The sequence below is a fragment of the Lonchura striata genome, chromosome 18 (assembly GCF_046129695.1).
Source record: "Lonchura striata isolate bLonStr1 chromosome 18, bLonStr1.mat, whole genome shotgun sequence".
Lineage (NCBI taxonomy): Eukaryota > Metazoa > Chordata > Aves > Passeriformes > Estrildidae > Lonchura > Lonchura striata.
In genome coordinates, this window is record NC_134620.1 from 2,587,936 (window position 1) to 2,705,824 (window position 117,889).

Here is a 117,889-nt window from a genome sequence, read left to right on the forward strand (position 1 = left end):
CTCCCTGGAGCTGCAGGGCACCGGGAGCACCACATGGCCCTGAATCCAAGCTGGAAAAGGCAAAGTCATGGATGGAGCCAGGATCCAGGCAGCCCCCAGCACCAGCAGATGAGTCAGGGGGCAGGGATAGGCAGGGAGTCCCTGGCGGAGGGCTCCTGAGCCAGCCATGCTGCAGGTGCAGGTTTGCAGGTCTCACTCCTCCTCCCAACACTCCCCGCTGTGAAAAAGCCTCTGGAATGTGAGCCCAGAAAGCAAACACGCTCCCGGCCAGAGCCGGGGCCGCTGGCTGAGAACTGCGGGCCCTTTGTGTCCTTTCTGGGATGGGCACAGCTCCAGTCGCACCTGGGGCACCTTGGCTGAGGTGGCAGCAGCGGTGGCACGCTGGGCACACCCCGGAGAGCTGCCAGCACCTCACCCGTGTGCTGGGAAGGAGCCGCTCCTCAGGTGCTGCTGGAAGCAGCCTCGAATCACTGCCCTAATAATGGAAAAAAGTCGCTGTTTGGGAGAGGGCGGGAACCAGTGGGGATTTTCCAGGGGAAGCGGGGGTTGTGCTTTTGTGTTCAAGTGAGTCACCAGGCTGGAGAGGGGAGGGACAAGCAACACATGGTGTGACTTTTGGGGCTGTCCTGTGCAGGGCAAAGAGCTGAACTCGATAATCCTTGTGGAATATCCAACCCAGGATATTCCATGATTCCATGACTCAGGGGACAGGATGCTCCAGCGTCATGCCACCCAGGGCAGGGCAAAGCTCCCAGCCCTTTTCCAGACTCCTGTGGTCAGTGACTGCTCTCTGTGTCACTGCATCCCTCCCGTGTCCTGTGGGGTGTCCCAGTGCAGCCCTGAGGCTGCCAAACCACAGCTGAACTGCTGGAGCTGGAGATGCTGGACACAGCTTCCCAGGAGCTGGAACATCCTGAGGCATTTCTATGCCTCAGTTTCCTATCCCTGCACAGGGTGCTCCTCCCTTCCTTCTTGGCCAGGAGATCACTGGAAGCCAAGGGTGGAGTACAACAAAAATAGAGTTTTATTTTGGGAGAAGTGCAAACAGAGCTGGGTGCCCAGCTGGGTCCTTCGGCCTCGGCGTGGAGATACAAGTGTGGCAACGGCCACCACGGACCCCAGCAGCTGTGCCAGGCACACACACCGGGTTGTCCCTTTGCCATGGTGAGCACGTGCTGTGTCACAGCCCAGCACTGTCCCGTGTCACAGCCCACCACTGTCCTGGAGCGACGGCAGCTGGCCCAGGCTGCTCCCATGCCCTCGGCTGGGCTCTCACCATCTCTGCCACGGATGCCAGTCTGCAGCGAGCTGGGAGGGGTGGGGACAGCTGTGGGGGCTGAGGGGCGTAGTGGGGACAAAGACAACACTGGCAGCACCACCAGCAGCCCCGTGGGATTGTCACGACACGGTGGGGATGGGGACAGCAGAGGGGACACACACCCGCCCTGTCCTGGGTGTTCGGTTCGGCCACAAGAACCGAGTGCACACAGAGAGCCAGGGGCCACTCCAGCCAGCAGAGCTCAGTAGTGACACACACACAGACACCCAGACACACAGACACGTCCGTTTTTCCACGTGGGACAGCAGCTGGATGCACAGAGCCGTGTATCCAGAGCCACGTGTCCCTGTGTGCATGTCATGTGTGCACACACAGGGACATGTGCAGAGCCAGCAGCACACACCTGCAGGCACACACAGGGCTGTGCACACCTAACCTGCACACAGCAGCACACCTGTGCCACACAGACACTGTGTGCACACCTGGGTACAGCCTGAGGCAACGCACACGTGCCCACAAGCACGACCTGCTTGCACAGAGCCTGTGCACACCGACATGAGCATACAGAGCTGTGCACACCAATGTGTGCAGCGTCACACACATCAGCCCAGGCATGTCCCACACACAACCATGCTCACACCTGCAGAGCCTGTGCACACTCACAAGCACAGAGCTGTGCACACACCCACTCACACCCAAGAGCATGCAATTCAACACATCTGCACACAACACGTGTGCATGTCAGCACATCCATGTGCACAGTGCTGTGCACACCAGCACACCTGCACACTGTGCAAAGCAGGACGTGTGCACTCACTTCTGGGCACACCAGAAAACACACATGCACACAACTGTGCACACTGACACACTTGTGTGCCTCAGCAGCTGTGTGCGCACACAGAGGCACGCACACTGGCACTCATGTGCACAGTTACACAAACACTGGTACACATGTGCAGAGTCACACACCCTGGCACACGTGTGCACAGTCACACACACACTGGCACACATGTGCAGTCACACACCCTGGCACACACATGCACAGAGTCACACACCCTGGCACACGTGTGCACAGTCACACACACACTGGCACACATATGCAGAGTCACACACACTGGCAGACACGTGCACAGAGTCACACACACCCTGGCACACATGTGCACAGAGTCTCACACCCCGGCACACACATGCACAGTGTCACACACCCTGGCACACACATGCACAGAGTCTCACACCCTGGCACACGCGTGCAGAGTCACACACCCTGGCACACACGTGCACAGCGCTCCCCCAGAGCCCTCCTGGCCCCGACCCCCCCAGTCCCTACTCGTGGTGCAGGTGCCGCCGCAGGCCCCAGCAGGCGGCCAGGAGCCGGGGCTGGTGGTACAGCACCATCCCCGCCAGCGTCAGCGCCACGCCGGCGTAGCCCAGCGCGCCCAGCCGCGTGCCGAACAGCAGCCACGACAGCAGCAGGTTGCCCACCACGGTGAGGCTGCCCAGGAGGTGCAGCGTGAGGGCCGAGGTGAGGGACAGGAGGCAGGAGGTGGCCAGGTTGTAGAGGACGGAGCCCAGGCAGCTGAGCAGGACGCAGCCCCAGAGCGCGGCGTCGGGCCGAAGGACGCCCTGCCACGAGGGGCCCAGCTCCAGCGCCACGGCCGCCCCGAACAGCAGCACGAAGCTGGGCAGGGACGTCAGGCCGAGCAGGGACAGCGCGTCCAGACGGTCCTCCTGGAGCAGCACACCTGGGGGGACAGGGGACGGTCAGTAGGACATCCCACGGGAACAGCCAGCTGCTGCAGGGACACCCACAGGAGACACCCACCCACAGGAGACCCAGCAGTAACGAGATCCCAAATGTCACTGGGAAGCGGAGAATGGGTGGGGGGGGCAGTTCCTCCCATGGGTTGGGGGTGCCCTGGTTTGGGGGGGTCCCAGTTTAGAGGTTGGTTTGGATGTGTCTCTGTTCAGGAATCCTTCATTTCTGGGATTCCTTGGTTTAGGGGGTGTCTCTCTCTGGGGATGTCCTAATTTGAAGGGTGTCCACTTTCAAGGGTGCCTGTTTGGGGTTGGAGTGTCACCGGGAGGGTTGGACAGGGCAGCCTTCCCAGCCCGTTTTGAAGCATTTGTCCCCATGTCCCCTCCTCCAGGTCATCCGAGGACAGTGGGGACAGCAGGCATAGCAGGGCTGGCTGCCACACACAGACATGCTCCTACCCTCCCCAGAGCCACTGTCTTTGTCACACCGGGGCTGAAAAGGTGACAGGGCAGCGGCACAATGACCAATGGTGTCCCCTGGGGGCCCACAGCACCCCAGTACAGCCATGGAGACCTCGGGGTGGGCACGATGCCCCAGGTCACAGGCTCCAGAAGAAACGCTCCCTTCCCAGCCAAAACCTTTCCAGCTGGCTCCTCGCTGCCATTGCCAAGGACACCCCGGCTCGGGTGGCCACTAGAGCCCCCGGGAAAGGGGGACTCGCAGCGAGTTCAGGGATGGGACAGGCTGAGTGACCCTGTGCCAAGCTAGGGCACTTCCACGCCCCACGGCCCAAGGACACCACAGGGACACTAATGGTGTCATCACTGATGAACTCAAGTCACATCACCTCAGGGCCACAAACACGACACAGCCCTGACAGGGACAAGGGTGGCTCTGGGGTGATACAAGGGTGGCACCAGGGCCAGCAGGGACAGCGGGTGGCACCGGGACTGGGGTGAAACTGGGAGCCAGAGTGTCACCACGGCTAGGGTGACACTGTGGCCAGGGTGGGCAGGGAGCATCACCGGCACAAAGGAGGCACTAGGGTGACACCAGTGGTAGGGTGGGGTGGCACTGGGGCTGGGGTGACACCGGGGTGCCCGGTGGGTAGCAGGGCAAGCAGGGAGAACCCCCAGCACCGGGAGTGGCACCGAGGTGATGCCAGCAGCCCTGCGCCCCGCGGGCCGTGCCAGGGGCGGGCAGACATGCAGGACAGGGGCAGGGACAGCCGGCACTTACTCTGCTGGATGGACTTGAGGGCGCGGAGCACGGTGGCGGCCAGGAGGAAGCCGCAGCCGGGCTGGGAGAAGCAGAGGCCGCCGGCGATGCTGCAGGCGGCCCCGGCGCACACCGGCCCCATGGCCCAGAACTGCAGCGGGTGCGGCCGCCGGCCCGCCAGCAGCCCCAGCACCAGCGTCACCAGCGGCGTGGTGGTGGCCACGGCCTGGGCCACGTCCAGCTGCACGTAGCTCAGGCCCAGGTTGCCCAGGGCCACGCTGGTGCAGAAGGTGAGGCTGAGCAGGTAGATCCTGGCGCGGGGCCGGGGCCCCGGTGCCCGTGCCCAGCCCAGCGGGTATCCCACGGCCACGCCGGACAGCATGTGCAGCGCCGAGAGCAGCAGCGGGTAGCGGAACCCGTGCGCCGCGAAGATCCACTTGTTGAGGCCGGCCATGGTGGTGCCGGTGCCCAGCCAGGCCAGCACGCTGAGGGTCAGCGGCAGCGCCGGCCCCGGCGGCCGCCCCCCGTCCGCCCGGCCCGGCCCGGCCGCGCGGGGCCGCGCGGGGCCCGCCGCGCCCACCGCGGCTGCACCGGCATCGCCGCGCCGCGGCCGCGGGCACATGGGCGCCGGCTCCGCCGCCTCCGGCCGGCCCTCGCCGCTCTGCCCCGTCCTCCCGAGAGCCCCGCGATGGGCGGCGGGGACAGCGGCGCTGTCCCCGCTCCCCGCGGTGCGGCCGCGCTGTCCCCGCTCCCCGCGGTGGCGGTGCCCCGGCCGGGGGTGCTGGCGGGGCTCAGCGCCGCGGCGGCGGTGCCATGTGCCGGGGAGGCGGCGGCGGCGGAGCAAAGTTTGGCGATGGCGGGAGCGGAGGGCGGAGGCTCCGCCCTGCGAGGCCGCGCGTCACTGCCGGGCGGGCGGGCACGGCGGGCGCGGGCACCGGGGCACCGGGGGCGCCCGGCCTCGGCTCCCTGCGCCGGCTCCGAGCTGACAGCGCCGCTGCCTCCGAGCCCGGCCCGGCCCCGACCCCGAGCCGCCGCTGCCCCGCGGATTTTGGGGGCCGGATTAAACTCCCGGGGCAATCGCGCAGATTTGGGCACAGCCGGGGGTGTCCCTCGGGCGCCGCGGTCCCCGAGCCCTGGGACCCCCCCAGGGGGTTACAGAGGAGGAGGATCCCAGCTTGCTGAGGCTGAACAGCGTTGACTCAGACTCCCCAAATTTTTGGCCGTCCCAAAAATGCTTTGGTCACCCCAAAAACGGCTCCTCCCAGCAGCCGCCTGCCCCATCTCCGAGTGGAACCAGGACTGGAGGAGCTGCTCATTTTGGTGCTCCCGTCCCACTGCACCTGCAGGACACAGAGCATCGTGTGTGTCCCCTGGCCTGCCCCTGGCAGATCTGGGGTGCTGGCCCATGGAAAGCAGGAGGCAGGGAGCCGGCAGATCCTGTGCCCACAGCGGGGGTTTCATTGCCATCACCCCCCACCCTCTACCACTCGCTGAGGCGCAGGATGAGGGTCTCCCCATCCTGGGGTCTGTAGTCAGCGATACCTGTAGGGAGAAGGACAAGTTTGGAGTGAAACAGCAGCCACAGGGCTGCGGGGGACCCCTGCCACCTCCCCAGGGACCCCCACCCACCACTCACCCATCTGCAGGGGGGTGCTGGGCGCAGTCAGGATCTGCCAGTAGTTGCGCTTCTCCTGCCGGGCCTCCAGCCCCAGCACCTCGGTCAGGAAGGGGCCCTGGGGGGTGTCCTGGGTGTGGAACCTGGGGAGGGACAGCGGGGTCAGGGGTCGAGGGTGCTGATGGGGGCACAGAGCTGCTCCCAAGGGAGCTGTGTGCTGGGAGCCGCAGTGAGCCCGGCACAGGGCGCAGCTGCAGGACACGTGGCACCACAGCGTGACCCCCACATACCTGAAGTCACGGGGTTCCAGCGCAGCAGCCGCCTGCAGCACGTCCAGGAGGGAGGCGGCGGCGGGCACGGGCACCAGGCGGTCGTAGAGCCGGAGCTCGTAGCACCAGGGCAGGGGACACTCCACCACCAGCTGCACCTTCTTGTTCCCTGGAACCTCAGCCAGGGGCTCCATGTCCAGGGGTGTCAGCGTGTCTGCCAGAAGCCACCACAGCACTAGTGACGCCCAGGCACCCCTGCGGTGACACCAGCGCTGACCCCAGTCCCGTTAGCCCAGCTCCCACCTGGCTCCTCCCCACAGCGCATGGAGGCGATGTCCAGGTAGGAGCGGCCGTGCAGCACCGGCAGCGCCTGGGCCATGGTGGCGGCGGTGCCGAAGGCTTCCAGGTTCTCCAGCAGCGCAGCCACGGCCTGGCCGAACGCCGGCTCCGTCTGGCACTCGCCCGTGGCCAGGAACACCTGGGACAGGGAGGGATGGAGGTGGTTGGAAGAGGGAGGAGGGTTGGGTGCCTGGGCACTGCACTGCTGAGCATCACCTGCCCCACGGCAGCTGCATCTGCCTGGGCACCCACATCTGCAGCTGCACCCACACCTGTATCTGCAGACCCACTTCCACCATGCCCATTCCCAGTGCCAGCCCAGATGTCCCCTCAGGGGACACCCACCTGCAGGGCCCACGGGGTGCTGTAGATGTTGCCGATGATGCCGTCGGGGCCTTGGGCCTTGGCCATGTTCCTGCTGGCCTCGTGTGCGGCCGCCCGGAGCTTGGCTGCCAGCTCGGTCCCCACCAACCTCCTCTGCTCCAGGCAGGTGAAGGCCAGTGCCAGCACAGCCTCGGTGTCTGCAGGGACACCCCGGTGTCACCCCGGAGTCACACGCCCATTGGGGTGCCACCGCCCATGCCCACAGGCCCTTACCCACGGTGTTGCCACCATGCCCGAGCTTTCCATGGTGCTGGGCCGTGAGGAGCCGCCGGACCACCTCCTCCCGCACCCGCTTGCGGTGCACACAGAGCGCCAGCACGCCCAGCCCGTACTGGTAGTAACTGGTGATGGGGTGGCCTTGCTGCCGGGAGCCTGGGGACAATGTGTGGCGTCACCAGGGCGAGCTGGCGCCTCACAGCCAGACACGCAGGCGCCAGGCGGGCACTCGCCCGCAGGGACGCTCTCACCTGTCCAGTCCTCCTCCAGGTAGTACTTGAGCCACGTCACCAGCGAGCGCTGGGGACTGAGCGGGGGACAGGCGGCCTGCAGCCCCAGCAGGTACAGTGCCAGCCGCCCCGTCTGCGGGGGCTCCGCCGCGCTCCTGCAAGGCACCCGTCACCTCCCAGGACACCGCCCCGGGTGCCACCTGCCTCGAGGGCTCCCCACGACACCCACACGTACCTGCTGCTCTCAGCGTCCCACCGCGAGCGGCCGTGGCCCTGCAGGCTCCTGTGGGGACAGGGCGTCAGCGTGGGCGACAGGAGCGGCCCCAAAGGCCCGCGGGGGACCCCCGGGCACGCACCCACCTGCCGAAGGGGCGCTGGAAGGCGTCCTGCAGCCGCTCCAGGTAGCGCTGCTCCAGCCGCGGGTCGTGCTCGCGGGCCAGGCGCAGCGCCAGGTACACGGCGGGGTCGGGGTCCCGCGTGGGGTCCCCCGCCAGCCCCAGCAGCCGCGCACTCAGCGCCCGCACGGCGCCCGCCGAGCCCTCCGGGGGCTCTGCCCCGAGAGGCAGCGCGGGTCAGCGGGCACCGGAGGGCCGAGAGCCCCCGGGCACGGCCCCGCAGCTCCACAGCCCCCCCAGAGCTGTGCGGGACCCAGCACCCACCCATCCACGCACCCCACACCTTCCGCGTCCCCCCCAAACCCCAAAACCTCCAAATTTCCCAGCAAAAAGAGGAAGAGACAAGGCGACGTGACACGGAGAGGAGCACTGAGAACCCGAGGGGGCGGCAGGGGTCTGGGGTGACACCTCCGTCCCCAGGGACCCGTGCGAGGGCTGGGCACGGGCCGGCTCCAGGCAGGGGAAGGCGTGGCACGGGTGGGGTTGAGGGGAGCTGAGCCCCGGAGAATTTGCCAGGAGGGGCTGGAGATGGGGTGATCACCAGCCCCGCTCCTCGGGGACCCCCGGCGCTCAGGGCGAGCCCCCGGGCCGGGGGTGCCGGGCAGGTCGGGGGCCGGGGCCGCACTCACCGCAGCAGCGGGCGGGCAGCAGCGCGGGCAGCAGCAGCAGCAGCAGCGGGACGGGCGGCAGCCCCATGGCGGAGCGGGACAGCGGACACGGGAGCGGCACAGCCCCGCCGGCAGCGGGGACAGCACGGGAAGGTGTGGCGAGAGGCCGCTTCCGCACGCCGAGTCAGCACAAACGGGGCAGAAGTTCGGCTGAGGCGCAGCCCGGGGGAGTGGAGACACCCCCGGGCAGCCCGGGACACCCTGCCCGGGGCAGCCCGGGACACCCTGCCCCGGGCAGCCCGGGACACCCTGCCCGGGGCAGCCCGACCCGAGGCGCCGCTGCTCGGGGCAACGCCGGCGGCCACAGCCCGAAAATAGACGGGGCTGAAATCCTGGCCAAAGCCGCGGGAGGAGAAGCGCCATGCTCGCCTCCAAGCAGGATTTAACTGGGAACGCGGAGATTGATCAGCGGCAGCCGCGGGACAGGCGGGGAGGCGGCACGAACCCCCCAAAAACCCCTAAAGCCGGGGGGTGTGGCGGGCCGGAGCCCCAGGACGGGAAGCTCGCCCTGCCGGGGCGGCCGTGGCGTCCAAAGCGAATCCCCGAGCCCAGGAGGGGATCCCGGGCACCGCTGGGCTGCGGTCCCGCCGGCCCGGGGACCCCCGGCACCGAGACCCCGGGAGCTGCCCGCACACCCAGCCCGCTGTGGGCCCCCTGCGGGCGTCAGGGAGCACGGGAGGGCAGCGGGACCCGCAGGCCCGGGCAAGGCGCCGCGGCCGCGATCCCGGGGCGGGACCGGGAACCGACCCCAGGCAGGGACCGGCGGGGCTGCCCCGCTGTATCCCGGCATGCCCCGCGCCCTGTGCCTCGCTATATCCCAGTATGCCCTGCGCCCCATGCCTCGCTATATCCCGGCGTGCACCGCGCCCCGTTATATCCCGGCGTGCACCGCGCCTTATGCCTCGCTATATCCCGGCATGCCCCGCGCCCTGTGCCTCGCTATATCCCGGCATGCCCCGCGCTCTCGTGCCTCGCCCTGCACCTCAGGGCCCCTCCTGCTAAGGCTACGGGCTGCCCTCGGTGCGCCTGATTGAACCGCCGGTGCCGCCTGCCTCGGCCCTGCCGCTCGCTCTGCCCGGGCCGCGCTCGGTGCCCGCGGTACTCGCGGTGCTCTCGGTGCCCGCGCTGCGCTCGGTGCCCGCGCGGGGCCGCTGCGGCGCGCTCGGGCTCGGCGGCGGGCGCAGGCGCGGGCAGCGCGGGGTCCTGCGCGGCGCGGGCGCACGCGGCGGCGGCGCCATGGGCGGGCTGGAGAAGAAGAAGGTACCGGGCCCGTCCCGCCGCTCCCTTCGCCCTGCCCGTGCCCCTCCCTGCCCGCTCCCTGTCCCCAGGTGCCCCTGCCGCCCTTCCCGGGAGCGGCGCTCGCTCGCTGTCCCGGTGCCCGCTCCCGCCCCGCGCTACCCGTGCCCGGTGCTCCCTTCCAGCCCCGCCATCCCCCGCTCCCGGGGATCCCCTCAGCGCCCCCGTCTCTCCGCAGTACGAGCGCGGAGCCGCCACCAACTACATCACCCGGAACCGGGCGCGGAAGAAGCTGCAGCTGAGTCTGCCCGACTTCAGGTGCGTCCCCGAGACCGCCCTGCCCCTCAGGGCCCTACACCCCGAGCCCTCCGCTCCCCTTGAGCCCCCCCGGCCGGCCATGGAGCCCGCGGCGGCTGCAGGGGTGGCCTCGCCTCCCCCGGGACTCCCGGTGCCCCTGAACTCCCCCCGGCCCAGCCTCAACACCGGGCGCTGCTCCCCATCCCTCCAGCCGCTGAGGTGCCCCGAGCCCCGGAGCTGTGCCCGTGCAGAGCCCCTGACCGCGCCCCGGCGAGGCAGAGGGGCCCAGGCTGAGGCTGTGGGGTGGCCGTGGGACAGCCTGAGCTCCTCCCCAAGGCCTGGCCCTAGGGGTGGCCCTTTCCCTGGGGGTCCTGCAGCCTGTCCGGGGTGTCAGGCTGCCAAATTCGGGGTTCCCCCTCCCAAGGAAAGGCCTGGGTTGTCCCAGGGGAGCGTGGCCCCCCCATCCCAGCGCTGTGTCCTCCCCAGGCGCCTCTGCATCCTCAAGGGGATTTACCCACATGAGCCCAAGCACAAGAAGAAGGTGAACAAGGGCTCCACCGCCCCCAGGACCTTCTACCTGCTCAAGGACATCAAATTCCTGCTCCACGAGCCCATTGTCAGCAAATTCCGGGAGTACAAGGTGAGTGTCCCCCCCGGGGGGCCCCCGGGGCCCGGCCTGGCCTGCAGAGCCCCCACGGGCCTGTCCCCCCCCAGGTGTTCGTCAGAAAACTGCGCAAGGCCTACGGCAAGAGCGAGTGGGGCACTGTGGAGAGGCTGAAGGACAACAAACCCACCTACAAACTCGACCACATCGTCAAGGAGAGGTGAGACAGCCCTGCCTGAGCCACCTGCAGCATCCAGCCCTGGGGCCAGCACAGGAGGGACCTGGAGCTGCTGCAGAGAGCCCAGAGGAGGAACCAGAGATGCTGCAAGGGCTGGAGCCCCTCTGCTCTGGAGCCAGGCTGGGAGAGCTGGGGGTGCTCACCTGGAGAGGAGAAGCTCCAGGGAGAGCTCAGAGCCCTTCCAGGGCCTAAAGGGGCTCCAGGAGAGCTGGAGAGGGACTGGGGACAAGGGATGGAGGGACAGGACACAGGGAATGGCTCCCACTGCCAGAGGGCAGGGCTGGATGGGATATTGGGAATTGTTCCCTGTGAGGCTGGGCAGGCCCTGGCACAGGGTGCCCAGAGCAGCTGTGGCTGCTCCCCCGTCCCTGGCAGTGCCCAGGTTGGACACTGGGGCTTGGAGCAGCCTGGGGCAGTGGGAGGTGTCCCTGCCCATGGCAGGGGTGGCACTGGATGGGCTGTAAGGTCCCTATCAACCCAGAGTATCTTGGGATTTTCTGATCTTTCACTACATCCATCCCTCTCGGGGAATGCACCTCATGTGTAATTTCTGGAGTTGCTGGTGGGATTCTGTTTCTGGGTCGGAGAAGAAGGAATGAGAGCTCAGGGAATGCCCAGCCATCCTGGCTGGCTCCAGGAGGGCACAGGGAGCTCCCCTGCTCTCCTGTGGGGTGTTTTCCTTGGAGGGCTGGTGAAGGGTTAACACTGCCAAGGCTTTGGTGAGCTTGGTGACTGTGAGCAAGGAGGTGACACAGGAGGGAGGAAACCCCACAGTCATTCCTAAATCAGGATTTTCCATCTCTGTCTGGCTCTGCTGGGGCGTGCAGGTGGATGCTCCACAATTCCCATTCCATTCCAACCCGGTTCTCCCCCATCCCCAGCAGCACTCTGGGGCTGGGTGTGACCCCCTCATCCCCCCCCCCGGGCACAGGTACCCCACGTTTGTGGACGCCCTGCGGGACCTGGACGATGCCCTGTCCATGTGCTTCCTGTTCTCCACCTTCCCCCGCACGGGCAAGTGCCACGTCCAGACCATCCAGCTGTGCCGGCGCCTGGCCGTGGAGTTCCAGAACTACGTCATCGCCTCCCGCTCCCTGCGCAAGGTGGGAGCTGCTGGGAGCTCCCCCCGCTGGGGCTCTGCGCTGTCACGTCACCTCCTGCTGGGGGACAGGGTGACGAGGACACAGAGCCTTCCTCCCGCTGAGCCGGGCTCTGTCCTGCCAGGTGTTCCTCTCCATCAAGGGCATCTACTACCAGGCAGAGGTGCTGGGGCAGACCATCACCTGGATCACCCCCTACGCCTTCGCCCATGATGTGAGTACCTGGGGAGAGCCCGGGGGATCACCCCAGGACTCCTCCAAGGGGTGAGGGAGCGTCCCGTGGCACGTGTGGTGCAGGCCACGGGGCCTGGCTGCAGGGCCACGTGGGGACACGGACACCTGTCACCTGGGGATCCCCTGGGGCTGCTGGTACCAGGCTCCGCAGCTGCCCTGCCCTCGGTCATTAACGTGTTCTTTATCAGCCATTAAAGATTAACCGGTGCCAGCGAGGTGCAGGAGCAGAGGGAAGGGATGAGTCAGATCCTGCAGCCTCCCCAGAGGGATTCTGCTGTGTCCCCCAGGCAGCAGAGAATGGGGATGTCCCCGCTGTGCTGGGACAGCTTCCCCTGAGCCTTGGCCAGAGGTCACAGGCACGGCAGGGCCCTGTCTGTTCCCTCCCGCTATTTCCAGGGCTGGGCACGGTTGGGTTGAGGTTTTGTGGTTCTGAATCAACCCTGGAATGTTTTCACTTGGAATGGAGCCTTAAAGCTCATCCCATTCCACCCCTGCCATGGGCAAGGACACTTTCCACTGGACCAGGTGGCTTCAAGCCCCATCCAGCCTGGCCTTGAACACTTCAGGGATGGGGCAGCCACAGCTGCTCTGGGCACCCTGTGCCAGGGCATCCTTCCCTTCTTTGTGGCAGGGGGAAGCCATTGCCCCTTATCCTGCTCTTGTCCATCTCTGCCATACCCTGCACTCTTCACCTTGAAGAGTTGGAGTCCCTGGACCAAACCCCAGGGTCCCCATCCATGGTGGGATGAAGTGTTCCATGAATCCAGGCGTGGAGGGGTGGCAGCAGGACCTGCAGAGTTCTCCCTGCCCAGGGTCTGGTGGTGGCTGGGACATCTCTGCGACTGGGGCTTGTTTAGGTTGGTTTTCAGGGAAAGGTTCTTCCCTCCTCAGCTCCCAGCGGCAGCACAGCATGGAGGGAAGGAGCTCAGGTGTCCCCAGGAGAAATCTCTTGGGAGGAGGAGGGGCAGGCCCTGAGCTCTGGGACAGGGACAGTAGCCAGGGAATGGCTGGAGCTGGGCCAGGGCAGCTCAGGATGGAGATCAGGAAAGGTTCTTCCCCCAGAGGTGCTGGCACTGCCCAGGGAATGGGCACAGCCCCGAGGCTGCCAGAGCTCCAGGAGCCTTTGGACACCAGGGATGGACAGGGTGGGGTTGTTGGGGGTCTGGGCAGGGCAGGGGCTGCACTGGATGATCCTGTGGGTCCCTTCCTAAATGGGGATGTTATGTGATCCTTCTCCCTGCGGGTGGGGTGTGCCCCTGTGGAGGGGAGTCCTTGATCCCTGTGTCCCATCCCGTGTGCTGGCAGCACCCCACAGACGTGGATTACCGTGTCATGGCCACCTTCACCGAGTTCTACACCACCCTCCTGGGCTTCGTCAACTTCCGCCTCTACCACTCCCTGAACCTGCTGTACCCCCCCAAGGTGAGGCCAGCGCCCTGGGGTCGCTGTGTCCCACCCACCTGGGGTGGTGGCAACCTGGATTCATGGGAGGGAGGGTGGAAGTGAGAGATTTGTGGGATATCTGTTTTTGGGAGCGTCCTCCTCACCCCTTTTCCTGCCTAGATTGACAGCCAGGCTGCGGATGAGCTGAAGCCTGCAGAGGGCAAGGAGTATGCCATGGATTCAGAGAGCTACCTGGAGGTGAGGGACACTGCTGGCACTGTGACCCATGGGGATGCTGTGGGTTTTGGGTCCTGCCCACAGCCCTCCTGGTGTGGCAAAGAAGGACAGAGCCAGATCCCTGCAGGGTGGAAGGGGCTGATCCCAAACTCCCTGTTCCTGTAGGGCAGAGCTGGGCTTAGCCTTGGGCACCACCCGCATGGCCAGGGACCCCCAGAGTCCCATGCTGGGGACAGTGCCTGGAGGAGGCTGAACTCTGTCCCAGCCCTGCCTCTTCTGGCTTCTTGCTCTGTGAAATCCCCCCATGGGGCTGCCCCTTTTTCCTCCCCCTGGATGTGACTCCGTGTCCTCTCCCTGCAGAGACTCTCGGCTCTGAGCGCCAGCCTGGCCCGGGCAGTGGCTCCAACCCACGAGGACGAGGTGGAGGTGGATGAGTTCCCAGTGGAGGGGGTAAGACCCTGGTGGGGGGCTCATTCCTGGCTTAGGGGATCCTGTCCTGTGCCCAGGCTGGCAGCTTGGGGACAGCTGAGACCCCTCCTTGGCAAGGGCTGCGTGTGGGGAGGAGGCTGAGGGCTTTGCTCTGAGCAGGAGACAGCAGAGCTGATGGACGCCAAGAAGAAGGAGCAGGAGGCTCTGGAGAAGCACAAGAAGCTTTTTGAGGGGCTGCGCTTCTTCCTCAACAGGGAGGTGCCCCGGGAGCCGCTGGCCTTCGTCATCCGGTGCGTGGAGGGCAGGACACCCTCGGCAGCCCTGGCCTCCCCCGAAGGCAGGACTTTTGGGGCCACCCCACCCCATGTCCTGTGGGTGGGGTGATCCTGAGGGTCCCCCCTGCCCGTCTGACTCCTCGGTGGCGTTGCCCACAGGTGCTTCGGTGGCCAGGTGTCCTGGGACAAGTCACTGTGCATCGGTGCCACCTACGACGCCACCGACCCGTCCATCACCCACCACATCATCGACCGGCCCCGCCTGGACAAGCAGGTGGTTGGCAGGTGGGTGGGGCAGGGGCCTTCCCCACAGCAGCCGTCCCAGAGCTGTCCCCTGGGCTCCAGAGCCTGAGGTGGGACCCCTCTGCCCCTCTGCCCAGGTACTACCTGCAGCCCCAGTGGGTTTTTGACTCAGTCAACGCCAAGCTGTGCCTGCCTGTGGCTGATTATTTCCCCGGGGTCCTGCTGCCCCCACACCTCTCGCCCTTCGTGACGGAGAAGGAGGGTGACTACGTCCCTCCCGAGAAGCTGAAGCTGCTGGCCCTGCAGAGGGGAGAGAATCCAGGTGCTGGGAGCCCTTGGAGGAGTTTGGGAGCTGGGCTGTGCCTGCTCCGGAGCATCCCAAGGGTAACGGTGGTGTGTTCCTGCAGAGGAAGAGAGTGAAGAGGAAGAGGAAGAAGAGGAAGAGGAAGATGACAATGACAAAGAAGAGGAAGAAGAGGAAGACGAGTCTGAGAAAGAAGAGGAGATGAAATTACAGAAGATGGAAGAGCAGAAAATGGAAGAGCAGAAGACTCAGAGCAAGGTGGGAGCCCATGGAGGCAGCTCCAGTGCCCCTGTCCCTGCTGAGGGGTGTCCCTGTCCTGGGACCACTGGGACATTCAAACAGTCATGGAATGGTTTGGGTTGGGAGGGACCTTAAAGCTCATCTTGTTCCACCCCCTGCCATGGGCAGGGACACCTTCCACTGTCCCAGGTTGCTCCAAGCCCTGTCCAGCCTGGCCTGGAACACTTCCAGGGGTGTTCTGGCCCCACACTTGTGAGCTGCAGCTCCCATGCTGTCAGGGCCTGGCTGTGAGAGCTGTGGCTCTCCCTGGCCCGCAGTGGAAGGGCTGGGAATGCCTTTCCCTGTGGAAGGAGGGTGGGTTCCCGGTATCCTGAGCTCCCTGGCTCCCCACAGGTGCTTCCTGTGAAGGTGACGGCGGGGAAGGTGCGGCTGGAGGACAAGCAGCGCCTGGAGCAGGAGCAGCAGAGCGAGGAGAAGCGTTTGGCCATCATGATGATGAAGAAGAGGGAGAAGTACCTCTACAAGAAGATCATGTTTGGGAAGAAGCGCAAAATCCGTGAGGTATGGAGACTGGGCCCCTCACCTGCATCCTGGGGCAGGCTCTTCCCAAGCCACTCGCTCCTTCTGCTCCTCCCTGTCCCTGCTGAAGGTGTGGACCTCCCTGCCAGTGTCCCCAGGCGGGCAGAGCTCCCCGTGTCCCCTCAGGGCTCTCCGTGTCCCACCCCTGATCCCGGTGCTGTGGGGCCCGTCCTCCACGTGCAGCTGGAGTGTCGGTGGGACCGAGGGCTGGCAGCCCCCGTCCTGCTCTGACTGGGGGTCTCGGGGTCTCTCCCCAGGCCAACAAACTGGCTGAGAAGAGGAAAGCCCACGACGCAGCCCTCAAGGAGCAGAAGAAGAAGAACAAGAAGGCGCGGCAAGCGTGACGGGGCTGGGGGCTCCTGGATGGTTTTCCGCTGTTGCTTTTGGGTGGAAAACCCTTGGGCTTTGCTCCTGGGGCAGAAATGCTGTATTTGAAATGTTTCCCATCTGTAAATACACCTGCTGCTCTGCCTTCCCCACTCCCCACTGCGGAGTCGGTGTTACAAGGACTGTCCTCTCCGTGCTGGTGCCACCTCTGCGTGAGGAAGAGGAGGGCAAGGAGAGCTCTGGGTGGTTCCTTGTGAATTTGCACAGCCCTGGGTGCTGGAGCCTAGTCCCCAGGGCAGAGCAGTGCAGAGCTGCTTCCCAGCATCCACAGAAAACCGTGTTCTGTATTTTTATTTTTAATTAAAGAAGGTGACACTTTCCTGGTGGTGTTTGTTGTCTGCTCCTTCTGCCTGGGCATGGGGGAGGCTCCTCAAGGGCTGATGTGGATGGATGTGGAGATCCATGGCTGGTGCCAGGGTTGCTGATCCTGCTGGATGTGTTCTGGCGTCAGTGGTTATCTGTCAGTCCTGGGTTTTCCCCCAAAAACACCTTGGAGACACCACAGCTGGGGACAAGGTATCTCATGGGGTTTATGGGCACACCTTTGCCCCCAAATGTGGTGACAGCTCTGTCTCACTCCTAAGGAATTTATGGAGGACACCCCTGGCACTGCTGGGGGACACAGAGAGGACCTGGAGAGTTACAGCCCCTGGAAGAGAGTGAGCTCAGACAGGGAACAGCTGGGAACACCCAGCTCAAAAGACTTTCAGATTTAGTTTCTTTTCCTAGATACTTTTTTTCCAATTTTTTTTTTAATTTTCAATTTGGTTTAAGTGCTTTTTTCATTTTACTGTTTCCATTCTCCCCCTTTGATTTCCATTTTTTTCATTTTTTCATTTTTCATTTTTTCTTTTGTCTTTTATTTTTGTTCCTTTTTTAATTTTTATAGTTTAATTTTTCACCTTCCCTTGTTCCCCCCCTTTTTTCCCCTCCTCTTTTTTTTTTTATATTTCCCCCTCTTTTTTTTCTTTTTTTTTTTTCTCCCATTCAGAGGGTTGGAAGGCCTTTCCTTTTTTATGTTTTTCTCCTTGTCCCCTCTCCCAGGAAGAGCAGGACTGACCCCTGGGGCCCCATGTATTGTAAATGCAGGTGAACCCAGTGGAGAGAAATGATGTGTGACTCCAGTTCAGAAGGCTGAATGATTTCTTTATTATAACTATATTGGCACCAGGCTGAAACAATCCTCACCAGAATCCAACCAAGCAATCACCCCAGGTAAACAATTCTCCAAACACATTCCACATGGGAAAAACAAGGAGCAGAAATAGAAATTGTTTTTCTTTCTCTCTGTGTACCTCTATGAAAAATCCTGAGAGAGAGGGAGAGAAATGTCCCTGTGACACTGTGGGGCTCCCCTCAGAGCAGGAGACCCCGAACGGGGCCTCAACCCCTGGGAGCCCCCGGGCCCGAACAAACCAGCCCCAGCCCCAGCTCCCAAAATCCTGGCCCCAAATAAATCAGCCCCGGCCCCAAATAAATCAGCCCCGGCCCCAAATAAATCATCCCCGGCCCCAGGCCTCACTGCCAAGGCCGGGCAAGGCCGGTGCCGGTGGCCACAGACGGGTCCGGCCGCCCGGGGCCTCTCTGGCCCATCAAGGCGTGAGTCCGGCCGAGTGTGACCCCTCGGAGCTGCCGCCCTCGGCCTCCTCACCCAGCCCCTCAGGATCCACAGCTCCCTCAGGATCCACAGCTCCCTTGGGATCCACAGTGCCCTCAGGATCCACAGCTCCCTCGGCATTCCACAGCTCCCTCGGCATCCACAGCTCCCTCAGCATCCACAGCTCCCTCGGGATCCACAGTGCCCTCAGGATCCACAGCTCCCTCGGGATCCACAGTGCCCTCAGGATCCACAGCTCCCTCAGGATCCACAGCTCCCTCAGCATCCACAGCTCCCTCAGGATCCACAGTGCCCTCAGGATCCACAGTTCCCTCGGCATTCCACAGCTCCCTCGGCATCCACAGTGCCCTCAGCATCCACAGCTCCCTTGGGATCCACAGTGCCCTCAGGATCCACGATTCCCTCAGGATCCACAGTTCCCTCAGGATCCACAGTTCCCTCGGCATTCCACAGCTCCCTCGGCATCCATACTGCCCTCAGGATCCACAGTTCCCTCAGGATCCACGATTCCCTCAGGATCCACAGTGCCCTCAGGATCCACGATTTCCTCAGGATCCACAGTTCCCTGAGGATCCACGGTTCCCTCAGGACCCATAGTACCCTCAGGATCCACGGTTCCGGCCAGCACGGCTTTCAGTGAGTGCTGCTTTGTACCCCCAAATGCAGGGAGGGGAAGGGACAGGGGTGTGGGTGAGGTGGTGGAGCTCTCCTGGCCACCCCTGCGGGATGTGGGATGCGATGGATGTGGGCAATGGGTGTTGCGGTTTCCTGGCTCGGGTCACATCCGTCCCCAGGCTGTCAGCATTCCATGGTTGAGCAGCCACATACCAGCCACTGCTGCTCTCTTCTGGCTGGAAACCCTTTACACCCAATTCCCCCAAAAATGGGAAACCTGGAAATACTTTGTGACCCAAAAAAAAAGGGGGAAACCTGGAAAATCTACACAATCCATCCCACCCAAAAAACATGGGGGAAACCTGTAAAATCTTCACAATCCATCCCCCTCACAAAAAACATGGGGGAAACCTGGAATCCCTTCATAACCCACCCACAAAAAGGGGGAAACCTGGAATCCTTTTGTGATCCATCTCAAAAAAGAGAGAGAAACCTGGAACTGGGAGAGGTGCCCTGCAGAGAAAGGGTGGGACACCTCATTGCTCCCACACTACCAATTCCACATCACATCCTGTGACTGTGATTGCTGGTCTTCACCCTTCCTCTTGCAATGATGATTATGATGATGATGAAAACTGAGCTGTTCTGGCTTTTCCTGATCCCAGAGGGTCGTGCAGGTTACCCTGGTGTGGAAACTGGTGAGGTCAGACAGGATGGGCCAGGGACGAGGCAAGAGCTGCTAACAAGGTGATGCCCACAGGTCCCTCAGGGACAAGCTCTGAACCCCAAACACGTCCAACAGGGATGGTGAGTCCCAGGCATGGCCAAGGTGGTCACCCCTGGCTTGGGGCCCCAAGACCAACACCACCCCCTTTAGTGACAGAGACAAAAGGCAGCAGGAAGAGCCAAGGCTGCATCCAGGAGCACAGGAGCTCCTTTTTCACCCTGCCACATGCAGGGTGATGGACCAGCGATAGGGCTGAGCCCTCCTGGTGTGGCCAGGGCACCCTCTGGACACCCAGTCAGCTGCTGTGACTATGAAAAGGCTGCTGGCACCGTGATTGTTCGACTAAGGTTGGAGATACCAGAATATTGCTGTCATTAAGGCCATAAATCCATGGAAACATAGTGGGAGGGAGGAAGGAGGGCGGGGACGCTGCGGGAGAATGAAGAGGAGCCGATGGTGCGTGGCCAGAGTGCCCCGGGGAGCAGGCGGCTGGGACGGGGAGCGGGAGGCAGCTCCCCAAAGCCCGGTGAGCTGCGGCTGCGGGAGGTGGCAGCCAGGCTATGAGCTGTGCTGTGGCACCAGGAGGAGGACAGCGGCTGGCCAGAGGTGAGTGCCAGCGCCCAGGGCCAGCCATCATCGCCCAGGGCTGGTGGCAGGGAGCCCAGGGGCCGGCAGTGGGGCCCGCGGGGACAATGTCCCCGTTGAGGCCGCGGACACAGATGGAGACAAATGTCCCCGTTGTTCATGGCGCGGGCTGAATGGCTCCTCTGTGCGCCGGCAGTGGGTGGGGGCCGGGTGGCTTGGGGTGGCCACGGGCACCCAGGGCCGGTCCCGGGGAGCCGGGCAGTGCCCGGCCGCAGCCCCGCGTCCCCCCGCCAGCCGCTGCCACTCCTGTCCCGCTCCCCCTTCCCAGGCCGGCGACCCAGGCCTGCGATCCCGGTGATGCCATAAACACCGCGGTGCAGTGGGGAGGCTTTGGAAAAGCCAGCGTTTGCGGGGAGCTGCCCGGGAAGAGCTTATTCCATGTCGGAGCAGCACCGGCACCCCCGCCCCGTGCCGCCCGCTCCCCTGGCACCCCGCTCAGCACAGGAGAGCAGTGGCACGGCCCAGCGCCAGCGGTGCGGGAGAGGAAAAGGTGACGGATACTGGGGCGGTGCTTGGAGGGTGGCAGGATGGTAAGGGGGCAGCAGGATGCTTGTCGGGTCCTTGGGAGGCAGTGGGATGCTGAGGGGGCAGCAGGATGATAAGGAGGTAGTGTGATGCTTTAAGGGGTGTTGGGATGCCTGGAGGGTGTTGGGATGCTGAGAGAGCAGTGGGATGCTCAGGAAGCAGCTCTACGGAGCAGGATGATGAGGGGAATTGTGTACAGAGAGAACAGGGGGGTAGGAAGCAGCATGCCTGTGTGGGATGGGGCCTGTGAAAAACAGTGTCCGTGGGTTTGTGGGATCAGGAGCAAGCAGGTGCATGCACCTTGTGTACGGCAGGGGCTTGGCCCTAAAAGAGTTGACCGTGTAGGGAAAAGCCAAAAGCAGACTCTGGGATGCCCCCAGGGAGATGGGGAGCTGCTGGGACACAGACGGGGCTGCAGAGCTGCGTGGCCTGGCTCGGCCCAGGGGTACCTCTTGAGGAAGTGGTGGGTGCAGCCGTGTTCTCTAGCTGGGCATCTCAGCTGGTTGGCGCCGTGGGCACGCCCCAGCCGTGGGAGCCCCAGGAGAACACTCAGCACACCACTTTCTCCTAGCGAGCTATTAATAATTAAGCTGCTCACTGAAGGCAAAGTCAATAGAATATTTGGCTGGGAAGTGTTTGCCAGAACCACCCCTGGGAGGCAGGTAGGGTGGAGCAAGGCATCCCCTTGGCATCCCAGAGCTCTGGAATTCGGTGCTCTGTGGTCCTTCGGTCCCGGTGGGGTCCTGTAGGGATCTATCAGAATCCATTGGGACACATCTGGACTCACTGGGATCCATTGGGACTCATCAGAGGGGTTCATGGTGCCATTTCACTCTCTCCTGTGGAGCTGGTGCCAGCTTTGCTCCCTCTTGGCAGCACCCACAAAAGTGGGTGTCTCCACAGCCCTCTCGAAGGGCCAGTGGCTTTGCCAGGTGGTGCCAGGTGGTGACTGTGATGGAATCACAGCGGCCGTGTAAAACTGAGCTCCAGGTGCTCCTGGAGCCGTCTGGCATTCCCACCCACACGGTGGTTTTGGGATACAGTCAGAGCCACCTGCTCCCCCCGTGCACCCTAACATCCACATGAAAACCACTCGGGAAGAGGCTGGATGCACCAGCCCCGCCTGATCCAGCGGTCCCGGCTCCAGGGGAAGCGGGGGGGAGCTTGGATGAGCTTTTCGGGTGCCCCAGGTGCCCCTGTCCCAGCTCCCCCCCTGTCCGCGGCGCGGTGCCCAGCTCCCGGCCGCAGCCCGGGGCTCCGGTTGCATTTTCCATTCATTATTCATCGAGCTGGAAATCTCGGCAGCACGAGGCGATCCGTCCCGGGGGGGCCGGAGCGGGGGAGCGGCGGCAGCAGCGGCACCCCGGGATCGCCGGGCTGGGTATCCGCGGTGCTGGGTGAGCCGGGAGCCGGGGGGCTCTGCCTCGGGGTCTCGGGGGGTGCGATGTGCCGGGCTGCGATCCACCACGGCTCATCGCAGCGGGATTTCATCCCGCAGGGATATCCGCGGGAGCTCCGGGCCGCTGAGGGGGTGATGCGAGGCGGGGCTGGGGGGCCGGGGGTTGTTTTTTGGGGGTGCTGCTCGGAGGGAGCGCAGCCAGCCTTGGCCGAGGCGTTCCGGAGGATGCGGAGCAGCGGGAGCTGGGGCCGGCAGGCGATGCTGCTCCCGCCGCTAAAGGGGGGTGAGGGCCGGGGGCTCAGCCCCCAGCCCGGGGGGCTCCGGGGCGCGGAGCTCTGCAGCGCAGGGCTGCGGTCACGGGTGGCGTGTCCCCGCGTCCCTCCGTCCCCGTTCCTGCCGCAGGGGACGGCCCTGCTGCAATGCGGTGTCACAGTGAGGGTGACCCCCGTGTCCCAGGAGGAGGGAGGGGACAGGCATGGGGGCCACGGGGGGAGCGCTGGGGAGGGGGCAGTGGGCACAGGGGCTCTGTGAGCGTGTGTGTGTGTGTGTGTGTGTGTGTGTGTGTGTGTGTGAACACGGCTGATGTGTGTGCACATTTTGTGTGTGCACATTTTGTGTGTGCACATTTTGCGTGTGCACCTGTGTGTGTATATGAGCACGCACTGAGGTGTGTGTGTGCTGGTGCACACACGAGCACACAAGGGGTCGGGGGTGTCTGTGTGTGCCCTGTGTGTGCCTTGTGTGTTTTGTGTGTTTGGGGGGGTCGTCCTGTCTGCACCCCTCTGTCCCCAGTTCCATGTCCCTGGCCCCAGCCCTGGGCCAGCCCGAGCTGCCAGGGCCAGAGGGGCCCCCCGAGCCCCCCACTGCTGCTGGCAGGGCTGGAGAGGCTGCACAGGGTTGGTATTGCAGCATCCAAACCATTCTGAGCTGCTGCAGCTCCTGCTCTGCCCTGCAGATTCTCCTGGGAAAATGGATCCCAGCTCCCTCAGGGAGCTCCTGCCGGTGCTGGTGGTGTCCCAGTGGAGAATGGCCACTCTGTCCCTCAGTTGCCCACTCTGCCCCTGGGCCATCCATAGCTCCCCTTTCTCCCACTCCCAGCCCTGCAGCCTCTCCCGCCCTGGGAGTCACTCGGTTTTCCCAGGGCGGGCAAAGGTTGGCTGGGCAGGCAGAGCCGCTGGGCCTGGGCCACGGATCTGCCGTGGGTCACGCCCAGCACCAGTGGGATGCTTGCCTGGGAATTGCCATGCCCATGATATGTCCATGTGCCTCGTTGGAGCCGCTCACCCCCCAGTCCCTGGCACCAATGTCTCTCCTCTCTGGCTGCAGGTGACCAGGATGCTGTGGCATGGGAAGCCCTGGCGGTCCATGTGCAAGGGGCTGGTCCTGGGGACCCTCCTGACCAGCTTCATGTTGCTGCTCTACTCCTACGCCGTGCCCCCGCTGCAAGTCAGCGTCACTGAGTGAGTCTGGGGTCCCCGCGTGTCCCCCCCGCAGCTCGGCTTCCCTGTTCCACACCTGGAACCCCCAGCTGGAAGTGGGGCACATGGAGATGGCCCTGGGGTTTTCCAGGCCCCGGTGGCTTCGCACCAAGATGTCCCCTTCCTGCTGGAGGCTGCACCCTGTCCCATAGCCAGCAGGGAAGTGCCCCCCGACTCCCAGCAGGGATAGGGACACCATAGGGCACTCAGTGCTCCTGGGAGGAGAGGAGAGGAGAGGAGAGGAGAGGAGAGGAGAGGAGAGGAGAGGAGAGGAGAGGAGAGGAGAGGAGAGGAGAGGAGAGGAGAGGAGAGGAGAGGAGAGGAGAGGAGAGGAGAGGAGAGGAGAGGAGAGGAGAGGAGAGGAGAGGAGAGGAGAGGAGAGGAGAGGAGAGGAGAGGAGAGGAGAGGAGAGGAGAGGAGAGGAGAGGAGAGGAGAGGAGAGGAGAGGAGAGGAGAGGAGAGGAGAGGAGAGGAGAGGAGAGGAGAGGAGAGGAGAGGAGAGGAGAGGAGAGGAGAGGAGAGGAGAGGAGAGGAGGTCTCGAGTCTTGGGTTTTCACTGCCAGAGCTCCACAGCACTCATCTCCTGGCTGTGCTGCCTGTCATCAAATTAATCTCTAAACTGTAAACAAGGTCCACGTGCCTCATAGACCCAGTGCTGTTGGATGAGATCCTCATCAAGGATCAGTCTGGCGAGTTCATTACAGGTGTCCAAAGTCACTCGACTCTGGGCTTTGCTCCCTGCCTCAGGCAGCTCAGATAACATCTCTTGTGTCCTCACATGTTCCTCCAGGGCCCAGCTTTCATACCCCATAAAAATGTTATCAGCTCCTCTCCAAGCAGTTGTGGCCATGGAGAGCTCCCCTTAATGCACTTTTTGGAATCACCTCCACCAGGACCACCAATGCCATGCCCATGGAGATCCCCTGCTCTATTTCCATTTCCAGCACCTATTCCCATTCCCAGAACCCATTCCCAGGTCCAGCACCTGTCCCCAGGTCCAACACCCATTCCCAGGTTCAGCATATATTCCCAAGGTTCAGCACCTATTCCTAGGTCCAGAACCCACCCCCAGATCCAGTTCCCACTGGCACAGACTATCCCTGAGCCTTCAAAGTGCCAGTGCCACTCTCACCACGGTGCTCCACCTCTTCTCCCACCCAGGATCCCCGTCCCCTTCTCCTGCTCCTCCCACCTGTCCCGGGTCCAGGCTCCGTCCCCACCCAATGGCACGGGCAGCGCCTCGGGGTGGAGCTGCCGGCCCAAGCTCAACGTCATGTTCATGAAGACCCACAAGACCGCCAGCAGCACCATCCTCAACATCCTCTTCCGCTTTGGGGAGAAGCATCGCCTGAAATTCGCCTTCCCCAACGGCCGCAACGACTTCTACTACCCGTCCTTCTTCGAGCGCAGCCAGGTGCAGCACTACCGGCCCGGGGTGTGCTTCAACATCATCTGCAACCACATGCGCTTCCACTACGAGGAGGTGCGCAAGCTCCTGCCGCCCGACGCCACCTTCGTGACGGTGCTGCGGGACCCCGCCTACCTCTTCGAGTCCTCCTTCCACTACTTCGGGCCCGTCATCCCCCTCACCTGGAAGATCATGGGGGAGGATAAGCTGGACGAGTTCCTCCGGGACCCCCAGCACTACTACGACCCCAATGGGTTCAATGCTCACTACCTCCAAAACCTCCTGTTCTTCGACTTTGGCTACGACAGCAGCATGGACGCCAACAGCCCGCTGGTGGAGGAGCACATCCAGGAGATCGACCGCCGCTTCCACCTCGTCATGTTGCTCGAGTACTTTGATGAGTCGCTGGTGCTGCTCAAGGACCTGCTGTGTTGGCAGCTGGAGGACATCCTCTACTTCAAGCTCAACGCCCGCAAGGGCTCCACCGTGTCCCGGCTGACCCCTGAGCTGTACGAGCAGGCGACCGCCTGGAACCTCATCGACGCCAAGCTCTACCGCTACTTCAATGCCACCTTCTGGCGCAAGGTGGAGGCCTACGGGAGGGAGAGGATGGCCAGGGACGTGGCCGAGCTGCAGAGGGAGAACAAGAAGATGACCAGCATCTGCATCGACGGGGGACACGCCGTGGATGCCAGCGCCATCCAGGAGTCCTCCATGCAGCCCTGGCAGCCCCTGGGGGAGAAGACCATCCTGGGGTACAACTTGAAGAAGAAGATCAGCAAGAAGCACCAGAAGCTGTGCCGCAAGATGCTGACGCCCGAAATCCAGTACCTGACTGACCTGGGGGCCAACCTCTGGATCACCAAGCTATGGAGCTACGTGCGGGACTTCCTCAAGTGGTAGGGGCTGGCAGGTGCCCCGCTTCCCTGGGGAAGAACCAGGTGCTTTTGTTTTTGTTACTCATGGTTCTCTTGGTTTGGAACTGGCTGGAGGCTCTGGAGCCCAGGAACTTTTCGGGGGACCCTCCATCACCTTCCTGCAGAGCTCCAGCTTGCACAGGAGAGCAGGGACTCTGCCTCCATGAGCGGGGTCAAGGACTGGGGGCTCAGGGGTGGTGTTTTCCTGCAGGATCCACTTCTTCCTTCCCCACAGAAAAGCTGGAGTGGGGATTTGTGAAGGATGTGGCCTCATCACAGCGGGAGCAGCATGCATCACCAGGTTGCTGGCTGCAGGCAGGGATGTGCTGGGACAGCAGTGGTAGAGGGTCTCCCTTGCCCGAGGTGGGCAGAGATGCCCACAGGGAACCCAACCCTCCAGGTGCTCCTCAAATCACCCCACTGAGTCCTGCTTTTGGGGTGTGGGAATGTCAGAACCTGCTGCACTGCCTCAGCTCATGGGTGTGATGAGTGCAGCATGTTCTCAGCCCACCCACAGCCATCACTCCATGCCAGGCTGTGACCCGGAGCCATTTGGAGATTGGAAAACCCATCCCAAAAGCCCCCACCTTTATCAACAGGTCCCCGTGGCAAAGGGCACACCCTCACTGCCTCACTGGCCCCATCGTCCCAGTTAGAGGAGCCCATGGCCCTGGTCCCTACAGGGGACATCCCAAAAGGCCAACAGGGTCTGGTGACAACTGGTGTGGGGAGGAGATGGGAGCGGGTGCAGTGGGACTGTCCCCGTGATGCCATCCGGGGCACGGTGGGGATGCTGAGGGCCGGGGCTGCCCCAGTCCCCACCCTGCCTTGGGGACAAACCTCGTGCATCCCAGCTGGGCTGGATGACACTGGTGACACCGTGTCCCACGGAGAGTAGCCCTGGCTGGGCACAAGAGTGGCACCTGTGGCTGAGCCACCCCCCAGCAAAGGGACCCCCTTGTCCCCCCCACCTGTGTTCTGCTCCTTCTGTAAAGACCAGAAATAAAAAAACAATTTACTTTTGTAATATAATTGTACGTTTGGTAGTTTTGGATATAAGGATGGTCTAGCTGGTCTCCAGCCATCTCCTCCTTCTCTGGGATGGGGTGGATGGGGTCAGGGTGTTCTTAGAGCCACAGCAGGATGTTCAGCCAGCCCCTGCTCCTGGGAGCTCCCCAGGGTCCTGGCACCACTGTCCCCATCAGTCCTGGGGGAGGAGGGCCCCGTGCCCCCCGGCAGTGCTGAGCAATGAGACCCTCAGTGCGAGTGGGGCGCTTGGGTCTGTCTCCAGTGTCCCTGCTGGGTGCTGGGGGACACCCCCATGGTGTGCAGGTGCCCCCAGGAAGATCTGCTGGCTTCACAGGGACAGCAGAGCCATGGGACCAGCCATCACTGGGGACACAAACCACTCGTGCCACTGTGTTCCTGCTCTGGTGCTGGTGGGGGGCACCTTCCTTCAGGGGTGGCCACGGGACTTGCACTCTGCACCCAGGCCACCAGTCAGCCCAGTCAGAGGAGGCCTGTGGTGGGGCTGTGATGGGGACTCCTGAGGCAGGCAGGACCCAGGGACACAAGCGCTTCCCCAGGTCTGTGTCCTGGCTGTGACTGAGCTGCCGCTCCCAGGTGGTGTTCCTCTGCAGCAGAGCTGTGATGGGACAAGGAGGGGAGCTGGGGACGGGGACTGAGACTCTCTGGTGGGACCAGGATCAGCCATGGGATCCTGACAATGGTGGAGTCAAAACTGTGGTGGGTTAAGAACCTTGCGGTGCGACCAGGGACATCCAAGGGACCAAGGCTGAGTGATGGGACCAGGCCGTGGAGAACTGGGATCTAGGATCAGGGCAAATTGGCTGGATCAGGACCATGTGCAGGAGTAAAAGGACATGGTGGAGCAGCACCATGCACAGGACCAGGACTAACTGCTGGGGATGGGACCTCATGGTGGGATCTGCACCTTCCTGAGGACCAGGACCACACCTGGGAACAGGACTGATTGGCATGTATGGGACCAGGACTAACTGGTGGTTATGGGATCATGCTCAGGACCACCTGCAGGACCAGTCTGAGTGGTGGCACTGGGACTGTGGGGTAGAATGGGGACCGGAAGATGGGCACAGGCTCTTGTGGTGGGACTGGGAAAGTGTGAGGGATGGGACCAGCCCCAGGTGTGGAGCTGCCAATGGCTGCAGAGACCAAGCAAAGCCCCCAACACCATCAGTGCCAGCTGGGACCCATTGGCACCCAGCCCCACATCCTTAAAGACCCCCAGCTGGTGGGGTGGGGATGCTGCTCACTGGGATGGAGCTGTGCTTGCTGGTGCTGGTGTGTGGGGCTGTGCTGGAGGTGGCAGGTGAGTGGGGCTGGGATCCCCCTTCATTCCTCCCACTGGTTGTCCTGGGGGTGGTGGGTGCCCCTTGCTTCACTCAGTGCTGGTTCCTGATGGTCACCTGGGGGCTGGCCTGGGGTAGAGGAGCCTTCCTAAAATGATCCCAAGCTCTGAGGATTGGGGCAAGGGGCTGCCAGGAGCTTCCCTGATGTCCCAGCAGAGCTGGTGGGTCCTGGGTGGGTCTGTGGCTGCTGACAGTGGTGTCCCACTCCACGAGCAGCTCCTGGTCTGTCCCCAGCCCTGGGCAGGGTCACGGTGCTGGGAATGCTCCTGGTGTATTCCTCCTGGGGTGGGGCTGGGGACAGAGGAGCCCCTGATGTGCTCCCAGGTGCTCTCCCTGCTTTTGTGCTGCTGCCACCTGTCCCAAACAAGCCCTAGGGACACCTGAGGACCTGGATGTCCTTGCTGTGTCTGGGACATGCTACTGCTGGCTCAGCCCTCCCCTTTCAGGGACCACCATGGCTCCAGTTGCCTCAGAGCCCCCTGGTCCCACGGTGACAGCTCCAGTGATGTCCTCAGGCACAGGGACAGGGAGAGTTCCTGCTCACCCCCACGCTGAGGAGCCCATCATGAACTTCACCTTGAGGCTCCTGCATGGTGAGTGCTGCAGGAAAACACAGGGGGGGTGAGACCATGGGATGGGTCCAGCCAAGACCCTGAGGCTCAACCAGCAGCAGTCAGTGCCTCTCCTGGCTGGCCCCAGCACTAGGACCACCAGGAACAGTGGCAGTCCCTGCAGGAACTGCCCCCTGTCCTTGTGGAGGGTGTAGGGCTTTGAGATGTTCCCAATCCTGTGCCTGATACTACAATGGGGATTGGGGGTCAGCTCTGCCCCTGATGGGGGACATGGTCCCTCTCAGCTCCATGGGTGGTCCAGGAAGATGCTGTAGATCTGAGAGCAGGAAAGGCAGGCCTGGGGGGCAGAGCCAGGATGGGGGGTGGGCTCTGAAAGGGGGAATTCTAGGGATAGTGGTCTGGGACGTGTCTGGTGCCCTGTCTCTGCTGGGATAGGTTTGAGGGTGTCACAACCCATACTTCTCAGAGGACTCCAGTGCCACTCCAGAGAAGCTGCCAGTGCTCAGCCCTGGCTCTATGATCCACCTGGAAGCCAGTGTCCACTTCAGTCCCAGCATCTCCATGAAGATCCACGTGGATCAGTGCTACTGGACCACCACGGAGCAGCCAGGACACACCAGGAGAATCTTCATGGTGGTGAACAGCCGTGGGTCAGTGCTGGTGGGGCAGGAAGCAGGGGCTCCTTCTCCAGCCACCCCTGGGTCCTGCAGGACCTCCTGATGGAAAGGGATGCCCAGAGCCTGGAGGCAGCCCTGGAATGTCCTGTGTCACTCTCCTGCCACAGGTGCCTGCACGGGGAGAAGCTGGGGAACGTGTCTGTGCAGCACCAGAGAGGGGAGTCTGTCCTCCAGCTCTCCATCCTGGCCCCTACGCTGGAGGGTGAGCCCGAGGAAGAGCAGGTGAGGTAGGGATGACGCCCTTGGTGGTGGGATGGAGATCCCAGGGAGGGGGTTGACCTGGGTGTCCCAAAACATTGTCCATCCTGAGACACAGTGCTCCTGCTGGGGTGGCCTCAGCCCCACAGGGTCGTGTGGAAGGAGAGCAGGGTCCCTGAGGAAGGACATGGTGTCTCAGCAGGTCTACGTGCACTGCCTGCTGATGGCATGGGGACAAGGCCGTGCCACCAGGTCCTGCTTCTACAGCCACACCACGGCCAGGTACGCTGGGTGTCCAGGGACACAAGCACCCCGTGGGTGTGTTGGGGCAGAACCCACCCAAGTCACCCCACTGTGGATGTTACCTCTTAGTCAATGGTAGCTGGTGGCACTGCCAAAGGTCCCAGCTCCCCCATGTTGTGAAAGTGCTTGGAGACATCTCCCCTGGGGTGGCACCATGTGGGTCTCGTGGTGGAGTCTGGGGGCCCCTAGAGCCACCCCCCCACACACTTCTGACCTCTCCTCTCCCAGCTGGCACAATGCAGAGGACCCTGTCCGGAGTACCCCGTGCCACTGCTGTGACACCGGCTGTCCTGCTGCTGACACCCTCCGTGGAGACATGCCAGGTACCAGGGGTGGGACAGGGCGGTCCCAGGTTGTTTTGGGGTCTTGGGAGGGCTCCTGGACCGGGGCTGGACTGCATTGAACGTATCCTCCCACAGCATGCCCAGGAGAGGGGACACTCCACTGGGAGACAGTTGGACCAGTGCTGGTGCAGAAGGAGAAGCTGCCGTGGTATGAAGGTGAGGGACACCCCAACCCTCTCCCATGTCCCCAAAACCCCCACCCCTTGCGCTGAACCCCCTTCTGACCCCTAGGTGTGTTTTTTGCCATTCTCAGCACGCTGCTGGACAGTGAAGAGGTTCCTGCTGGCTGGGCTGGCCCTGGTGGGCAGTGCCATGCTGGGGGTGCTGCTGGGGCTGGCCCTGAACACCTGGCACCTGCGCAGACCCCAGCGGGGACAGCAGCCACCGAGGCAGAGGTGTCCCTTCCAGGTTGAGCTGCAGAGTGTGGTGGGGGCCCTGGTCCTCAGGGAGACAGAGAAACAGGGCAAGATGGGACCAGAGTCTCTTACTCGCCAATAAATGTGGTTTTGCTTCCTCCAAAGCTTCTCCTGGTTGGTAGCGTGTGGATGTCACCAAGGGATGGAGATGTGCCCCTACACTGGCAAGCCACATCTCCAGCTTCCTGTGGTTTCCAGGTGTTGTGGCACCTCCAGCCTGTGGTGCAGGAGATGGTGGCTTCTGGCTGGGTGCCTCTCATGTCCTTGGAGACCATGGACATGGTGACAGCTCCTTGGGGACATCTCCAGGATGTCCCATGAGGCCGTGGAGATGGAGAGGTTCCAGGGTGGGGACAGCAGGGCTGCTCTGGGCAGGCAGAGACCCCCTCTCCCAGGTGGAGACGCCTGAGGGATTGGGACCTCCCAGACCCATGTGTCCCCCAGGTGAGGATACGGCCTGGCTGTGGTGGCACCTCAGCATCACCCATCAGGGGTCACGTTTGAAATGGTTTATTAGGACCAGTGTGGGGCAGGGTGGCCACTCTGGGGGTCACCAGAGTGAGGGGTCACAGTAGGTGGGTCACAGCAGCATGCCTCAGTTTCCCCAGAGCGTGCAGGGTGGTGCTCAGTGGGACGTCGGGGGCTCTCCTGGTGTCCTGTAAAGCTTGCGGAGGCTGGAATCCATCAGGAAATCCACGGTCCTGCAGTAGGAGAGGGCGTCAGCGGGGCTCAGGGTGTGGCTGGGGCACTGGATCTGATGTGGGATGGGTGGGGCTGTCCTTAATATCCCCCGAGACACCAGCGCCACCAAAACCAGGTTTAGTACAGCCTCACCGTGCTAATCCCGGCTCAGCTCCGGATAATCCCCATCCTGGCAGGGACATGTCCTGGCTGGACCCCAGCAAAGCCCCTCGGGAGTGGAGACATCTTTCACCACCCTCTGCTCCCAGCCCCAAGCCCATACTGGGACCGGTCTCCGACGGGACAAATGTGCTCATCCCTCTGGGCTGCGGGGATGGGGTGGTGGCTCCGCCTGTCCCCCCGCCCCAGGGGTGTCCTGTACCTGTCGATGGGGGTGATGATGAGGGGGATGGCAGCCAGCCCCAGGGCAGTGGTGGTCCAGCGGCGCACGGGCAGAGGCCAGCGGGTCAGGGACCCCAGCAGGGCCAGCGAGGCGGCGCAGAGCCGGTTGATGGTGAAGCCGGGGATGGCCACCGAGGCCAGGCTCTGCCACACGAAGGTGTCCACCACGGCCACCCCCACGCGGGTGGGGTCCTGTGCGTGGGCCTGGGGGGACACAGGGGTCGGTGGAAGGGCAGGGAGGGAGAGGCTGGGGGGTGAGGAGGGGGTGGCACTCACGGTGGCGGCTTTCCGACCCTTGTCGATGGCGTCGGCGGTCACGTAGGCGGTGGCCACGCCGTAGCTGGCCCACACCACCGGCACTGGCACCAGTGGGCGGAAGGACTCGCCCACCTCGTTGGCATAACCTGAGGGATGGTAGGGTCAGGGACCGACTGTCCCCATGTCACCCGTGCAGTGTCACTGGATGGATGCTGCACAGGGGGCGTTTGGAGTGCCTGGGTCTCCTTGGACCCACTGCAGCAGGACAGCTGGGCTGGGGGTGACCGCTGCCAGGGCTGGTGTCTGTGACTGCCCAGTGATAGTGACAGTGCCCACTTCTGGTGTCTATCTATGCCCAGTGCCTGGCAGGAGCCAGTAACTGGTCCTGGTACCCAGTGTCTGTGCACGGTGCTGGTGGATGATGCCACCAGCCAGTGTCGGTGACAGTGACAGGTACCTGGTGCTGGTGTGCAGTGCTGTTACCCTGTGTGCTGTGCCATGCAGTGTGCAGTGCCAGGGCCTGCTGTGTGGTACCAGAGCCCCAGATCAGTGCCTGGTACTTGGTGCTGGGTGTCAGTACCCAGTACCACGGAGCCAGCGCACTCCGTGGTCCCAGTGCTGGGTGTCGGTGCCCGGTACCCGGGCAGTGCAGTGCATGGTGCCCGGTACCCGACACGGTGTCTGGGGTCACGTCCCTAAAGCAGGGCCGGCTGTCAGTGCCTGGTTCCTGCTGTGGTGCCTGATGTTGCTGCCCGTGTCCGGTGTGTCAATGGCCAATCCCCGGGGTCGGTACCCTGCGACAGGGGTCGGTGTCCGGTATCACTGCCCCGTTTGTGCAGCCGGTACCCTATGTCACTGCCCAGGTCCCGGTGATAGTATTTGATGTTAGTGCTCAATGTCAATGCCCAAGTCCCCTGCCTGTAGCCGGTGTCAGCGCCCGGTGCTGGTGCCCGATGTCAGTACGCGGTTCCCGGTGTCAGTGCCCTGCTCCCGTAGCTCCCGGGCCGGTGTCAGTGCTCTGTACTCAATGTCAGTGCCCGGTTCCCGGTGTCAGAGCTCAATGTCAGTGCCCGGTTCCCGGTGTCAGAGCTCGGTGTCGGTGCCCGGTGCCCGGTGTCGGTGCCCGGTGCTCACCCAGGTATCGGACCCACGTGTCCCGGTACAGGTCGGGCTCCCCCGGCCCCATGGCGCGCGCCGCCGCTCCCGCCGCATGCCCCGCCCCCGGGCTGCGTCAGAGCCACGCCCATTCCGGCTGATTTGCATAACCCCGCCCCTCCGCGCGGGTGGGCGGGGCCTGACCGCGCACGTGACCACGCGGGCTTGCGTCACCGGCGGCGGCGGGGGCGGGGTGGGGGGAAACTGTGGGGCTGAGGGGGCAATGATGGGGCTGGGGGCAAAGCTGGGGGGGAACTGTGGGGCTGAGGGGCAATGATGGGGCTGGGGACAAAGCTGGGGGGGAACTGTGGGGCTGAGGAGGCAATGATGGGGCTGGGGGCAAAGCTGGGGGGCAATGGTGGGGCTGGGGGCAAAGCTGGGGGGGCACAGCTGTGGGGCTGAGGGGCAATGATGGGGCTGGGGGCAAAGCTGGGGGCACAGCTGTGGGGTTGGGGGACACAGCTTGTGGGGCTGGGGACAAAGATGGGGGCATGGCTGGGGGGGGCAATGGGGGGGCTGTTGTAGTAGGGGCGGTTGTGGGGCTGGGTGGGTAATTGTGGGTCTGGGGGAGCAGCTGTGAGACTGAGGGAGCAGTTCGGGGCCCGTTCGGGGCCGGGGCCGCTGCTCTGCTTGCAGGGCTGAGGCGGCAGCGGGGGCAGCTCTGGGTGCGGGCAGCCACAAAGCGGAGCACACCCCGCTCAGTCCATCCCTTTACTGCCCAGGCAGCAGCAGCAGCAGCGGTGGGTCGGGACCCACATAAGGCACAGAGTTTGGGGGGGCTGCGGGAGCTCGGCCCCGTCCGGCCCCCGCCTCAGTCCGGCGGCTGCGGGGCTCAGCCCCGGCTCCATCCTCCCGCGGGGCCGTCCTGGGGGCGCGGGGCAGCGCGGGGGGCTCAGGGGCTGTGGTTGGGGGACTCCCCCTGGATCTGCTGGGCCGAGGCGGTGTCGGGCAGCAGCACCTCCACGCTGTAGCTCACCCTCTTGGAGTGGAGGAAGCTGTAGGTGTTGTCGAAGCGCAGGACATCTGCGGGGGGACAGGGACACAGTGGGGTCAGCGACACGGGGGACACCCCGCAGCGCCCCGGGGAGGACTCGGCACTCACAAATGCCGGGCGTGGAGCAGGTGAGGGAGCCGTCCTCGGGCACCATGTGCGCGTTGTAGCGCTGGCTGGGGAGCACCTCGGTCATGTCGCCCGCCCGCTGCCGCTCCCCCACCTTGGTCTTCAGGTACACCCCGAAGCCGATGTCGGCGCCCTCGGAGCGGAACTGCCACCTGCACGGCACAGGGGCGGTGCTGCGGCGGGCTGGGGACACCGCGGCTGTCACCCGCTCCCCGCGGCACCGAGCTGCCGCTCACCTGAGGACGCAGCCGGGGAAGAGGATTTCGTACTCCACCTGGTGGGACGAGCCCCGGTTGACCACGACCGAGTGTTCGTACTTCTGCGCCAGCTGGTCCCGCACGTAGTAATGCTGGGGCACATCCCCCCCATAGTTTATCTAGAAGGGATGGAGGATGTGGGGGTGGGGGAACTGCCCAGCACCTCTGAAGAGCCCAGCCGGGGCTCCCCCTACCTTGCTGGAGCACTTGGGGTCCCCATCAGGGTCCATCAGCGTCCCCCCGTACTCCACTGGGATCTGTGCGGGGTCGATGTACTTCTGCAGGACCTCCTTCCAGTTGGCTGGGGGGGAGGACAGCAGGTTTGGGGGGCTGCAAGTTGGAGCATCTCCCCTGGGCAGGGTGACAGCAGAGTGGGGGACATGTCACCCCCATTTGGGACACCCTGGGGAGGGTCAGGACTCACATCCCAGCACCACGACCTTCTTGCGTGTGTCCTCGCTCAGGAAGTGCTTGACCAGGTTGTAGGCCACGGGGAAGAGCTTGGGGGCTGGGGGCAGAGGGAGCCATTAGAGGGGCAAAAGCACCTGGAAAAGGAGAGCAGGACCCTGGGGCCGAACTCACCCTTCACAATAAAGAGACGCTTGAGGGACTCGGGGTAATTCTCCTCGAACATGGACAGGATCTGCAGGACGGGGGAGCTCAGGTCACCCAGGCCGTGCCCCCAGCAGGACCCCACCCAGAACACTGGGGCATGCAGGGCACTGTGGGGACCTGCTCCTGCATCATCCCAGGGATCAGCCCAGACCCCTGCAGTCCAGTGGGAAGGGGCGTGGGCAGGAGCCCTCACCTCCCCATACGTGTCCACAGCTGGCTTCCAGAGGTGCTTCAGGCCCAGGCCCTCACAGTCGTACACCATCGTCACCATCTCAATCTTCTTGCCCAGCTGGGACGGGAGGATGGGGGGGATCAGGCAGGAGCCATGGGGAGGTCGAGGGATGGGGTGGCCCCAACAGGCTGGTCACGCCAGCCAGAGCCTCCTCCTAAGCGCTGGTATGGGGAGAAGGGGCATCATGGGAGCTGGGACAGGGACACAGGCTGAGGGACAGCGGGAACATGGACTGGTGGGGATGGGCAGGATGTGGACTTGTGGGGTGGGAGGATGAACCAGAGATGGACATATGGGGTTGGCAGGGATATGATCCACGGTGGGGTGGACAGGACATGGACTTGTGGGGCTGAGGGAGATGAACTGGACATGGGCCTGTAGGGCTGGCAAGTGAGAACATTGACTGGGCGAGATGGACATATGGGCCTGGGGAGGACATTGGGTGGTAGGGATGGACAGGACATGGGCTGGCAGGGACACAGGCTGAGGGGGATGGACAGGACACGGATCTGTAAGGTGGACAGGATGTGAATCAACGGCTGTCAAGGACACTGTCAGGTAGGAATGGACCACAGATGGACACACAGGGCTGGGGAGGACTTTGAGTTGTGCAAATGGACATGGACGTATGGGGCTGGAGGGACACGGACAGAGGGAAATGGACAGGACAGGGACCTATAGGGCTGGGGAAGATGATGGCTGGTAGGGGCAGACCAGATGTGGACACATGGAGCTGGCAGGGACATGGTCCCACAGGCCTGTTGGGACCAGCAGAGTGTGGGCAGGTTCCCACCTTTTCACTCTGCCCTTGACACTCGTGCCGGAGCAGTTCGCAGTCTCGGAACTTGTTCTTGATCAGGTCCTGCTTGGAGACGGAGAAGAGCAGCCCCTTGGCGTCCAGCGGCCCGACGATCTCGTAGCGCACCGGGCTGCCCTCCCGGTCGTAGCCACACAGCCCGCCAGACATGTACTTCTGAATGACCTGCGGGAGCACGGGGGGTTCAAACACCTCACACAGCCCCGGGCGCTCAGGGGGACCTTCTCCTCCAGGGCCACCCCCGGGAGGCCAGGGACACTCGCCTCAGGTGGCTCCCAGGCGATGATGTTGTCGGCGTCCATGTGCTTGCGGAACTCGATGTGCTGCAGCGGGGGCAGAGCGGGCCAGGGTGAGATTTGGGGCGAGGTGAACCCCATGGGTGGGTTCCCCTTGCTGGGGCTCGTGGCCCAGGGCATGGGGTCCCATGCCAGGTATTTCCCAGCACAGCAGGGTGCCCCCAAAAGCAGGGTGTCCCTCTCACCTTGCGGAGCATCGTCTCTGCCTTGGGCAGGTCGAAGGAGCGTGCTGCAAGAGAGCAGAGAGCTGAGCCCCCCGCCAGCCCCACAGGGCTCCCACCCCACCAGCACTGTCCCCACTTCGGGGTTACCTCGGAGCCATTTCAGGAGGAAATAGTCGTCCTGGGAGGGTAGGGAGGGCAGCACGTCCTGCAGCTTCTCCCGGAACTGCGGGGACAAGAGGGATAGTTGGTGAAGGGATCCCTGGTCCTCCCCAAAAACCTCGAGGCTGGAGGTTTGTCTCTTGTCACCCTAAAAACATGCCAACCAGGACTGGGACATTGCCGGGAAGAAGGGTCACCCTGCGCTCCCTCCCTGCCCCATGTGCAGCCAGGATCAGCGGTCACCTGGCAGGGGACTGTCCCCAGGCTGGCTGCCATGCTCTGGGTGTCCCCCAGCACCAGCTGTCCCCAGGCCCTTGCACAAGGTGTGAGTGTGGGCTGTCACCATCCCTCTCCTCCCGGGGTGTCCCACAGGGAAAGGGGAAGCAGTCCCCGCCAGGGGTGTCCTTTGGGATGGATGGAGGCTGTCACTGTGTGTACCCCTGCTCCAGTGACCCCCAGTGGGCCACAGCCCCCCTGGCACAGGCAGGAGGGTGCCAGGGTGCTGGACTGGGGGGTTGGCAAAGCTGGGGCCCCTCAGAGGGTGCCCTGCAGGCACCAGGCAATGCCAATGGCATCCTTGGGATGAAGCCAGCCACCAGGAGATCACCACATGTCCCAATTTCAGTGACACTGCAGTGTGTCACAGTCCCATGACACAAGCAGGATGTGTTGGGGTGCAGGACTGGGGGATTTGGGGTCCCCTCAGGGTGGGACCAAGCAGATCAGTCCCCACCAGTGGCATCCTTTGGGCTGGAGCTGGTCACTGTGTCCCCTGCTGTTTGTGACCCCCAGGGGGCCACAGCCCCTCAGCACAGGCAGAAGGCTGTTGGGGTGCAGGACTGGGAGGTTTGGGGGACCCAGGGTCCCCTCTCCATGTGACCCCACTCACCCCAACCAGGCTATGGCTCAAATCTCTGTACCAGCCGAGGCCCTCCCCTTAATGAGCCTGATTAGCTTATCTCCCGCTGAATTTAGGGGTAATTAAACCCGGGATTAGCTCCTTCACCCTGGGACAAAGCCGGTGGTGGTGGACGAACGGGTTCGGCCACTCATCTCCCTCACCCAGCCAGGGCACGGCTGGCACCGGGCACGGTTTGGGCTCCCCACGCCTGCCCCTGCCCCCCGGGCTGGCACCCGGCGGGGTCATCGCCCGCCCGTGGAATTTGGCTGGGTCTGAAAGGCAGCGATAAGATAAAAGCACGGGGATGCCCTCGTGGTTGGGGTGCACTGAACCCCGATAACAGCAGGTACCCAAACACGAGGGGCTGGCAGAGGTGGCCGTGGTGGGTGACAATCACGGGTTCTGAGTGTCCCCAGGCCTGCAATCCCGGCGGCGAGGGCAGGAAGTTTTCGGGTCCCAGAGGAAGGGTGGAAGAAGAAAATGGGGCTCGGCAGAGCCCAGTGTGGTGGGACACCCGGGATGGTCCTTCCCCGGTGGGCAGCACCAGGGGGCTCAGCAGCGGGACTGGGGTCCAGGCTGGAACAGAGGTAGCACAAGACCACGGTCCCAAGGGCCCTGCAGTGAGGCAGGAGGCTCCCGGGTCCCGGCGAGGATGGGAGAGGGATGGGGGCGCACCAGGGGATGCTCCAGGCAGCGGGACCCCCAGGACCCACCAGGACGGTCCGGCCCCGGTGGGCAGCGCCACAGTGGGGCTCGGCCCGTGTGTTTGGGATGCGGGACGAGGGATGGAGGCAGCGGGAGCCTTCCGGGGCCGGATTTAGGGGGCGGGTGGAGGCTGAAGGCGATGGGACGTCCCCGGGGCCAGGAATCGGGGTGAAGCCGGTAGGTTTGGGGCGCGGAGCCCTCCGGAGGCCAGAGCGGGGGTGGGTTTGGAGTCGGGGATGTGGGGGCTGGAGGAGGCGGTGGGAGCGCGCCGGGGCCGGGAGCGGGGGTGATGCCGGTGGGTTCGGGGGGCTGCGGAGCCCCCCGGGGCCGGAAGCAGAAGCGCTGCCGGTGGGTTTGGGGTGCGGGGTGATGCCGGTCCCGCGGCGGATGCGGGAGCACAGCCGGGCCCTGGCCCCGGTCCCTCCGTCCGAGCTCACCTGGGCCAGCGCCTCCGCCTGCTGCGGGCTCAGGTCTCCGACGCATCCGCTCATGGTGCGCTGCGGGCGGCTCTGCCCGGCCCCGGCGGCCGGGGAGGCTCCGAGCACCGCCCCGGGACCGCCCCCGGGCCCGCCCGGCCCGGCCCCGCCACCCCCGTGGCCTTGGACCCTGCCCGACCCCTGCCCGCCCGGTCAGCGCCCGCCGCCGCCCCGGGGTCGGGGATGGCTGCGGGGGCGATGGGGGCATAGGGGATATGGGGGCACAGAGGGGCTTGGGGACTATAGCGGGGTATGGGGGCTGTAAGTGATGGGAGGGGTGTGGGAGACGGTTATGGGAGCTTTGGGGGATTTAGGAGCACAGGGAGATATGGGGGGCATGGGAAATGGAGGGCTATAGGGATATGGGTGCTCTAGGGGCATGAGGAGGCACAGGGGGTATGGGGACTATAGGGCAGTGTGGGGGCATGAGGAGGCTTAGGGGGTATGGGGAGTGTGGGTCTACTGGAGGTATGGAGGTATGAGGGACTTGGGGACTATAGGGGACATGTGGGGTAGGAGTGCATGGGGAATAAGAGGAACAGGGGGTATAGGGACACAGGGAGCCTTGGGGGGCGTGGGGAACATAGGGATTTGGGGGGGCAAGGGAGAGATGACTGTAGGGGGCTCTGGGGGTTATGGAGTGTACAGAAGGGTGGGGCCCTATGAGAGTTTGGGGAACACAGTGGGGTAGAGAGTATGGGGTAAGGAAGGAGATGTGGCTGTGGGGTGGGAGATGGAGATATGGACCAGGTGTCAGGGAGTGGGGACAGTGATGAGGGCAGTGACAGGGATGGGAGGTGGGCACAGCGATCAAAAGTGGAGCAGGGACAGGGTGAGAGTGGAGGGGACAGGGTGCCAGTTAGAAAGGACAGGGCTGGCAGACAGGGACAGGGGCAGATTGAAGGCTCCGGTGCAGTGACTGGAAGATGGGGATCAGGAGCAGGATGCCCATGGGGCTGTGTGTGTCCCATGGAGGCATGGATGTCCCACAGAGCCCTGTGTCCCCCATGGACACATGCTTCTCCCAGAGAGCTCTGCACATATTTGTCCCATGGAGCTGTGGATGTCCCATGAAGCTCTGGATGTCCCATGGGTGTTCTATGAACTTATACATGTCCATGGGTAACCCATGGAAACATCCCATGAAACCATTGTCCCTTAGGGCTGTGGATGTCCCACAGAGCCATCTGTGTCCCATCTGTGCATGTCCCAAGGAGCCACTTATGTGCCACGGAGTCGTGTGTGTCCCTTGGAACTGGGACCCATAGATGTGCCATGGAGCTATCCATGTTCTGTGGACCCCTAAGTGTCCCCTGGAGCTGCAGATGTCCAGGAAGCCATCCCTGTCCCACCTATGGATGCTCCACAGAGCTATTCACACCCCTTATGTGTCCCTGCCATGGGGCAGCTCTGGCAGCAGCCACCCCAGGCCCCATTTTGGTGTTCCCCCCTGAACCCACAGAATCCCCCACATCCATGCTCGCCATTCCAGGCTGATTCCTGAGCCAGCCGTGCTCCTGGCTGTTGTTTATGGCACATCCAGACTGTTGCAATCGGGATGTTTCGCCGTGTGGTTAAACCGGCTCCGGCTGCGGCCGTGGGAGGAGGGATGTGCTCACCCTGTGATTACACCCCCGCACTTAAAACATGGATGGGGACACGGGGACACATCCAGACCCATCCCACAGCACCCTGCAGCCATGGGAACTGGGTCCCACAGCCCCGAGTCCCGTTCCCGGTGTGGCCCCTGCCAAAAGGAGGTCAGCCTGGGCCCGTGCCGCAGCTAATCCAGCCAGCAAATCCCCCGGAGGCACATGTGCTGGGCACACGTGGCCGGAGTGGGGCCAGGATGTGGCACTCAGGGGTCGGGATGGGGCACCCAGGGGTCAGGATGTGGCACTGGAGGCTGCCCCCAGGCTGGGGGTGCTGAGGGGTGTCCAGTGTGGGGGGCGGTTGGGTTTTGGTACTCGGGTGTTGGTGTGTGTCCATGGCACCCAGGTGTGCCCATGTCCCTGCCCGTGCCATGGCTGTGGGTGCCCGTGTCCCTGTGTCCCCAAGTGTCCCTCCATTCACACGTGGGGATGTGTGTATCAGTGTCCCCTGTCATTCTCCTGGTGACAGCTGGTTTCCTGGTCCCTGCACCCGTCCCTGTTCCTGTCCTGCTGCTGCTGCCAGTTCCCGTTCCGGTCCCAGCACTGGTCCCTGTCTTGTTCCTGCTCCCAGTCCCTGCCCCTGTTTCTCTCCTGCTTCCCATCCTCCTCCTGGTCCCTCTGCATGTTCCCATCCTGGTCCTGGCCTTTGTCAACGTGTTGGTCCCACTTCCTGTTGTTCTTCCAGTGCCTCTCCTTGTTCCTGTTTTCCACCTGGTTCCTGGTTCTGCTCCCATCCTGGTCTCATCCTTATCTCTGCCCCTGCCCCCTCCCTGTCCCAGTGCTGGTTCCCATCCCAGTCTCAGCCCTTGTCAGCCCCAATTCCGTGTCCCTGTCCCCATCACCTTCTTCATCCCTGCTCTGTCCAAGTGTCCAGCTTGGTCATGCTCCTTGTCCCTGTCTCAGTTTTGGTCCCTGCTCCCTGTTACTGTACCTCTCCTGCTCTTTGTCCTCATCCTGGTCTGCATCCCCATCCCTATCTCTGTCCCTCCGGCCCCCATCCCCGTCCTGGCAGTGGTTCCTGTCCCTGTCTCCATCCGTGTCCCCATCCCCTGTCTTTCATTATCCCGACCCTTGTCCCAATCCCTGTCCCTGTCCCCATCCCGATCCCTGTCCCGATTCCCATCCTGGTCCCTGTCCCCATCCCCAACCCAGTCTTGTCCCCATCTCGACTCTTGTCCCAATCCTTGTCCCTGTTCCCATCCCTGTCCCCATCCCAACCCTTGTCCCAGTCCCTGTCCCCATTCCCATCCCGGTCCCTGTCCCCATCCCGACCCTTGTCCCGATCCCTGTCCAGATTCCCATCCCAATCCCTGTCCCGATTCCCATCCCGGTCCCCGTTCCCATCCCGATCCCTGTCCCCATCCCAACCTTTGTCTCAGTCCCTGCCCTGATTCCCATCCCAATCCCTGTCCCCATCCCGACCCTTGCCCCGATCCCTGTCCCGATTCCCATCCCGATCCCTGTCCTCATCCTGCCCCTTGTCCCGATCCCTGTCCCGATTCCCATCCCGGTCCCTGTCCCCATCCCGACCCTTGTCCCGATCCCTGTCCCGATTCCCATCCCAATCCCTGTCCCCGTTCCCATCCCGGTCCCTGTCCCCATCCCGACCCTTGCCCCGATCCCTGTCCCGATTCCCATCCCGATCCCTGTCCTCATCCTGCCCCTTGTCCCGATCCCTGTCCCGATTCCCATCCCGGTCCCCGTTCCCATCCCGACCCTTGTCCCGATCCCTGTCCCCGTTCCCGTCCCGATCCCTGTCCCCGTTCCCATCCCGATCCCTGTCCCGATTCCCATCCCGGTCCCCGTTCCCATCCCGACCCTTGTCCCGACCCCTGTCCCGTTCCCACCCGCTCCTGTCCCGCTCCGGCTCTCGGGCTCCCCCTGCGGGCGGCGAGGCGCGGGGTCCTCCGGGCCGGCAGGGGGCGCCGCGGGGCGCGGGGCGCGCAGCCATGGCGGCGGTGCGGGCGGCGCTGCTCGCCCCGCTGCTGGCGCTCGGCCGGGCCGGCCCGGGGCCCGCCACCCCCGCGCGGGTCGAGGTGGCCGTGTCGGGGCCCGGGCCGGCGGGGCCGGCCGGGGCCGGCGGCGCGGCCGCGGTGCCCGGCGGCTCGTACACGCTGCGCGGGGCCGTGCTGGGAGCGGGGGGCGGCCGGGCCGGGCCGGGCCGGGGCGGCCCGCGCGGGGAGCGGGAGGAGATGGAGATCCGAGGCCGCCTGGTGCTGGTGAGCGCGGGTGGGGCTGGGGGCTGCCGGCACTGCCCAGACTGGGAGGGGAGAAGCTGGAAGTGGAGGGCTCTGGGAGGTACTGGGGGACAGCAAGGGAGGGAGGGGAGCAGTGGGGACTGGGAGCAGTGGGAGGCATCGAGGGCTGCTGCGGGTGGGGCTGGGTGCCACTGCTGGTGGCAGTGATGAGGGGAAGCAGTGGGAGCTGGGAGGCATTGAGAGACCAGGGGGCATTGGCAGGGCACGGTCAGTGTGCTGCCGTGAGTCCTTGGGCAGTGGGAAGGGAATGGGGCAGGGAGGAGTAGGAACTGAAGGGCGCTGGGAGGCACTGGGGGATTGGTGGGGAGGCCGGAGGCACTGGGGACTGACCAGGGCAGGATGCCCGGTGCTCGGGTGTGGCCAGCAGCAGACGGGAGGTGCACGCAGGGGCACAGTGGCAGTGGGGGCCAGGCTGTTTTCACTGTGTTACCCCAGCTGCTCTCCCTGTCCCCACACAGTGCCCGACTCACCAGGACTCCTGGGGCATGGGGGTGCTTTCGGGGTGCCCTGAACCTTGGGGTTCATCCCAGCTCTCCCTCTCCTTGCCATGTCCCCAGGTGGGTGACGTGGAGCCGGAGCTGAGCGCTGCCGACAGCTGGATCGGGGTGGTGCCCGTGGGCACCGAGGAGCCGGCTGAGGGCCCCCGGGGTGCCAAGGAGGAGTCCTTCACCACCGCCGTTGTCACCAAGGTGACCCTCTGTCTGACCCTGTCTCCCCTGCCTGGCCTGAGGGCTGCCATGGTGTTTGCAGGTCACAAACCCACAGGGGTGTCACCTGGGGTGTCTCCTGGCCAGATCTGAGGGGTCCTGGTCTGTGCTTGGCTGCCCAGGGGGGTCTCTTGACAGCTTCTGGCTCCTCTTGGGTCCCTTGTGACTCTTCACCGTGGCAGAGACGTGCTGGGTGCTTCCTGCAGCGGGACAGGAGCTTGTTGGGGACACAGCCCGGCTGTCCCCTGATGGTGTCCCCACTGTCCCTGCAGATGAAGCGAGCTCTGGTGCTGGGGGCCTCCGCCCTGCTCATCCTGGCGCTGAACCAGAACGCCATCCGTGAGGTAGGGCAGTGCCAGTGGCGGGGCCGGGCGGGGATCGCGCCCCGCTGACCGCTCTGCTTCCCTCCCGCTGCAGCTGGACGTGTCCCAGCTGCTGGCCAAGCCCGTCGTCATCATCCAGTCCTCAGACAACGTCACCAGGCTGCTGGGAGCGCTGCTGCGGTACGGCCGTGCTGTGGGAGGGGCTGGGCCCTGCCTTGTCACTACCTTGGCCTTGCTTTGTCCCCCAGCAGCTTGTGACACCCAGGGACCACCTGGGGTGAGCCCGTGTGGGGCTGGGGCACCCATTCCCCACAGCCCTGACTCAGCCCATCATGTTTGCTGGGGTGGTGTTGAGCCATGCCAAGGCCAGCTGGGGCTGAGATATTTTTCCAGGGGAGATCTGGGTCAGATCCGTCCCTTCCCCAGGGCAGGAGCCCTTCCATAGGTCCCATGTGGTGGCAGGTGGCCTGAGCCAAGAGCTTTAGCACTCTCAGTAGAAATTATCCAGACCGGTTGCTTCTTGTCAAACAACCTCTGTGGGTGTTTGTTCTCACCACCAGCAGCAGTGGGACCCTGTCTATCCTCCTGACTAGTGGGATTACTGCCGTGTTGCCACACATGGGGAAACTGAGGCACAAGGCTGGGAGGAAGAGTCCTGTGCAGGGTCACTGAGGGCTGGGCACAGCTGGGGAGGAAGTGTCTTGCTGTCACCTCCCCTGCGTGTTCCTCTGGTCCCCTCAGTCACTGCCCATCCCCTGGCACAGGGGAGCTGTGCCCAAATCCTGCCGTGTCCATGGAGTTGACACTTTCCTCTTTGCTCACAGTGGGCTCCAGGCTACGGCGAAGATCACGTACCAGGCAGTGCTGCTGGAAAACCTGGTATGTTTGTCTGTCCTCTTCCTCATTCTGCCAATGGGAGAGCAGGGCATGACTGTGCCCAGCCAAACTTCTCCGATCCATGGGAAGCAGCTGCAGGGAACAGGGAAGGGAACCCATGGGCGCAGGGCAGCTGGCAGCAGCAGCGTTCCTCCTCCTGGGACACGTGTGCTGCCATCGCTGGACGCTGCCGTGGCCATCAGCAATGCCGTGTCCTGCCCTGCAGGGAGTGACCCTCACGCTCTGGTCCACCTGCGGCCTGTCCCGAGGGGGCCTCTACGGGGAGTGGCAGGGGGTCATCTGCCCCGGGGAGAGCAGCTCGCAGGTCCAGGTACGGCACCGGGCTCCAGCGGGGCCGGGAGCGGGGCCGGGTGTCCGGCTGCCGTCCCCACCGCGCTGTCCCCACAGAAGTACCTGCAGCAGCTGTGGAACACCATCCTGCTGATCGCCCTGCTGCTCTGCACCGGCGTCATGGTGCAGGCCCAGCGCCAGTCGCGGCAGGACCTGTCGGAGCGGGACGCCGAGGTGGGAATGTGGGAATGTCTCTGCTGTGCACCGTGCCGGGGCTTTGGGGTGGGCTCTGACCCTCACCTCTGCCCCCACAGCTGGACCTGAAGCAGCACATCCGGCGGCGGCTGTCGGCGCTGAAAACCCGGCGGTACCATCCTGGGAAGCCGCCCCGGAGCCGGGCCTGCGAGATCGACAGCTGTGCTGTGTGCCTGGACCAGTTCCACAAGAGCCAGGTGGGACTGGAGCCCACCCCCGGCCGAGCCTCCGGTCGCTGGCCGGGGCCGGGGTGTCCCTGCCAGGGTCTGGGCTGTGTCCCTGGCACCCAGCTGTGCTCACATGTGCCCTCACTTCCCTGCTGGCAGTGGCTGCGGGTGCTGCCCTGCTCCCATGAGTTCCACCGGGACTGTGTGGATCCCTGGCTCCTGCTGCAGCAGACCTGCCCTCTCTGCAAGCGCAACATCCTGGGTGAGAACGGCCCCGGTGCCCAGCTGAGCCCCCCTGAGCCTGGGGCACAGGCTGGGGAGGAGCTGGAGCCTGCCAGGCTCCCTGTGCCAAGGCTGTCTGTCCTCCCTTGCAGGGAACTGCTGCACGGACAGCTAGCTGGCCCGAGGACACGCTCCAGGGACAGACCCACGGCTGCTCCAGGGACAGGAGGGGACAGGGGGTGCCCATCGAGCAGCGCTTGCTGCTGGAGCAGGGTTGGTGTGGCTGTGCCCATCACAGTGCCCAGACTTCGGAGAGGGAAGGACTTTGGGCTCTCCTGCTGGGTGTGAGTAGAGGGGTGGGGGATCCAGCTGGACAGTGCTGGGAAGACTTGGGGCACCCATGGGTGTAACGGGATGGGGACTGGGGCAGGGAGAGCCCTGGTCCTGCTGCACTCTTGCCCTGCTCACAGTAATTTTTCTAATTGTCGGGTTTTTTGTCTATTTGCTGGTAGCTGTGGCAGGGTAGGCAGAGCCTGGCTGCCGTGCCAGCCCCTCCGGGAGGTGGGTGACAGACCTGCCAGGGCTGGGGCTGGCAGGGCTGTGGGGTGACTCACAGCCTCACCGTGGGAGGGCAGGGGTTGGAGCCTTTATTTATAATAACTTATTAGAAAGGATGGCCCGAGTTGGCTGGAGAGCCAACACAGGGCTCGGCTCACCAGCACGGTCGCTGGGGACACACCATGGCACGTGTCCATCCCTATTAAACATGGAGCAAGGGCTGGCTGTGTGGTTTGTGTGGGTTTTGCGTGGGGCTCAGTGCTGGGCAGGCAGCTCAGAGGTCAGGGCCAGCCTGTGCCAGTGACTCAGTGGTTCCCAGCCCCTTGGTGCTCATGGATGGAGGGGGGAATGACTTTCCCAGGTTGTGGCTGTGCTGGTGGGCTGAGGGCAGCTCGCACTCCTCTCATCCCACACCAGCTCTGCTTTCCTCTTCCAAGTGTGGCCACATCCCAGTCCCCTCTTGGGAATGGATCCTGGCAGGAGCTAGCACACGCTGTGCCCTGGCACCAACCCCAGGGCTCTTCTGGGGAACTCCAGCAGCAGCGTAGCCATGGGTGACTGATCCCAGTGCCCAGGAACGTCCCTGGAGCAGCTCCCCAAGGAACCAGGCAGAGCCCTGGTTTCCCTTCCTGACGCACAAAGAGCTGGTAACAAGGTCCCCTGGGCAGGGCAGGTGGCTGCTGGTGGAACAATTTCTCTGTTAGGAAATTCGTACTGATCCGTGTTTATTTGCGGTGAGCTGTGGTGTGGTGTGAGTGGAGGCCAAGCCCCAGGCGTTGCACTGGGAGAGTTAGGCAGGGTTTGGCCTGGGATGTGAGCTCTGCCCGGAGTTTCCTGGAGTGCTGGTTGCTGGGGGCTCTATGCCAGGCCTTGTCAATGCATCCTGGCATCCCTGTGCTGTCCCTGCTGCTCCCGCTGCTGAGCCGCCTGCGGGGTGGGAGCAGTTAAAGGGGAGGAAGTGCAGGGAATCCACCCCCAGCTCTTTCCTCTGGGTTCCTACTCACCCAATGTCCTGCCTGCTGGCTTCCCTGTGGAGCTGGGACCCCAGCTGGGCCTGTGGGACGAGCTGGGGAAAGGAAGAGGAGGTGAAATTTCCCCCCACCAGTTTCAGCTCCAGTCACATCCCTTGGCTACCATGCCCTGGGCACCTCAGGCAACACCAGTTAAACCAGAGCAACCTCCCAGCAGCATGAGGAGTTTGGACTTGGTCCTCCTGGGGTCACCAGAGGATGTGTGCGGGCCTCAGAGTAGTTGTGGGATACACAGCACCCACTCCTGTGGCACCCAGCTCACCTTGAGCACGCCCTGCTCAGCTGCTGTCTTCACCTTGGTGAGCAGAGTCTCAAGCCGTGTGTTCTCCCGCTCCAGCACCTCGATCCGGATCTTGTTGGCCTGGAGCTGACTCTCCATGTCCTCTGTAAAGTTCCCACTGCCTGCAAACAAAATCCAACAAAGCCCAGCCTGCTGCTGCTGCCTGTCTGCTCAGCGGCATGGGCATCCCTCCTGCCTGCCAAGGAAAGGAGCCTGACCCGGGCAGGGAGCAGCCCGGGAAGTGGCAGCTGGGACCCCAAGCCCTGTGGGCAAAGGAAGCTCTGCCATGTCCTGGTCCTGCTGTATGTCCTGGCCCAGATGTGGGATGCACAGCGCCCATGCAGGGAGCACCCATGTTGGGATGGTCACAGCTTTGCACGGGGTCTGAGCACTTCCCAGCTATCAGTGGGACAAACGGAGTGTCTGGGGCCAGCAGGATCCCCTGGGAGCTCTGGAGACCCCAAGGCACAAACCCACTGTGCTGCCATCTGCTCCCTTACTCTCAAACTGCGTCTCAGTGGGGACATGGAGATCAGGGAACAACACCAGGAGCCTTTCCCGCTTCCTCAGCTCCTGTGCCTCTTCCTCCAGCCGGGATGTGTTCGCCTGCAGCTCCAGGATGGATTGCTCCAGTGCCAGCTTCTCCTGCTGCAGCGTGTCCAGCAGCTCCTGCATGGCATGGTGGGGAGGAGATGAAGTTGTCAGGAGTGAGGACTCAGCCTCTCATGGAAGGAAGGCTCTAGTGGAAGGCTCTCACCCCTCCCTGATGACAAGGATGTCCTATGGCAGTTGGAAGTGGACAATGTGCAGGGCTTTAGCTGTGAGATCCCTGCGTGTGCTGGGAGCCAGAACACCAGCCATGAAATGTGGAGCATGTCCAGGTGTCCAAGAACAGAACACTGGAGATGTGGAAGCACCTCAAGATGTCCCTTCCTGCTGCTCCCCTCTGCCCTGAATCAACTAGAGACTTGTCTGGCACAGGGTGGAGGGAGAGGGCTCTTCCTCAGGGAATCCCACAGGGATGTGGCCATGTGGCAATGTCACCCAAGGCCTCAGAGTACCCCTCCTGGGAAAACTCTGGCTGTGGGCAGGGCAGCGTGTGGCTCCTGACAGCTCAGTGACACAGCTGTGTCCCACACCTGGGTACCAGCACTCACCTGCTGTGCCTGGAGCTGTTTCCCACTCTGCTCCTGGCTCTGCTCCAGCTGCTCAGCCAGCCGGGCCTTGTCCTCCTCGGCCTCTCCCAGGCTGGCCTGCAGCTCCTCACGCTCCTGGTCCAGGCTGTCCAGCTGCTGCAGCAGGGTCCTCTGCTTGGCCTGCAGGGACTGTGGTGGGGGGTGAGCCCGTGTGGGGCTGGGGCACCCATTCCCCACAGCCCTGACAGCAGCAGCAGCAGCAGCTCAGCCATCCCACCGCTGCGGAGCGGCCGTACCTCCTCGTGCCGGAACATGCTCTCCACACGGACCTTCTCCTTCTCCAGCTGCATGCTGGTGGCACTCAGCTCCTGCTCCAGGCTGTCCCTCTGGCCTGTGAGCACCTGCACCTTCTCCTCCAACTCCAGCACCCGGCTCCGGGCCACCATTGTGGTCCTCATCTCCTCCAGCAAGGTGGTCTTGGAGAGCTCTGGGAAGACACAGCCACCATGGCCCAGGCTGGGCAGGGTGGGAGGCTGGAGGGCCATGGAGGTGATGAGAGGGATGGGGGTGTTCAGCCTGAAGAAGAGAAGGCTCCAGAGAGAACTTAAGAACCCCTTCCAGTGCCTGGAGGGGCTCCAAAAGAGCTGGAGAGGGACTTGGGAAAAGGGCCTGGAGTGACAGAACAAGGGGGAATGGCTTCCCACTGCCAGAAGGCAAGGTTAGATGGGATAGGAGGAAGAGATTATTCCCTGTGAGGGTGGGCAGGCCCTGGCACGGGTGCCCAGAGCAGCTGTGGCTGCCCCTGGATTCCTGGCAGTGTCCAAGGCCAGGCTGGACAGGGCTTGGAGCAGCCTGGAGAGTGGAAGGCATCCCTGCCCATGGCAGGGGTGAAATGGGATGGGCTTTAATGTCCCTGCCCGTCCAAACCAGTCTGTGATTCTGTTCAGGGGCACCCCATGCCCTCCACAAGCCCTGGCAAAGGGAGGCAGGTCTGACAGGAGGCCTGTGACCCCCCACCTCCCCAAACCTCCAGCAGCATCAGCCCACTCTGGCACTGGCTGAGTGAAGGAGGCCCATCCTCTGCCCATCCCCTCAGCTCTACAGCCCAGTCTGGGGGTGCAGGGGGCTACACGGGTGTGAAACACTCGTGAGGCCAGGGTGAGGGTGGAGATGTGTGAGCTGGGTGAGTCCCTGCATGAGCCCCTTACCCAGCTCCTGCACAGCCACCTGCTTTGCTGCCAGCTCCTCCTTCAGGGCCCGCAGTTGCTCCTCCAGCAGAGCAGCTCCTAAACCAGTACAAAAACCCTCTCATTAACCAGTTCTTCAAAATAAAACTAAACCAAGGGGCAGCAAACAGCCACACCAAAGAGTTTTCATCCTGATTGTGCTACCAGGGAGGAGGCAATGATAGGACACACAACCAACTCCCACTGCCTGGGATTGGCCTCACAGCAGGGAGAATCCCCCAGCACCTACTAAAAGTCCTGCTGGTTGTGGAGGGGCCAAAATTTGCCCAAAGACTGTTATTCTGCCTGCAAATGCCCCCAGGCCTCTGTACCTCTCCGGAGATCATCCTTGTCCTGCTCCAGCCTGGCCACAGCCTCGGAATGCTCCTTTTCCTTGGCTTTCAGGCCCTGCTCAGCCTTCTTCTGCTGCTCTGCTTGGGTGGCCTTCTCTGCCCGCAGCTTCCTGGAAAAGTCCTCAACCTGTTTCTGCAGCTTGTCCTTCTGTCTGCCCATCTCTTCCAGCTCAGCCTTCACAGGGTTCAGCTGCTGCAGCAGCCCCTGGAGGTGTTTGTTGATCCGGGAGAGGTCCTTGCTCTGCTCCGAGGCCCAGTAGCTCACGTCTGTTGCAGAGAGGTTCCTTCTCCCTGAGCTGTCCTCCAGCGCCTCCTGGAATTTGCTGAGAGCTGAAGGGATGTTCTGGCTCTGGCAGATGCTGGTGATGGCTCTGCCCACCTCGTGGAGGCTGGCCTGGGCGCTGGAGCAGGTGTCACAGGAGCCCAGGGGTGACCCTGGGGTCTGTGTGAGGACACTGCGGGTGCTCTGAGCCAGGCTGGGGCACGCAGGAGTGGACTGGGCAGCCTCTGGGGCAGTTCCTGACTCCAAAACATCTGGAGAGAAGCGTTTCAGGTGCTCCTTCTGGTATTTCCCAGCCTGGGGAGCAGAGGGTGGAGTGGATTGCTGTGTGGGGATCTCCCACCTACAATCCCTCCCCCGAGGGAGAGAGCACAGAATGAAACCAGAGCCCAGATCAAAGTGGAAATGACCCATAAAAGCCTAAATCAGGTGTTGAGATAGGACAGCAATGCAGCCAAAGGGACAGTGACCAAGGGGAAGCCTCAGCAGCAAAACATACTCCCCACCATCCCTTCTTTCCCACCCTCTGCACTGCCTCCTGGTTTTGCCACATGGATTGTTCTGAGACTTTTCCATGAGAAAGATCATGTTGGGGAAAATAAAATGCAGGAGAGGTTGTTTTTACCACCAATTATTTCACTGTCTTGAGACAGCTCAGCTCCACAGTGGGATCAGCAGAGCTGCAGCATTTTGGCAGTAGGAGAATATTTTCCAAGCTCTAGAGGCAGCCCAGCTCACTCATCCCGAGACCCTGGAGCAGGAGGGATGCAGTGGCACAGCTGGGAGGGGCGGAGGGAAGGGACAGATGTGCGACACAGGGGCCAGCACTCAAAGGGTGCGCGGCCACAGGGTGTTGAGAAGGCCCACCACGATCCAAATCCAGAGGGGGAGAGGAGTGACTCAGCTCGTGGGACGTCCCCAGATGTCCCACCTCGTGGCGGAGCTGCTGGCAGAAGGCCCCGAGTTTCAGCATGGTGCTCCAGAAGGTCCGGGCCGTGAGCCCCGCGGACATGCAGGGCCCCGGGCCCCGCGGCGGCGGCACCGCCCGCCCGCTCAGCACCGCGTCCGCGTAGCCGGTGAAGCTCTGCAGCAGCAGCAGCAGCCTGTCCCCACGGGAAAACACACCCTGGAGCTGGCACTGCCAGCTGGGCCAGGGCCGGCCCCCTCCCATCACCAGGCAAAGCCCCGGGGATGCGGGAGGGCGGGATGGGTGCTCCCGGGACTGCCCCGGTGTGGGCAGTTCATGCAGCAGCCACTTCCCAGAAATTGTGATTAAGCTCCCCCCAAAGATTTGGCACTGCAAATCCTGACTTTTAGGGTCAACAGCTCAGTGGGAATGGCTCATCTTTTAAATCAGAGCTGTATTTATTTCACCCAGACTGCAAAAGGGGCTTTGGCCTGCCGGGGCTGTTGATGCAGCTGTTTCCAAAGTTTTGGGAGGTATTTTAATAAGCCTGTCCCATCTGCTCCACCTCTGGCTCTGCTTCTTTGTGGCCAGTGTGTGCTGGGAGCTCTAAGCAGGGAAAGGAGTTGGGTTTTAAACTCAGCAGAGCATGAGGCCAAGGTGCTGGCACTGCCCATCGTGAAGATACATGGGGAACAAAGCATCCAAGACTTCATGAAAACATGGGATATCCTGAGCTGGAGGGGACCCAGGAATCATCCAGTCCAACTCCTGTCCCTGCACAGACACCCCAGCAATCCCACCCTGTGCCTGAGAGCATTGTCCAAAGGCACCTGGAGCTCTGGCAGCCTCGGGGCCCTGATGTGGCACTTGGTGCCATTGATAAGGTGGCATTACATCTTAGGTTGCACTTGATGATCTCCAAGGCCTTTTCCAACCCAGCTGATTCTGTGATTACTCCCTGGGGCACCTGCCTGAGCACCCTCTGGGGGAAGAACCTTTTCCTGATATCCAGTCTAAACCTCCCTGACACAGCTCCAGCCATTCCTTTGAATCCCATCCCCGGTCACAGAGATCAGAGCAGTGCCCCGGGAGGAGCTGCAGCCCCGCTGAGATCTGACCTCAGTCTTCTCTGTTGCAGCTGAACAGACCAAGTGCTCTCATGCCCAGCCCTTCACCACCCTCTCCGCCCTCATCTGGATGCTCTCTAACAGCTTTGTCTGTGCTGAGGTGCCCAAAACCTTTGCTAGGACTTGGATAAGCCCAGCACATCAGACACAAGGTGCCCTTCCCCGCGGGGCAGGAGCCGCTCCGGGCTGCCTGGGGGCTCTCACCTGTCAATGAGCAGCTCCAGCAGCACCACGTGTGCGTGCTGGCTGAACTCGGGCTCGCTGTCGCTGTGCCTGTAGCGCTGCAGCAGCAGCGCTATGTCCAGCTCGCAGGACACCTTGTCGGGGAACTTCCAGGAGGGGAAGCGCACGGCGCCGGCCCGGGAGCACACGTCGGCGATGGCGGCCTGCAGGTCCCGCAGGTCGGCCCGCAGGCTCTCCATGCAGCCGCGGTGGCCCAGGAGGTGCGCCATGGGGCGCGGTGGGCCGGGCACGGGACCGGCGGGACACGGCCGGGGAGCAACGGGGCCACCAGGCCCGGGAGCGATGGGGCCACCAGCCCTACCGGCACAGGCTGCTGGAGCAAACCCGCACGGCACCCCCGGGCCCGGCAGCCTCCAGGAGTGCCGGGGAGCCGGAGGGAACCGGGGGGCTCGGAGGAATCAGCAGCAACCGCGGGGAAGAAGCGCCGGGCCCGGGAGCTGTGCTAGGCCGCGGCGTCCCAGCGCTGTCGCCATGGCAACCACGCCCCTCCCCGCTGCAGTGGTGCATTCTTGCACTGCCCCCCCCGCGCGGGGCGCTAATGGTACATCCCGCAGCGCCCTATCCCCGCCCACATCCCGGCCATCTGCGCCTGCGCTCCCGGTGCGTCACTTCTGGCGCGCACGCGCGGCACAGCGCCCGCCGCCGCCATTTCGCCCCAGTCGGAGCCGGCGCCGCGTCCGCTCCGCACAGAGCCGGGCCCGCTCCGCACAGAGCCGGGCCCGCTCCGCACAGAGCCGCGTCCGCTCCGGACAGAGCCGGGCCCGCTCCGCACAGAGCCGCGTCCGCTCCGCACAGAGCCGGGCCCGCTCCGCACAGAGCCGCGTCCGCTCCGGACAGAGCCGCGTCCGCTCCGGACAGAGCCGCGTCCGCTCCGCACAGAGCCGCGTCCGCTCCGCACAGAGCCGGGCCCGCTCCGGACAGAGCCGGGCCCGCTCCGCACAGAGCCGCGTCCGCTCCGCACAGAGCCGCGTCCGCTCCGCACAGAGCCCCCGGCAGCGCCTCCATCGGCCCCGCCCGGCGCGGAGCCCCCGGCCCCGGCAGCGCCATGCCCGCCGGACCCGTGCAGGCGGTGCCTCCGGCGCAGCCCGCGCCCCCCGCCGAGAGCAAGCCGGTGCGGAGCGGAGGGGAGGGGAGCGGGGAATGGCGCGGAGCTCAGGGCTCTGGCAGTGTGGCCCTCACGGGCCGGGCCGGGCTGGGCTTGGGGGAGCTGCGGCTTCGTCCGGTGCGCGGTGTTGACCCCTGTGCCGCGCTCGGGTGAGAGCCCACCTGCAGAGCTGCCCCAGCCCTGGGCAGGCACAGGAGGGACCTGGAGCTTTGGAGAGAGTCCAGAGGAGGCACCAGAGATGCTGCAAGGGCTGGAGGTCCTCTGCTCTGGAGGCAGGCTGGGAGAGCTGGGGGTGCTCACCTGGAGAGGAGAAGGCTCCAGGGAGAGCTCAGAGCCCTTCCAGGGCCTAAAGGGGCTCCAGGAGAGCTGGAGAGGGACTGGGGACAAGGGATGGAGGGACAGGAGACAGGGAATGGCTCCCACTGCCAGAAAGCAGGGCTGGATGGGATATTGGGAATTAGGAATTGTTCCCTGGGAGGGTGGTGAGGCCCTGGCACAGGGTGCCCAGAGCAGCTGTGGCTGCCCCTGGATCCCTGGCAGTGCCCAAGGCCAGGAGCCTGGGCTAGTGGGAGGTGTCCCTGCCCATGGGCTGGGGTGAAATGAGATGAACTTTAAGGTTGCCTTCCAGCCCAAACCATTCCAGGATTCCTTGGAGACAGCAGGATCCAGCTGGGGCTGGGCAGGAGCTGAGCCCTTCCCTGGCAGTGCCCTAGGGCTGTGGTTCCAGTGAGTTGGGGGGGGGGTTGCCAGGAGCTGTGGGAGCTATCCTGGCTCCAGGAATGATGTGTGGAGGGATTAAAAGCCTGAGGGAGTGTGGCAGTGCTGTGTGTCCCTGTAATCTCCCAGAGCCTTTCTCTCTTGGCCATTTTCATGTTCTTTGCAGCCTTCCTGAGATGGGAATGTTCATTCCTCATGCATTCCTGAGATGAGAATCCAGCTCCCACAGAGCTGAAGCTGCTGTCCTGACTCTCACACAGGAACATCAACACTCTTGGGGCTGACAGGGAGCTGATCTCGCTGAGAACCTTGGAAAATTGTGATTCCCCCCCAGAAAAACCCAGTGGCTTTTATGCACAGTTGTTACCAAGGCAACATAGCAGCATTGTTAAATATCGCTAGTGTAGTGTTGCCCCATCCTTCAGCTCCTCAAGATGATGTTCTGAGGGAGTGGGAATAAAACCTAGAAATGTTCATGGTGCCTTTTTCTTAACACACCTTGTTAAGGTTGTGTTTTATGGGATGGTTTGTTTTGGAAGGGACCTTAAAGCCCATCTCATCCCACCCCCTGCCAGGGCTGGGACACCTTCCATTGTCCCACGTGGCCTTGGGCACTGCCAGGGACCAGTTTGACTTCAGAACATTTTCTGGCTTGGATTTTCTGTGGATTTGACAGAGCTGGGAGCTCTACCTGGATTTTAAATTATCCCTGACTGTAGCCCTGTTAGGATTATAAACATTTCCAGCAGATCTGTCCCAGTTTATAACACCTTTTCTTGGAAGCTGCTTGGTGAGGAAAGAGAAGCAGCATCTTTAGTATCCTGCAAAAGCATCTTATGGTTTTACTGGAATACAGATCCTCCTGTAACATCAGTGAGAAAAACACTCTTGGAGATTTTCTCTTCAAAACACCTTCTGTTGCAGCTACAATGGCATTAAAAGCTGTGTTTTATTTAATGTGGAGTTAATAATTCAGGTCCCACAGGCCCCTAGGAAGATGCAGAACTTCCACAGCTGCTGAGGAATGATGAATTATTCCTGGAAATGTTACTGGAGCCTCTTGGCTCAGCATTTAAAAACATACTTGGGGTCAAGGCTGATACAGTGAAAATTGTTTTGGTTCCCATGGGGGCACCTTCCTTGTCCTGCTGTCTCTGCCCCTGCAGCAGGTGCCCCTGAGAGTCCAAGGAGTTGGTGGGATGGATGATCCAGATTGTTCAAGCAGTTCAGTGGCTGAGAGGCTGAGGAGGAGGATGGATAAAGGTTCCTGTGTGCCATTGTTTGGGATGCCTAATCCTGACTCCCCTTCACCTTTTGCAATGAAACTGTCTTCATTACAGCCAGAAGAGGAGCCTAAAGAGGAAGCAGCACCAGCCAAGCCTGTGGTGGGAATTATTTACCCTCCTCCAGAGGTCAGGAATATTGTGGACAAGACTGCCAGCTTTGTAGCCAGGTAAGTGGCACTGGTGGTGTCTCTTTCCTGGGATTTTCATGCTTCTGCTGTTCAGTGCAGCTCTAGAAGCTGAAGCAGGTCCCAGTTTTGTGGTTTTGCGTGAAGGATTTCAAGGATTGAGGTTGTACCAGTGAGACTGAAAAAGAAGTCTCTTCAGGAGAGGGTGTAAGACACCCTTTGCTAGAGAAACTGGTAGTAAATAAATAAAGTCCTTGTTCAAATGTGCAGTGAGTGCTGCAATAACTAGGTGACCGGGCCTGTTCTGAATGATCTGAAGGGGAAACCAAATATCAGGTGCAAAGGGAGCCCTGGTACAGGAGTCATGGCTGTGTTTTGGTGCTAAAATGTGGTTGGTTTTGGTTCCAGAGAATTACTAAATGCTGCTCCAGTCCAACCCTTATTGTGTTACTCATCTTGAAAGTGCTGCCAAGGAGCGTTGGCTGCTTCTGAGCATATGGGGCTGTGTTTATCCTTTGGGATTGCAGAGAGCTCCTCTTTTGGAGGAGCTGGAATGTGTAAATGAGACTGGGAGTTATCCAGAGAATATGAAGAGGAACACCCTGTGGCAGCTGGGAATTTTCTCCAGCTGCCCTGAAATCACTGGCTCGTGCTTTGGGTGGGAGGAGGGGATTTTACTTGGACTGGGACTCCTAAATGCAGCACTCTGGGCTGGTCAATCCCTGCACAGGCTGATGTTTACCTGCTTTTTTTCATCATATGATCACTCTAGAACTGAAATTAGTCTTGAGAACTTGTTAATAGAGCAGATAAAATGGATGTAGTAAGTAACTTGTAAACTTCATGCTTCATAACTGTAAACTTCAGCCAGTGGTGGAAATGACCTTTGAGTGCAGACAGATGTGGCTGGCGAACACTTGTGAGTGTGAATTTTTAATATTCACATTAAAGGCACAATTAGGGTGACAGTTGCATCTAACTTGTGTGTGTTCAGCTGGTTGTGAGCTACTGAGGGAGAAACTCTGGTCGTGTGAGAGAGAGAATGATCTTCCAAGGGGCTGATGCCTCAGCACATCCTAGTCTGAAAGAGACATTTACCCTTGAGTTGATCTAAACAGCTTTTCTTCTTGCTCCCCAGAAATGGTCCAGAATTTGAAGCCCGAATTCGTCAGAACGAAATAAATAACCCCAAGTTCAACTTCCTGAACCCCAACGACCCTTACCATGCCTACTACCGGCACAAGGTCAGCGAGTTCAAGGAGGGCAAAGCCCAGGAGCCCTCGGCTGCCATCCCCAAGGTCATGCAGCAGCAGCAGAGTGCCCAGCAGCAGCTCCCACAGAAGGTGAGTGTTCCTTTTCATCACTTTGGGGGAGATTTTGGCCACTTTGGGGTGGTGTCACAGCCTGGGGTTGAGAAGGAAGGAAGCTTGAAAGTCAAGAAGGAGCAGTTGGTTGTACATCAGTCAAAATGCCAGCAGTGACAGGCTTGGAGTCAAGTGTCTGGGGCTTTGTTTTGATGCAGATGTGCATCTCCCAGCTGCTGGTAACTCAAAGCTGTTTGAAACTTTTTTAATTGGTCCATTTTAAGTAAGTTTAGCTCTGTATTGACTTACAAAGTACTTGGATGTGGCAGAGGCAAGCCTTGGGAATCCCTTGAAGTTCTGTTTGGCCTTGTTGCATGCACTGTTCTGTAGAAACTTTTTGTGCCAGAAGGATCGACCTTCCCTTAAAACATGGGGTACAAAGTGCTGCTCACCTTGTTCAGCTGTGCCTTTAAACATTCTGGGTGGGAAGAGGGCATGGAGTGAATCCAGGGCTTTTCCGTGTTTGATGTGGCCAGCAGCCACACTGGTGGCCCTGGGAAGACTATAGCTAAGTCCTGATACATTCCAGATTTGTTTCTGTTGGAACAACTTTTTAATAGTTTTAATAGTTTTAAATTATACCTGATGATTTCTCATCCTTGCACCTGCCAGGATGGCAACTGGCATTGCTTTCCCACAGCAGCTGGAGGGGAAAAAAAGCTTCTCCTGAGTGGTGACTATTCCTTGCAAGTGATACCTCAGGTTTTAGCTTTAGTATTTTTCAGATTCTATTCTGCTTTAGTGTGTAAGTCTAGGCTTCATATCAGGGGATGGTGAACTCCCTTCACAGATAGGGAGACAAAACAATTCCTTCTCTAGCTGGGGACCAAGGACAAATGATCCAAATCTTGGGCCCAGGAGCCTGAGATGAATGATGAACCGAAGAGAGAAAACAAGAAGGATGGGAATTCGTGGGCTAAAGCTGTAATTGGACAATTAGCTCAGATATGCAAATGGAGCAGAACTTATAAAAATGTGAGACCCCATGACCTGTCGTCCATTTTATGGCCATTTTGGGTTGTGCTGCCCAAGGGGGATCCATTGAGGGATTAACAAATCCCAGCTTTATCCTTTAGCTCCATCTAGTCTGTGTTCTAGGTCAGCCTTCACCAGGCATCACAGAAGTCACTGGGCTGTGTCTGCTCTCCCTGCAGGTGCAGGCCCAGGTGATCCAGGAGACCGTGGTCCCCAAGGAGCCCCCGCCCGAGTTCGAGTTCATCGCGGACCCTCCGTCCATCTCGGCCTTTGACCTGGACGTGGTGAAGCTCACGGCGCAGTTCGTGGCCCGCAACGGGAGGCAGTTCCTCACCCAGCTCATGCAGAAGGAGCAGAGGAATTACCAGTTTGATTTCCTTCGCCCCCAGCACAGCCTCTTCAACTACTTCACCAAGCTGGTGGAGCAGTACACAAAGGTACTCCAGGCAGGGTGATTCCTTCTACAGCAGGAATGAGTTTGGAGGGCTGATGAAGCCCTACAAACCAGCCAGGCTGGAAATATCCAGGAATCCATCCTTTAAATCCTACTCTTCAGAGTGGATATTGTAATGGACACAGTAGTCTGTCACCTAAATGTGCCACACACTATTGTAATCTCACTAAAGTGTTGTATTTTTTGTTTGTTTGCTTTTTTTTGTTTGTGTTTTTTTGGTGTTTGTTTTTTTTTTTTAAATCTGGAGAATAATCTGACCGCCACAAGTGAATATTTTGAAGTGTAGGGGTGAGCAGTACGTAGTGGGAGGGCTGCAGTAGAATAAATAGCATATAGCCCTGGGGGTCTGCTGGTATTGTTAGCAGTGTGGAAAGAGAATAATTGCTCTGAAAGAGGATTTGGCACAAAGAACTGTCACTAACTGTCATGTAAAATGTGTTTCAGATCTTGATCCCACCAAAGGGCTTACTCCTCAAGCTCAAGAAGGAGGCCGAAAATCCCAAGGAAGTCCTGGATCAGGTATTCCAGAAAAGAACTGCAAAAATGCTGAAGCATTTTGGCTATGTTTTAAGTTTTTTTCTCTTTGCATATTTTTGGCTTGTTGGCAGCAGATAGAGAATAAAACAGATGTGTCACTTGCTGCCACTTGTGTACAGGGTGCTCTAAGTTCCTGTAAGCTGCAGCTGGTGTTCGTATTGGGGGTAGTTTATGGCAGCACAGAGATACTGCACAGCCCCATTTCCACGTGCTTACAAAGTGGAATCCTGGAATATCCTGAGTGGGAAGGATCCCACCCTCCAGTCCTCATGTCCCTGCCTAGACCCCACCCTGTCCATCCCTGGCAGTGCTGTCCAAAGGCTCCTGGAGCTCTGGCAGCCTCGGGGCTGTGCCCATTCCCTGGGCAGTGCCAGCACCTCTGGGGGAAGAACCTTTCTCTCGCCTTCAGCCTGACACTGCTCCAGCTGTTCATCCTTTCATTTGCAGACCAGCAGTGAGATGGCTGTGCTGTTCCTTGTCTGACACTGTGCTCTGCCTGCTCCTGCAGGTCTACTACAGAGTGGAGTGGGCCAAGTTCCAGGAGCGAGAGAGAAAGAAGGAAGAGGAGGAGAAGGAGAAGGAGCGTGTTGCTTATGCCCAGATTGACTGGCATGACTTTGTGGTTGTGGAAACAGTTGACTTCCAGCCCAACGAGCAAGGTACTGATGTTAAATGTTGTCACCTCTATGGAACTGCCCCCTTTGTGCAGGAAATGTGTCCTGAAGTGCCGTTTTTAGGCAGACATTGGGATTTACAGCCTTTTATCCTTCAGTGTTGAAGGGAAAAGCCTTACACTGAAATTTTGCAGGGCTGTTGTTTTTCTTGTGGAGTCACTGATGTTCTCCTTGAAGGAAGTCCAGGACTGCAGTAGTATCCACTTCTCCCCTTCCACCAGGACAGCAGAACTTGTCCCACTTTCTAGTAGTGCTTCCGTTTATAAGTCACTTTATCTTCATGTGTCATGCTGGTGTTTGTACAGACTCCATCCATTCCCTTCTTTATCCTCTGACTGCCAAGGATTTTGTTGCCACTCCTTTTTGTTGAAGAATTGGTATTTCTGTCAGTGTGTGTTGAGTAGTGAAATGGGATAGAAAAACAGAAGCTCTGTTTTCTGCATTGTAGGGAATTTCCCTCCTCCCACCACTCCAGAAGAGCTGGGAGCTCGAATCCTGATCCAGGAGCGTTATGAGAAGTTTGGGGAAAGTGAGGAGGTGGAGATGGAGGTGGAATCAGATGAGGAAGATGAAAAGCAAGAAAAAACAGATGAGCCTCCAGCCCAGCTGGATCAAGACACACAAGTGCAGGATATGGATGAGGTAACTGGATAATAGGATTTTGTCCCCTAAAGTTTATGTGGTTTATGATAGTCCCCACTTTCACTGTAAATAGTTCTTCAGTTTCTTGAGGAAATGAAGTTTCCCTCTGATGAGATCTCCAAACAACCTGTTACTGCTGGAGTATGGTTGTGTGTTTTTAATGTTTTCTATGACAATACAAGTTCCAAGAGAGAAATCCAGTAATTTTGGCAGCCAGTGGTATGGATTTTATATTTCTGCAGTTTTAAGTCTTTCAGGCTATTTTGTGCCCAGAGTCTGGAGCACTGAAAGATGACTCATCTTAGCCTCTGCCCACTGTAAGCTGTTTTTCTGGTAACAGGGAACAAGAGTGTGGTTAACTGTGTAGCCTGTGTGCAAGGCTGCTGTAATGTGGAAGCTGAGGAATGGTTGCTTCCTCTTCTGGGGCTGCTAAATTTCTGAATCATGGTTCAGGTGTCCAAAACAGCTCCATTGCTTTGAAGCTGCGTAATCCATTCTTCCAGCACTGTGTAGGATTTTATGTCTCTCTCAAAGGAATTTGACCACTGGAACTTGGTTGTGATTTTTGGTTTTTTTTTCAATAAGGGGTCAGATGATGAAGATGAAGGTCAGAAGGTTCCTCCTCCTCCAGAAACTCCGATGCCACCCCCGCTCCCTCCCACACCAGATCAGGTCATTGTGCGGAAAGATTATGATCCCAAAGGTAAATCAAACTAAAAACCCACCTTTATCTTCCTGAAGAATCCCAAATCATTTGTTTCTAGACTGAACCAACACTGTGGTTTTGCTCTCCTAGCCTCAAAACCATTACCACCCGCCCCGGCTCCGGATGAGTACCTGGTGTCTCCCATCACTGGAGAAAAGATTCCTGCCAGTAAAATGCAGGAGCACATGAGGATTGGGCTCCTGGATCCCCGGTGGCTGGAGCAGCGGGATCGATCCATCCGGGAGAAGCAGAGTGATGACGAGGTCTACGCCCCAGGTCAGCTTGAGCATTGCACAGCCCCTCCCTGCCCCCACCGAGCAGCACCATCTGAAATGAATCTGTGTGATGCCCTTTCTGTAATAATGAGATGGGAATGTTTGTCAGCTGTTGCTGGCCAGTATCTTTCAAAAAAAAAAAAGGGAACAAGAGTTGGACTTCAAAGGTCCTTGTGGTCCCTTCCAACTCATAATATTCTGTGTAAAAAGAGCATCACTCGGTCACTAGGTATCAAATAATAGAAAATTCAGTAAGAGGCTTGGTTATATTGCTTGAGATAAGAATTGCTCTTTTCCCTCAGGTTTGGACATTGAGAGCAGCCTGAAGCAGCTGGCAGAGCGTCGTACTGATATCTTTGGTGTAGAAGAGACTGCCATTGGTAAAAAGATTGGTGAAGAAGAAATCCAGAAACCAGAGGAAAAGGTAGAGTAGAAATTGGGAATTTGTGTTTGGAGGGTTTTTTTTTTTTATAATAGGTCTATGTAGCATTGTGAATGCTCAGAGACAAAAGAGTCTTGATATTTTTCTTCCTATCAAGTTGTTCTCTGCATTTCTTTGCAGTCTGGCCAGGTTGGGTTAATCTGATTTATTTTACTCTCTCAGGTGACCTGGGATGGCCACTCAGGCAGCATGGCCCGCACTCAGCAGGCTGCTCAGGCCAATATCACTCTGCAAGAGCAAATTGAAGCCATCCACAAGGCCAAGGGACTGGTGCCAGAAGATGACAGCAAGGAGAAGATTGGGCCCAGCAAACCCAATGAGATACCCCAGCCACCCCCTCCCTCCTCAGCCTCCAACCCCCCTGCCAGTGCCCAGCCCATCACGTCTGTACCTCGTCCACCCACTGTGAGTGTTTGGGCTCTCAGAAGCCAATTACTGGGGCTGTAGTTAATTAGGAGGGGTCCTGATGGAGGGCAAGGGTCCTGGCATGGAAGAAGGTGTTGTGGGAAATTTGTGGTTTAAGAGTAGTTTGGAAATACTAGAAGAACCTTACTGAGCTTGCTGTTAAAAATGGAATATGATACTTAGGTGGAGTTTTACCTTAGAGGTATCAAAAAGACTGGGATCAGCTGGGCAGTGGGATTTTGAAGGCAGAGAATATGGCTAAGAAAGTGATGACTGGGGGCCTTTGTAGGTGTAGAGTGATGTTGTACAAAAGCAGCCCGAGGTAAGAAGGGATCTTCTGTGAGTCCCAAACAGCAATTTAGCAAAGGACTAAGTGGCTGATCCCAAAGCAAGGGGGGAAGGAGGACCCCTTTAATCTGTTAATGAGGTTTCTGTGCCTGTTGAGAGCAGCTTGTGTTGCCCATATGGTGGGGCCACTAAGGCTTCCTGCGAGTCTTTGGGCAGCAGAACCCGTGGTTCTGTGTTTCCCTGTATTTTTCATCGGGGCTGTGGCCAGCCCTGGGCATTCCTGCTAAGGAGCTTCACCTTCTCTCCCCAGATGCCTCCTCCCGTCCGCGCCGCCGTGGTTTCTGCAGTGCCGGTCATGCCTCGTCCTCCCATGACGTCCGTGGTCCGGCTGCCCCCGGGATCCGTCATAGCCACCCCCATGCCTCCCATCATCCACACCCCACGCATCAACGTGGTGCCCATGCCCCCCTCTGCTCCCCCCATCATGAGCCCCCGCCCACCCCCCATGATCGTCCCCACAGGTCAGTGGCTTCAGCTTTTCCTGGGGAATTGTTGGATAGTTCCTTTAGAACGGGCTTTGGCTTGGAGTCTTTCTCCTCCTGTGCCCTGGTACTGGTGTGTAACCAGGACTGCAGGCACTAAGTTGTGTTAAGAGTTTGGGGGTGTTTGGTATGGCTTATCTAGTCCTGCTTTTGGGCTCAAGGCTCTTCCTGCACCATGAAATGCAGGGAATCCTGTGGCCCTAGGAGCCTGCTCGGGTGAAAATTAAGAATGCAGGGTAAAGAGAAGCTGCTAGCACCTCAGTGGGTGTTACAGCTCCTTACAGAAACTGCTGCTGCTGGAGGAAAAGCTGTTTGCTGGACCTTTTCCTCATTAGGTGCTTTGAAGTTAAAAAGCATGATGTAAAAAGCAATTCTTCTTTTATTTTCATCTTCTTTTCTTCCCCAACTGGAGGAGCTGGCACTGCTGCGTGCCAAACTGAGAGCATGTTCTTTTTTTGCAAGATCTGCAGGAAGCGCTCATGCCTTGTTATCTCTTCCTGGAATGCTTCCCAATATAAGAGCTCTTGAATGTTTGAAGTTTGCATGTTGCTGTTGGTTGTAACTTCCTCCATGTATTGTGGCATTTATTTTCAGCCTGTGCTGCTCTGCTCAGCGTGTTTTTGTTGTGAGAGGGTGTTTGCTGTGCACTCAGGGGGTGACTGTGGGTTGTGATGTGTGTCTCCCATCCATTCCAGCCTTTGTCCCTGCTCCTCCCGTGGCTCCGGTCCCATCCCCGGCACCAATGCCTCCCGTCCACCCCCCGCCACCCATGGAGGATGAGCCGGTCTCCAAGAAACTGAAGAGTGAGGACAGCCTGATTCCAGAGGAGGAATTTCTGCGCAGGAACAAGGTACATACATGTGTGGGTCAGAGTCCTGGGCTGCTCCACTCTAGCTCCAAAGGGGCTCTGAAGCCAATTCCCTGCACAGAGGGGCAAAAATACCTGGCAAGAAGGGCCCGAGGTATCTCTTTTGTCATTCATGAGCAAACCAAATTCCTTTGTTTCTTATTGGGAAGAGCTACACAGGGTGGGATAATGCTCTTCTGTAATTAAGGGCAGTGAGAGGTAGGTTATAATTCAGAGAAGAACTAAAGTTGCTAATGAGCTTTTAAAGAGAGGAGGGCTAAGCTGGAGATGCAAAGAGATTAGAGTATCAATGCCAGCATGATAGTAGGGTAATGTGGTGTATTCCATAACAAGGTGAGCCTCTGTTCCTTCCTGAGCAGTGCCAGTGTCACAGGAGGAGTTGTAAATCGTTAGGAAAGTCTGTATGGTTTTTCTGGGAATATTTAAAAGAGGAGGTTTAGATGGGATACTGGGAGGGAATTGTTGTCTGTGAGGGTGGAGAGGCCCTGGCACAGGGTGCCCAGAGAAGCTGTGTCTGCCCCATCCTTGGAAATGTCCTTGCTTGGATGGGGCTTGGAGCAGCCTGGGGTAGTGGAAGGTGTCCTCTGCCATGGCAGGGGGTGGGACTGGATGGACTTTAAGGTCCTTTCCAACCCAAACTAATCTGTGGTTCTGTGGTTTCATGTGCACAGAGGAGCTGTCACCTGTTCAGGGCTTCACACCCTCACCCTGTGACACCATCAGCATGCAATCGTGCTGAATAGATGGCACACGAAAGGAAGAGAAATCCAACCAAATAAATGCTTTATTGTGGGAGCAGTGGAGTAACTTGTAAAGACATTTCAGTGTGTTTACTGAGGAACCAAGATATGGAAACGAATACTTAGTCTGGTGCTGCGTTATCACAGCCCTGAGAGACTTTATCTGTGTTTTCCTGTAGGGCCCGGTCACGGTCAAAGTCCAGGTTCCCAACATGCAGGACAAGACGGAATGGAAGCTGAACGGCCAAGTGCTGGTGTTCACCCTGCCCCTCTCAGACCAGGCATGTAGCTCATCCCCCTGCCCTGCTCCGTGTGCTGCCTTTGAGAGCAGCAGCTGGGAGCTCAGCCTGCTCCCCACACTGCAGCTCCACGGGGCTGGGGAGCAGGACTGGGACAAAAGCACTGAAGGAGCCCTTTGATCCTCCCCAGGTGTCTGTTATAAAGGTTAAGATCCACGAGGCCACAGGGATGCCAGCTGGGAAGCAGAAGCTGCAGTATGAGGTGGGTATAAAGCCTTCAAATGCTGGTTGTTTCTTCAGTGCATTCTCTCACATGACTTTTTTTACAAAGAAAAATTATAATGTATAATTTAATGCACGGTGAGATACTGGAAGAGCAAAGGGAATGTTTCTCCTGCCTGCACAGCTGTGACAGGTCTGCCCTCTGTTACAGCAGGACAGGCTTCTAGTAGGTGATTAAATCAGTGGATTTTCACATTGTTGCTGCTGCAGATGAGTCCTCCAAACTTGATGTGGCTTTCTCCGAAATCAGCCTTGTATTATTAGAGTTTTAGGTTGTTTGTTTTTTTTTTTTTGACATTTAGCTGCAGCAGCCTGCTCCCACAGCTCTACTGTGTGCTCCGGGAGGTGGGCGAGTGTGCTTTGGAACCCTGGCAGCTCAGGGAAGGCTTTCTCCAGCACAGGGAAGGGAAGAACTCACTCTCTTTTCTCTCTCTTCCTCTGGAAGCCAGAGCTGTGAGAAAGGCTCCGTTCCTTTTTAATGACTTATTTCCAGTCATGCATGTGCCCAGACAGGCACAACCTGCTGCCTAAGCAGTGAACTTTGTGCACTTACCTCCTCAGAGTTCATCTGTGGGCAGATACTCTGTTAACCCTTAGAAAGGGAGCCGAGTTGATTATTTTTAAGGGGAAAAAAAAACGGTGGGGGGAGAGTGGAGCCTGAATAACTCCCCTTGTGGTGACTCCTTATCTGTGTGTTCTAGGAGCCACATTGTCTATATTGGCTGGCCTAGTGGAAAGTGTCCCTGCCCATGGAGGTGGGGTGGATGGGGGGATCTTCAGGGTCCCAAACCATTCTAGGATTCTATACCCACCTCCAGTGTCCATCTAGGACGCTGAAATCTCTCTGAGGTCTTCAAAGTCTGCAGTGTTCTGTCATCTCCTTGCTCCAAGTACAGCCAGGAGGGTTGGGATCTGGGTGGGATTCTGTGGGAAGGCAACACAACTTCTGACTGCTCTTTCGTGGTTTTTTGTCCTTTTCTCCTCCCCTCAGGGCATCTTCATCAAGGATTCCAACTCCCTGGCTTATTACAACATGACGAGTGGCTCTCTGATTCACCTGGCACTCAAAGAGAGAGGAGGCAGGAAGAAATAGGAGGCGTGGAGCCCCGAGACGTAACGTGTCCATGTTGTAACCCCAACCCTCCCAATCCTATTTCCATTCTGACCTTTTTGGGGCTGCATCCACTGCCCCCCAGCAGTAGTTTGAACAGAGAGACTTTGATCCCCACTGATGAGAAGCTGATGGAGCCCTAAAATGTGTCAGTGTAGTGAGTAGTCTGTAGTGATCAGTGCTTTGCTTGAGTGCAGAATCTCCCTTGAATCCCCTTGGGAAAAAACATCATCAAGGTCATACCCAGCTTAGTTTAGATCCATCTTTGAGGGATTTATGGCGGCCAGGAGCATCATCTGTCTGCCCTCAGCACTCACTGCTTCGTTTAACCTCTTGCTAATTGAAAACTTCTCCACACACTTATTAACCCCCTTGTTCTTTCCCTGTCTTGGATCTTGTATGAACCCTGACTTGGAGGTTTTTCCTCCCTTGGCATGAGCTTGTGTTGCTGTTCATGTGATAAAGGAGGTCTGGGTCTGCTCTGGACAGCCTGTGATTTGTTTCAATAAACATGCAGCTCTCCTTCCTTGGATTTGGGGTTTTCAATGGAGATGTGCCTGGTTTTGGAGCACCCGGATGGGGAAATACATCAGGATTTGTAATTAAGCAGTTTACAATAGGAAATCCTCTTATTTTCTGGGAAAAGCTACAAGAAAAGGGGCTTGTTGAAGTTTCCCTGGTGCTGCTCAGTCATTCCTGAAGGAATGCTTATGACTGTGTGTGTGTGTGTGGGGGGGGGGTGGGAAATACTCTGAACTTAGCAAGAATTTTATTGGAAAATGTGACTTAATTATATCCTGCAGTTGGAATCTCTTGGGCCTGGGGAGCATCTGGGTCTGGAAAAACAGATGACTCCTGGGCCTTCAGTTAAGAGTTTGATAAAAGCACAGCACAGCAAAGTTAATCCATGGAATCAAGTACCTAGAAAGAGGCAGGTGTCTGGAATTTGGGTACCTCTATTTTTTTGGGTAACCCAAAGCCATACACTTATTATTACGTATATTTTCAGTCACGATCGGGCTGTGCAGGAACATCCTGTTTACCTTGTTCCATGCTTAGGAGGGGAGAGAGGGATGAAGCAGGAGGGAAGAGCCAGCATCCTTCTGCCTCTGGTGTGCTCCCCTGGGTCCAGGAGGAAGCCCTGTGGCTGTGGGGAAGGTGGCTGGCACTGGCCCAGCCCAGGTGGCCCGTGTTCCCTGGCCACAGTGTCCAGCTGTTGTCTCTGACAGGTCCCCATGTGTCCCTGTCACAGCCTGCTCCCCTCCCTGCTGCAGGAATCCGGAGTGTGGCTGGATGGTGGGTGCAGGGTGCTCCTGGCCTGCAGGAAGGCAGGATAATCACTTCCCTTCTCTCTTCAAAACCAGACAATAGATACAATCCTGGAGAAAACAGGCAGCGAGCGGGGTTTTCCAGAGCGGATAGAAAAAAAACTGCCAAGGGAGCTCTGAAATGGAGAAGTTGTGTTTGTATCCGGGGCCGGGCCCTGCTGTGCTGAAGGTCACCCTGTGTTCCTCCTCCTGCTGTGCTGGGCACCACGGAGCTCCCCTGTTCCCTCTGTGCCCTCGGTAACAGTTTCAGCCAAGCCCCTTTACCTACGCTCCAGCAAGAAAAGTTCCCCCTGGAAATCAGTAGCATGGAGCCTTGCCAGCCTGTTTCCATCTAAATCCGAGGGATGAATGCTGCAACAGACTGTGTGTGTGGAGATCTGGTACACAACAAGTGCCTTTGGAGCCTTCCACTTCAGTGGCAAGGACTGCTGGGCCCCTGCTGCCAGAAAAATCTGGAAGTAGGTTGAGCTGCTGATTTTAAGGAACCTCATTGCCTCTTCCTTTTGGCACAGTTATCACCTTGAGAGGGATCCTTCCAATACCTCCTGATCTGTGCTGTAAGAGGGAGGAAATGGAGCGCTGAGCTCTGGAGGTAGGCTGGACCTGTCCCTGAAAGGCTTTACCCAGGACAGGTCCCAGCACATCCCAGTCTCCTACTGATCCTTCGGTGTGTTATTTTTGGGAGAGCCAGGCTGGTTTTACCTGTCTGGGGTGCTGTGGATGGGGACTTTGGGGTGACACAGTGGTCTGGCTATGGGATCTGCAGGGCGGGGACAGCTTTGGAGAGGGAAACAGATTCCACCACTGCCCCTGGAAGTGCCCCATGCCAGTGGATGTCCCAGTGCTTCCCAGCACAGCCCTCCTGCAGTCCCAGTATCCAGCCTTCCTGGAATACCAGTGCCATCCCAGCACAGCCCCACTGTGGCTGTCTGATCCCACTACAGCCCCCTTACACAGGGCCCAGTACAGCTCTGCTATGGCACATACTGGTCCCAGTATGGCCCATTTTATCTCGCACTGGTCCCAGTAGACCCCTGTTCTATTCATCCACATCCCAGTACAGCGGGTTATGGCCCACACTGGTCCCTGTACAGCTCGTGGCTCATACTGGCCCCAGTAGAGCTTGTTACATCTCATGCAGAACCCAGTACAGCCCCTTTGTGTCTCATACTGGTCCCAGTCCAGCCCATTATGTCTTATAGTGGTCCCAATTACAGCCATGTTCTGTACTTGTCCTGACCCCAGTCCATCCTGTTGTGTCTTGTACTGGTCCTGTCCATCCCATTATGTTCTGTACTGGTCCCAGTCCAATCTGTTATGTCCCATACTGGTCTCACTCCATACCGTTATGTCTCATACTGGCCCCGGTCCATCCCGTTACATCCCGTACTGGTCCCAGTCTATCCCGTTGTGTCCCGTACTGGCCCTGGTCATCCCATTGTGTCCCGTACAGGTCCTGGTCCGTCCCGTACTGGTCCCGGTCCATCCCGTTGTGTCCCGTACTGGTCCCGGTGCCTCCCCCCAGCGCTGCCCCACTGCCGGCGCACGGAGCCCCGCCCCTCACCGACACCCGCCGGCACTTGACGGACAGCTTCTCCCGTCCTGTCGACCAATCATCTTCGGGGGCGGGTTCTCCGTTCCGCAATCTTGGCGGCTGATTGGCCGAGGCCCTGCTCCCGCCCAATGGCGGTGCAGAGAGGGGGCGGGGCCGGGGCGGGGCGTGGCCGCCGCCGTGTCCCGGCATGGCGGAGCGGCCGCGCCGCCGCTGAGGCGCCGCCATGGCCAAGAGCCGCGGGGGCGGCGGGCCCAGCTCGCCCGGCGGGCGCAGCCTGGCGGGCACCCGCGAGAGCCTCGCCGACGCTGGCGGCGATGAGCTTAGCTCGCTCGGCTCCGACTCCGAGATCAACGGCGGCGGCCCCGAGGAGCGGCGCGTCGATAAGTTCGGCTTCATCGTGGGCAGCCGCGGAGCCGAGGGGACGTGAGTGGGGGCCGTGAGGGGGGGCCGGGGCCTTGGCCTGAGGGGCCGGGGGGCACTGGGACAGCGAGGCGCAGAGGAGCCGCCCCGGGCCCGGCCCAGTCCGCTCCGGCCGCTCGGCCCCCGCAGGGCCGGGCTGGGGCCGGGCCGGGCCGGCCGCGGCTCTCCCCGCCCCGGGGGTTCGTCCCCGCCGCCCCCGGGCTGGGCGCGGGCCGCCCGCGCCGCTGTCAGGCATCGCTCGTGCCCGCGGCGGAGGCCGCGGGGAGGTGGACGAGGGAGAAAGGCTGGAAGAGCTGCGGGTGTTGAGGCTGGAGAAGAGAAGGCTCCGAGCAGAGCTTAGAGCCCGCTCCAGTGCCTAAAGGGGCTGCAAGAGAAGCTGGACTCCTGACTTTGGGCAACGGCCTGCAGTGACAGGATAAGAAGAAATGGTTTCCTTCTGTCAAAGGGCAGGGTTCGATGGGATACTGGGGAGAAATCGTTCCCTGTGAGGGTGCCGAGGCCCTGGCACAGGGTCCCCAGAGAAGCTGTGGCTGCCCCTGGATCCCTGGCAGTGCCCAAGGCCAGGTTGGATGGGGCTTGGAGCAGCCTGGGATAGTGAGAGGTGTCCCTGGCCATGGCAGAGGGTGGCATTGGATTAGCTTTAAGGTCCCTTCCACCCCAGACCATTCCATGATGTTGTGATGGCTTTGTGAAGAGCCCCAAAAGCTGTTCCAGCTGTCCCATCTCCCTCTGAAGCGGGGGGAATGGCTGGGAAGCGGTGTCCACCCCATTTGGGATCTGGGAGCTGCCAGCACACAGCTGTCTGGTCAGCTCCAAGCACTGATTCCAGTGGACTTCTGGCCTCTGTCAAGCCAAGGAGGCCAGGCCGTGGTGTCCCTCCAAGGAGCCCTTGTTGGTAGTGCTGGCAAAGGCACCATGGTCACACTGCTCCTCGGAGGAAACCCTCGGAGGAAGTGAGGCTAACCCGAGGCGCTGGGCCCCAGGGCGGTGCTGACACCCAGGAATGTGCTGTTGCTGTCGAGCTGGTTCGGCAGCGTGTTTGGCGATTGCCTTCCTGGCCCTGCTTTCACAGCAACGCCCAGAGAAAGTCGGGATGGCAGTGGGAGCAGCGCGTGGCAGCCAGCTCCTCTCCTGCAGGGACATCGCCTGGAGCGCTCCCCTTGGGTTTTGCCCACCTGAGCGCTCTGGTGCCCGCTGTGCCTCAGTTTCCCTATCTGTGAGGAGCAGAGCATTCACCCCTCATAGCCTGTGGGTGTTACGGGGTGGGTCCGTGGGGTGAAAAGGTGCTGAAGGTTGGAGTATTTGTGCTGGGCAAGGTGCATCACTCCGGGTGATAAACCTTGTCCCTCAGCACTGCAGGAGTGGTGTGGCCTCTCCTTCGCGTGGTGCTGCACCCTGTCCTGGCCACACACCACATTTAGGGGACACTTGTCCTGGCTGTCATTCCCGTGGGTGTCCCTGTCCCTGCAGCAGGCAGCAGCAGCTCTGGATGAAGGTTGTGGTGCTGGAGGCTGGTGGCTGCTCCCAAGGGTGCTGACAGTATGGTGGCTGCAGTCACTAGGGACTGAGCCTCCTGCAGCACCCTGCAGATGTCCTGGGGCCCAGTCCTGCCCTGCTCCACGGCTTTATTGGCTCACTGTCCTGGAGGGAATAATGAGGAATACTTGACCTCCTGCTGTAGCTGCCAGAGTTGGGTTTGCCCTACGGGGAGGAGAAGCACAGGAAGGGCAGGCAGGGTATCCGAGCATCCATGGGCAGTCTGAGGGCACCGCAAAGGGCCGAGCTGTGGGGATGTCACCCAGTGTGGATGCAGAGGAGCTCATTCCTAGCATAGGGCATCCCGTCACTTCCCTGCCTGGTGTGCCCCCGCCCTCCCGCCTGGGCCATATGAAATGCAGCCGGTCCTCGCTCCCTGCCCGCTGCCAAGCAGCCATCAGCTGGGAGCAGCTTCCAGTCTGTGCTGGCGGGGCTCCAGCAGGCCCGCCGCCAGCTCCTGTATCCAGCGTCCCGCGCTCCCGAGCTTCCCACGCCTCGCGGAGCCCGGCTGCAGGCCAGCGCTGCCTCCATCCCCGTGCCGGGCTGGGGAGCTGCCGGCCATGCCTGGCCGTGCCGGGGAGGGTGGGGAGCCAAGCAAAGCAGATCCTTTGGGAGCGGGTTTGCTCTCAGAACAATCGCGCTCGCCCCGTCCGACCCGCTGCGGTGGGTGGGACTCGGCGGGGAAGGGCTGGGCAGGGCGCGGGGCAGTGCTGCCAGCTGGATGCGGCCCTGGACTCACCCTGCCGTTCGCTTTCCGGCTCGGCATGTGGAGGGAGGAGGCCAGGCCTGCGTGTCCTGTAGTGGGGCTGGGTGCTGGAGGATGCTCAGCGCCAGGCCACTGGCCTCGGGTCCTCAGGAAGGATCTGACTCTCCCTGAGATTGGTGTGGCCACAGGACAACGTGGAGCAGAGCCTGGGAAAGCATCGAGTCCTCACTGATGGCTTGGTGGAGTGTCTGCTCTCCTTGGATGGCCCTGCCCCTGCTGCCTGTCACCCATCTCCGCACAGATGCCGTGCCACGGGGGGTTGGAGGCCGCGGTGCCAGCTTCAGCATCACAGCAGCATCCCCCCTGCCTCAGCAGGGTTAAATCAGATTCCCTGGCTAGACTGAGGCGTTTCTGGAAAACACTCCCCTCCCTCCTAAGAGACCCTGGTCTGGGCTCGGTGCCGGGCCTGGAGCAGCTCCAGGCGTTGGGAGCGCAGTGTGGCTGGAGCTGTGTGAATGACACGATGCTTATGGCCCCACTCCCTCTGCATGCAGCCGGCCCCTGCCACAGGGATCAGCTCTTGCTCATCCCTCACCTTCCTGGCGTGTCCCTGGGGATGCTGCAGCACGTGCTGTGTGCAGAGCAGGCTGCTCCCGAGAGGTTTGAGCTGCTCTGCTGGTGCAGGGACTTCACCCACGGGTGGCGAGCGCTTCCGGCAGCTGCCGAAATACCGGCGCTGCCGAGCGTGTCCTGAGCCCTGCGCCTTGAGGGCTGCAGCCACCTGGGCATGGGGGTACCCAGGGTGCTCGGGAGGCAGGGGGCCTCCCGTATGGAGGACCAGGCACCCACTGACCCACAGCCTCTTCCTCCCGCTCCCACAGGCTGGAGGAGGTGCCCTTGGAGGTGCTCCGGCAGCGGGAGTCCAAGTGGCTGGATATGCTCAACAACTGGGACAAGTGGATGGCCAAGAAACACAAAAAGGTAAGTGACAGCCATGTCGCCTCTGGGAGGTGACAGTGAGGGACAGCCAGGCACAGCGGTGTCCCTTTGGGGCAGCCTGATGTCACTGGTTCCCTGCAGACAGGCGTCTGTGTGCCTTCAGATGATACTGTTGGCTTGAATGTGCTGTTCATTCCGCTTAGAAACTGGAGCTTGGGGGGGCTGAGTGGTCCTGAGCCAGCCCACTTCTGCCTCCAGCTCTTTCCTGCCGGGCTGGAGCCTTCCTAGGGCTTCTTTGGCTGCCTGCAGGCAGCCATGGGAATTGTTTGCTCATGGAAACTTCTGTTCTGAGCATCTCGCAGACCAAAAAAAGCTCGGTGTAGGAAATGTTTGAGCCTAATGTGCACGACACTGGTCTGTGAACAGGGGTCCCTGGACGACTCCTGGTGTGCTGACTCCATGTCTTGGTTTGCTGGTGCTCCCTGATCCCCTGTGTCTGCAGATGAGGCAGGAATTGGGAAGCAGCAAGTCCAGGGTTGCTGCTGTGTGTCTGCTGGGAGCAGTGAGGCTGCTGGCATGGGACAGCAGTGCCAGAGAGTGGCCGAAGGGCCTTCTCCTCCTCCTCATGCTGGCAGAGTCTCCTCAGTGTGCCCAGAGTGCTGTCCCTACTCAGTGCCTGGTGAATGACACCGGAATCCCTCATCTGTTTCCTGGCTGCTCTTAAAGGATTTGGGAGCATTTTCTGGGCCACGGCAGGCGGACGCTTTGTTCCACGGGCAGTTTTCACCACTCTCCAGCCAGGTGCCACAGGGTGCCCTCTGGAATGGGGCTGCTCTGCCTGGCACAGCAGCTCGCTTGTGCTTAGCCAAGCCTCTAGGAGTCTCCATGGGGCTGATGTGCTTTATAGTCTGTCCTGCAGCAAAAATCCATGCCTGGAGTTTTGGAGAGGCTGCTCTGGAATGCTGTTCTGTGCCTGTATCCCTGGGGCTGCTCAGGGAAGGCTGCCAGGCTTGGCCTTGGATGCTGTCAACTATCCTTGGTCTGGCAGGAGCCTGCTTGGTGCAGGTTCCTGCTGCTCTGGGGGAGCTCCCTGAGCCTCTGAAAAACCCCAGTACTTTTCTGGCTGCCTCACCAGGGTTGGCAGGCAGCCCAGGGATGCCTGGGCCAGCTCCTGCCGGGCTTGCTCACACCTGCAGTGCTCCAGCATCCCAAAACGCTCCCTGCCTGGCCCCGATCCCAGCAGAGCCTGACCCCACATCCTTCATGGTGCTGTGCTGTGCCAGCACTGCGTGCTGGAAGGAGGGCAGACGTGTGGGTGTGCAGCTCCCACTGCTCTCCTGGCATGGGCAGCGCTCTGACTTCACCTTGCTTCCAGCATCCCTCAGCCCAGACACGCTCCCGGTCCCTGGAAGATCACGGTGGGATGGTGGGGCTGATGGCAGGACCCCATGCGGGCCCAAGGGGATGAGCTGCTCAGCCCCGGTGGTGCTGGCCCGGCCAGCCGGAGGGGTTGCCGAACCAAAACCCAGCCAGGCGGTTTCCTTCCTGGCAGCTCAGTCAGCAGGAAGGGGAGCTGGCTGGAAATGGGAGCTGTCAGCAGCCATGGAGCTGCCACAGCGGCCCTGGGCATCGTCCGCTGTGTTTCCTGCCAGCACAAAGGGACCTGCCTCAGCAAACAACCAGCGAGGGTGCAGCAAACCCCCAGGGGAGGTGATGGTACTGTGCTTGGAAACATCCATCTGCTCCCCAGTTGCTCCAACGAAAGGGAAACACAGCTCTGGGCAGGCAGGAGAGGCCTGGGGAGGATATGGGAGCTGCTGGCCACTGCTCTGAGAGCCCTGGCATGTGCCAACAAAGCAGGGGCATGAGGAATGGAGGCTGTGCTAGGGTTTTGCAGGGTGTTGTGGGGTGGGACTGTGCTGAAAGCAACAGGCTTGTGAGACCCACCTTGCTGCATACCCTGGCTGAGGACTGTGGGGAAAAGGACACATAAGGATGTGGAGCTGCTGGAGCCAGGCTGGGAGAGCTGGGGGTGCTCACCTGGAGAGGAGAAGGCTCCAGGGGGAGCTCAGAGCCCTTCCAGGGCCTAAAGGGGATCCAGGAGAGCTGGAGAGGGACTGGGGACAAGGAATGGAGGGACAGGACACAGGGAATGGCTCCCACTGCCAGAGGGCAGGGATGGATGGGACATTGGGAATTGGGAATTGTTCCCTGGGAGGCTGGGCAGGCCCTGGCACAGGGTGCCCAGAGCAGCTGTGGCTGCCTCTGGATCCTTGGAAGTGTCCAAGGCTCAGCTGGACACTGGGGCTTGGAGCAGCCTGGGACAGTGGGAGGGAACCCTGCCCATGGAATGAAATGGTCTTTAATGTCCCTGCCAACCCAAACCATTCCATCATTCTGTGATTTGGAGCTGCTCCTGTGATGAGGAGTTGCAGTGGGATGCTGGGGGCCCTGTTTTGGTCCCTGCTGGTGCAGGCAGCACCGGAGCTAAGCTGGCTCAGCTTCCCACGCAGGGTAGGCACCGACTGCCTCGCCTGGACTTTGGTCCTGGCTGTTGCCCAGTGCCAAGGAAACCAGGGGCACAGGAAACTGTGGGCATGGAGCTGGCTCTAGGGGCCTCAGGATCTGGCCATGCATGGAGATAGAACCAGACCTGCCCTTCTGCCAAGGATGAGCAGGTGGAAAGGCTGAGGCACTCGTCAGGGTGCACATCCCTGCTTCCCACGGCCCCATGGTGGGGTGGGGGGCTGGACTGAGGGCTGGGGAGCCTCCCCTGTGTCCTCAGTGCTTCCAAATGGGACAGAGCCACTCGCTCCCCACCTTGACTCCAGTGTTTGCTTTTCCAGCTCCCAGTAGGATCTGGCTTTGAGGCAGTGCCAGGCTTGTTTGGAGCTGTTTGCAAGCCACGAAGCCTCTGCTGGGCCTCTGGCAGCTCCTCTGTGCTGCTGGTGCTTGACTACCATTCCAGCTGGCATCCCTGCATCCCAGGCACTCAGGGACAGTTCTCCTTGTTTGGGAAGCAGCAGGGGACCAGGCTGTGGCTGTGGTGCTGGCCTGGCTCCCACCTTGCCCCAGGAGTCTCTTTGTTTCCAGCGTTCTGTGATCTTCCCGTGACGGCTGTGTGTCTCCCGCAGATCCGGCTGCGGTGCCAGAAGGGGATCCCGCCCTCGCTGCGGGGCCGTGCCTGGCAGTACCTCTCTGGGAGCAAGGTCAAGCTGGAGCAGAACATGGGCAAGTTTGATGTGAGTCCTGCTGGGAACCCTCCTGCACCACCAGGGAGGGGGCAGTGCTGGGGTGCCTCCTGCTCGGGCTTGGGTGTATGTTAGGATCTCAGACATCTTGTGGGGGGTGTCAAGGGTGCTGCTCACCCCAATCTTCCCCTCCCCAGGAACTGGACCTCCTCACAGGAGATCCCAAGTGGCTGGACGTGATCGAGCGGGATCTCCATCGGCAGTTCCCCTTCCATGAGATGTTCGTCTCACGTGGAGGCCACGGGTATGTGGAGCTACTCTGTGTCCAGCCCTCAGCAGCCATGGATGGGGTGGGCACTGTGTATCCCAGCTCATGGAGCACACTCCTGTCCCCAGAGTCCTCCCATTCCTCCGACATTCCCTACACTCCCACAGTGGCAGAGCATGCACTGACTGAAAACAGGATGGCTCAGACCAGCTCTAACACCCAGTGGGGTGGGAATTGCCATGACAGGAGGGTAGAGGGAGGAGGTGGCAGCCTGTGGCCTCCGTTTCACCAGGAAAATGCTGCTCCCAGTGTGTTGGGAGCTGCAGCTAGGTCCTTGCCTGTCTGTCCTCACTCTGGGCCGAATGGTTGTCTCCACGCCTCGACTCCCAGATCCAGGCAGGACCTGCGCTCTGTGGGCCGAGCCCCAGAGCTGTTGGCCCGGCTTTGTGTGGAAAAGGGATCCCAGCCAGGGAGTGACCCAGGCTCGAGCCTGGCGTGCACGGGGAAGGCTGCTGGGCCACGTGCGTGCCGTGTGCCCAGCTGTGCGTGCCCGGGTGTCTCTGCAGGCAGCAGGACCTGTTCCGGGTGCTGAAGGCGTACACGCTGTACCGCCCGGAGGAGGGGTACTGCCAGGCCCAGGCGCCCATCGCCGCCGTCCTGCTCATGCACATGCCGGCCGAGGTACGGGCACGTGGCTCAGGGGACAGCTGGCACCTCCTGGAGCGTTGTGGGGCCCTTTGGGGGGTGCTGATGAGTGGGGTGCCCGGCTCAGGGCAACCCAAAGGGCTCCAGGGGTGCTCTGCTGCTTGCCACCCTCTCCCGTGGTTCCTGGGAGCAGGGAGTGGGCCACAGGGATGTCCTCTGAGTGCTCACCTGCTGTCCTTGGCTTGCAGCAAGCGTTCTGGTGCTTGGTGCAGATCTGTGAGAAGTACCTCCCTGGCTACTACAGCGAGAAACTGGTAAGTAAAGAGCTCATGGTGCTTTCAGCAGTGGCAGGGACCTGCAGGGTGCTGCATCTGGGTTGGGGCAGCCCCTAGCATCAGTCTGGGCTGGGGATGAAGGGATCAGGAGCAGCCTTGGGGAGAAGGACACAGGAGTGCTGGTTGGTGAGGGTTGACCACACCCTGGCCATGTGTCCTGGGCTGAACCCCCAGTGTGGGCAGCAGGGGAGGGAGGATTCTGCCTCTCTGCCCTGCCCAGGTGAGGCCCCACCTGCAGAGCTGCCCCAGCCCTGGGGCCCAGAACAGGAAAGACCTGGAGCTGCTGGAGAGAGTTCCAGAGGAATCCATGGAGCTGCTCTGAGGGCTGGAGGTCCTCTGCTCTGGAGCCAGGCTGGGAGAGCTGGGGGTGCTCACCTGGAGAGGAGAAGGCTCCAGGGAGAGCTCAGAGCCCTTGCAGGGCCTAAAGGGGCTCCAGGAGAGCTGGAGAGGGACTGGGGACAAGGGATGGAGGGACAGGACACAGGGAATGGCTTCCTACTGCCAGAGGGCAGGGATGGATGGGAATAAATTCCTCCCTGGGAGGGTGGGCAGGCCCTGGCACAGGGTGCCCAGAGCAGCTGTGGCCACCCTATCCCTGGAAGAGTTCCAGGCCAGGTTAAACAGGGCTTGGAGCAACCTGGGATAGTGGAAGCTACCACAGGGCATTTGGATGGAATGAGATGAGTTTTAAGGTCCCTTCCAACCCAAACCATTCCACAATTCTGAATCTCCAGGCCAAAGACTTGTCCAGCTCCTCACCCTGGGGAAAGAAGGGGTCTGAGGAGGGGCTGGGTATTCCCACAGTCTCCCTGTTGTGATGTGGCTCCCAGAAGCATTCAGGGATGGGGGTCTCAGTGTAGCATCCGTGGGACACAGCTCTGCTCACATCAGGTGTAGAGGGTTGGCTGCCCTTGCTGGGACCTGGCCCTGGGGGCTGATCCCAGGGCTGGGGTATTCACTGGGATGCTGGTCCCTGTCCCTGCAGGAGGCCATCCAGCTGGACGGACAGATCCTCTTCTCACTGCTGCACAAGGTCTCCCCTGTGGCCTACAAGCACCTGAGCAAGCAGAAGATCGACCCCATCCTGTACATGACGGAGTGGTTCATGTGCGCCTTCTCCCGCACGCTGCCCTGGAGCTCCGTCCTGCGCGTCTGGGACATGTTCTTCTGTGAAGGTAGGAGCTCCCCACCATCCTCCTCCTCCTCACGGGGTGACTGCACTCCCCACGGCCATGGGACCTGTAGCAGGGCAGGTTTGGGGCAGCCACAGCCACCAGTGGAAGTGGGCAGTTTTCCTGGGGGTTAGGAGGCATGTGCATTCCAAATTCACCCTCTTGCATGTCCTGACCGTTAGTGGGACTGGGATGTGCTGTCCCACAGCATTTGAGGGACACGGTGGCAGTGTCACCCTGTCCTACCTGGTACTCACTGCGTCTCGTCTCCTCTTGCAGGAGTGAAGATCATCTTCCGGGTGGGCCTGGTGCTACTCAAACACACCCTGGGCTCCTCGGACAAGCTCAAATCCTGCCAGGGCCAGTATGAGACCATGGAGAGGCTGAGGGCCCTCAGCCCCAAAATCATGCAGGAGGCCTTCCTGGTGCAGGAGGTGAGGTGCTGGGGACGGCCTGGGGGCCCAGTGCTGCCAGACTGGGCTGTCCCTGGGTGGGCGGAGCATGGGAAGCAGCCCCCAAAAAGCTTCCTTAGCAGTGCCCTGAGGGGGATCCCACACCCAGCCCCGGTGGCACTGTCGCTGATGGAGCAAGTGTCCCCACAGGTCATCGAGCTGCCGGTGACGGAGCGTCAGATCGAGCGGGAGCACCTGATCCAGCTGAAGAAGTGGCGGGAGACGCACGGAGAGCTGCAGTGCAAGTCCCCCCCGCGCCTGCACGGCGCCAAGGCCATCAGCGAGGCGGAGCCCGCGCCGCGCAAGGCTCTGGAGCCCGTCCCCTCCATCATCGTTTCCCCCGGGCCGGCCCCCGTGCCCAAGGCCCGCAAGAGCAAGGAGAAGAGCCGGGAAAAGGGCCCGGCCAGTCCTGCCAACGGCCCCGGGGCCGAGGGCAACGGGGCGCCCGGCACGACCCGGGAGCTGCTGCACCCGCAGGTCTCCCCCCACCACCAGTCCAAGGAGAGCCTGAGCTCCCGGGAGAGCGAGGACACGTACTTGTAGGGCCCGGCCCACACCCCGGGCAGCCGGGCTCAGCGGGGCTGCGCACGGACCCGGGCGCGAGGACACCCAGGGGGACCCCTGGCACCCGGCGCTGGGGGCTCTGAGCTGGAGGGATGGGACAGGGGGGCTGTGCGGCTCCGGGAGAACAGCGTGGCCCTCTCGGGGCATCCGTGGAGCTTGGCCAGGTGTGGTGACCAAAGGGGACACCGTGGGTCTGCGCTGGGTGCCCACCCCGCAGGGTGCTGGCACCACGAGCGGTGGGAGCCCGGGCAGGGGGTGGCTGAGCCACCCGAGCTCCCTCCCCACGCTGGGGGGCTGGGCTGCCCCTTGGGCCCCTCTCCCCGTCCCAGAGCCCCTCGACCCATCACCCCCCGGGTCCCTCCTGTAGCCCCCACCCTGCGCCAGCCGGGCAGCCCCAGCCCCAGTTCCTGAGCACTTAGGCCTGGCGCAGGGCACTGGGGGTACACGAGGAGCCCTGGGACCCCTCGCCCCCCTCTTATCTAGTGAGGATATATCAAGCTGTAGCCCTATATGTAGTACCCAACTTACCTACTCACTGAGCCTATTTATTATTCCTCTGAGGCAGGACAGGGACCGAGGCAGGATGTGCTAGAGGCGGCGGGATTTGTTGCCGAGTTTTGGGGCTGAAGGCCCCCCATCCCATCCCCTCCCATCCCCAAGTTCCCCACAGCTCAGGGGGAGTGTTTACCCTGCCAGGGCTCACCCCACCACTGCCACCCCCCCCCAGGCCCCAGCGCAGGTGAGACGGGGTGGGTGAGCAGCAGCCAGGTGCCCCCTGGTTGTGGGGTCCCCTCTGCCCCCCCCGCCCTCCCCGAGGGTGGGTGGTGGGTTTGTAAAATAAAGCGGGAAAAGCAGTTTTGTACAAAGGGGTCAATAAAGCGAGTGTGTAAAGGCGCAGCCCCGGCTCCCACCTCTCTTGGCCTGGGATGGGGCTGGAGGGTGGCAGGAGGCAAGGGTGTCACCTCCCCTTTGCTGCACCAGTACCAGCTTTGGGGGTACCCTGACCTGGACCCTGCCCATGGTTCTCTATCCCTGGGGGCACCCTCCCCTGCATCCCATTCGCACTGGACACTGACCCTGGCATGCACCCTTCCCTGGGTCCCTTCTCTCCTGGCTGCCCTTGTCCTGGGGGCAGGTGCTGGGCAGTGACCTGGGAAGGGCCACGCTGCTGTCACTGCTCTGTCACCGCAGAAGATGGCCCAGCCCTGCTGTCTCACCAGCCTTGTGGCTGCCCCTTTGAAGTGGAATGGGAGGAGACTGAGACCTGCCCCAGCTTGTGAGAGTGGTGGCTGCCAGGCTCTGGTGCACTCCCACCCCAGCACCCAGGCCTTTCCCCTTTTCCCACTGTCACAGCTCCTGTGGCTGAACAGAGCCAGGGGACCCCAAACTAATCCCATGACACCCCAGAGCTCAGCTTCCCATCCCAAAATAGTGCCCAGGCCATCTCTCTCTTTCTTCCTGCAGGCAAGAATTCTGCCCAAACCTCCATTCCTCCCTCCACAAACCCCTTTTTCCCAGGGTGGACCTGGTTTGGTGAATCCCCTCTCCAGACCTGGCGTTGGGGCTGAGCATGTGGGACCCGGTTGGGTGCTGTGGCTGGGGGTAGAGTGGGGTTGGCAGTGGCTCCCAGAGGGTCTCCCTTGGTTGGGCATGCCGGGCTGTTGAATTGAAGGTGGTTTGGGCCCCCAGGGCTGCATTTCGGGGGTACTCTGGGACTCTGAGTTGGAGCTGCTCCAGGCATCCTGGGGCGCTGAATTTGGGCTGGTTTGGGCACCACGGAGTTCTGCACTGGGGCTGGTTCCGAGGCTCCGGTGGGGCTATCCCGGGTGTCCAGTGCGGGCATCCCGGTGGCCCGGGTCGTTGCCTTTCTGGCGGTGCGGGGCGGTGCGGGGCGGTGCCGGGTCGCGTCCCGAAGCGATGGGGGCGGTCCTGGCGCCAGGCGGGCGGTCACAGGGCGGTCCCAGAGAGAAGCGGAGCGTTCCCGGATGGGTCCCCGGGCGGTGAGGGCGGTCACAGGGCGTTGCCGAACCGAGGCGGGGCGGTTCCGGGGCGATGCGGGGCGGTCCCGGGCCGGTCCCGGGGCGGTCCCGTGTCCGCCCTTATAGTGGCGGCGGCGGCGCTTCCCGGGGCGGCGCGGCCGCCATGGACCTGCACATCCTGGAGCACCGGGTGCGGGTGCTGAGCCTGGCCCGCCGCGGGCTCTGGCTCTACACCCACCCGCTGCTCAAGCTGCTCTTCCTGCCCCAGCGCTGCCGGTACCGGCTGTCCTCCCCCCGCCACCACCCTCCTCCTCCTCTTCCTGCTCTTCTTTCCCCGACTCCCGGCCCCGGGAGACGGCGGCGGTTTTGAGGTCAGCAGCACCGATTTCTTCTGCTTCAGATGCAAGTTCTTCAGCCTGACGGAGACCCCCGAGGACTACACGGTCATGCTGGACGAGGAGGGCTTCAAAGGTACCGAGTGGTGGGTCCCTGGCAGGGCGGGCTGGCACCGCCGGCGCGGGCTGTGCGCGTCCCCAGCCCGGCTCTGCGCCTGGGCCGCGGGGAGCGAGTCCCGGCTTGTGCTTGGCTCCCTCGGAGCGTGCCCGTCCTGCCCCAGGCGCCTGTGCCGGGGATGTGCCGGCTTGCCCGGCCGGGGCTCTCCCGGCGTGGCTGCCCTGCTCCGCCAGCCCCTCCCGGGCAGCGCTGCCACCGGGCTGCGGTGCCGGCCCGGAGCCCGGGCGCTCCGGCAGGGCGCAGGCTCCTCCCGGGATGCCCGCGGGCGGCGCTCCCGGCTCTGGCAGCCTGTCATCGTTCCCGTGTCCAGTTTCATCCCGCCCCTGCTCCCGGTGAGGGCCAGCTGCAGCTTTGGCAGAGCAGGGCAAAGCACAGGCGCGGCCAGGCTGGCAGGGGTGAGTCCTGTCCGGCAGCAGGGTCCAGCTTTTGGGGTGAGGTTGGATCCCTTCCAAGCCAGTCCCTCTCCCGGGGAGGTGCCACTTGGTGACGTCCCCACATGGCCCGGCACGTGCGGTGTGTCACCCTCACCGCCAGCCCTGCCGGGCCACCGGCCCGACGGGCTGAGCCAGAGGGTCCGGATCCCGCCCGCCTTCCCACGCCCAAACCTTCCTGCCGGGGCCGCCGCGGGTCCTTGGCCGTGACCCAGGGACAAGGTCAGCGCTCCGGCCACGGGCACTCGCGGCCAGGTGCCAGGCTCACCTCCGTGTGCTGTGGAGCGGGACCGTGTCCCGGGCTCTCCCCGCTCCCAGAGCCAGAGCCGTTCCCCACGTATTGTTGTATTTTGGGGCATGCAGACAAATATTCCTCAATCCCGAGGGGAGGGCGGGAAGTGCTGAACAATGGTCCTGCAAGCCTGCGGCCCCGCAGTGCCCCGTGAACCCCCCTTGGCTGCGGGCTGCCAGTGTCCCCCTGCTGCCGGGCTGGAAGGGGACCCCCAGCACAGGAGAGCTGCACCCCCTCTTCCCTTGGGATCAGGATTAAGCCCTGGGGTGGGTGACATAGGGACAGCGAGGCCCCCTTGCATTCAGCCTCGCCCAGGGTGGTGTTGAAAAGCGATTAAACACTGAGCTCTGGGACAGGTCCCCATGTCCCTGAGTCCCTGTCCCGCCCCGCTGTTCCCAGCACTGGGCCCTGGGCTGGAGCCGAGGCTGTTCTGGCGCTTCCTGCGCAGGAACAGGCGCTGGGAACAGCCGCCAAGGCTCCGGATCCGGCCCCGCTCCCGCCCTGCCCCGGCCCAGTTTGGGAGCGGAGTACAGAGCCTGTCCCCGGATGGGGGCCCCTCAGTGAGGGCTGGACCCTCCCCCGTGCAGCCTCCCCTCCACCACTGGCGTGGTGAGTCTGGGGTCTCAGCTGGGCTTGGGCACTGGCTGCCCACCCAAGGGCTGGGGGCTTGTGTGGTCTCCCATGGGAGCTGCTCCCACCTTTCCTGGATAGGAGGAGTGGACTGGAGACTCCTTGGGGCCCTGGCCCGTCCCTTGATGGGAAGGGGAGCCCAGAGAAGAGGGAGCAGCCTGACTGAGCCCTGGGTGCCCCAGCAGTGCCAGCCCCTCTCCTGGGCAGGAGGGTGGGAGGCAGGAGCAGCTGGTCTATGCCCACCCTGCCAACACCAGCAGATTTTTGGGAAGCAGCTGTGGCCCTCTGGCAGCCTGGGCTCTCTCCACCAGGCTGACACTAGGTGCTGGGACTCCCAGGACAGCAGGATGACCCTCTCCTTGTCCCCTCCAATGTCCTGTGTGCATCCCTGAACATCCCTGGTGGTGGGCGCTGGGCTGGAGGCTCCTGGGGGGCAGAGGATGAGCTGGGCAGCCCCACGGCCCTGGTGATGCTGGTTTGGGGGTGAAATGCCAACATCCCCATACACCCAGCCTGCGGTGCTGGCACAGGGAGGAGAGACACATCTTGGGGTTTGGGGGCCTGTAGCTTTGGCCCCCCTCGTCCCTACGGCCAAATCCCAGTGTGGAGCAGCTGAGCCCTGTCTGGTTCTTTCCACTGAGGATGGGGCTCAACTGCACCCCCAAACCAGTGTCCCCACACCTGGGGCTGATCCTGCCTTGGGGATCACCCATGGGACAGCGTGGCACGCAGTGCCTGAGCTGGCACTGGCTCTGTGTCGGGCTGTGCCTCAGTGTCCCCGGTCCCTCGCAGAGCTGCCGCCCTCGGAGTTCCTGCAGGTGGCAGATTCCACGTGGCTGGCGCTCAGCGTGGTCTCCAACGGGCGGGAGCCCCCCGGCTGCCAGGCCACCGGCGTCACCAAGATCGCGCGGTCGGTCATCGCGCCGCTGGCCGAGCACCACGTCTCGGTGCTGATGCTCTCCACGTACCAGACCGACTTCATCCTGGTGGGTGACGGGCACGGTGGCCCTGGCTGGCTGTCCAGGGGGAGGGGTGGCAGTGCAGCCCTGACCCCGCGCCCCGGGGCAGGTGCGGGAGCGGGACCTGCCCGTGGTGATCCACACGCTGGCCGGGGAGTTCGACATCTACAAGGAGGAGAGTGGCGAGTGTGTCCCTGTCACCTGCGATGACGTCAGCAACGGCTTCCTCAAGCCCAAGCCACGTAAGTGACACTGGGCTCTGTGTCCCCTGGGGCCACCCAGGTGCTCCAGCACAGCTGGTGGTACCCATGTCCTTGAGGGACCTCCAGGGCCACCCTGTCCCCTGGCCACCCAGTCCCCGCTGACATGATCCAGCTCCCACCAGTGCAACCCAAATCTTTGGGAGACCTCCAGGGCCACCCTGTCCCCTGGCCACCCAGTCCCAGAGCCATCCAGTCCCTGCCAAGATGCTGCTCCCATGGGTGGTTCCCACATCCTGGGGCACCCCCATGGTCACCCTGTCCCCAGGACCACACAAGTCCCAGCTAAGGTGCTCCTGCTCCCACCGGCGTCACATATCCTAAGGACCCCTCCAAGATGCTCCAGTTCCCACTGGAGATTTCCACCTGGGGACACTCGGAGATGCTGCAGCTCCCACCGGTGGCACCCACATCCTTGGGGACCCCCGGGCCACCCCTCTGCTCCCAGGGAGACCTGGGGCCGTGGGCGCGGTGGCCACGGGGTGGCACTGCGGGACTGTCCCCGAGCTGTCCCCAGGCCTGACGCGGCTGCTCCCCTGCCAGCCGCCAGCCCCACGCTGCACCCGGTGCAGAGCCCCCAGACGCGCTTCTGTGTCCTGACGGTGGCCCCCGACACGCTGCCCGCCATCGCCACCATGCTCATCGACGTCCTCTTCTACTCCCACAGGTGAGTCCCGGGGATGGGGACACGGAGGTGGCCTCTTGCCTGGTGCCACCTGAACTGCGGTGACATTGATCCCGGCAGGTTTTCAGACTCTGGATGTGTTTTCCAAACTGGTTTTGTCTTCCCGGGAGCTGCACTGTGAGGGGTGGGAACCCCGAGGTGGCTCAAAGGACAAAGCCACCGTTGTACCAAATTCCGGGGGGACGCTGTAAAGCAGGAGGGGGTGGTTTTGGGAAAGGCAGTGGGAATGGTGCTGGGGGGGTTCTCCCGTGTCCCCTGGAATGGGGTCCCTTCTGGTGGCATCCTCCTGCTCCACACAGACCGTGGCCATTTTGAGAATGCCCCTAAACGTGGTGTCACCTGTGAGCTGCAGACCCTGTGGGGACCACCACCTCCTATCCCCTCTCCCCCACCCTGCAGTACCCCAGCACGGTGCTCAGACACCCAGTGCCACCACCAAGCCCTTCTCCTGCCCATTTTGGGGGTCGTGGCTCCTCCATGTGTCCCCTTCCTCCTCGGCAGCCCCCCGTGGGACGCAGCCACTGGCAGCCAGGACCTCGACTCCATCACCTTCTTCTCCTTCTCCCTCATCGACGGCTACATCTCCATCGTGATGGATGCCGAGACCCAGAAGCGGTAGGTGCCATCCCGGGGCTGTCTGTCCCTCTGTCCCTGCGTCTGGGGGCTCAGGGAGGGGGTGACACTTGGCTTCGTCCCCCTCAGCTTCCCCAGTGACCTCCTGCTGACCAGCTCCACGGGGGAGCTGTGGCGGATGGTGCGCATCGGGGGGCAGCCCCTCGGCTTCGGTGAGTGTGGCCGCGGTGGCCGTGTCCCCTCTGGTGCCGCTGCCACCCAGGGGGTGCTCTGGGGCACGGCTGTCCCTGTGTGTCCCCACGGTAGTGACCTGAGTCCCCCTTTGTCCCCCAGACGAGTGCGGCATCGTGGCGCAGATCGCGGAGCCGCTGGCGGCCGCTGACATCTCGGCCTATTACATCAGCACCTTCAACTTCGATCACGCCTTGGTGAGCCCTGCCCCTCCCCGGGGACCCCTGAGTGTCCCCTGAGTGTCCCCTGAGGCTGACACCCCTCTGTCCCGCGGCAGGTCCCCGAGGAGGGCATTGCTGAGGTCATCCAGCTGCTGCAGCAGCGGCAGGAGGGCGGCAGATAGCGGCCGGCCGGCGCCACGCTGCCCGGCCCGGCGCGGTGTCTGCCCTCCTCCCCACCCTGGAACGACTGAAATTGTTCATTTTAATGATCCCCCAGCACAGGACAGAGCCAGGCACAGCATCACGCTCCCTCTGTGCTGGGGATGAGGTGGCTTTGGGGACACGGTGGCCTTGTGGCAGTGGGCAGTGGCCCACGGGACAGGGGCCAGGCTGCCATCCTCTCCCTCTAGCCCAGCCTGTGCGGAGTGGGTGGCCCAGGGAGAGTGGGTGTGTGCAGGTGGAGGGGACACGGGGGCACATGCCAAAGAGCAGTGATGTGCCACTGTGGTGCTATAGGGGACAGCCTGGGGCTGATGGGATGTGTCCCCTTGGGAAGGGGGCGGTGGCCACGATGCTCAGGGACACCCCTGGACTAGCCCCCTGGAGTGGAGAGCATTCCTGGAGCTGGGGTTACCCCTGGCACCCCAAAAATCTCCAAGGGGGCAGTGGGGGGGCTCAGGTTCAATGCCAGCCCTGACTGTCACCTGTCACAGAGGGGTGACAGTGACACCCAGCCCCTGACAAGTTCTATTTTCACATAGATTTTGGTAAGTCAATAAAATTCTTATTATTTTTATTTCTGTGTAGCCCAGAGCTGGTTCCTGTGTTGGTGGCAGAGGCTGGGGTGGGACAAGGGGACAGAGTTCTGCTGTGACGTGCTGGGACACGGCCACTTTCTCTGCTCTGTATTTTGGGTGAAAAAATGGGTTAAAGCTGCATCCCCCAGCAAATCACCAGCCCTGGGGAAACCCAGGCACACATTTATGCCCTCCTGCTGCCCCACACCACACCGGGCCTGACTGGGGGGAAACTGAGGCAGGAGCTTGAGCCCAGGCCTGGGGATGTCCCTGTCACACTGCCACTGTGTCCCCACGCCCTCTTCCCTTGCTGGCAGCACAGCATCCTGTGGCAAAGTGGAGTGCACGGGGTGAGGGCTGTGCCCTCCTGGGGTGCTGCAGCACTGGGTGCCCCCAGGGGGGCCTGGGCCTCAGCCAGACCCCGCAGGAGCCTGGGGGGGACCTCTGCTGCCACCCTGTCCCCAAAATCCATCCTCTGCTCTGCCACGTTCCGAGCACGACTGTGCCCCGGTCCTGGCACGTCTTGCCCACGTCAGCCCCACGCTCTTGCAGCCACCAGCTCCGTGCCAGCTCTCGGGGCACTCTCCTTCCTGTCTCGGCCCCTTCTGCGAGTCATGGGACGCCGGTGACGCGCTCCCGGCGATGAAGAAATTGCTGCTGGCCCATGCGGTCACCCGGGCTATTTTTGTCCCTGTTGGGTATTGCACAGTCCTGGCCACACTTGCCATGGGGTGGCCACCACCATGGGCTCCTGCTGGCCCAGCCCGGGGGGTGACGGTGCCATATGGAGGGGTCAGGGCCACCTGTGGCCAAGGAGAGATGAGGGGGGGAGCCCTGATCACCCTCATGGCAGGGATGGAGGGATGGATGGGATGGGTGGATGGGTGGACAGCCTGTCCAGGCAGCCTGAGGGGATGGACAAACTGCTGTGGAACGAGCAAGATCTTCTCCTGGTTCCTCCACCTCTCCAGGACTGCCCGGAGCACAGCCCTGCCCACCCCGGCCCCACGGAGCCCACCCCAGCCGCCACCTCTGCCAGGGAGGTTCCGGGGAGGAGGAAGAGGAAGAATCGTCAGAGGCAGCTGGTGGAGGAAGCAGATCGTGCAGGTCGTGGTTTGGTGCGGCCAGGACAGGGAAATTCTGGGAAAAGAAAGCACTTCTACAAGTGAGTCACCGCTGCATCCTTCCTTCCTCCTGGAAGGAGCTGTTCGTTTCTGGGTTGTCCCCCTACGCCACCACGAAACTCTGCAAACACGTAAATTCTGCGGGGGTCACCAAAGTCATCGGGATTGCGACACGCCTCGACACGGAGCCGTTCACCTCTAAGGAACGGGAAATTCCCTGTCGGTGCCGGGCTCCGCCTGCCGGGAAGAGGAGCCCAGGGGACAAAGGGGTGCCCTGGGTGCTGCTGGCTGTGCCGGGCCGTGGCAGCCCCAGGGCGGTGCCGGATGAGCCGTGCTGAGCCCCAGGGCTCTCCCAGGGCAGTGTTGCACAAGGGGCAGCGCTGCCTTGGGCAACACCCGGCGCCCTCGGTGTTGCCGTGGGTGCTGTGGGCAGAGGGGCTAAGCCTGGTGTCCCCCATTTGGTTCAGCACCCGAATTTGTCACCTAGAGGTGTGAACAGGCGGATGGAGCATCCCCTGGAGCATCAGGCAAGTGCTGGGATGCTCTGCACTTCCCGCACCTCCACCTCCCTCCTTTCCAGGGTAGATTTTTGCCTCCCACAGCAGGATTTGGGATGCGAAACACCCAGTCACGGTGGCACAAGGGCGACATCCCTGTCCCCGCTGCCAGCCGCCACTGCCCTCTTTTGCATTGGGGTTTCGGGGCAGGCGGCGCTGGTTTCAGTTCAACCTGTCGGGCGCTGAGCGGTGAGACCAGCGTGAATCCAAAAGTCTTTCCCGAGAAGCCGGGACGCGGGGCTCCGGCCGGACCCGGGCTGAGCGGTGGGACCGCAGCCTCCCGGCCGGACTCCCTCGAGGAACTGACTCGAAGAACATCCCCATCCACCGCCCGGCCCCGCTTCCCCCGCCGCTGCTCTCACTCACCCCGCTCATTGGCCCCCGGACACGGCTTCGCTTCTCGCTGCCTTCCGCCGTGTCCTCTCGGAGGCTTTAAAAGCCGCGCTTCCCCATCGCCGAGCGCTTAAGGAAGTGGCTTGCGCGCCCCAGCCCCGGGCGGACGGCGGGCCCGGCCATGCGGTGCGACGGGCGGCCCTGGGCAGTGCTGGCAGGTACGTTGTGCCCCGGCCGGGAGAGGGCCCGGGGCCCGCGGCGTGGAGTCAGCGGCGCCGGGGCAGGTGGCACCGGGGCAGGTGGCACCGGGGCAGGTGGCACCGACGCTGTGCCCCGGCACTGTCGCCTCCCTCGGGCGCTGGCGGCGTCGGGGACATTCCCCGCTGCGGCGCATGGGGAGCGCTGGGGGTGGGCAGCCTGCGAGAGAGGCGATGCTGGCAGCGGCAGACAGGAGGGGACAGTTTGAGGACCAATGGCAGAAGGTCAGAGGTCAGCTGGCCCAAAGGGACAGAGGCTGTGTGCCAGCCCAGTGCCATATCCAGAGTCCTGTGGGTGACAGCGGGACGGGGACGGTGACTGAGCAGAGCTGGAGAGCGGGACTGGATGCAGGAGTGTCGCTGGTGGCCCGCGCTGGCAGAGGGAGCTGCTGGAGCAGCTGCTCTGCTTGCTCTGCACATCCCGACTGCTCCACAGCACCTCCAGCACCCTCATCCTCCTCCCTGCGGGTGCCCAGCAGGTTTTTGGCGCAGGGGCTGGGTCTGTGGTGCAGGCAGCATTCCGGGCGCGGGGGTCTGACCCTGTGAGAGAGGGCTCTGTCCCTGCACCCAGCGATGCCCCACGGGCCCCTGACTCCCTCCTCTTCCTCCCCAGCTGTCGCCAAAGGGCTCCTCATCCTCTGGGCAGTGCCGGGCCAGGGGGGCAGGTCCCCGCTGGCCCCCACCGTGCAGCAGACCCAGGCGCTGGTGAGGCTCATGGCCGAGGACGCGCAGGAGCTCTTCACCTTCTACGTGAGTCCCCTTCCCCAGGGCGAGGGGTCATACCTGTCCCCTCCACCGGGCAGCTGCGGGGCGCTCCCCGTGCTGCTTCCACATCCCCGATCTTCAATCTCTGGGCAGGAGAAGGAGCAGCACCTGGACATCCACAACATGTGCCGCACCAACGATACCCCCGAGTGGCTGCGGAGGCCGGCCAAGGGGCCCTGGGGGCTGCGGAGGCTGCGGAGACCCATGATCCACATGGAGCAGGCGCTGCAGGACATCATCCGCCACCAGCGCGACCTCCACCACCCCGAGGCCGAAATCCTTCGCCGCTTGAGCAGGACCCACCGGAAGGTGCGAGCGCTCCTCAGCAACCTGGCGGGGCTCTTCCCGGCCCCCGGCCTCCGCCCCGGCCGCCGGCCCCTCCCCAGCCCCGCGGCATCCCTCGGCATCTTCCGACAGAAGCTGCAGGGGTGCCGGATCCTGTGGAGCTACGCCCGCTTCATGGCCGAGCGCAGCGCCGAGCTGGACGCCGGGAGCCGCCGGACGCGCCGGGAGAAGGGGAGATCGCGCCGGGGCTCAGGGCTGCCCGCACGGCCCTAGGCAGCGCCCCGGCCCCGGAGCTCCCGTCTGCTTCATCTCCTTCGGCCCCACCCGTGGGACGCCATCCCAAGCCCGCTCCCAGGATGGGGATGCATCCGGCGGCCGGGATGCCGCACGGAGCCTCTCTCACCTCACCCGAGCGAGGCTCGGATGCGCCGACAGCATCTCCCGCCGCTTCGGCTCCTCGTGGGGACCCGGCTGTCCCCGAGCCACCGCTGGGCTGCAGGACAGCCCTGGCCCCCTGTCCCACATCCTGCCCCGCTTTCCCGTGGATCCAGGTGGCCCCAGCGGGGCCGGGTGTCCCCCGGGTGCCCAGCTGCTCCCTGTCCCCGAGCCCTGCCGTATTTTCCAGTGATTCAATGGGTCGGGTGACACAGCCTGACTCAGAGCTGCTCTCCCAGCACCCGCCACCGGGCCCACGGCGCTGCCACCGGCGGCTGTCACCGGTGTTGTCACCCGCTGCCTGCCCGCTGCCGGCTCTGCTCCCAGGGAGAAGCTGGGAGCGGAGTCCTGTGTCCCTGCACAGTCACCGTCCCTCTGTGCTCGGTGTCCCCAAGCTCGGTGTCCCTTTGCACATCCCAGTGCTCTCAGTGTCCCCTGTGCTCGGTGTCCCTGTGCTCTCAGTGTCCCCAGGCTCACTCCTGCACACTGGGGGCTGCCATAGTCCCCAACATCCCTCCGTGTCCCCCCTGAGCCTCCCAGGCCGTGCCACCACAGCCCTGACTGTGCCCAGCAGGGACTCGGCTCTGGGCCCTGCACTGTGACAGCGGCTGACAGCCCCCATGCCTCCCCCCTAATTTATGCATTAATATTTGTGTGTTTAGTGTATTTATTGATTGTTCGGGTTAATTTAACTCCTGCAGCTCGCAGAAATATTTAAGGACATTTCTAATATATAAATATCTATTTTTTATTATATTTTTTGTACGGTGTTAAACTATGAACATCACAAGGATTTATTTATGTATATTGATATTTTTGGTACACATAGAAGGGCAGTGCCCCCACCCATGTGGCACTTCTTTATTTTTGTACAATGGCAGAAGGAAATAAAGTGCTGACCTTGGCCTATGGGCCACTGAGACGTCGTGTCCCTGTGTCCCTTTGTCCCTGTGTCTGTCCTGGTGGCTGTGGGCAGGGAGAGGCTGTATTCTGGTGGCCAGGCTGTGTCTGATGTCCTTGCCAGGGCGCATGGGATGTGACATGGGGTGGTATGGAGCGTGTGGGACAACATGGTGTGACACTTGGCATGGCACAAGCTGGGATGTGGCCCGTGGCATGGCACGGGATGTGGCACTTCATAGTGTGGCCCACGGCACGGGACACAGCGTGGCACATGATGGGACGTGGCACACGACACAGTGTGGCACAGGGCATGTGACATGACAGGCTGTGGTGTGCCACCACAGGGCCTGGCACTGCCAGGAGTGTGCCATGCCGTGGTACGGCACAGGCCACACCACACCTTGTGCCACAGGCCACAGCCCTGTCTGGGCCATCACCACGGCCACACTGAGTGCAGTGTCCCGCAGTCTGGCCAGGGCCACCGTGGGGACCAGGCCACCCGCTGCCACCAGTCCCTCTGAGTCAAAAATCCTAAGACCTGGTCATGTGTCCCTGTGGAGTCACTCGTTCCCGTGGTGCCGTGTGCCCGGCCCGAGCGCCCGGCTCTGCCGCCGGCACCGAGCCTGACTCAGTCCCGGCAGCGCCACCGGGACGGCCACCACGGCCAGCTGGGGACACTCGTGGTGGGACAATGTCACCATGAAGCAGCCCGGGCCAGCCTGGCGTGCTGTGGGTGACCGTGGAAGTGACCGTGACTGTGCCACCACCAAGCCACCCACGCAGCTCTGGAGAGGGCTGCGGAGGGGAGGGTGCAGGTACGTGACCCCGGGAGGGCTGCGGGACCCCACAGCGGGATGACACCAGCTGAGTGTCACTGAAGGGATGGTGGCTTCTCCGGTGTCCCCAAAGGGCCCCAGTGTCCATTCGTGAGAAAAGCCTATGGGGGACACCTGTGGGGTGACACTGCCGGGGTGGCACTGGTGGGGTGGAAGGAGTGGGGTGGCACCAGTGAGGTGACAACAGTGGGCACAGGGACAGGGGTGAGGCAGCCCTGGCAGGGACCCATGGTGAGTCGAAGGGGAATTCGGTGCCCTCCGTTATTCAGCTCTGGACTTCCCTGGGCCAGGAGCCCCCCCTCGCTCAGCCCCTGCTCAGCCCCCCGGGAGGGCTCCCCGGACACCCCCGATCCCACCACAGCCCCAGCCCCACACCTGGGGACACCAGGGCTTTTGGGGACCCTGGAGTCGGGATGCCCCTGGAATTTGGGTGTCTCCCTGCCCGGGCACACCGTGGGATGGCGAGCTGGACGGGAGGCAGAGGGGGGTAAGGATGGGGCACGGGGCAGTTGTGGGGTGGGGCGGCCATGGGGCAGCTGGGGCAGTTCTGAGAGGGGCTGGGGCGGGGGGGACAATGCTGGGATGGGGAAGGGCAGGAGGGGACAGCTGCTGGCTGGGGAGAGGAGAGGTCTGCGGTGGGGAAGGCGCAGGGGGCAGCTCCGGAGCAGGGATGGGATGGGATGGGTCAGCTCTGAGCTGGGATGGGGCGAGGGCAATTATGGGATGGGGAGAGGCCAGTTCTGGGCTGGGGCAGCAGGGGGCAGCACGGGGACAGGGATGGGGACAGGGATGGGGACAGGGATGGGAACAGGGAATGGGACAGCTGGGGACAGGGAATGGGACAGCTGGGGACAGGGATGGGGACAGGGATGGGAACAGGGATGGGGACAGGGATGGGGACAGGGAATGGGACAAGGATGGGGACAGGGATGGGAACAGGGATGGGGACAGGGATGGGGACAGGGAATGGGACAAGGATGGGAACAGGGAATGGGACAGCTGGGGACAGGGATGGGGACAGGGATGGGAACAGGGATGGGGACAGGGATGGGGACAGGGAATGGGACAGGGATGGGCGGGCATGGAACAGGGGCGAGGAGGGGCAGCACAGGGACAGGGAAGAGGGAGCAGCAGGGGCACAGGGATGCGGCAGAGAGGCGTCATGGGGACAGGAAGGGGACAGGGACGGGGTGGGGTGTCTGCGATGGAGCTGAGGACAGTGATGGGCAGGGATGCTCAGGGGGCACCACTCGGAGGGGCACAGAGGAGCAGCAGCACGGCAGAGGTGGCCCTGGAACACCCTGGACTTGTCCTCTTGTCCCTGGGCAGGTCAGCGGGGGGGATGGAGGAGGCAGTGGAGACACTGAGGACGCTGGGGACAGTGGGGACAGCTGCCCCCCGACCAACCTGTCCCAGCTCCTCCTGGGACCCCAAACCCCACAGGTCTTTCCTGACAGGGCTGCCACCCCCCCCCCCCTCCCCGGCCCCGCTTCCCCCTCCCTCCTTGGGACACGCTGGGACCCCCGCCCCTGTCACCGTCTCCTCACGCTCCTGCAGCCCCGTTCCTGCTGCCCACCTCCAGCGGGCACCGGCACAGGGTGTGTGCGGGGATATTCCTGCTACCAAAGGGATTGGGGAAGGGGATATCCTGGGCATCATCTCCTGCCCTGGTACCTCCCAGCCTGGCATCTCCCATCTCCCATTCTGCCGTCTCCTTATCCAGCCAGTCTGGAACAGGAATTCGTTTTCCCACCGGAGCATTCCCCCCTGCAGAGGTCCAGCATCTCCCCGCAGGTTTGTCTTTTTTCCTAGAGAAAACCCGTCCTTTAATCCTAACGCTTTTGCCCGAGGGGCTGAGCTGCAGGTGGGGACAACGGGGCCACCTTGATGATGCCACCATGACAAGGGGTCCCACACCCCTCAGGGAACCCCAAAGCCCACCTCAGCTCCAGCATAGACTCAGTCGCTCCTGGGAAATCCAAGAACAAGGCAAATCCATGTCAACCCCTGCACACAACCCCCCCCCCCCCCCCAGGATGTTCCCTATACTAATTATTAAGTGCTATTAATTCCTCAGCTAATTAAGTGCATTAGGCCATCAGATCACCATCAATATGTTATGCGCTGCTCCCCATATCCCAAAAAGACTGGGATGAGGCTGAGGGGTGGGAGATGGAGCTCATCGTCCCCGCCCTCCACAGTCCCAGCTCATCGCTGATGCCCCACTAGGACCAGACTGGGCTAAACTGGGCTGGGGCATCAATGCCACCAGCACACCAGGCTGGTCCATGCATGGGGAAATTGAGGCACGCAGCAGCTATGGCCGGACCCCGCCAGCACAGAGGGGTCTTCGTGTCCCCCCTCACTAAAGGGAGGGCGCCCGGGGTCGTGGCGGCTCCTGCGTTCTCGTTCCTGGACTGTCACCGCCGGCTCACCTGCCGGGGAACAAACTTGCTAAACCTGATTAAAGCTTCGGTTCGGCCCCGGTGAGGAAAAAAAAAAAAAAAAAAAACCACAGAGAAGCACCAAAAAAAAATCCATTTAACCTGTTTTTTACCCAAATCGGGCAGCGAACAGCCCCGCAGTGTCCTGATCCCATAGGATCCCCAAAAGACGGTGACCCAGAGCCCTCCTGCCCGCCCCAGGCAGGGGACAGCCCCGTCGAGGGAAGGGTTAACCCTGGGGGGGCCGGTCCGGCCTGTCCCGCTGGGTGGGTTTGTCCTTTTTCCCGCAGAAAACCCACCCTTCACTGATAATACTTCTGCCCAAAGGGATCAGCCAGCGGCGGGCTGGGGGACACCGCTGCCACCGCTGCCGTCCCACCGTGACCGAGAGTGCGGCACCCCACCACCACTTCCTCGCGCCTTCCATCCCTCCCAAACCCCAGACAAACCCCAAACCAGACTTTTTTACCTCCTTCATTTTATTGCCTGCTCCGGCGGCCAGCGGGGAAGGCTCGGCCCGGGGAGGGGGACCCGGGGAGGGGTGAAAGTGCTTGCGGCTCCTGAGTCACAGCCCCGCGCGTTCTCCGCCGTGCCTCGACACCCCGAACCCCACGCGGGGCCGCGCAGTTCTCTTGGGGGGGCTTCAATTCATCCTCCCCAGCCCACCAATTTCCCCGAGCCCGCGCGTGAAAAAAAAAGACAGATACCAAATGTAATGTGACAATAGAAATCTATTTCTAACAAACATTCAAAGCCATCCGACTTCCTAATCTTTTTGCCTCAAAACAGCTATAACGATAGCGAATGATTATCCCCCACCCCCCATCTCCTCCCTCTCACAATAGAGGCTGGCTGCCGGACCGGTATATAAACCCCGAGAAGTCCCCCAGTATGAACATGAATTTCTGAAAACTTCCTCTGCCAACACCAGTCCCTATTAAGTCGCTCCCGGGACGCGGCTCACAATGAAGTTCGTGCCGGCAGGTAAAAAAAAAAAAAAACCAAACCGACTTTGGAGATACTATTTCCCCTTCTCCCCCTCCCCCTTTTTTCCTCCCCCTCCCCTCCTTTTGCCGGTGATGCCGGCGGGTCCCGGCTGGATGCCGCCGCTGGAGCCGGAGCGGGGGCTCCCGCCGCGCTGCGTCCCCCCCGGGACGAGCATCTCTGGGAATTGGCAGCGGGAGCGGAGCGCGGCGCTGGCGCGGTGCAGCCAACATCTGGACACTTATATAACTGGAAATGCTTCCAAGGGAAAAAAAAAATCTCAAGGAGGGGGGGATTTTTTTTTCTTTTTTGTACTTTTAAATACTTTTCCCCCCCCCTCCTGCTTTTCCTCCTTCTGGGTCTCCCGATGCCTCAAACCGCTGCCGTGCCGGGAGCGGTGGAAGGATGGGGAGGCTGCCAAGTGCAGGAAGGGGGTTGGAGGGAGCAGCCCCCAGCCCAGAAGGCGTTCTGGGGGTCCCACGGGGCAGCACGCACCGGGGACTCCCAACCCGCCCAGATCCTGGCACACGCGGGGCAGAGCCTCTCGCTGCCCAGCTGTGAATGGGGCACACAGCGAGGGGGGCTCGTCAGGGGTCGGGAATCTGCGCCCCGTGCGGAGCGCGCAGGGCCGCGGGGGCGCGGGGGGCAGGGTGTCCCCGTCCCGGGCGGGAGGGGAGCCGCGGCTCAGGACCGGAACACGCCCAGGTAAGTCCTGTCCCACCTGGGCAGGGTAAATAAATCGAGGCTTGGATTACCCGGCACCGCGGCACGTCCGAAGCGCTGACAAGCGCGGGCGACTTCGGCGCTCGTCACGGCCCGGGGACTTCGCCTGGCACGGCACCGCCACCCCGGCGGGACCCTGCCCGTGGCATCCGGGTCACCCAGCGGCGGGGACACCCCGGCCACCCACCCAGACGTTGCCCAGAGCAGTGGCGGGCTCCAGAGGCACTTGGCCTCTCCGGGCAGGGATGGATCCCGGTTTGGGGGAGTCCCAGCGGATTTGGGCTTGCGGAGCGCCGCTCTCAGGAGGGGACGCAGGGGTGACCCAGCTGCCGGAGGCTCAAGGGTCCCCTTGTTCCGCGTCCAGGGATTTCCTGGCTGGAGTCTCTGGCAGCTGCATCGTCTCTCCCCAGGGCTCCTCGGCGCAGCGCCCGCTTCTCAGATAGGGAAACTGAGGCAGGCGGTGGGGCCGGGGGCGGGAGGAAGGAGGGAGGGCACGCCGAGAGCAGGTTTCCTTGCGGGAGCCCCGCTGAGTCAGCCGGGCCGGGGTGGGGCCTTGCTCCCGAAGCGCCCGGACCAGGATAACGGAGGAAAAAGCGTCTTGCACGGTTGATTAAACGCGACAGGTCGCCACCGGGCCGGTTGCGAAATGTGGGAATGCTGCGGGGGCCCCCGCCGGGAAGGGAAGCGGGGGAGCGCCTGCCGGGGGGCAGGTGAGGGGGACGGCAGCGGGATGGGAGCTGCGGCACGGCCGGGACGTCGGAGCGGGGGGTCCGGGGATTCCAGCTGAGCCGGACGCACACCCGAGCGGGATGAGTCCTGCCTCCGGCTGGACACCCTCCCTTCGGGTGCCTGGAACTGGGGTCATCCCGGGCGGATGCCCTGCATCAGCGGCAACGCGACGGGCCACGGCCGCCTCGTCCCGGTCCCCAGCGTGACAGCCGCCTCTCTCCCCACACAGGCGTCGTGCCCTTCGTGGCCCTGCTCCTGCTGCAGCGGCGGCCCGTGGCCGGCCGGGCGCTGCTGGTGAGCGGCTCCGGCTGCCCCGGCCACGGCTTGTGCCGCTCCAACGTGCAGGAGCAGACCCGCAGGCAGGTGGCCCTGCTCAACGCCACCGCCCAGGAGCTCTTCAGCCTCTACGTAAGTGGCGCTTGGGGACGGTCGGGGGTCGGCGGGGGTTGAGCCACAACTGCATGAAAGGGGAGGGCTGGGGACACCGTGGGGATGGTGGTGGGGGGGACACAGGGGACGCGGGGTGACGCTCGCCTCTCCTCCCAGCTGAAGTGCCAGGGAGAACCGTTCAGCAGCGAGAGTGACAAGCTCTGCAACCCCGCCGGCATCTTCTTCCCCGCTTTCCGCGTCAACCGGACGAGCGAGAGGAAGGAGGTGATGGTGGCCATGTACAAGCTCTTCGCCTTCCTCAACGCCTCGCTGGGCAACATCACGCGCGACCAGGAGGAGCTCAACCCCATGGCCAAGGAGCTCCTCGAGCGGCTCCACAACACCACCAAGACCACCCGAGGCCTCATCTCCAACCTCACCTGCCTCCTCTGCAAGAACTACAACATCTTCCAGGTGGACGTCAGGTACGGGGACAGCTCCAAGGGCAAGAGCGCCTTCAAGAAGAAGCAGCAGGGCTGCCAGGTGCTCAGGAAGTACGTGCAGGTCATCGGCCAGGCGGCACGTGTCCTCCTACCTCATCTCAGCCCCTCATGAGCGCCCGCCCCGGCTACGCTGCCTCTCCGCTGCTGGCCGGCCCCCACCGCTGCCTCCTGAATTCCCGCCTTCCTATTTATTACTCGGACCCTACGCAGGCCCCATCCGCCCTCCGGTAATTTATTGCCCCTTGAAGGGGTGAACGCTGCAGCCCGGAGTGTCCCGGGCAGAGCAGAGCCAGCATCCAGCAGGACGAGGCAGCGCATCTCTGAGGAGCATGGGCTGGTCCCAGGATGTGCCTCAGCCATCCCCGGGCTCCCGTGGGGTGCGGGGAGCCGTGGGGACTGGAGGCAGGGCTGGACTCTGTCCCCCACGGACAGATGCCCTTGAGCACCCTCTGAAAGCTGTCACTTCCCTGGAAAAAGGATTGTGAGGAAGGACATTGGGATGAAGTGGCTGGCAGAGATGTGGGGACGCGGGGACATGCTCCTCCTGCACATTTTAAGGCTGGGCTCCCCTGCAAGGAGCCAAACGGAGGGTACTGGTGGCCTGAGCTTGCTGGGGCTGGGTCCCACCGTCTGGGACAAGGCCACCTGTGTGGGACAGTCACCCCACTGTGGAGCATCATCCCCCCGCGCAGGCACGGCGGGGCACGGGATGTCCTCTCCTTTGGAAAAGTGCTTTTCCCATTGGAAGAGCTCTGAATGTGCTAACGGCCAAGAGCTGGGCTTTGCACGGCTGCATGCAGCCCTGGCGTGGGGACAGGGACACAGGAACATGGGGACAGGGGACACAGGGACATGGGGACATCATAGGGATGTGGGACATGGGGACGTGGGGACACGGGGACACAGGACACAAGAACATGGGACACGGGGACATAGGGATGTGGGACATGGGGACGTGGGGACGTGGGGACACAGGGACGGGCCCCAGGCCGGTGGCAGGTGGCGCTGGCTCACTCCTGGCACCAGAGCAGGCTGTGAGGTTTATTAATTACTTCTGGAGGTTTATTAATTACTTCTGTGGAAAGCACAGCATGCACTGAAAACTGACTTTTAATTAATTTTATTATTGATAATAATTAATTATTATTAATAAGAATTTTGGTAATATATTGGTTGAATTCTATTTAAATATTTATTTTTTTATACTTCTTACTCTACTTTTTTTTAAAATAAACCAATAGAAACAGACTATATTTGACTGCTCTTCCTTGGGTGCCTTTTGTGCTCACCAAAAGACACCTCTGCTCCCCCAAAGCACCCTCAGGGAGAAAAGCCCTCGAGGCATTGCTTTGGATCACAGTCCTCTGTCGCCTTGTTCCCGCCTCCCTTCCCACCTGCTATAGGATAGCTGATTGGAAATATATTTTTCCAGGTGGGGGGAATGTTTAAATTGACTCACCAGCTGCTCAAAAGCGCTGGGACGATGCGGGACCATCACGGTGCAGGGATTGTCCTGGCACAGGGAGCATCTTGGTGTGGGTACCGTGGCAGCGTGGGGAGCATCATGGCACGGGCACCATCACGGTGAGGGGACCACCCCAGCGTGTGGAGCACCTTGGTGTGGGTAGCCCCACTCTGGCAACCCTGGAAGTTCCTGGGGAAATGGAGAAAGGCTGGGAAGAGGCCAAGGGAGCTGAGTGAGCATGTGCGAGATGGAGTGGACGCAGCAGATAAAATCAGAGCTGCTTCCCAGGCCGTGCTGGGAGAGGCTCAGCAGAGCTTTGCCGAGGCCAAGACCACCTAAGGCTGCAGCAGTGGCCGGGTCCGCAGCGAGCGCCTCGTATGGGGCTGTATCGGTTAACAAGGGGCTGATTATCCAGGAGACGTTGGAGCAGGATGATGAAATTTTCCTCCTCCTCCGGAGCCCTTGGGCCACTGGCCAAACCTCCCAGGCATGAGACAGCAAGCGGATGAGCTAAGATCCTGTGTGATCATCTCTCGTGTCTCAGAGGAGCCCCGACCTAAAGATCACCACAGAAATTCACCAGTTGCCCCCTAAGCTCCTCTTCCTCTGCCCTGCAGGGCCGTGTTGCCCAGTTGTGACCCTCAGCTCCTATGGGAGGTTGCATGGTGTGGGTTTGACCCCAGACTGGCACTGCCTTGTGCCAGTGGCAGCCTCGTGCTGCACCAGTGGTGACAGCAGGGCCAGCAGTGCCCATTTCCAGCCTGGCCCTGCTGTCCCTTCGTGGAAGGGGCGAATGCCAAAACAGAATGGGCTCCTCCATCCCACAGCTGAAGCACTCAGGGACATGCTGGATGCCGTGGTGTCTCCCAATGCATGATGTGGCCTTCTTCCATCATCCAGCCTGCCACCAGGGAAGGGACCCTGGGTGTCCCCTGTGTCCCTGCCTTAGAGGATGCCCATTTTGGGGTTGCAGCCCATCTGTGGGGCCCGTTTCCTGCCTGCACTGTGGGATACAATGCACTCAAAGCAATACAACCCCCCCAAAAAAAACACAGGCATGGGACAGGGCATCATCACTTTAGGATGGGTATTATGCCCCAGGGCCAGGTCCTGCAGCACTTGTCACCATGGCACCCCGATGGCTGCCAGGGTCACCGTGATCCTGCAGCTGGGGGCACACAGGTGTCCCCATGGCTATTGTTCCTACGGCATTATATGATATTATATAATGACACAGAAATATATAATATTTCCTACGGCATTATATTATGATACGGAAATATATAATATTTCCTATGCTGGGAAGTTCAGGGCTGGACATCCAAACTTAGTCCTTCCTTGTATCAACACCCACAGTTCATTCCCACCCGGGATGTGGAAGGTGCCATGGGGTGCCACCAACCCAGCCCGGGCAGCTCCAGGGCTGGCAGGGCCCGGGGGCAGGGCCGGGCTCGGCGGGGCCGGGAGCTGGGCTGGGGACGATGTCCTGCGCGGGAGCGAGGAGCTGTGCACATCTGGATTTCTCACGCTTGCGTTCAACATCCCTCCTCAACCAGATGGCAAAAATAAATAAATAGAATAAATCACAACCTCCTGACATAAATCGGGAACTCACGCCCCGGCTCTGCGTTTCATGAGTCTCCCTGGAAAACAGTCAAACCCAGGCGAGGACAATGGGTTCACTTCTCCCCTGTGTCGGGTCATTCCCAGTTAAGGCTCATTAGCAGCAGGCGGGGGGTTAACTCTTCCTTCCCTGGAAACGTATGGACAAGCCCCTAAAAATCCCCGAATCCCTTCCTCTACCCTCCCCTGAGGTTTTGGAGTCGGGGCCGGCGGTGGCCCCCGGCTCGTGCCATCGCCCCAGCGAGGCAGGACGCGCTGCTCTGCTCATCCCAGCCCCGGGAGAGATGGAAAGGGCTTTCAATTACCTCAGCCAGCGGCTGATCCCACCCAGCCGGCGCCCCGGGGAAGCGGGCCAGCCCCGCGAGCCGGACCGGGAGCACCGCGAAGGAACCGGCGCTGCGGCTTCCCCAGCGGCACCGGCAGGACCCCGTCTGTGACTCCCCTTCGGCCCCAGGACCAGAGAAACGATGTTGGCTGGGACGAGAGCCAGGAGGGGCTCCGGGGAGCCGTCCGTTGCGATGGGAGCGATGCTCGCGCCCCGATAACGGAGCGGCCTGACCACGGGCCCCGAGCGGCGGGTCAGCGCTGCCTTCGGGGAGCGGGATACGTGAGGAGCCGCTCCTGCCCGCGGTGAAGTCAGTGCCGCTGCCTGGGTGTGACTGACTGACCTCAGCCCTTGGCCCCGCGGCGTGGATCATGTGCTGCCTGACGCCGCGCGAACCCGGCCGGACGGGCCCTGCGCTGCCCCGGGGCCACCGGCCGGACGGGACTTGCCGTCCGCGGGGGCAGGTGCGGGGCTGGGGCACCACCGGCTGCGCGTCCCTTCCGCGGGGTGACCCGCGCCGCATCCCCGGCACCGAGCCGGCGGGAGCGTCCCAAGCAGGGCTGACCTCGCCGGCAGAGCCGGGGGTGGCGGTCGGGTGGCTCCCTGAGAGATGCCAGGTGGAGCATCCCGCTTTCCCCCGTGTGCGCCCAGGCTGGGGTCGGACGCGCTGCTGCCCGCTTCCCCATCCAGGGCTCCCCCCAGGGCTCGGCACTGGCCAGACGCGTTTGGCTGGTGAGCATCCCCCCAGCAGGTCCCCAGGCCGGGTCCCCGAGGACGGGAACATCGCATCCCGAGGGCCGGCTGGAGGCTCCATCCCGGGCTGGCCGCCGGCCCGAGCACGCAAAGCAGAGCCGAGCCCATCTGAAACGCATTCGGGCACTGTTGCTGCAATAGCAGATGCTCCTGCGGGTCGCCGGCCACATCACAGCCCGGCGGAGCGGGAACCGCACGCTCACATGGGAAGAAACAGTTCTTGTCCCAAACGGCTCGAACTCCTAATTGGGGACCAACCGTGACAAATAAACAAGACAATGGGCTGGAGGCGAGACGAACACAACCTCTGTTGCAGGACCCGGCTCCGAGAGCCGCCCCCGTGCCCAGCAGGGGACTTGGCACGGGCCGCAAGAGCCGGGGGGAGGGCAGGGGCCGGGATCCGGACCCCCTGGCAGAGCCACTCTCTGTGTGACACCGCTGGAGCTCGGGGCTGGCTCGGGAGCAGGATGACACATCCCCAGCGGTCCCCCGAGACCCTGGTCGGTAGCTTTGCTCAGCAAGTGTTTAGTCTCATTTGGAGCGGGGTCAACTCCAGCCCTGCGGAGCTGCTGGAGCGGCCTCTCCTTGCTGCGCCCCAGCTTGGGGCTGGCTGGGGACCCCCCGCACGGGGCTCAGGGACCCTTCTCCCTCGGGGAGGGGATGCTTTGGGCTGCCTTGGAGCGACGGGCGTGGTCAGCCCCGCGGATCTGATAGCGGGGTTATCTCGGGGCAGCTATCGCCCTCCAACAGAGACCGGAGCACTTCCGCAGCCCCGGCCGCGCTTGGCACCGATGGAGGAGCCCCGATAAAGTGCTCAGTGCCCTGGCCAGAGCCCCAGCATGCAGAGCACCCGGCCATCAGTGTCCAAAAGGGAGTGAACATCCCGGCTCTTCCGCCCCTGCTCTGATCGGGTCTCATGGGATGTGGAATCTGCCTTGAAGACTGATCCCAAAGCCCAAAATTCAGCAGGACCTGCGAGGCTGAAGGTGTTTGAGAGATCTGCTTAACAAGGCATTTCAGATGGCCTGAATCTACATAATTCCTGGCCCTGAGGGGTAAATCAGGGCTCAAGGGAAAGATCTCGCCTAAGGAAAGGGAGTGCACTTTGTGATGAGGCAGAGGGCTGGTAAAGGTGAAGAAAAGTGTTTGGAAGCAAATCCCAAGCAGGCTCCCAGAAGAGCAGGCAGGCAACACTGGGAGAGACCCACTAGTATGGTGGGGAAAGACCAGCCCTGGAACTAAGCAGGAGCTGTGGCAGGTCCCCAGGGTCCTTGGAGCCAGGGCTGCAGAGAGGGCACACGCCACTGAAGCCCCCTGTACCCCTCCTGCTGCTCCAGCTGGTGGTCTCTGGCCCTGTAGGGCACACGGGGTTGTGCCACGTTTGGCTGCACATCAGTGCAGCTCTGGGGGAAGATGAGCCCCTGCTGTCCCTTTTCCCACTAAAACTAATTCAGAGAGTCAGCAAAAAGAATGGAGATCCCTGGAGAAACAGAGGAAAGGAAAGCAGAGGTTCCTCTCAATATGAAGGGGAAAAGGACAACAGCCCTGGCTGAGACTGATGGGTCTGTCCCTGCTCTTTGCTCTCCCCACACTCTCCAAGCCCAGGGCACAGCAGCACTTCTAGCCCAGTGGCACCACAGTGGAAGAGGGGGACACTCCCAGTTAAAAATTTCCCTGCTCAGGGTTTCACCCAACACCAACAGGGTGTTGGTGAGGACTGCTGAGGACTCCCAGCCTCTGCTGAGGACTCCCAGCCCATGCCTGCAGCAAGGCAGGGATTGAGCCCTGATGGGCACCTTGTGTGTCCTACTGAACTGGGCCACACCTCCCTCACCTGGCTGAGCTCACTACAAGGATGCCAAGCTTCCCCCCTGGCCTTCACTGCATCTGGGACAGGTTTTGGGGCCAGAAGAGTTGACATGTTATTTATTACAACAGAATGAAGTGCTACCTGGCCTGGGTCACGCTCCTCTCTTGTTTCCTAAGAAAACAAGGTGTGCGTGCAATCCCGCCGGGCAAGCGTGTGCGCGCCTGTGGCTGCCAACCAAATTTGACTAAGGGCCCGAGGCTCCAGAGATAGGAAGTTCCTACACGTCTTGTGAAGACAGAAGTGGGAGAGGAGCAAGCTCCAAATGAGGCCCCACAGCAGCAGCATGAACCCAGCCCTTAAAAGCCACCAGAGATTCTCCTCTGCAGCCAGGCACTGTGAGGCACAATCTGCTCCTAGAAGGATTTCTCCTTGCTGTTTTCCCAGCCCAGCATTTCCCACATGGGCTCTGCTGTTGGGGCAGGAAAGACAGCCATGGGTGGGTGAAGTCTGTCTGTTCCCGGCAGCCCTGGTGAGATGCCTGCCAGGCTCTGGGATGGGGTTTTCCATGCGGAAACTGTGGTCACCCCACCTTGGTGTTGCCAAATTGTGCTGGCAAATGCTCCACCTTGGTGCTGCTGTGGGGCAGCTGCTGTGGGGCAGCACTGGCTCTCTGAGATGCTCATCACCCTGGGCTCACGGGTCACCCTGCCACCTTTGGTCCCATCACCCCAGCACCATTGTCACCATTATTCTGACACCACCGGCCCCCATCACCCCGACACGCTGGTCCACATCATCCCAGCAACCACCAGCACCAGTCCCCACCACCCCAGTACCATCAGTTCCCAGCACCCCAACGAGACCAGTCCCCACCACTCCAGTACCACAGGTCTCCAGTACCACCAGTCTCCAGGGCACCAGGAGCTGCAGCCCCTAAGGATTTACCAGTCCCTAGGACAAAGTGAAAGGCTCTCTCCTTTCCTAACCCTGCTGTAATTAATATTAAAGTTTCCTTTGCCCCCTCCAGCATGCCTGGGCAGAGGAGCCCAGCCCAGCTCCTGATGCTGGCGGGGAGAGCTCCACAGTCCCAGCCCCAGGCGCATCCACATCCTCGCATGCTCGCCTTGCAGCCAAGCCCAGGAGGAAACAAGCCCCAGCTGTGCCTCTTCACAGCTACTGTGACCGGGCTCTTCCCCCAGAAGCTCTCGGCAGGGCAGCGGGAGGGACCTGCCCCGCCGTGCCGGAGCTGGGGCAGAACAAGCTGCACTTGGTGGATTGGAGGTGCAGGGTGCAAGTGGCTCCCCACGCAGCAGCCCCGACCTGCCACACCACAGCCTGTGGAAAGCCAGGATAAGACAGGTCCCATCCCGCAGTCTCGGGGCTGGTTCGGCGCAGGGCTGTGTTTACATGTCCCCGTGCCGGCCCACATCTGTGTTTATGTGTGTGTTTCCGTACGGGTGCGTGTGGCTCCGTGTGTGTGGCGGGGTTTCTGGGTGTGTACGGGTGTCTCTTCGCGACGGGCTCTCCGTTAACCTCTTAGAAAACGAAAACAAGCCTGGAAACCTGGCAGCTGTTCCCGAGCCCCGCTCCAGCACCACTTCCAGACAGACGGCAACCGCAGGTCTGATGACCGAGCACACACACGCTTCCCTTCGGGCCTTCTTAATTGCGCCGTCAGATATTCTGAAACAAAGGAAATGAAAGACTAAACTGATAGCAATAAATATGTCACGGGAGCAACGGGAGGCAGGCAGCTCCCTGGGCAGCTGGGAACTGGCAGCAGGGAGGGAGAATGGGATCGGGAGCTGCTGGAGCCGTGGGCAGGAGACCAGGCTTGGTCAGGGCTCTGCCGAAAGTTGGGTGGGCATTGGCAATGCCACTGACCCTGGGAGAGGCCTGGGAACGCTCCAGCACAGACGGGCTGGATGGCCACGTTGGATTTCTCATGGAAACTTGTGTAGGTTCTTGCCAGGTCCCAGGATTTTTTTTTTTTCCCTTGTCTTTGCCCAGATTTTCTCTAAGCAGCTCCTCTGATTCCCTCCAGCTGCCTGCACGCGAGCACTGCAGCAAATGCCTGGAGAGAGATGGGAGGAGGGATGCCACCCTCTCCCAGTGGGCACATGGCCGATGGAACCCGGCCAGAGGGGACTGCTGGCCACAAATCTGTTTGCCTGCAGAGGTGTCAGCACCAGTTTAGGGGCTGAGCTGGATGGGGACCACCAAAATGGTGTTTGAGGATGGGATGTGAGAGCCCTGGGAAGCTGAGGTGGTGCAGGCAGGCTTCAGAGCAGGGATGAGCAGGGCCTGGCAGCAACTTTGGCAGCGGCTGGCAGAGCATGGGAACCACTTTTCCATCAGCTGCCAGCCCATGGGATGAGGTGATCACTTTGAGAAAGGCCTGACCCAGCATGGGAAACAGCCTGGCAGAGGGGCTGGAAAAGCCCAGCACCTGCTGAGCCTGAGAAGGTGGAGTGGGAGGTGCAGGGGATGTGGTGGAGCAGGGCAGAGTGGTCTGCTGTCCACCACTGTAGGGTGAGACAAGACACTCCAGGGCTCTGACCACAGTGAGAGACATTCAGGAGAGATCTTCCTGATTTTCCAGGATCGCTGCACGTGGAAGAGCCCCAGGAAGAGACAGGACTGGGACCAGACAGGCAGCTCGCTCCCATGCAGGAGCTGCTCACCACAGCATCTCCAAGCTTCACTCCCCAATTCCACAGACTTTCTCCCAACATCCTTTCCAGCTGGGATGTGCAAGCAGCTCGGCTGAGAGAAGATAGAAGCAAGAGTGGCTCGGACACGGTAGGATGAGGGGTTGAATTCAGGCAGCAGAAAGCCTTTGCTGGGCTAAATCCCTTCTGGAGCCAGAAGGTTTTTTGGCGTCCTCACAGCGGTGTCCGGCCTATTGTGGGAAAGCACAGAGCGCCGGTCCCAGCGCTGGAGGCAGTGTCACACGGCTCGCAGGGAGCGCTGCGGAACCAAGGCACTTCTGGCTGAAAAACATCTTTCCATAACCACAGGGGAGGAGAGAGCCAGCTGGGCAGAAAACACAGGCAGGGCAGTTCCCTAGAAATATCCAAACACCTCCAAAAAATAACTCGAGGTAGCAACTGTCCCCAGCCCCGTGGCTGCATTCATCCCGTTTATATCCCTCAGACCCCCTGGCTCTCCCAGCTCTGCTATTCCACTCTTCTAGCGCAATTCCTGCCAAGTTCCTCGGGCGCTGATCCAAAAGGCAGCTGTGTGTCCCTGCGGCACCCGCAGCCTTTTTGCTGATGGGCACTTTGCTGGGGCAGCTTCCCTTGCCGGGAGCCGGAGGGGAAGGAAGCGCGGCCGGCGGGGCTGGCAGTGACCCGTGGCGCTGCCAGCGCTGCGCTGCCGCTTCCGCTGCTCGGGATTGCGAAGCCGCTGCCTCGGGGCGCTGCAGGCAGCCGGCAGGGAGGGACGGGCCAGGGCGCTCCATCCCAGCCTGAAATCCTGGCCGGTAGCCACCTGCTGCTCCCGCCGGGATGTGTTGGGTGCCAAAGGCAGGCGCAGCCCCGCGGGGTCAGCCCGCAGCTCCCGATGCCGTGTGCTGGGAGAGAGCCAGACCTGCCCACCGGCTGGTGCTGGCACAGGGAACCTTCAGGTGTTCAGCCTGGTCTGGAGCCCAGGAATTTGGTCCAAGTATGGGGCAGCCCTGAGGAGCAGGGCAGGAGGGAGGCACTGTGTGGAATCCTGCAGTTCACTGGAGCTTGAGCATCTCTGAGTTCCAACTGCAGCTGCTGTAGGGGTCCGTACTGGGGCCACTGGTATTTAGGATCTGCATTGGTTATGTCGAGGAAGGGATGGAGGGCACGCTCAGCAGGTTTGCAAATGACACTGAGCTGAGGTTGCAATGACACGCTCAAAGGACAAGGCCATCCAGAGGGACCTGGGCAAACTCAAGCAGTGGGTCCATGGGAATCTCATGTTGTTTAACAGGACCCCGAGTGCTGCTGCTGCTGCACCTGGGTTGGGGCAACCCCCAGGATCAATTTAAGGTGGGCATGAAGAGATCAAGAGCAGCTCTGAGGAGAAGGACTTTGGGGTGCTGGTGGGTGAGGGCTGGCCATGCCCTGGCTGTGTGCACTGGGACCCAGACACCCCCCATGCCCTGGGCTGATCCCCCAGCGTGGGCAGCGGGTGGGGCAGGGGGTGAATTCTGCCCCTCTGCCCCACTCAGGTGAGACCCCACCTGCAGAGCTGCCTAACCCTGGGGGCCAGCAGAGGAGGGACCTGGAGCTGCTGGAGCCAGTCTAGAGAAGGGCTGGAGCCCCTCTGCTGTGAGGAAAAGATGAGAGAATTGGGATTGTTCACTCGGGAAAAGAGAAGGTTTTGGGATGACCTAATTGTGGCCTTGCAGTTCCTAAATGGAACCTACAAGAAAGACTTTTACAAGGATGACAGGACACAGGGAATGGCTTCCCACTGCCAGAGGGCAGGGACAGATGGGATACTAGGGAGAAATTCCTCCCTGTGAGGGTGGCAGGCCCTGGCACAGGGTGCCCAGAGCAGCTGTGGCTGCCCCTGGATCCCTGGCAGTGCCCAAGGCCAGGCTGGACACTGGGGCTTGGAACAGCCTGGGATGGTGGAAGGTGTCCCTGACATGGCAGAGGGTAGAACATGATGGGCTTTAATGTCCCTTTTAACCTAAAGCATTCTGTGATTCTGTGAGAAGTGCAGAGGAGACTGTTTGATGCTGCCCACCCTTGATGCAGGAGATGGCTGAGGGCCTGGATCCATGAGGATCCTTCTCGGCTATGTGCCACACTGGGAAGAGAAAGGGGAGGGACAAGGCAGCTTCTCTTTGAGTCTCAGTGGGAAAGCACCAGGAATCAGAGCACCTTGGGCAAGGGAAAACCCAAGGTTCTCCCCCATCTTTGTTCATTCATGCCCACGGGTGAGATATCCTGACATTCCAGGGAAATCACTCCACTGGTCCCTGTCCCATCACAGAGCAGGCTGCAGTCCTGCAGTCCCACACAGCCTGGCTGTCCCCATATCCCCCTCCTTCTTCCCCAGGTGAGCCTCTGAGAAGGAACTTGCCACCAAGAACAGACTTGCCTTGCTCCCAGGGAAGGGAATCTTCACCCCTCGCTTGGCTTAGGAATTCACTGTTACTCAGAAGGGATCCAGCTTTCTCTGTAAGCTCCTGCCTGGCGAGGGGCAGCTGCCGTGCCTGGCTTCCTCTTCCTCCTGGCCCACGCAGCTGGGGAAGTGCCTGGCACAGAGTTCCTGCTCTCCTGAGCAAAGGAATGTTCTTTGGTTGTGGGAGCAGCAGCAGGAGAGCAGGTGGGCTCCCAGGAATGAAGTGTTTTTCCCTCCTGCCTTGGCTTGAGGAGGCCAGCTGTGTCCTGGAAGCAGAGGTTGGGGCCAGGGGAATTTTATCACCCTCCTTCACCTGTTGTCTTCTTCAGAAAATACTGGATTGGGGGCTAAGGCTCAAAAGCCAGTCCCCCAATTCAGTTCAGCTCCCGAGTGTCCTCACACAAATCCTCCTGAGATAGTTTTTCAGCAGAAAATCAAGTTTCAGAGGAACTGGAAATAGACAGCAAAACCACCTGAACATGACCTGTAACTGAGCCCCCCAGTGATTCCCATTTCATTATTTCATTCCATCTTTGCTCTACTGTCATACACCAAACCATCTTCTCTCACGTTTACCCCATGAGGCTGCCCAAGGCTGGCTGTGCTCACCCAGGGAGTCCCTACACAGCTCCCAGGAATGCTGCACACACACCACAGGATTCATGGGGATCAGCGCTAATCTCCAGACTCACTTAACCCAAAGAAAGTGACTCTTTGTTTCTCAAAAAATCTGCAGAAATACTGAAATCAGCAAAATCCTCATCCTTCCTGCACCAGTAAGCGATGGCTAAACATTATTCTAGATCAAAGGAAGACGGGAATGGCTGGATCAGACCTAAAGCCAATCCAGCCCATCTCTGCCTCCAGCAGTAATTCCCAACAGCTGCTCCAGAGGAAGGTGCAAAGCCTCCTCAGTGCACAGACACAAAATAATGTGCCTGAGCAGGACTTCTGATCATCCTCACAAGGGCACAGGAGCAAATCCAGAGGTTTTGCTGGCCAAGACCAGTGGGATGCAGGTGGGATCCACAGCAGCTTATTCAAAGACCAGTGTAAGGGGGGAGATGTCCCTCTGCAGATAACAGAGAGAGGGATGAAAGGCTTCCTTCAGCGATTCAAAAGGAGAGTCTGTCTCCACTCTGAATCACACTGGGAAAGAGCTGATCTCTCTTCATCGACCAAATACGTTGTTTAAGGACATTGGCCTTCAGTCAGAGCTCTGAAACACCTCAAATTGGAGTGGGTGCACCAACAGAAAGGGTTTCAGCTGCAGCAACATCCCTCCATATGCACCTCTCTTTGATGCCTCCCTCAAATACCACATGTCACCACTAAGGTGCAGATCATGGGAGAAAGTGAGATGGCCCCCAGCAGACCACTGAATTTAGGGAAAATTAATTTCCCAAAGCCCTGCTTCACAAGGCTCTCCAGTAATATTCTGGACTAATAAAGGAAACTCCTCACAGAAATCTACACAACATCAGAAACAGAAGAGAAGCATCTGTTGAGAGCACCTTGAAGAACTGAGCGCTGTCAAATCACTGCAGACTAGCAGAGCTGTGACCTCAGGACAGTCACTCCCACTTTTGAATTTCAGCTTCTCCCTCTTTATAGTGGGCATAAAGCTCGTAGAATTGTAGAATAATTTTGGTTGGAAGGGACCTGAAAACTCATCCTGTTTCACCCCCTGCCATGGGCAGGGACACTTTCCACTGTCCCAGGCTGCTCCAAACCCCTCCCAACCTGACCATGGGTACTTCCAGGGATCCAGGGGCAGCCACAGCTGCTCTGGGCAACCTGTGCCAAGGCCTCCCCACCCTCCCAGGGAACAATTCCTCACCCATATCCCACCTAACCCTGCCTTCTGGCAGTGGGAAGCCATTCCCTGTGTCCTGCCCCTCCCTACATAAGATTTTCAACCTCCTTTACCATGGATCTTGTGACCTGCGGATGCAATAGGTGCTGATGGACTAATGGAATTACTAATGGAAAGCAGAGGGAATAGCAGCTGAAAACCCCAGGGCTCCCCATGGGCAGCCTTTCCTGCCACAGTGATGCACACGGGGCTGGTGGTGACAGCAGCAGAGTCCCTGTGATGTAACACCTCCAAGGCCCCAGAGCTCCCAGCAGCTCTGTGCAATCCCCTCCTGGCAGGTCGGAACGGGAGCCACGGTCCCTCACGGCATCCTCAGCCCGGCTCTGCGAGCGACGAGGCGCTCGTGGAGCGGCTCCAAAGGTGCCCTGACATCAGCAAAGCCACAGCACGGCCGCAGGGCTGGCCAGGCCCACGCTCCCAGCTCCTCCTGGAGCCATTATCAAAGCACTTGAGTCACGGAGCCGCGCTGACCGTCACCGCCTTTGTCCGGCGTGGAAGGATGCCCAGGCGGACAGATCTGACTCTCCCATCTCGCTCTCCTTCCCAACAGAGCTTCTTACACAGCACGCTCTGTTGCTGGGCTATAGGGAATTTTTGTCCTGCTTTTCTTGACGTGATCCTTTTCAGACAGAAAACCCTGACTCATGAAGCTGTGACGTTGAATGTGCTGCTGTGTAAGGCCTGACACAATGAGACACTTGGCACCAGCTTGCTCCGAGCCCGGCCAAGGGGAATATATGTATTTTTAAGAACTGAATATCCTAATTTTTTACTTTTAAGGAATAGGGAAGCCTTAGCAATGCTGTAGCAATGAGGGTCACCCAGTCAATGTCTCCCACTGGAGAGTTAAAAAAGCAAAATGAAAAAATAATGGTTTTCCCCTTTCTTTTGCAATCTGTGGCCAAATATGCTGCTGCTCTTCCGGAATGAGCAGCTGCCAATTCCAGAGGAGAAAATCTCTTGTAGCCAAGTAGCTCAGCTTTTACATTCTCTCCAAGAGCCTGGGAAAAAGGAAAGGCGGCCAGCCAGTCGGCTAAATAATTTTTGGAAATAAGTAGGTAATGGCCCTCCAACACACCACTGCCATGGCAAGTTTACTTGCAGGCTGACGTCTTTTTTTAAACCAGAAAATTAACACATCCATGTCAAATCCTTAGATCTCCTTTACAGAAGCACTGTGAGGTGATTGTGGGTCAGATTTCCAAGTCACCAAAAGCTTTAAAGCACACAAAGCTTCCCCAAATTAATACATGCAGCAAAGTATACTTGGAGGAGCCCATCTGGCCTTAGCTAAAATGTACAGAAATACTGGGAGTTGCATTTTTTTTAATATATTCCTGCTCCAAGGCTTTCAGTTAAACTCTCTGTGCAGCTCTTTGAAAACAGAACACAGTGCCAGTCAACTGGCCTGATTCCTTTTTTATTTCAGTGTAATTCCAGTGCTTCAGCAGGGAAACCAGGTAACAACCATCAGGAATGGGAAATATTTGATTGTATGGGCAACTCAGCTGTGCCTGCTTGCCAGCATCTCCCAGGTGCTGAAGCATGCACTGATTTGCCATGGAATAACACCAAATTGTTTCTGGGGAGTTTTTGTGCTGTGCCACAGGCTCCGGCTCCTCTTGAGCTTGTGGAGGTTTGTGCCAAAACAAGAGGTCCTTTAGCTCCCTGCCCCATGGATAATTCCCCTTCCACCCTCATGAGCTGTTGGCAATTGGGGGAGCCAGGTCAGGGAAAGGTTCTGATTGAATACTAACCAACCCATGGGAAGTCCATCCAAGCTTTCAGGAGAACACACAGGTTGTAACTCCCTGTGCTGTCCTTTCCCAGCCCATTGCTTAGGGGACACAGCTGGGAATCACCAGAGCCCTGCTGATGTAGGATAGTGTGCTCCAGGCGGAATGAACAACAGCAAGTGATTGCCTTCAATGGATAAGATACAGCCTTCAGTTAATGGCAGGGAAGGGGAATATACTGGGACTGGAAGGTGGAGATTAACTCCCATGGTGAGACCCCAGCTGCAGAGCTGCCTCCAGCTCAGGAGACCCGGCACAAGGAGAACATAGAGCTGCTCCAGCCAGTCCAGAGGAAACCACTCCAAGGGAGATGCTCCCAGGGCTGGAGCCCCTCTGCTCTGGAGCCAGGCTGGGAGATCTGGGGGTGCTCACCTGGAGAGGAGAAGGCTCCAGGGAGAGCTCAGAGCCCCTTGCAGGGCCTAAAGGAGATCCAGGAGTGCTGGAGAGGGACTGGGGACAAGGGATGGAGGGACAGGTCACAGGGAATGGCTTCCCAGTGCCAGAGGGCAGGGATGGATGGGATATAGGTGAGAAACTCTTCCCTGTGAGGCTGGGCAGGCCCTGGCACAGGGTGCCCAGAGCAGCTGTGGCTGCCCCTGGATCCCTGGCAGTGCCCAAGGCAAGGTTGGGCAGGGCTTGGAGCAGCCTGGGACAGTGGAAAATGTTCCTGCCCACGGCAGAGGGAGGAGTGAGGTGAGCTTTAAGGTCCTTTTCCATGAAAACCATTCTGTGATTCTGTGCCTGGAGAGCTGCAGCAGAGAACAGCTGGAGATGTGTGAACAGAATTCAGCATGTTTTTGCATGTAGGCAGAACTCCCTCACTCTGGAATTATTGGTTATTAATGGAGCTGCATCCTGCAGTGCTGTTTTAATAACACTGAGGAAGCATTTGGAAACATCCAACAGATCAAACCCTTGTAACAAAGCTCCTGCAAGGGCTCCTGAGATGGTTCCTGCCCCAAAGGCCATCATTCCCTAGGTGGGGGAAGAGTGGGAGGGAGGGAGGGAGTCCTTCCCTAAACCACTGAATGTCCCCACACTGCAGGGTCCCCTGCATCCCAGCACTGCTCCTCACCCACAGGCACACACAGCTTCGTTTTTCTGTCTAGAGTGAACTTTTAAGGAGAAGTATTGAGGGACAAAAAGCAACTGTCCCCCTGATTCTGCTACAAGGCCCTGACCCGTGGCTGAGCCTCCACCACCTGCTCAGGCTGACATTCACAGAGCTGAGGCTGGCAGAGGCTTGGGCACATTCTAGCCAACTCCAAATGCCAGTTTTGTTTTCTGGAAACACCATTTTCCTGTGTTTTACACAGTCTTACCCTCTGTTATTGAAAAAAAGGTCTGTGTGTGATTCAAGTCAATCTACTGCACAAAGGACTTGGTTTCCTGTTATCAAGCCCAGACTTTCATCAAAGTAAACATCCCCTTACTTCACGTCCTGTAGAGAAACACAAGTAGCATGAACAGAATCTAGCATGACATGCTTGGAAAAGAAACCAGTACCTTGTATTTGCCTCCCACACCCCCTTTCTCCCTCTGGTGCTTGCACAAAGTCCTCCAGGGCAGGGCTGGGTGTTTTTCTTATAAACAGCCATGAACCTTTCTGAAGAATGTTAAATCAGAATTGTGGAACGGTTTGAATTAGAAGGGACCTTAAAGCCCATCTCATCCCACCGCCTGCCATGGGGACACCTTCCCTTATCCCAGGGTGCTCCAAGCCCTGTCCAAGCTGGCCTTGGACACTTCCAGAGATGTGAGTGTTGAACCCACTGATCACAACCAGGGTATTTGCATTCCTATTTTTCCAGTGTACAGTCAGCTCCCCAGCCAGGTATTCACACCATCAGCCAATCGATTCTGCCTTAGAACAGTGGGTCATTGATGCTCTGGGAAATGCCAAACAGGCCTGTCTGGCACACGGATACCCAGGGTGGTGTTTCCTATGGAAAACTGTGAGCCTTCGGAATCTCAGCCTCCACTTAAAGGAAAAATCTACATGCCAACCAGACTTAAATTAGCCTTGGAAACTGATTCTGGAAAATGTGCCAGCTCAGATGCTAATCCTTCTTACTTACTTCGTGATGGCAACAAAAGCCTGGTGAAATTTTACTCATCCATTAACAGAAAAGACCTTGCCCTGTGACACACGTGGGTGGGATTCCAGCAGGGTGACATTGCTTTTGGCACGAGGGCCTTGGCCCCCAAGAATGGCAGCCCTGTGGCATGACAAATGCAGGCCACAGCCACATACCTTACCTGCTGACTCAGGGGAGGAATGCAGAACCTACAAAAATTAAACTTCGAGCCAAAACCCTGAGATGGTAATCTCATAGAACAGCCCCTGGGGTAAAAGATTGGTGATTAGAATTACACTCAGGAAAACACTGGTTGATTTCTAAACACCTTCAGAGCAAGTTATAGCCAAGACATTCCACTGGGGTCACTTCCTAAATTCACTGGAGGGAAAATACAAGCACTCATCTCACTGGGACAGTGATTTTTGTTTTACCACCATGGATAGAGGCCCCTCCATGTTGCATTAAAATCAATGGCAGAACTCTCCTGTTTTCAGCATGAACTCATCTTCGTTTCTCCTGCTCCTGGGTCATGTTTCGTTTCTCCTCTCTGCTATCTCTCCAAAACTGAAACAGCAGCAGCAGTGATCAGATCAGATGACTTCTTAAATCACACACAGCCGTGGAAATCCCAAAAGAATCCTCTAGTTTCAGGTGAAAACCAAATGTTGATACCTGTCCACCTGCTTCCCGCACAGCCCCAGGGACTGGGGCTATATTCCTGTTGAGGACAGGATATTTAAGGATGTGGTTGAGACGATGCATTTTCTGTTTGACTTCAGTTTGACTTTTCAGTTTGAAACCAAGACTGCTCTTCTTGTTAACCACTCTCTCAGAAAGAAGGAAGGATTTCCAGAAGCCCCACTAACCTGTGGCTGTGGCTTGGCAGGTTGAGGATATCCACACCACAGTGACTGAAGAGCCTGCGGTGGCAATAACCAAGAACAGGTTCCCCTTCTTTGCTGGTTTTCTGAAAAACCCTGGGGAGCACTTGCTTTCCCCTTACAGCATGTTCCTAATATTCTGGGGTTTTTTAAGCAGCTTTTAATCTTAATTGCTGTTGGGATCTTTCGGTGATCAAAGGGAGGATGGCTGTGATTCTTTGTATTACTCACTGCTGCATTAGCACCAAGATCACATATTCATTTATTTTGGTTGAGGAGGCAACAGTCTCCTTTCACTGCATGCACACAATTACTGTAAGCATGCAGGGGACTTGCCAAATGATGCATGAGGGGAGGAGGAGAATCTTTGAAGAAAATTGTTCAAACGTAATTTAGTTCACTAATTGGCAAGGGACCGTTACTAACGAATCACTTCTGTTTTATGTCAGTAGTGAATCAGGTTGATGATGTGTAACATACATTAAGTCAGTTAATGAGTATTAACTAGAAATGCTACCAAAACATAAGAAAAAGGGTTTTTTTACCTTTAACTAGCCAAGCAGAATCACCAATAAATAAAAGGATATGTGTAAGTGGCTTAGATGATTCCAATCTGCAGTGGAAAGACTTTTCTTAGAATCTGATATAGGTAACCACAACTTAGTGGGAAAAAAAAAAAAATCAGACGTTTACTGTGGCACTTCATCATCACTTGCTTTACTTCTAACCAAGCCTGAAATGAAAATGACTAAAAGTCATTACCGTAAAATAGCTGATTAGAACCCCATGTGAACTGAGACAGTGAGTCCTGGCTCTGGCTACAAGACCAGGGCATTGTAGGGCAGCAAAGGCGTGTGTTGATAATATGGTGGTGGCTGTGTGTGCACTTTCACTGGGGGACAGGACACTTGGCATCCCCCAGTCTGCACCAGGCAGGTTGATGTGCCCCTAACCCTTGGGAACCACAAGGAACCACCTTTCTGGAGCAGCCATAATCACAGCCATGCTTCACTCTCACCGCTGTGTGTGACTCAACAGCACAACACGGCTTCGGGCGCAGTCAGGGCTGCAGAAATGTGGCCCTCAGAGTCTAGCAGTGCCAGGGCAGAGCTGTGAGGTGACAGCAGGCCCACGTGCAGAACCTGGCTCACTTGTGGATGTACAGCCCTGAGAGCAAACACTGTTACAAAACCCAGACAGAAGGAAAGTTTCTGGCTGGCTCTGGCATGTGAACAAACTGGCTTATTAAGCCACAGGTGCAAAAATGAGAACATGGAGTGAAAGTGAGGAGAAAATGGAGAATTCCAGTACTCTGCAGGTTTTGTGAAATAGGTATCAGGCCATGGAACCTGCCAGAAACTGTGGGGGCTCAAGGACAGGCAGGGGTCTGTTTGCTGTGGGCCAAGCGGGGACAGCTGTGGGATTTGCTTTAGGATTGCAATCCAACACTCCTCTACCTGGAGAAGGAGGGTGGCAGAACATCTCAGGGGGCTCAGTCTGGGCACTACCTCTGCTCAGTCAGGCACATCCAGCCTGGCCTTCAACTCAGGCTTTTCAACTTTCTGGACAAGCAGAGTCAAAACAGAAGGGAGATGCATCAATCCCATCTCCTGGCAGCTTTAGGCAAGGAAAAATCACTGCTCCAGCAGGAAGGGAGGGCCCTGATGTCTGCAGCCAATCTTGGACACTGCCCCAGACTCTAAGGATCAGATACTTGTCATGTGTTGCTCTCCTTACCTGTATTTGCAGCCACTGGGTACCTTTCTTACAGCTGGTTCTAAACTGGGTGTATCGCAACATAATTTATATCACACAACAGCTGAGCCCCTCGGCACATGGTGGGGTGCTGATTTAGAAATAAGCTGATGATACAGTCATGGCAACACTACTTGCAGAGTCAGAAGAAAAACCTAAATATCCAGCACCAGCAGAAAATGTGAACAGATTAGTTTATCTCTGCACTCAATAGAGATAAGACCCCTTCTTTGAAAAAAAAATCTAAGCTCC

The 117,889-nt window shown here is 60.6% G+C and overlaps 13 protein-coding genes across 21 annotated transcripts; 7 read left to right on the top strand and 6 right to left on the bottom strand.

Moving 5' to 3' along the window:
* Positions 1-1,001: 1,001 nt before the first annotated feature.
* On the bottom strand, positions 1,002-4,875 carry SLC35E4 (solute carrier family 35 member E4). Its single transcript, XM_021537357.3, has 2 exons — positions 4,275-4,875; positions 1,002-3,021 (listed from the first exon to the last, which is right to left on the bottom strand). Exons 1-2 carry the CDS (start codon positions 4,873-4,875, stop codon positions 2,603-2,605), a joined length of 1,020 nt encoding a protein of 339 aa, XP_021393032.3. The 3' UTR covers positions 1,002-2,602.
* Positions 4,876-5,688: 813 nt separating this feature from the next.
* Positions 5,689-8,397, bottom strand: TCN2 (transcobalamin 2). Its single transcript, XM_031506266.2, has 10 exons — positions 8,331-8,397; positions 7,667-7,856; positions 7,542-7,589; positions 7,328-7,461; positions 7,074-7,232; positions 6,822-6,997; positions 6,441-6,615; positions 6,159-6,351; positions 5,890-6,011; positions 5,689-5,795 (listed from the first exon to the last, which is right to left on the bottom strand). Exons 1-10 carry the CDS (start codon positions 8,395-8,397, stop codon positions 5,734-5,736), a joined length of 1,326 nt encoding a protein of 441 aa, XP_031362126.2. The 3' UTR covers positions 5,689-5,733.
* A 1,161-nt stretch (positions 8,398-9,558) lies between these two features.
* PES1 (pescadillo ribosomal biogenesis factor 1) lies at positions 9,559-16,475 on the top strand. The gene is made up of 15 exons (XM_021537281.3): positions 9,559-9,629; positions 9,844-9,923; positions 10,389-10,542; positions 10,617-10,726; positions 11,676-11,847; positions 11,969-12,058; positions 13,384-13,500; positions 13,642-13,719; positions 14,059-14,148; positions 14,287-14,417; positions 14,562-14,687; positions 14,783-14,967; positions 15,053-15,207; positions 15,583-15,750; positions 16,026-16,475. The coding sequence occupies exons 1-15, from the start codon at positions 9,606-9,608 to the stop codon at positions 16,110-16,112; spliced, it is 1,767 nt and encodes a 588-aa protein (XP_021392956.1). The 5' UTR covers positions 9,559-9,605; the 3' UTR covers positions 16,113-16,475.
* A 3,055-nt stretch (positions 16,476-19,530) lies between these two features.
* On the top strand, positions 19,531-26,519 carry GAL3ST1 (galactose-3-O-sulfotransferase 1). Of its 7 annotated transcripts, XM_077787109.1 has the most exons (5): positions 19,531-19,721; positions 20,029-20,233; positions 21,799-21,816; positions 23,011-23,144; positions 24,324-26,519. In XM_077787109.1, the coding sequence occupies exons 1-5, from the start codon at positions 19,555-19,557 to the stop codon at positions 25,471-25,473; spliced, it is 1,674 nt and encodes a 557-aa protein (XP_077643235.1). In that variant the 5' UTR covers positions 19,531-19,554; the 3' UTR covers positions 25,474-26,519. The 7 variants fall into 7 exon arrangements, with proteins under 7 accessions (XP_077643235.1, XP_021392961.2, XP_021392960.2 ...); XM_021537286.3 differs by lacking the exons at positions 20,029-20,233; positions 21,799-21,816 and having other exon boundaries at positions 19,617-19,721; XM_021537285.3 differs by lacking the exons at positions 19,531-19,721; positions 21,799-21,816 and having other exon boundaries at positions 20,145-20,250.
* Positions 26,520-30,881: 4,362 nt separating this feature from the next.
* Positions 30,882-32,975, bottom strand: MTFP1 (mitochondrial fission process 1). 2 transcript variants are annotated; one of them, XM_021537289.2, is made up of 4 exons: positions 32,863-32,975; positions 31,747-31,874; positions 31,451-31,674; positions 30,882-31,088 (listed from the first exon to the last, which is right to left on the bottom strand). In XM_021537289.2, the coding sequence occupies exons 1-4, from the start codon at positions 32,912-32,914 to the stop codon at positions 31,013-31,015; spliced, it is 480 nt and encodes a 159-aa protein (XP_021392964.2). In that variant the 5' UTR covers positions 32,915-32,975; the 3' UTR covers positions 30,882-31,012. The 2 variants fall into 2 exon arrangements, with proteins under 2 accessions (XP_021392964.2, XP_021392963.2); XM_021537288.2 differs by having other exon boundaries at positions 31,451-31,874.
* A 605-nt stretch (positions 32,976-33,580) lies between these two features.
* SEC14L2 (SEC14 like lipid binding 2) lies at positions 33,581-38,674 on the bottom strand. Its single transcript, XM_021537290.2, has 12 exons — positions 38,587-38,674; positions 36,532-36,607; positions 36,406-36,449; positions 36,188-36,247; positions 35,901-36,089; positions 35,069-35,164; positions 34,843-34,903; positions 34,685-34,768; positions 34,455-34,561; positions 34,240-34,379; positions 33,986-34,155; positions 33,581-33,906 (listed from the first exon to the last, which is right to left on the bottom strand). Exons 1-12 carry the CDS (start codon positions 38,638-38,640, stop codon positions 33,776-33,778), a joined length of 1,212 nt encoding a protein of 403 aa, XP_021392965.2. The 5' UTR covers positions 38,641-38,674; the 3' UTR covers positions 33,581-33,775.
* A 3,552-nt stretch (positions 38,675-42,226) lies between these two features.
* On the top strand, positions 42,227-46,155 carry RNF215 (ring finger protein 215). The gene is made up of 10 exons (XM_021537359.2): positions 42,227-42,496; positions 43,093-43,224; positions 43,515-43,586; positions 43,660-43,745; positions 44,390-44,444; positions 44,668-44,772; positions 44,850-44,966; positions 45,047-45,184; positions 45,314-45,416; positions 45,529-46,155. The coding sequence occupies exons 1-10, from the start codon at positions 42,227-42,229 to the stop codon at positions 45,549-45,551; spliced, it is 1,101 nt and encodes a 366-aa protein (XP_021393034.2). The 3' UTR covers positions 45,552-46,155.
* A 487-nt stretch (positions 46,156-46,642) lies between these two features.
* Positions 46,643-51,411, bottom strand: LOC110474138 (coiled-coil domain-containing protein 157-like). Its single transcript, XM_031506221.2, has 9 exons — positions 51,172-51,411; positions 49,940-50,537; positions 49,590-49,667; positions 48,678-48,868; positions 48,403-48,570; positions 47,746-47,914; positions 47,228-47,367; positions 46,939-47,000; positions 46,643-46,861 (listed from the first exon to the last, which is right to left on the bottom strand). The coding sequence occupies exons 1-9, from the start codon at positions 51,409-51,411 to the stop codon at positions 46,660-46,662; spliced, it is 1,848 nt and encodes a 615-aa protein (XP_031362081.2). The 3' UTR covers positions 46,643-46,659.
* Positions 51,412-52,474: 1,063 nt separating this feature from the next.
* LOC110474137 (coiled-coil domain-containing protein 157-like) lies at positions 52,475-52,726 on the bottom strand. The gene has a single exon (XM_021537306.1). It carries the CDS (start codon positions 52,724-52,726, stop codon positions 52,475-52,477), a length of 252 nt encoding a protein of 83 aa, XP_021392981.1.
* A 417-nt stretch (positions 52,727-53,143) lies between these two features.
* SF3A1 (splicing factor 3a subunit 1) lies at positions 53,144-66,826 on the top strand. 2 transcript variants are annotated; one of them, XM_021537308.3, is made up of 16 exons: positions 53,144-53,628; positions 55,680-55,792; positions 56,889-57,093; positions 58,269-58,526; positions 58,988-59,062; positions 59,589-59,739; positions 60,203-60,396; positions 60,982-61,099; positions 61,193-61,378; positions 61,680-61,801; positions 61,982-62,224; positions 62,823-63,033; positions 63,750-63,904; positions 64,842-64,943; positions 65,092-65,163; positions 66,175-66,826. In XM_021537308.3, the coding sequence occupies exons 1-16, from the start codon at positions 53,563-53,565 to the stop codon at positions 66,274-66,276; spliced, it is 2,373 nt and encodes a 790-aa protein (XP_021392983.1). In that variant the 5' UTR covers positions 53,144-53,562; the 3' UTR covers positions 66,277-66,826. The 2 variants fall into 2 exon arrangements, with proteins under 2 accessions (XP_021392983.1, XP_021392982.2); XM_021537307.3 differs by lacking the exon at positions 53,144-53,628 and having other exon boundaries at positions 54,281-55,792.
* A 2,524-nt stretch (positions 66,827-69,350) lies between these two features.
* TBC1D10A (TBC1 domain family member 10A) lies at positions 69,351-80,302 on the top strand. The gene is made up of 9 exons (XM_021537291.2): positions 69,351-69,600; positions 72,721-72,820; positions 75,913-76,020; positions 76,167-76,273; positions 76,804-76,918; positions 77,131-77,196; positions 78,203-78,392; positions 78,669-78,823; positions 78,992-80,302. The coding sequence occupies exons 1-9, from the start codon at positions 69,401-69,403 to the stop codon at positions 79,382-79,384; spliced, it is 1,434 nt and encodes a 477-aa protein (XP_021392966.2). The 5' UTR covers positions 69,351-69,400; the 3' UTR covers positions 79,385-80,302.
* A 1,086-nt stretch (positions 80,303-81,388) lies between these two features.
* On the top strand, positions 81,389-86,301 carry CASTOR1 (cytosolic arginine sensor for mTORC1 subunit 1). Its single transcript, XM_077787288.1, has 9 exons — positions 81,389-81,660; positions 81,785-81,855; positions 84,043-84,236; positions 84,319-84,451; positions 85,013-85,136; positions 85,656-85,769; positions 85,857-85,939; positions 86,061-86,155; positions 86,236-86,301. The coding sequence occupies exons 1-9, from the start codon at positions 81,458-81,460 to the stop codon at positions 86,299-86,301; spliced, it is 1,083 nt and encodes a 360-aa protein (XP_077643414.1). The 5' UTR covers positions 81,389-81,457.
* A 9,519-nt stretch (positions 86,302-95,820) lies between these two features.
* Positions 95,821-98,354, top strand: LIF (LIF interleukin 6 family cytokine). The gene is made up of 3 exons (XM_021537364.2): positions 95,821-95,839; positions 97,521-97,699; positions 97,838-98,354. The coding sequence occupies exons 1-3, from the start codon at positions 95,821-95,823 to the stop codon at positions 98,273-98,275; spliced, it is 636 nt and encodes a 211-aa protein (XP_021393039.2). The 3' UTR covers positions 98,276-98,354.
* The last annotated feature ends 19,535 nt before the right edge of the window (positions 98,355-117,889 follow it).

Coding starts and splice junctions, on each gene's coding strand:
- SLC35E4 (XM_021537357.3), bottom strand. CDS start 4,875: ATGTGCCCGCGGCCGCGGCGCGGCGATGCCGGTGCAGCCGCGGTGGGC. Junction 3,022..4,274: donor CCTCAAGTCCATCCAGCAGA/GTAAGTGCCGGC, acceptor CTGTCCCCCCAG/GTGTGCTGCTCCAGGAGGAC.
- TCN2 (XM_031506266.2), bottom strand. CDS start 8,397: ATGGGGCTGCCGCCCGTCCCGCTGCTGCTGCTGCTGCTGCCCGCGCTG. Junction 7,590..7,666: donor TTCCAGCGCCCCTTCGGCAG/GTGGGTGCGTGC, acceptor CTGTCCCCACAG/GAGCCTGCAGGGCCACGGCC. Junction 7,233..7,327: donor CCTGGAGGAGGACTGGACAG/GTGAGAGCGTCC, acceptor CATTGTCCCCAG/GCTCCCGGCAGCAAGGCCAC.
- PES1 (XM_021537281.3), top strand. CDS start 9,606: ATGGGCGGGCTGGAGAAGAAGAAG. Junction 14,418..14,561: donor CCGCTGGCCTTCGTCATCCG/GTGCGTGGAGGG, acceptor CGTTGCCCACAG/GTGCTTCGGTGGCCAGGTGT. Junction 14,968..15,052: donor GCAGAGGGGAGAGAATCCAG/GTGCTGGGAGCC, acceptor GTGTTCCTGCAG/AGGAAGAGAGTGAAGAGGAA.
- GAL3ST1 (XM_077787109.1), top strand. CDS start 19,555: ATGAAGAGGAGCCGATGGTGCGTGGCCAGAGTGCCCCGGGGAGCAGGC. Junction 19,722..20,028: donor AGGACAGCGGCTGGCCAGAG/GTGAGTGCCAGC, acceptor CCCCCTTCCCAG/GCCGGCGACCCAGGCCTGCG. Junction 23,145..24,323: donor CTGCAAGTCAGCGTCACTGA/GTGAGTCTGGGG, acceptor TCTCCCACCCAG/GATCCCCGTCCCCTTCTCCT.
- MTFP1 (XM_021537288.2), bottom strand. CDS start 32,914: ATGGGGCCGGGGGAGCCCGACCTGTACCGGGACACGTGGGTCCGATAC. Junction 31,875..32,862: donor CACGTGGGTCCGATACCTGG/GTGAGCACCGGG, acceptor ACCATCCCTCAG/GTTATGCCAACGAGGTGGGC. Junction 31,089..31,450: donor ATCATCACCCCCATCGACAG/GTACAGGACACC, acceptor CTCCTACTGCAG/GACCGTGGATTTCCTGATGG.
- SEC14L2 (XM_021537290.2), bottom strand. CDS start 38,640: ATGAGCGGATGCGTCGGAGACCTGAGCCCGCAGCAGGCGGAGGCGCTG. Junction 36,248..36,405: donor CAGAGACGATGCTCCGCAAG/GTGAGAGGGACA, acceptor CCCCCGCTGCAG/CACATCGAGTTCCGCAAGCA. Junction 34,380..34,454: donor ACCCCAAGTGCTCCAGCAAG/GTAGGGGGAGCC, acceptor CATCCCTTCTAG/ATAAACTATGGGGGGGATGT.
- RNF215 (XM_021537359.2), top strand. CDS start 42,227: ATGGCGGCGGTGCGGGCGGCGCTGCTCGCCCCGCTGCTGGCGCTCGGC. Junction 42,497..43,092: donor TCCGAGGCCGCCTGGTGCTG/GTGAGCGCGGGT, acceptor CCATGTCCCCAG/GTGGGTGACGTGGAGCCGGA. Junction 45,185..45,313: donor ACCAGTTCCACAAGAGCCAG/GTGGGACTGGAG, acceptor CCCTGCTGGCAG/TGGCTGCGGGTGCTGCCCTG.
- LOC110474138 (XM_031506221.2), bottom strand. CDS start 51,411: ATGGGAGGGGGCCGGCCCTGGCCCAGCTGGCAGTGCCAGCTCCAGGGT. Junction 48,869..49,589: donor GGTGGCTGTGCAGGAGCTGG/GTAAGGGGCTCA, acceptor GTGTCTTCCCAG/AGCTCTCCAAGACCACCTTG. Junction 46,862..46,938: donor GCCAGCAGGCAGGACATTGG/GTGAGTAGGAAC, acceptor CCCACCCCGCAG/GCGGCTCAGCAGCGGGAGCA.
- LOC110474137 (XM_021537306.1), bottom strand. CDS start 52,726: ATGGCGCACCTCCTGGGCCACCGCGGCTGCATGGAGAGCCTGCGGGCC.
- SF3A1 (XM_021537307.3), top strand. CDS start 55,539: ATGGATGATCCAGATTGTTCAAGCAGTTCAGTGGCTGAGAGGCTGAGG. Junction 61,802..61,981: donor TCCAGAAACCAGAGGAAAAG/GTAGAGTAGAAA, acceptor TTACTCTCTCAG/GTGACCTGGGATGGCCACTC. Junction 62,225..62,822: donor CTGTACCTCGTCCACCCACT/GTGAGTGTTTGG, acceptor TTCTCTCCCCAG/ATGCCTCCTCCCGTCCGCGC.
- TBC1D10A (XM_021537291.2), top strand. CDS start 69,401: ATGGCCAAGAGCCGCGGGGGCGGCGGGCCCAGCTCGCCCGGCGGGCGC. Junction 76,021..76,166: donor AGAACATGGGCAAGTTTGAT/GTGAGTCCTGCT, acceptor TCCCCTCCCCAG/GAACTGGACCTCCTCACAGG. Junction 78,393..78,668: donor GGACATGTTCTTCTGTGAAG/GTAGGAGCTCCC, acceptor CTCCTCTTGCAG/GAGTGAAGATCATCTTCCGG.
- CASTOR1 (XM_077787288.1), top strand. CDS start 81,458: ATGCGGGGCGGTCCCGGGCCGGTCCCGGGGCGGTCCCGTGTCCGCCCT. Junction 85,137..85,655: donor GTCCTCTTCTACTCCCACAG/GTGAGTCCCGGG, acceptor CCTCCTCGGCAG/CCCCCCGTGGGACGCAGCCA. Junction 85,940..86,060: donor GGGGCAGCCCCTCGGCTTCG/GTGAGTGTGGCC, acceptor TTTGTCCCCCAG/ACGAGTGCGGCATCGTGGCG.
- LIF (XM_021537364.2), top strand. Junction 97,700..97,837: donor AGGAGCTCTTCAGCCTCTAC/GTAAGTGGCGCT, acceptor CTCTCCTCCCAG/CTGAAGTGCCAGGGAGAACC.